The following is a 142251-nucleotide window of genomic DNA, read 5'->3' as shown; positions in this document are numbered from 1 at the left end:
TTGACTATATTGCTGTGTATGCTAACTATGCTCCTTTGAAATGTGCTACTGGAGATTATAGGAGGACTAAAGTTAATTTAGAACAACAACACTTCAAACAGGTTGCATTCTTGTCACTTATCTCAACAAAAGTATGTAGAGAAGCAGCTACATTGTAATATTTATGCAACACACACATGTGGTTTACACTGAGGAAAGGCTGCCTGAAAGTTCTACAGTTACCCCTTCTGTTTTGACAACTTGCATGCTGAAGGTCAATAAGTAGCCTAATTAAATGTCCAAGAGTAACTTTGTGGCTCCATGACAGCCTGCAAATTAGAGTCTATGGAAAAAGCATCATGATGCGGATAGACAGCAAACATGAGTCGCTAGTGGCTCAAAGAGACTACTGTGAAAAAACAATGCCAATAGAGTACATATCAAGCAACCAAGCCAGCCCTATTTTTTCCATTGAACTTTCTACATTTTGTAACAATAAAACTTATTTAAAAAGCCACCATACACAATTGCAATGACTTTACTATGAGAACCCAAACAACTCCATACTTCGGGGAGTTATAAATCCTGATCCAAATTTTGGACCTTAATCCCATCTCTAATTTTTAGTGGAATCCTGATGTGAAGAACAATCAGAATATATTCAAACCACAAAATAAGCTCCTCACGTGGGGTGAGGGAATCCCCCCAAACAGCAGCTGAAATATTAGCCTCATCCATTTGTGAGGGAGATTCCCTCATTCTGAGATTAGTTTTGGATTTATAAGCAGCAACAGTCTGAAGGAGAAAGACTTAAATAAGTGAAATTTGAAGTCTCATTGAAAACCTTTGCAAAAATCCTTTTAAGAAAGGGGATGGATTTTTAATGTTTTAAAGTCCAATGTAAACCCTGAAAACCTAAACATTTTCCTATAATACCTTCGCACTTTCAGTGAAGCAAAACTTGGCAGATCTGTGGTTTACTGGCTGGGTTTGGTGCAACACATAAAGGAAACTCCTTTCAAACTACCCCAGCTTGGGATCCCCGCCATTCAGGTGGAAAAGGTAACCCTGCCAAGTCGGATTCCCTGCAGGAGGCAGCACCCTCTCCCAGCGATCAGATCAGGCAGGATTCACATTCAGGGGTGCATGTCAATAAAGTGAAACCTCCTCTTTCTGCACGGGTGCGCAGGGCATGAAGATTTCCCCACGCCCACCCCATGCAAAACACACACACACACACACACCGCCAGCATAGCAAACCTCCTCCGGTTCTCATGCTCCCAGACAAGGCCATAACACCGTATCTCCACTATACTGCTCCCAGCCCATCCCCCTCCCCTCAGGTCTCCCATAGCACCGTATCTCCACTCTACTGCTCCCAGCCCATCCCCCTCCCCCCAGGTCTCCCATAACACCGTATCTCCACTATACTGCTCCCAGCCCATCCCCTCCAGGTAACTTCCCTCCCAAAACAAACCAAGGCCCTGCCCTCCTCCCCCACCTCCTGGGTGCCCCACCAGTGCCCTGCCTCCACCCCCAGATCTACCCCCCACCCCCCTAGATCGCTCCTCCCCCACCAGCGCCCCCTCCCCGGGGCCTTCCACGCATCCCCTCCCCGGCATCCCCTCCCGTGCCCCGCCTCCTCGCCCACGGAGCCAGGCCTCCCGCCGCTCCGGGCGCGCTCCCGCGGGGCCGGGGCCTCCTCCCGCCTCGGCTCCCGCCCAGAAGCCTGGCGGGGCGAGGCCGGGCCCGCACTCACCGCGGGGTCCGGGCGGCTCCCTCGGCCTCTCTCACCCGCGTCCCCCCGACCCGGACTCCGGCCTCGCTGGTGATCTTGGCGGCGGCGGCGGATCCCACAGGAAACCAGCTCCCTCAGCCAATCGCCGGCCAACCTGACGTCAATGCGCCTCGCTCTCACTGCGAGCCGTCACCCCCGGCAACCTTAAAGGGGACGCGCAGCTCCGTCAGCGCCTCCCGCTGAAAGGGACCACGGCGCCCCGCTCTGCCCTCCCCGCTCGCCTCCCGTTGAAAAGGCTCCGCCACCAGCCCCGCCCCTCGGGGGTCGGCCTGGCCCAGCCTCCTCCTCTCCTTTAAGGAGCGGCGCGCCCCGCCCCGCCCCTCCAGCCTCCCCCGGGGCGCGGCCGCCGCTCCCTGGGAAGGGGACGCGGTGGGCGGCGCGGGCTGGAGCCGGGCGGGGCACGAGGGCCCGGCACGTGCTGGGCACGGGGCCCCGGGTCCGGGCCAGGTACGAGTCCAAGGGCCGTGCATGGGCCTGGCCAGGCCGGGCACGGGGCCCCGGATCCGGGCTGGGCACGAGCCCCAAGGGCCGTGCACGGGCCTGGCCAGGCCGGGCACGGGGCCCCGGATCCGGGGGGCCGGGTACGAGCCCCAGGGGCCGTGCTCAGGGCGTGGGACGTGAAGACCGGGCTGGGCTTGGGTTGAGGATTGGGGCTGGACACCAGCCCCTGAGATGCTGGGCTGGGGTGAGGGACAGGCTGGGCACAGGGCCCATGTCCCAGGCATGGCCTTGGCTAAGCACTGGCCCCGAGGGTCCAGGCCCTGAGATCCAAACACGGGCTGGGCTGGAGACGAGAGCCAGGCTGGGCTGGGACTAGATATGGGCTCTGGGAACCAGGCGTGGGCTGAGCTCAATATGGGTTTTGAGGGCCTAGTAGGGGCTGAGTCCTAGTCGGGACATAAGAGGCAGGCTGAGTTGTGCCGGGGTTAGGTATAGGCCCTGGGAACTGGCTCTGAGGGGCATTAGTTGGCTGAGCCTGCACCAGCTGTGAGTCTTGTGGCCAAGTATAGGCAGGCTGGACTGGATATGGGCTGAGACAAGTCCAGGCCCTAAGGGCTTGGTTCAGGCTTGACGTACGTACCTGTGTGTCTCTGGATTCAAATTAGGTCAATCATTTTAGTTCCCAGTGTCCCACATCACTTTGGTGGTGTTTCCCCCAGCTGCCTTTCTCATGATTATTGCTGTAATGTCCAGCTTTTCATCTGTCAAATTAAATTAAAGTGTCAATCAGAGTTCTTTAGAAAGGAAGTATTGTTATCCTCACTTTACTGCTGGGTAAACTGAGGCAAGCAGCTGTGAAGTGACTTACCCCAGGTCACACAGTGGGCCATGGAGTCTAGGTCTGCTGTGTCTCACTTCAGTGCCCCATCTGAATCATTAACATCAGAAATTTAGACTCCTGTAGCTGAGGCTCTAGGCAGAGTCACTCACACCAAAGGAATCACTCCTACGCCACTGTGCATTTGCTGCATGTATAATTTTGTCTCTGTTTTTGACTTTGTCATAGATTGCATCCCACATTTGGGCCTTGGTAGGCAGGGGGCTGGGTGCCAGGCTCAGGACCAGGTATAGATCAGATACCAGGTCTGTAAGCCATGTTAAGGACATCAGCACTGGGCTCTTACAGTCTTCCTCCCCGGTGTTCTTATCCTACATTGGGTTCCGATGGAAATTAATTGAGCACCTTCATCCTTTGTCCGGAAGGAGAGGAGAAAACACCCCACCATAGGTTAATCTCCGATATAGCAGGCATAGGGTGGATTATGCTGCAACTGCATTTGCAGAGATGTAGGGAAGTCTGCACAGCACTATATGGAGATATACCTATCTCACAGAGCTGGAAGGGACCCCAAAAAGTCATGGAGTCCAGCCCCCTGCTTTCACTAGCAGGACTGATTTTGTCTTAGATCCCTAAGTGGCCCCCTCAAGGATTGAGCTCACAACCCTGGATTTAGCAGACCAATGCTCAAACCACTGAGCTATCTAAATTGTACCAGAATTGATTCCAAAAAGGACAATATGCACTCACAAGACTTTTCAAAATAAGAAGTCTCCCAATCAACCAGCTGGCCCACCACCCATCGCCACAGGCCAGATCCACTGGAGAAGCCCAGAAAAATACTTAGGCTTTGCAACGTGGTCTGATAGTCAACAAATTCAGGCATTATTGTATCAAGGGGGAGTGAATTCTCAGAATTAAGCATCCCTTTGTGGAAGCCTAAATACCAAGGTGGTGGGCACCCTAGAAATAACATCAACTATACAGCTAGAAATGACATTGTTGCTAGCATCTTCTTGTTTAAAGCGGCAGGGTGTAATTAGTGATTCAGTATCTGTTATGAATGTCTCAGCTGCTTTTTAAAACATTCATAAAAACAATTTCAGATCTCTTTATCATCTGAGATTCGCTGTTTGGATTTGTTAGTTGTGTATGGTTAAAGCTTCCAAGGAATTGCTCAAGTTCTCAAAATTCAGGTAGGCTGATGCATGCCACATGTAATGTAAAAAGACCAAGAAAATAAGAAATGAACGTTGGTCCTCAGTCTGCTGATTTCTATGTCAATAGGAACATTACCTTTGTTGCAATTGCTTGAGAATGTTTAGGCTGAAATTTCATCTCTCGTTTAATTCCATTGAAGCCATTTATGTTGTACCCTACAAATCTAAATGCACCAAGAATTGGAGCATAACGTGCATGTGACCCTTGTCATCCCAAGCTGCTAATGCTTTCACTGTCACTTTTCAAGCCCTCAACAACATGCCTCAGTGTTGTTTCTTTTAGGTTTCTCTTACTTTCTTACTATTTCTCACATTTAAAAAAATAATAGGTTAGATCTGCTTACAGGTATAAGAGACAGGCCCAAAGCAGCTCCCTGGTTCAAATCCTTTGACCTTTGGAGATCTCAGCTTCGTTACACAAGCGTCTCTCTGTAACAGATTAATTGGAAAAATGCCCCACCAAACTTTGGAGAATTTCAGAGCTAGATCCCAATCTAGAGCTGAACGTCACAGTTCGAGCCCATCTCTATATGTTTGTGAAGTGCTATTGATATTGAGCGTTATTAGTAAACGTCAAATCCACTTAATGCTTTAATTATAGTTTTTTTCCCTAGTTAAACTGAAAAATCGTACACGTATCCCTGCAAACAGCTGTATTTTGTTCTATTTTTCTGGCTTTCAGCTGTTGACACATTGCGTCACTGTCTGTTTGGACATGTCCTTGTACAGTTTTGGGATAGAGCCCATATCCTGCCATGCCTAGAACAAAGATCAAACCAGTAAGTAAAATTTGTCTCACAGCACTCTCTTATCAAGGGGAAATGACAGTATTCTACAGGATTGATGCAAACCACTCCATCATACTGCAGTCAGATCAAAGGTGCTGAAGTGTTGTACTTAATACATGGAGCAGAATACTCTGGGATTTGTAAAGACATCCTTGCAATGCTCATCTGAGCTCCCTTCTGTTAAGTGCTTTTGATGCAGCTCCACCTTGAATACAACTCCTTAGAGCCTTTTCTGTGTGAATTAAATTTCCATATTCCTCCCAAATACCTGCCAATAAATATTCATGTGCTGACTCTTCTTAAGGCTGTTTCTCAAATCACGTGAAAGAAAAAACTCCGTTAGAGTCTATCCATACTGCAGTCAAAACCATCCAAGTGACATTTGTGTTTCAACACCATTGTTGTAGCAGAGTTTTAAAGCTTCATCTTTAAGAGTCAGGGGACCTAGTTACAACATGATTTTAGTTTGTAGCATAGATGCAATGTTAAGTGTCCTTCACAACCATGCTAAATCCTCAGACATATCCATGGGCACATGGTACGTCTTGAAAACCTTGAACCGGATCCCCTGCTTTGCTCCTATTTGCCATGTCAACAGGTCTTGAGAACCCTGTTATAAACACATGCTATATACTATCTCCCACATGAGAGACTACACTACACATATTTACCAAGTTGGTAGCTAGGTTGTTGTATGCCTGAGCCTGCACTTGACTTGAGTGCGTTCACAACATGTGTCATACACAGTTCCTAGCAGTGTGGTTGTGAACCTTTCTGTAACTGTATAATCACATCATAATGTCAGTGCTGCTCCCTAGGTAACGGCTGCGGCAGTATGGGAAAGCTACCCAGGTTTCCCCCCAGAATGTACAGATGCAAGCATGGTTGTGCTGCGTGGTAGCTACAGAGAGGCCAACTCAGCTGACATGAGGTTGTGGGGGGAAATGGTGCTGCATGGATGTTGAATGATTTTAGCTGCAGTCTTGTCAGAGCAGCGTGGTTACATTAACATGGTTCTATCTCCGGTGAAGCTAGGCCCTCTAGCATGGTTTTGCTAGCTCAGTTCTCAGCTCCTCTCCTCTCTGGAGGGGACTGTCTATAGCTCAGTTATAGGATGGCTTGCGGACAGAGAAAGGGGGAATCTTGCTAGAACCCTTCTAGCCACAGTCATGCTTTAGCACTGGTGTTGCTATCATGGTTACAGCCATAAGATGAACTGGGCTGTGGAACGTTCACTTTTCCAGATTGGTAAGTGCCAGAACAGGGTCTCAGCCTGAAGGAGATCGGATGAATTCCCATGGACTGTGAATCACGGCAAGCAAAGACTTGTGGATGTGACTTAAAAGGATCTCATGGGGCTAATTGTTCTAGTTGTTGTCTAGGAATGTTGCCCGAGGGCTGGACTTTCTGGAGGGATTAGTTCAATGGCCTGTGTTATACAGAAGATCAGATTAGATCAGGGGTCTCAAACTCAAATGATCACGAGGGCCACATGAGGACAAGTACATTGGCCCGATGGCTGCATTACTGACACCTCCCCCCGCTGCCCTCAGCCCTGCCCCCTCTCCACCCCTTCCATGAAGCCCCGCCCCTGCCCACCTCCTCCCACCACTTCCCTGCCCCCATTCCAACCCCTTCCCTGAAATCCCCACTCCAACTCCACCCCATCCCTGCCCCCAGGGGGTGCAGGAGGGGTGTGAGAGGGGCTCAGGGCAGGGAGTTGGGGTGTGGGGTGCAGGAGGAATGAGGGGTGTGGCAGGGGGTCAGGACAGGGGGTTGAGGTGCAGGAGAGGTGTGACAGGGGGTCAGGGCAGGGGATTGGGGTGCAGGAAGGGTGCGGCGGGGGGCTCAGGGCAGTGGGTTGGAGTGCAGGAGGGGTGCAGGGTGCAGCAGGGGGCTCAGAGCAGTGGGTTGGGGTGCAGGAGGGGTGTGGCAAGGGTGCAGGGTGCAGCAAGGGGCTCAGGGCAGGGGGTTCAACTGCAGGAGGGGTTCAGGGGGTGGGCTCTGGCCCGGCGCGCACTGGGGGCAGGGCAGACTCGCTGCCTGCCCTGCCCCCGCACCGCTCCGGGAAGCAGCTGGAACATGGGGGAGCAGGGGCATAGGGGTGTATGTGTTGCTGTTGCTTCAGGCACACACCCCCCTGCATCTCCCATTGTCCAGGAACGGCCTCTCCTCCCCCAGGTTCTCTCCGCTTCCTGGAGCGGTGCCTGCCCTGCCCCCAGTGCGCATCGGGCCAGAGCCGCTCTAGGTAAATGCTGTGGAAGGGCGGGGAGGCCGCGAGGAGCTCACGGGCCGCAGAAAATAACCTTGTTGGCCGCATGTTTGAGACCCCTGGATTAGATGATCACAGTGGTCCCTTCTGGCCTTGGAATCTATTCATCTATTACTTCTGCTGACTCAGAGGACACTGCTCCAGCCAGCCATCATGAGCCAAACTCATCCCTGGTGAAACTCCACTAAGATCAGCAGAGTTACTCCAAGTCTCAAGTTGCCTCCGTACGTTAGTTGCATTTTTGTCATGCTCTAATAACAGTGAAGTGAGGGAACCAAAAGCAAAAGCTTTACAGCAATGAATCCAATTGCAGATCAGTATAACTGGTCCTTTCTCTCTCTCTCTCTCTGGTTCCCTCCCATCTTCCTCACACCCACACCACTGAAACTGACCTCCCTGGCAGCCTCCTATGGAGAGAACTGAAGGGGCTGGGATGATGTGCCACATCCTCCGGAGCTGAAATACTAGCTGTAAAGGAAGGAGGTTCAGCCTGCCCCAGACAGGTGCAGCTCAGTCACCTCAGTGTGGTGCTGCTGGTCTCTTTTAGATTTAAAATGACCAGCTACCAGAAGAAAGTCTGCTGGGAAAGAGCCCGACAAGGGGGTAAACCCAGACTGGGAGCGGAGGCTTGGCCACACAAAGGTGAAAAGGTAGCAGCAGTAGTTAATGGTAGCGAAATTCCCAATCCACGGAGGAGCTGAGATATGGCGGGAAGATACCACAGCCAGAGCTGGGTTCTTTATGTACTTTGAAGTCTTTCTGCCCATCAGGTTTTGCACTTTGCTCTGCTATTATGTTTATACAGTAAACCGTCAGATTCCCCTTTAGACAGCAGCTGCTGCCTGTCCAAAATGCAGCTGCTAATATCACCCTCCTTTCCTGTCTTTCTGACCACATCACCCTCTTCAACCACACCACCACTGGTATCCTGTCTTTGCATACATCAGACTCAAGCTCCTTATCCTCACCTTCAGTGTCCTACAGGATATCTGCTTGGCGTTCACCTCTACTCCTTTCCTTCTCTTCTTCCTCTTCCCTCACTCCCTCCCAGCCTCCTCTTCTTTCCCACCTTTTGATCTCTTTTTCCTGCTGTCAGCTTTTCCTTTCTTCTGTGCTGCCTCCTATGCTTGGAACAGTCTTACCCATTTGTTGTTCCTCAAATGCCCCCCTAGTGTGCTGCACTTCTCAGTCAGATACATTTCTCCCTCCTTTCCTACTCTCCTCCGCAATGACCTCTCCACACCCTCTACTCCCATCAAGTGCTTTAGGGAAACCTTGTTAATCGCTGCGTACATTTAGGACACAATTTTGCCATGGGGAAGCATTTAATGAGTTATTATTTTACGGCACCCAATGGTGTGCTGGGTGCCTGGCAGCACAGAAAAGAGAAGTTCCCTGCCCAAAAGAGCTTACATTCTAATTTAGACATGACAGGGAAAGTGACCAAAAGGTGATGATGGGAGAGGAAGGCCTGGGGCTACAACAGTGTGATTACACAGTTACTCAGTGAAGACATGAGAGTCATGGGGGTGGGGGGGAGAGGGTATACTATTAAACCATGATGATGCACTTCTCATGGCAGCTGCAGTAGAAGCTGGCCTTCCCCTTGACATATGGAATCACAATAAGTCTTAAACAGGAAGTGTTTATTATAGAAAACAACTAGAACAGATACAGATTTCCACAAAACTTGTGTTCCAGCTCTGTCTCCTTTTTTACCAGAGGGCAACTATAAAGCCTACAGAGGATGAATACTATCATGGAAGAGTATATTGGTTCTTTGATCCCTGTGCTATTAAACATTTGTCTCAATGACCTGAAAGAAAACCTAAAATCATCGCTGATAAAATTTGCAGATGACACAAAAATTGGAGGAGTGGTAAATAATGAAGAGGACAAGTTACTGACACAAAGCGGTCTGGATCGCTTGGTAAACTGGGCACAAGCAAACAAAATGCGGTTTAATACCACTAAATGTAATTGTATACACCTATGGAGAAAGAACATAGGCCATACTTACAGGATGAAGGACCCTATCCCGAGAAGCAGTGACTCAGAGAAAGACTTGGGGTTGTGATGGATAATCAGCTGAACATGAGCTTCCAGAGCAATGCTGTGGCCAAAAAGCCTAAATGCAATCCCTGAAGGCATAAACAAGGGATCTTGAGTAGGAACAAAGAGATTATTTTACCTCTGTATTTTGCACTGGTGCTGGGATACTGCATCCAGTTCTGATGTACATAATTCAAGAATGTTGAAAATTTGGAGAGGGTTCAGAGAAGGGCCATGAGAATGTTTAGACAACATGCCTTACAGCAGGGGTCGGCAACCTTTGGCACCCAGCCCATCAGGGTAAAACTGCTGGCAGGCAGGCACGGAGCCCCGCAGCTCGCCATTCCCGGCCAATGGAAGCTGCGGGAAGTGGCGCGGGCCAAGGGACGTGCTAGCCACTGCTTCCCACAGCTCCCATTGGCCGGGAACGCTGAACCACGGCCAGTGGGAGCTGCGGGACCCCGGGCCTGCGGACTCTCCAGATAAACAAACAGGCCCGGCCCGCCAGTGGCTTTACCCTGACGAGCCGGGTGCCAAAGATTGCCGACCCCTGCCTTATAGTGATAGACAAGGAGCTCAATCTTTTTTTAGGGTGACCAGATGTCCCGATTTTATAGGGACAGTCCCCATTTTGGGGTCTTTTTCTTATATAGGCTCCTATTACACCCACACCCTGTGTCCTGGTTTTTCACACTTGCTGTCTGGTCACCCTAATCTTTTTAGTTTAAAGAGAAGGTTAAGGGTGACTTGGTCACCATTTATAAGTACCTATATCAGGAACAAATATTTGGTAATGGGCTTGTTAATCTAGTAGAGAAAGATATAATATTATTCAATGGTTGGAAGTTGAAACCAGACACAATCAAACTGGAAATAAGGTGTACATTTGTATCAATGAGAGGAATTAACCATTGAAACAATTTACCCAGGGTCACGGTGGACTCTCCATTATTAGCAATTTTTAAATCAAGATTGAATGTCTTTCTAAATGTTATGATCCAGACATTGTTTTGGGGAAGTTTGATGGCCTGAATGGATACAGGAGATCAGACTAGATAATCCCAATGGTCCTTCTGGCCTTGGAATCTATGAATCATCACAGCAATCAGGAAGAATTTAAACTAGAGGGTCTGGACTTTGAAGACCAGCTCTAGGAAGGAGTTCCATGCAAAGATTGTTGTGGGAAAAGAAGACACATGGGGAATTCCAAATGGCATTGGTGGTACAACATGGTAAGAGACAAGGGCAGAGAAATAGGCAGGACAGAGTTAAGCAGGGCCTTGGAAAAGGAGAACAAAAAGTTTAACATTGATGTGGTGGAGAACGAAGGCAGAGTCAGTGCATGGATTTGGAGGGAGAATGAGGGGAATGTGGTCAGATTGGCAGGCCAGGAAAAAGTATTTCTTTAAGAAGCTGTAATTTGCATACTGTGGAGGTGATGTGGATGTTGGTGACACCAGAGATAAAGAGGTTTCATTAATAAAGATGGGAGGTAAGGGCACGGAAGAGAGATTTTGCTCTACAGCTGATTTGCTGTGCAAACTTTGACATGTTTAACTCTAGTGCCTCAGTTTACCTATCTACACAATGATTATAATAATGCCTATCACGACCGATGTGTAGTGGTGCTCAGTTAATGTTTGCAAAGAGCACTGGTTGAAGGACACTGTAGAAGGGCAAAGTATTATAATAATCTCACATCTCTTTCATCGATTGCTTCATATTATATTGAGGTCTTGTGACAAAGAGCCACGTATTGGGTAGTCAGGATACAGAGTGAGAACCGACGTCAGTAGATATGTGATGTTACTGGTATTGATGGGGCTCCCGACTCTAACCGCCTTGCGATCTGCGCTGTGAGCTGACATGCATATTCATGGACCCTGAAGGATGACATAGGGAAGCCAACTGCTGCCTATCAACCGCACTGCCACTTGTGTGAAATGGTCCCACTGGAAAATAAGTTTGCTTTGGGCAGTGGATCTAAAATCATTTCCGTGTGTTACTTTGAGAAAGAAAATGACTGGTAAGCCCAAAACACAGAGAGCAGAGACAACTCTTTGAAAGACACAATCTTTAACCTATTAAGTTAAAAGCCCCCTCAAGTAAGTCATCCGTGCCTGCGGGCTTTGTCATCGTGAACCGCAGAACTATCAGATCTCACAAGCTCTGCGGGTGTGGGGTAGTACAGTTCTGAGACAGGACTTCCAAGAAACACACATCAAGGAGCAGAGGTTGCACTTTTCCCCTCTGACTCAATACAAAGCCAGTGATCTGATATAGCACGAGGGAGCATAGTGCTGCTGGAGGTGCCATCCTCTCCTTAAGGTATGAAACTGAGCACCTTTATTTTTATGTCAGCAAAGAGTCCATGACACTTTATGAAAAAGCCAGGGTGCCCTGGCTAAATCCCGCTTGAGTAGTTGCATTCTGCCTGCCTAACGCTCCTCCTGTAGTTTCAGCAGGATACAATAGTCTTCCCTTCCTCTACATTAAGATGCTGTACGTGGTTGCTGAGCACTGTTAAACGGCTGCCATGTTGCACCACAGCTACAGCTGCAATTCTGTGGTGGGTGAAAAAATTCCTGGGTATTACTTGTAAATCAGCTAGTTATAAGAACACTCCTGGAAATATTTCCTGGTATTGTCATGCATACGTCTATTCAGACACAGAGTCTCATGAATTTCTGTGGCTCTGGGTGAGAGTATGCAGTAATAAGTGCTCACGTGTTTGAGCCCTTTCTGAAATACTCCAGGATGGCACGTAGATGGAAGACAGTATTGCAAAGCACCAGAAAAAGACCCTGTAAGGACCATTCCTCCAGGGGCAGGGAGATGGACTAGGTAACCCCACAGGTCTTGCCTTCTTTCTAATTCACATGGGGGCGATATTGCTTCGTGCTTCTACAATCCCAAAACAACTCAAACAGTTCATCTGCTGCTTCAGCATCTGCAAATGTGATTCTCCCACCTTGTCAGTTTGTACTGAAGCAAACTAATTCTAATGGGACAAGAGAGAGTGTAGCAGCCATTAACTTATTTTCCTGAAACAAATGTCATCTAGTTACCAGGGTTTGTTTATCAGTGGACTGTAAATAATTTCACTAAAAGGATCCCAACTTCCCTAACAGTTGGAACGTAAGCACTCTGGGAAATGTCATTCACAGAACAGCTTCACTGCAGAGTTATATGCCCCAAACTTCCCACGTATTTATTCTTCCGGTGTGCTTGATGCGTAACAACAGGTGGCTGAGTAAACACATAAAGAAGTCAATCTGATCCACTATACTTAGTCTAGATTGGCACCCAAATAACATTTTACTGGCTGCAGGATCGAGTGATTTCTAGTGCAGGTCTGTACTTTCCCCGACCTTATACACAAACACTGTAGACATTTTTACAACTCTCGAAGATGTCTCTTTCAAAAAACAAAAACAAAACCTCAGCCTTTGAACTGTCAGCTGGCTCCTTGTTTGTGTGCTGAGCCTGAATACAAACCATATACAGCAGGTGGGAAGTATACCCTTTTAATCCTCAGTGTAGTGGTACTTCTGAAACAGAAGGATGGGCCAAGGGGTAGTGGTAATAGGATTTTAACCAAATAATACATGTCCAGAAGCTACTCAGTGTATTTACTTGTGCCTCTAAACAGGTTGTTTTCCCACATTGAAGTTTTGAGACAGGAACCAGTCACGTGTGCTTTTTAAGGATTTATTCAAATAAGCAAACAAATATAAAGCTAAGCATGTATATGGGCTTGTCTACACTTAAAACCTGCCACAGCTACAGCACTTCAGTGAAGATGCTACCTATGCCCCTGGAAGGGATTCTCCTGGCAGAGTAGGTAACCCACCTCCCCAAGAGATGGTAGCTAGGTCAATGGGATAATTCTCTCACTGACCTCGTGGCATCCACACCAGGGGTTAGGTCAGTTTAACTGCATCGCTCAGGACTGTGGATTTTTCACAGCCCTTAGTGACATAGTTATACAGGCTTAATTTCTTAGAGACATAGGCCTGTTCTATACTAACTAATTTATCTCTAATTTCCCTAAACTAAGCCAATAAAACACAATGCAATGGTCAAATCAAGGTTACAACTTGAATCTCAGTAACTAGATCAATGGTTCAATTTATTTGGCTCGCAAATTACAACAAGAAGTTATTAAATCAATTTATAAGGTTAGCACAAGAATTACTTCAGTACTTCACAGAGAAGTTCAGGAGGAATACCTTTCTTTTAATCTAATCAATTGGGTTCAGGCCATGTCTACACTACAGCCACTACAGCATGGCAACTAAGGGCAGGTCTACGCTACAAACTTGAATCGGTGTGGCTGCACCGATGCAACTGTGCCACTGTAACGTTTCTGGTGAAGACGCTCTAAGCCAAGGGGAGGGAGCTCTCCCGTTGGCTTAATAACTCCACCTTCGCAAGAAGCATTACAGTGGCACAGCTGTATTGAGACGCTGTCCCGCCAACATAGCGCTGTCTACACGGGGGGTTATGGTCGGTATAACTATGTCACTCCAGGGGTGTGGATTTTCATACCCCTGAGCAACGCAATGATAGCAAAGTATGGGTATGTCTACACTTATCTGACGCTGCTGCGATCGATCCACCGGGGGTCGATTTAGCGGGTCTAGTGAAGACCCACTAAATCAACCATAGATAGCTCTCCCATCGACTCCGGTACTCCACCAGAACGAGAAGAGTAAGGGAAGTTGACGGGAGAGTGTCTCCCATCAACATAGCATGGTGTAGACACCGCAGTAAGTCGACCTAAGCTACGTCAACTCCAGCTACGTTACTCACGTAGCTGGAGTTGCGTAACTTAGGTCGACTTAACCCCATAGCATAGATCTGCCCTCAGTGTTTAATGTAGAGCTGGTCTAAGGTACTGCAGCTGTATTGTATTGTAGACGCTTCCTACATCAATGGAAGGGGTTTTTACCATCTGTGTAATTAATCCACTCCTCCGCGAGGCAGTGTCTAGCTCAATGGAATAATTCTTCTATTGATGTTGCCACCTCTACACCAGAGGTTAGGTCAAGCTAATGACAACGCTCTGGGCAAGACATTTTTCACAGCCCTGAGTGATTTACTTAGGTCAATCTAATTATTAAGTGTAGACCAGGCCTAAGAGTCTACTAAAAACAGAAGCTGACTCTTGCCTTTGTTCTAAGGAAGTATAACTCTTAAAATGGTTTCTTTATAACTTCCCACTTTGGTGTTCCACATTCAGTTTCCCTGACCATACAACCAATGTTAAACTCTATTTCCTATGGTAGGATCCCTTTTAGAGGAGACCTTAAAAGAAAAAATAGCCCACCAGATGATGTGTCTGTTCAGCACGGACACAAGAGAGCCCACGGTGCTTTTCATAAAAGGGAGCACGTGCTGCTGCTGTTAGCCATAAACTTTCCTCTCCTCTCTTGCTTGGCATGCTGGCTGCTCACCACCCTCCCATACAGAGGTGGACATGGTTTGGTGGGGAGCTATTATTGGGCTAAATCCTAACATTCTTATGTGGGCGACATTCCCATTGAAGTCCCTCAGCGGAAGTGTTGCTTGAGTGAGGACTATGCCATCACCAAGTGAGAACATCACCAAGTAAGAACATTATTACCACTGTCACCTCAGAAGAGTTACGTCCCTCACCTCAGCAGGTGCTAAAGCCAAGGGCCAATGACATACGGCCGCAATTGTCTTCTTCCCTCCATGATCATGATTGCAGCCCCTGTCTGTTTTCATACACAAACCCAGACAACCTGCAGCTCACTGGGAAAGTTGACTCCCAGAAGCAAAGCAGCAAGGGGGATTTGACAGCGATGCAATATTTCTGCAACTCAAATAAGAAAGCCATCAAAGAAAACAAGGATTCTGGGTTAGACACCGTTCACCAGAACATCATCAGGTGGGAAGTACTCACCATGGCTGGGTGTGACCTTGTGGTTCTTACTCAAAGACAGGAGAGTTTTGCCTGAATAAGGACTGCAAGATTTAGCACATTAATCTAATTCACAAAAACACAGGGCCAGACTGGTGAGCAGTTATTCATCCAAGTAACCACATTAGCTTCAGAAAAGTTACTTGCACAAGTAATCTCTTTTTAAATGGGAGTAAAGGCTTCACAATCTGGCTTAAGTCAATATCTGAGGTAAAAAATAGGTAAAAGAAATAGCTACATTGGAAGTGATACCCCTTTTTTAATCAATGGGCTCAGTGAAGTACCATCAACCCTAACCGGAGAGACCTTGAGTCAAATTCAGACCACTTGCATGCATCTGCAACTCTAGTCATTCGGTGGAGTTACTCATATTATCAGTACGTTCTATGGTTTGTATTTATGTAAATCTACTATATATATGAATTGCCAGTAGATGGCACTCCAATACATAGCATCATTTCTGGGTTTTGTAAAATAAGCTCCATAAAGCTTGGTGTATGCACTGCAAATGGCTTCCTTTGTGCAGCTCTGTGCACCCATTCTTAACTCCTGCTTACACTGGGTCTGAGTCTGCCCACTCTCCTAAACTAGGGAGACAAGTCAGTTCTCACAGTAACTCCAGCACTAAGCTCTTCTGTGCAAGCTGTGCAGCCTTTCTTCCATCCTCTCCATTGGATACACAGTACACTGGATCAAAACAACCGAGTCATGGACTGATCACCTCATTGTAAGGTCACAAACCTGAACTATCCATTTTCCAATACAGCCAAGCTTCCTGATTTGTCAGATGACAGATTTCAGGTCATATTTACAAAGTGTAGCAAATCTGTGTTTCCTACCTGATTGCAGAGTTCATATAGTTCTGATTTGGGATTGGGAATTACTTGGTGTCTTTTTTTTTTTTAATTACTCCAGAAAGTGAACCACCTCTCCACCAAAGAGGTGCAGCACAGACAATGGAAGGGTACATACAGCAGCTACTGTTCTTCTGTCCTACGCTGGACAAGGCACTTGCAGGGTTGAGAGGCAATTTCAGACTCTGTGCTGGCCCAGCATACAGTGTCTCTTGTGAGGCAGCTATTGCTTTGGAGGAAGAAATAGCAGTCAGATTTTTCAGAGACTGCTTGGAGTCTAATATTAACGGGTTGAAAACATTGTTTTTTCATTGCAAAATTAAGTCAGCAGCATGTCTATTTTGGAGGAGATTCCAGCTTGACCAAGTTTAGCAGCACTGGTGTAGATGGAGCATTGGTGATCTGGGCCGTACAGGTAAAGAAACAATGAACAAGACCATTTTAGTTCTAGATTTGGTATTTTTTCAAAGCCATGGAACAATTTATATAAGCATGGGCCATAAACAGGAATAGCAGTTACAAGGTTAACAATACATTGATTTTAAATGGCAGAGTTTGTATCATTTGAGTGTTTTCCTCGCACATGCTATCTGAGCAGTAGAATCAGAGAGATGGAAGAGACTTTTGATGTTCTGTTTAGTCTAGCTCCTGGAAACAAATGCAAAATGCTCCTACAATATATTCTCTTCTGCTTTGTCCAATCTAGTTTTAAGTTTCCCTACTGCCAGTGCTTAATTACTGCCAGGGCTGAGCCCTGGCACCTCTAGTCTTGGCAGTTCATAGCCCCCATAGATCTGGGCTTGCTGCATCAATTATGAATGTAAAAAAATTGCTTGAGCCCTGGTACCTAATCACTTGAACGCCAGAACCGCTTCCATTACAAATTAAGCGCTGCCTACTGCTGGGGTTTCCACCACTCCTCAAGGAAACCATGCCACAGTCTAAGATACTATGGTTAGAAACTTTTCTCTGGCATTTGCAACCATTCACACTCTATAACACTGATAGAGAGATATGCACAGCTGTTTGCTCCCCCAGGTATTAATCACTTACTCTGGGTTCATTGATAAACAAAAGTGATTTTATTAAGTATAAAAAGTAGGATTTAAATGGTTTCAAGTAATAACAGACAGAACAAAGTAAGTCACCAACCAAAATAAAACAAAACACGCAAATCTAAGCCTAATACATTAAGAAACTGATTACAGGTAATAATATCTCACCCTCAGAGATGTTCCAATACACTTCTTTCACAGACTAGACTCCATCCTAGTCTAGGCCCAATCCTTTTCCCAGTATATAAGAACATAAGAACATGAGAACGGCCGTACAGTGTCAGACCAAAGGTCCATCTAGCCCAGTATCCTATCTACCAACAGTGGCCAATGTCAGGTGCCCCAGAGGGAGTAGACCTAACAGGCAATGATCAAGTGATCTCTCTCCTGCCATCCATCTCCATCCTCTGAGAAACAGAGGCTAGGGACACCATTCCTTACCCATCCTGGCTAATAGCCATTAATGGACTTAACCTCCATGAATTTATCCAGTTCTCTTTTAAACGCTGTTATAGTCCTAGCCTTCACAACCTCCTCAGGTAAGGAGTTCCACAAGTTGACTGTGCGCTGCGCAAAGAAGAACTTCCTTGTATTTGTTTTAAACCTCCTGCCTATTAATTTCATTTGGTGACCCCTAGTTCTTGTATTATGGGAATAAGTAAATAACTTTTCCTTATCCACTTTCTCCACATCATGATTTTATATACCTCTATCATATCCCCCCTTAGTCTCCTCTTTTCTAAGCTGAAGAGTTCTAGCCTCTTTAATCTTTCCTCATATGGGACCCATTCCAAACCCCTAATCATTTTAGTTGCCCTTTTCTTAAGCTTTTCTAGTGCCAGTGTATCTTTTTTGAGATGAGGATACTACATCTGTACGCAGTATTCGAGATGTGGGCGTACCATGGATTTATATAAGGGCAATAATATATTCTCCATCTTATTCTCTATCCCCTTTTTAATGATTCCTACCATCCTGTTTGCTTTTTTGACCGCCTCTGCACACTGCGTGGACATTTTCAGAGAACTATCCACGATGACTCCAAGATCTTTTTCCTGACTTGTTGTAGCTAAATTAGCCCCCATCATATTGTATGTATAGTTGGGGTTATTTTTTCCAATGTGCATTTCTTTACATTTATCCACATTAAATTTCATTTGCCATTTTGTTGCCCAATCACTTAGCCCTTGTTAGTTTCAGCAGATGTCTTAGGTGGTAAATTACTGGGACCCCTTTGTCCTATTCCACCCCCTTTTATAGCTTTGGCACAAGGCGGGAATCTTTTGTCTCTCTGGGTCCCCATTCCTCCTTCTAAATGAAATAGTACAAGATTTAAGATGGATTCCAGTATCATGTGACATGGTCACATGTCACTGTAAGACCCCAACCTCCATTCTTCCAGGGATGCCCCACCCCCAACTCAAGAAGGTTTGCAAGAAAACAGAGCCATTTACAACCAAGTGTGTTAGTCAATGGGAGCTATCAAGATTCTAAACCACCCATTAATGGCCCACACTTTGCATAATTACAAGAGGACCTCAGAGTTATACTTCATATTTCTAGCTTCAGATACAAGAAGGATACATGCATACAAATAGGAGGAATATATTCAGTGGGTTATAACCTTTGTTATGATACCTTACAAGAGACCTTTTGCATAAAGCATATTCCAGTTACATCATATTCACACTCATAAGCATATTTCCATAAAACATATGGAGTGCAACATCACTTGCCAAACCAGTTTCTCCAGAAGCGGCTTGGACCCTGTGGAAAGGAGGATCTAAGGCCTGGTCTACACTGTGGGGGGGGGGAGGTGTCGATGTAAGATATGCAACTTCAGCTATGGGAATACCGTAGCTGAAGTCGACGTATCTTATTCCAACTTACCTCCCGTCCTCACAGCGCGGGATCGATGTCTGTGGCTCCCCCGTCGACTCCACTACCACCGCTCGCTCCGGCGGAGTTCCGGAGTCGACGGGGAGCACGTTCGGGGATCGATATATTGTGTCTAGTGATATATCGATCCCTGATAAATCAATCGCTACCCGCCGATACGGCAGGTAGTCTGGATGTACCCTCTGAATCTCAAAGGGTAAAGAGACACATCCTCCTTCAAGGACAGAGGCGAGTTTTAGAGAATAAGATCCCAGAGCTTGCTGAGTGGAGCCCTGGGGGAAGTTAGATCTACTGAGGTGCCCATCAGGAGGACAGGGAGACTCTAGATAAGAATGCATGTAGACCTTTCGTTTTAAAATCTTTTTTTCCTATGCTATGTTTTAAGAAAGCTGGTTTGGGTCACTAATCCACTGATCACAAGCTCCCAAAGGGCAGAATGACAGAAACCATACCCAGTTAGACCTGCTGGGTGAGCAGGGTTGACACACAGGGTACTGTAGCCCAGCACCCAGTCTAAGAACGGAAGAATCGCATGATTACACCCAAAGAAAGGTAAAGGCTCAACACTGGTGATGGGTGCACTCAGAGGCCAGAAAGGGGGCCGAAGTGATGTTAGCCCTGCATCTGTGACACAGCCCCTAATCTCCAAAGACAATCTATCAAAAACCTGAAGTCTGACTCAGCTATGTTTGATGTTTGTTCAGAGCTGGTGGTATTTTCCAACACTCCCTTCATTAAGGCGAGCATAGTATGTCTTCACCACAGAGGTTAAATACTAGCTGTAGGCAGCTAGCTGCAAAGAAGATTGGTCAATACTCTTGCAACAGTGTTGGATGGCAAAATATAAGTATGGTTACAACTTGTATTACACAAGTCTCAGTTGCTCTTGTGGATGGATTTTAAAAACCTGTCTATGGGTAATTTTATTATTACTACCCTAAACAGCAAGCTTTCAATTACAGGCGCTAATCAGACCAAATTCCTTAAAATAGGCATGACGTTCATCTGTCCAAGCTCGACTTTTCTTTGGACATTAATATTTCATCAACAAGCACTGCTTGAACTTGAATAGCAGGTAATATAAGACCAGCTTTTACATTTTGTTTTTAAAAGATTTAATATTAATAGAAGTGTTTTCCTGCAATTCTCTTAATTTCAACTGTTCCTCCTGCTATGTTTGCAAATTAGTTCTACACTACAAAGTTTAAAAAAACTGCACCTGAAGAAGTGATTTTTTACCCATGAAAGTTTACGCCCAAATAAATCTGTTAGTCTTTTAAGGTGCCACCGGACTCCTCATTGTTTTTGTGGATATGGACTAACACGGCGACCCCTCTGATACTTGACTACAAAGTTAGTTCAGCCTAAAACATTGCTCAGGGCTGTGAAAAATTTCACTCTGTGTGTGATGTAATTAAGTCAATCTAAGCCCAGGGGTGAAAGTAGGCCGGTAGGGGCCGGTATGACATACCGATAAGAAGCCAGTACCAGCCTGTACGCAGCTGTGGCAGCGCTTTAACGTCGCTGCCCCTTTTACCTCCCCGTTGGTCATGCCAGTAGAGACCCTACCAGCAGGGCCGCCGATGGGGTGCAAAAGGAGCAGCTACCCCAGGGCCAGCGATTTAAAAGGGCCCGGGGCTTCCAGCCGCTGCTACCATGGCAGCAGCCCCAGGCCCTTTTAAATCACTGACGGAGCCCGCGCGGCATGAGCCAGGCAGCGCGGATGGACTCGCTAGGGTAGGCTGACCTCCAGCCCCGCTCCTTTCACCCGAGGCCTCACCTCTTCCTCCAGAGGCCCCGCCCCTTCTGGGGGCCCGAAGCCGGGCCCCTGTACCGGTAAGTGTTTCATATTATTTTCACCCCTGCCTAAGCCCCAGTGTACCAGTAGGTCAAGGAAAGAATTCTTCCATCCTTCCGTCGTCTCTGTGGTAAGTGTCTACATTGCAAGGCTGCAGCTGTGCCACTGTATTGTTTCAAGTGTAGACATTCCCTTAATCACTACATTGCATTGTGCATTAGAACCATTTGCCATCAACTTCACTGGGCTCAGAAATAGTGTTAATTTGGAGCTATTTGTTTTAACAGAAACACTTTCCCTAATATACGCACGTTGTCAGAGACTGATAATTCTGACATGTTTGTGGGTCGTTAATTCTAAAATACTGGAACAAAAGAGATTTCTATAATAAGGGCCTAGATCCTGTGAAAAGGGATTCATCCAGGTAGATACTTATGTCCACAGGGAGTCCAACTGACTTTGGTGGGACTCTGTGGATCCTTTTACAGGATCAGAGCCATGTCGTATAGTCGTATGATCACGTACCTACAACAAATTCTCTCATGTTATCCTTACACATACAGCATTCCCATTGACTTTAGCACTCACATGAGGATTACTCATCTAATTAAGGGTTTGCAGGATCTGCCCTCAAGTTTCAATACACTTGTTTACTTAACCGTTAGTTTAGTTATATTAACTTTTAGAACATTTGTGATTTAGGAGCATGTTTTCCTTTTTCTTGGTGTTTTCTAATTAATAGGCCTGGACCAACATGTGACATGAATAGGTTCATTCCTCCATGATTTCAGTAGGACTGGCTGCTCGACTAAAGTTATTCACATTGTATGAGTGCTGGTGGGCTTGGGCCACAAGGTGCACAAAACACTTGGCAGTTCTACAGCACCTTTCATCCAAGGACTTTAAAGTATTAGGGATTACCGATATGATGGGAAAGGATGAGCTTGTTTTAAGGCAGTGCACTGGGACTCAGGAGCCCTGGGTTTGATTCTCAGATCTGCCATAGATAGCCTGTGTTTCCTCCATCAAGTCGCTTGATCTCTCTGTGCCTTAGCTAAATGTAGCTCAAAGTATTACTCCCTTTCTCGTACCCTTTATTTGTCTGGTCTAGTCAGGCCTCATTCCGGCAAAGATTTTTACAAATTTGCCTAGAGTTACACACTTCAGCTACTCCCATTGACTTTAGAGGGACCTACACTTCAGTCTTGGCAAGATCAGGAGCTGTCTTACTCTGTGTTTGTACCGTGCCTAGCACAGGGGAGGGGCCTGATTTTGGTTGGGACACTGGTTGGTGCGTGGGAGGGGGAAGGACAGAATTATTCCAATAGCTGAATGGTGTTAGCTATAATCCAAGGCACTCATCTTAGCTAGCCAGGAGGGGCTAGGGCCCAGCCCAGCTGTTCCCTCCCTTCCAGCTGTTCCCTGCCCCCAACCCCTCCCCCCCACCACATCTGTCATGAGTCCCGTCTGATGCAACCACAACACAACCACGTGGCCATAGGCAGGCGCTCCTCCCCTCTCGCCAATCACAGCCAGCCCTGTTGGCCGAAGGGGCGGGGCGTTCCCCCTTTGCCCCGCCCTCCCCCTCCAGACACGCACGCGATAGGCCGAAGCGAGCGCAGCGGCGGGCGGGGTGGCTGGTCCGAACGCCCGTTGGCCAATAGGAGGCCTCGCGCGGGTGCGGCGCCGCCCGCCCGCCCGCCCGCCGGGGGCTCCAGCTGTTGTTGTGGCGGCGGCTGGCCGGGCCCGCGGGGAGCCAGCGAGGCCGGAGCGCGAGCCAGGCCCGGGGTCCGCGCGCCGCCCATGGAGGCCGCAGCTGGAGCCGGCCCGGCCGAGGCCGCGGGGCCCGAGGCGCTGAGCTGCTTCGCCTACAACCAGGACTGCACGTAGGCGCGGCGGGGGCGGGGGCGTGCAGGGGGCTGGGTGGAGATGGGGGAGGGAGGAAGAAAAGGGAAGGGGAGAATGAAGGCCCGACGGGTGTGGGGACTCGTAGAGATGGGGAGGAAGAAGAAGAAGAAGAAGGGGGAAGAGGAGGGGGGAGGGAGGTGTGCAGGGGGCTGGGTGGAGATGGGATGGGGGAAGGGGAGAATGAAGGCCCGAGGTGTGCAGGGGACTCGGTGGAGATGGGGAGGGAGAGAGGAAGGAGAAGAGGGGATGGGGAGAATGAAGGCGGGAGGCATGCAGGGGATTCGGTGGGGAGGGGATAGGGGAAGGGGAAGGGAAGAATCTGAAGGCCCGAGGTGTGCAGGGAACTCGTTGCAGATGGGGAGGGTGGGCGGAAGAAGAGGAGGGGAAGGGAAGAATGAAGGCGGGAGGCATGCAGGGGATTCGGTGGGGAGGGGATGGGGGAAGGGGAGGGAGGGGATGGGGAGAATGAAGGCGGGAGGCATGCAGGGGATTCGGTGGGGAGGGGATGGGGGAAGGGGAGGGAGGGAGGGGATGGGAAGAATGAAGGCGGAGGCATGCAGGGGATTCAGTGGGGAGGATGGGGAAGGGGAGGGAGGGAGGGGATGGGAAGAATGAAGGCGGGAGGCATGCAGGGATTCAGTGGGGAGGATGGAGGAAGGGAGGGGATGGGAAGAATGAAGGCAGGAGGCATGCAGGGGATTCGGTGGGGAGGATGGGGAGACTGAAGGCGGGAGGCATGCAGGGGATTCGGTGGGGAGGATGGGGAAGGGAGGGAGGGGATGGGAAGAATGAAGGCGGGAGGCATGCAGGGGATTCGGTGGGGAGGATGGGGAAGGGGGAGGATGGGGAGCATGAAGGCGGGAGGCCTGCAGGGGATTCGGTGGGGAGGGGATGGGGAAGGGAAGGGGATGGGGAGAATGAAGGCAGGAGGCATGCAGGGGATTCGGTGGGGAGGGGATGGGGAGAATGAAGGTGGGAGGCATGCAGGGGATTCGGTGGGGAGGGGATGGAGTAGGGCAGGAGTCAGGTGGGGATAAAGGAGAGAATGGGGCAGGGGACGAGAGCCAGCCAGGCTGGGGCGCTGGCCCTGACTTGTCCCCAGAGGAGGGGAGGGAGATCCCGTTGCTTGGCCCTTGGCAGGGCAGCTGCGCTGGAACAGGAATAAAGAGGCAGCTGTGTCTCCCTGGCTGGCTCGTGTACCTGCAGCTTCCAGGCCAATTCAGGCTAGTCCTGGCAGCCCTGAGTCTGACTAACCAGGCTGGGCTTTAGCTAATTGTTGCTGCCTCTCAGGCTTTCCAGCTTGTGCCGGTTTGCTGGGTCCCAGCAACTCAGTTTCTGTCCCACACTGGAGCAGCTCTTCTGTTGGGAAAGAGTTGGCCCCAGCATGGCAGAGCCTGAGCACTGAGCTTATAGAAAGGGTTGCTTGTGCCAGAGCTGTCAGGGTGCTGTTGTTGAAGTTTTCTCTACCAATAATATTCATCTGTCCCATGTTTGAGCCTCGGCCCCTGGGGATAGCTGTCTGTTGGTGTGCAAGTTCACTCCAGCTCAGCTCTCCCCTCTCCTTCAGTACAACAGCCTTCCTTCTTGTAGTGTAGAGCCAAACCACTTCTTGTGTTGGGCCCAACCTTGCAAGGTGCTGGCCACCCTGAAGTGCTTGCACATTGGAGACCAGGCATTTCCTGGGATTGGGCCCCTTATGCCACCCAATTATTTACATTCCAGCTGAGGGGATAGAAAGTTTAACACCTTGCACAGTATACTTGTTACACACCCAGGGCCATGTGTCTGTGGCAGTGCACAAAGCATCGTTGTGTGGGTGAGTGCCTACGTGTCACAACGTACGATTGCGCCCTTCTCAGTCTGATATAGTTAGGGCACTGGAGTTTAATCCCATCTCACATCACGCTTCCTGCTTTACCAGTTTGTGCTTTCCTCACTTAGTGTCATTATTGTGCATTCAGGGCTTGGCTGGTCATGAGCTACATTGATATTAACTGTGCAGAGCTGTAATGGCAACATCTGGATGCCTATAGAGATTGTGAGCCTTAGTTTATGCCCCTGCTTTTTTCTTAAAGCCATTCAGTGCACGTTTATTGGCAAAATGGGCATTTAAACAATTGTTCAGCTATGAACAATTTCTTGGCAAGATGACTTGTGTGGTAGCATACTAAGTGAAGCTTCCATTGGGTGATCTCACTGCTTTCCAAGGCAGGGTGAATACTGTCTCCAGTTTACAGATAGGGAAACCGAGGCATAGCAAGTGTCTGCCAACTTCACCTGGTGAGTTAAATATCAGAGCTGAAATAAAGCCTAGGTCTGACAGTCTGCTTTTGTAGCCACTAGACTTGAGCTTAGTCTCCAATACATTTTAGAAGAGGAAAAAGTAAGAACAGTATTCCTAATATTGAATAATCCATCTCAACCATGAGTTTTCCTAAGTAGCTCAAAACTATTGCAAATACAGCATAACAAGTTTTGCAGGAGTGGGGAGGTAGGTGGTTGAATCCACCAGTGGATGTATTCTTATGCCTATGTATTTATGGAAAACGGAATGTGTTCTATAGTTGCTAGAACACTAGGTTGCAGGAGAACTGAATGATCTATTCTGCAGTTAACGGGATATCTGCCATCAAGAGTAGGCCTTGGTTCTTGGTAAAGTCTGGTACCAATCACCAGTAGCTGTCCCTGCATGGGGCACCCCCAGAGAGGGAGCTTTCTTGGCAATTATTCTAATAAAGTAGCTAGCTCCATTAAATAGTGTCAAATACAGTTTTGCTTAACCTGTGGTTTGACTGTCTACTGGAGAGCAACTTTTACTGGGTCCTCGGGTGCTCACTTAAGAGAAGTTTCACTTTAAGAGACGGGCTGCATTCTACCAGTTCACTTGCCCTTTACTACAAGACCAAAGTCAGTTTCTAAGATATCCTTATATATGTACTCAAGGAAGGTACAGATACCAATATTTCTACAGAGATTTTGAAAGAAATAAAGTTCTATTGTTACGTTTGTGCTGCTATCTTACCGTACATTCCTAGCTACTAAGTATTTGAACAAAGAGTGCTTGGATGGAGTTGGTGATGTGCTTCTGATGTGGCTACACTGAAGAGCGCCACTGTACAAATACGTCACTGTTCTCCCTTGGTCTCTGATGTTCTAAACTGGTTGCTGATTTAAACTTAGATGTTCATAGAATCATAGATTATTAGGGTTGGAAGGGACCTCAGGAGATCATCTAGTCCAACCCCCTGCTCAAAGCAGGACCAATCCCCGTGTTGACAGTGACCTTAGCCAAGATCTGGCTAGAGCAAGTCTGCATAGAAAGAATAAGCCAGCACTTTGTGCACATATTCTTCTACATACACTGGTGCTTCATTATCTTTCTGGGTGTCCTGGAGGCAGCAATCAAACCAGCGAGTCCTACCCAGCCTCCCAAAACTCCAGTATTTCTAGACAGACATTTAAAGACAGTCTCTCATTTTAGATGCATTGGAGTCAGAGAAAGGTCTTGCTTCTGCTGGCTAGAAGTCTTTATTGGTAGCCTAACAAGTGTATTATTCCCTTTCCCTTCCCCTAGCAGGCTTTGGAGATTTTTGTATGTATGGAAGTTCCCACACAGCTTTAGTAATGATGCTCAAGTTAATATAGTTGATAGTCATTAATTTATCAAGGAAGTTAGTAGGGACTTCAGTTTAAAAGCCAGATGGCAGGATATGGCCCCAGTGTACTTCAGTTTTTTCCTGCTGTGAAACAGGACTATTGAACCCTCTCAAGGTATTCTGCAGTTTAATTAACATTTGTAAAGCTATCAGCCTCACATGCAAATTGCTATTAAGGCACCTGTTGTATGCACCCAACAGTCAGATAAAAACCCTACTACTGGGGTGGACAGTTATATCTGCTTTGGGTTATATATGACCAGGGGAGTGGCTCCCTGTAAATGATGCATTGTATTAGGATCAACTAATTGTTCTATGACACTCAGTGGTTTCAAGGTTAGAGCAATACACTATAAACACATTTTGTCTCTTGCAGCTCCCTGGCAATCGGAACCAAAACTGGATACAGGCTTTTCTCCCTAAGTTCTGTGGAACAGTTGGACCAAGTCCATGCAAACAGTAAGTCTGTTTTGTCTTGATGCAGCAGAATATTGGATGATGATAGGCTTTAGTTTTTATTACTGCACTTGTGATCTGTCTCAAAGGAGCAATTCCATTTGGTTAGCTTTCCTACTATAGCGCAGATGGCATCTGCCTCTACTGTATCCTCATTGGAGTACAGCTGTGCTAGTTACACCTATGTTTAAAGGGACATTGTCAGGTTAAAAAAAAAAAAGTCAATTGGAAACACATTCTTACCCATATTACTAATACCATTGTAGATTATTAGACCTGAGCATTTAAGAGCCGATTCACTTTTCACCATTAGGTTGTGAGTTCACGCTTTCCAGTGTTCAGACTGAATGAAGTGCAGACACTAGTCAGTCTTGCTTTCTGGTAGTTTCATATCTCAGTTCCTATAGGTTAGCTCAATACAACTGTTGTTTGAGTTGCAGACACAAGACGACTTAAATGCAAATACTTCCTTTAGGATCAGTAAGTTTTAGACACAAAACTTCAGCCATCTACCTGAATTTGATATTAAGAATAAGGGTATGCTACCAGGATTTCTCTTTTAGGGACCCATCTTATTTATGTGGAGATATACCGATCTCATAGAGCTGGAAGGGACCTTGAAAGGTCATCGAGTCCAGTCCCCTGCCTTCACAGCAGGACCAAGTACCATCCTTGACAGATTTTTGCCCCAGATCCCTAAGTGGCCCCCTCAAGGATTAAACTCACAACCCTGGGTTTAGCAGGCCAATGCTCAAACCACTGAGCTATTCCTATCTGTAAGGGGCTCAACTCTGTTGAGCAGCTTTTTTGTTGCCAAACTGTATATAATGCAGTTTTGTTTGCTGAGATCAGACTGCATTATAGGTTAGATTTAATAATGCTCTAACCTAGATGCTCTGCTAAAGCCCTTTAACCTTGTTAGAACACAATTTAGCCCTATGCATACTGATCTGCCAAATAGATCAGCCAACTTGGTTTAAGACCTTGAAGTCCTGCATAGGCCACCCAAGGCCCTGTGTCAAATTACACTATTTTGTCAATTAGATTGGGGGCCAGCTCCTAGAAACATGGTAGTCCCAACAGGTAGAGCGACATTTCAGTCTCACAGCATAGCTGGAACTGCACAGTGTTCCTGAAACAGGCTATAATCTTGGATTTCTGCAGCATTCAGGGGCACAGTTTGGTTCCACTAACACTGGCAGCTGGAAGAGTGTTCTAATAGCATCACAGACTACACTGTTGTAACAGGGTCCCCCAAATGGAATAAGTGACAATGTACAAGAGACCTTAGAGAACAGGCTGGCTTGCATACTTTAGGGGAACAATCCTGATCCACCCTAGTTAGAGAGCCCATACTATAACCTTGCTTTCTCCAGAGTTACCTGTTGTTTTTACACTCCACTTAAAATACTGTAATCCAGCTCAAGCACAAGAATAGCGTTTAAACAAGATTGGAGCTAGCATAGGCCTGCCCTCAGTGTGGGTCAGTGCAGGGATCATGTAGAATATTCGCTGCCTGCAGCTAGAGTGAAAAAGGAAGAACTTCTCCCAGGTTATCTGTGTGTAATGGGGAGGAGGGGTTGTGGTAGTAAGAGAAAGAGCCCTATATATCAGGGGTTCTCAAACTGGGGGTCAGGACCCCTCAGGGGGTCACGAGGTTATTACATTGGGGGGGTCACGAGCTGTTGGCCTCCACCCCAAACCCTGCTTTGCCGCCAGCATTTATAATAATGATAAATATATAAAAAAAGTGTTTTTAATTTATAAGGGGGGGGGGTCGCACTCAGAGGCTTGCTATGGGAAAGGGGTCACCAGTACAAAAGTTTGAGAACCACTGCTCTGTATTTACAGGAAGTCAGCCAAAGTACCATGATGGCTCATGGCCACTGGGGGGTTGGGGAGGAAGAGAATATCCTATGTCTTATCTTCCTTTAGGCCATCCCTTTTCCTCGGGGAGCCCAGAACAGTGCAGCATGTACTTACAGGAAATAAGACTCTGCCCTGCTTGTCCCCTGCCTCAGGGAGTCCTGATCTGTCTGCTTACAGATTCATCTCTTCCCCTGTAAGGAGCTTCTCTAGCTCCCTCCCAGGACATGTATTTCCCTGGATTAAGGTAAACACCTGGGAGGCAGGCCTCATTCCCCTCTATATCCTGTTCCCTCCTGATTAACTACAGCTGGAGGGCCCAAGAGAGGCTAGTGATTGGTGGCAGGTATTGCAGGCACTAAGTTCCTGTCTCCAAAGGAAAGACCAATCAACCCTTTCCTGTCTGGGCCCAGTGCACCCCCCAGCAGAAGGCCTAGCTGCAGCCATGCCAAGGAAGGGTAATCGTTAATAAAAGCAGAACTGCCATGACTAAGCACTAAACCCTTCAGCTCCTGAGCTAGGCACAATGCATGGCGGATTTAACTCTTAAAGAGCCAGACCCAAGATGAAAGTAGCCTTCTCACTGTCTTTTGGCTGAGCAGATGAAATCCCGGATATTTACATCGTGGAGCGCCTCTTCTCCAGCAGCCTGGTGGTCGTGGTGAGTCACACCAAGCCTCGGCAAATGAACGTCTATCACTTCAAAAAAGGGACGGAGATCTGCAACTATAGCTATTCCAGCAACATCCTGTCCATCCGGCTGAATCGGCAGGTAAGGGCATCGATTACTCGTGCATTAATATACGATAATAGTCAACCAAGTCTAAACGCAATAGGCTCGACTCTGCCACCCGTCGCTCTCGTTCTCGCTCCATTGACTTCTGGGAGGTTCTTCCTTTTCCTTTAGCCTTACACTCTCCTCTGTGCAAAAAGGAGAGGTCAGAGAGGCATTTTCACACCCACTGGTACCCACAGGTGATCTACGTCTTGAACTACTTTCGCCCTTAGACTCTGTCACTCAGTTACATCCACCTAACAACACATAACTTGCATCCCCTCTGAATACGAGTCAGGCATGTCCCTTAGTGAAATGTATGTTTTAAATACATTCCTTCCCACATTTCCTTACAGTAACTCCATGTGGGATGGGGATGCTAGGTCCCAGCAAAATGTTGCTGGTGAGCTTTGAATTGGAAGATGATAAATTAGCAGTAAACAGTTAAACAAAGCTGTTCTGATTCAACAAAATCGCATGCTCCAAAGGCATGTAAACTTTTTTTCTACCACATCTTCTCCCTGAATGCCGTGCTCTGGCTTCTGACCTGCTGTGGCATCTTTGTCACAGATAATATAGTCAAAGTTAATAACACAACCCTGAGTGTAATTTGAACTATGGCGCTTCACCTAAAGGCTAATGTCTCAAATAGCATCCATCAGCAGCTCATAGCCTCGCTGTGGTTTTAAAGATATAGCTCGTACCTGAGTCATGCTGAGGAAAGCTTTGAATGTCCTGCTGCACTTATCCTGTATCCTAGCAGCTCTCTGTTGTTATTTTTTAGGATGTAAAGTCGTCTTTTTTCCATAATCTCTTCCAAAATACATTATAGGTTATAAAGAGTGGTGTATATTACAATACAACAATAAACAGACTGTATAATTGTATATAATCAACCGTTTCTAGGTTAGCAATAGTGAAATCTGCAGTAAGCATCTCCAACAGGCAAGCCCTGTCTTGAGTTTCCATTAAAGTTTTGTTTGATCACGGGCTCCCTATAGCTTGTGCTATACTGTAATTAACTTTGTGCTAAATTAATTTCTTCACTGAAATGTATGGTGGCAGGTAAGAGTAGCTGGTAAACTCATCACTTCCTTTGGAGTTCTGATTCATGTATTGCAAATGTCAGTGTGGTTCTAGGAGCTCAGTGTTCATTTTGGTGGCGCTCACTCCCCTGTGCAGTCTCATGGGCCAGACGTCTGCCATGGAAAGGAAGGATGGTACAGTGGTTAGGGCACTAGCTTGGGACTTGGCAGACCCAGGTTCATCGCTGTGTGACCTTGGGCAAGTCACTTGGTCTCCCTGTGCCTTAGTCCCCTAGCTGTAAATTGAGCGTAATGGCACTGTCCTGTCTCCCGGGGGGTTATGAGGATAAATACATTAAAGACTGAGGTGCTCAGACACCATAGATAGACGGTGTAAATGTCTGAGGGAAGATTCTAGTGATAAGGTCACTGTCCTGAGAAGCTAATGCTCTAGCCCGGGTGGATGCAATACAAAATGGTTATGACCCAGCACTGGAGAACAGACCGTACCAGGTCAGCACAGGAGAAATGAGCAAAAGGGAGTTTTGAAGGCACGGGAGGGTACTTGTCACATGGGATGAGCGCTCTTCCATAGCTAGGGAATGATAATGCACACCCTCTCATGCTTGCCATGGGGCATAACTGTTTATTTCACATCAGCTGTCATTAAAATGTGTATACAGTGTAGCCATGCTGGTTCCAGATATTAGGGAGACAAGGTGGTCTTTTCTATTGGACCAACTTCTGTTGGTGAGAGAGACAAACTTTTGAGCTTACACAGAGCTCTTCAAAGAGCTTGTCTTTGAAAGCTTGGCTCTCTCACCAAGAGAAGCTGGTCCAATAAAAGACATTACCTCCCCCACCTTGTCTCCTAAAAATGTGTGAAGCAGATTCATCTAGAGTGTTTGCAGGATGCTATGTGACAGAATCGCTGGCTTACCCAAATATCTGAGAGCTTGTGCACAAAAATGTCTCTAAATACGGGAGACAAGGTGGCCCAGCTCCCTCAATCTGAATGCATTTTGTTTCCGTGCATTACAGCATGAAATCAGTACAACCTGGGCCAAATTTATCTGTGGTGTAGCTCTGACTTCAGGGGACTAATCTAGCCCCTCTTGCGAGTTAATCTGCTGGAGATCAGGTTATGCGTTCTCTGTGTTACTCTGAACACCCTTGTCTTGGACCTGAGTATGGAAACCACACTGCACTGGAGAAAGTCCATCGTAGTGTAAAACCCATCCAAGTGAGAGAATCACAGTCAGCCGTGGACGTTTTAAATAAGAACAGATCTCTTTGGGCAAACAGTTTTGTCTTTTGATTTGATCTCTTAGTGGAAAATCTTTGTTATTCAAACTGAAGAATTCATTTGAATTAGACTCTCAATTGCTGTTGATTCATGGAAACACTTTATTTCCAGCCCTGTTATTACTTGCACATGGTGAAAAACAAGATTTTTTTTTTAATGCTGGAGCAGGGTTTTGTGCTTTTGACCAGTGAGAAGCAGTGTTTGTATTTTAATGAAAATTCCCTGTGTTTTCCTTGGATCTCTTCTTGGCTGCAGTCCTGCTGTCGAATCCTTTTGATGTACTTAACAGAAGGACACTCGTTCCTTCTCAGGGTGCAGGTCAAGATAACTACTCTGTTTGTTGGTATCTAAATGAAAGTGTAGAGGAAAGTGCCACGGAGCAGCAAGCAACAGAAGTGATGCATTGTACGTAATGTACGTTGTATTGATGATAATTCCGTCTCCCTCAGCCCAGGAATTACTACACACAGTTCTAGGGCACCGTCCCCCAGCACCTGAGCAAGAAGTGCAAACGCCTCCTCTAGCTCCTCATCCATTTCAGCTGCTCAAACCTGCCCTCCTTGGGCCCAACTCTCCATTACCTGCCCCTTGTGCAGTGCTTTACACCAGCGCAAAGTGAGGGGCAAACACGCCCGGTCTCATCTCGTTGCATTTGATGCTGGTGTTGTCTGCTCAAGGGGCAGGGCAATGGAGAATTAGGCCTTTTGTCTGAAACTCTCCATGGACTTGTTCAGGCCTCCCTCCCTGCTCCCGCCACTCACCTGGTATCTGCCTTCCTAGGATCTTGTTCCTCTTGGCGCAGGAAATTTCTTGTCCACAGCTCCTGTCACCTGGAACAGCTTTCTTGTATTTCTGCCCCTCGGACACTCCCATCTCACATCTGACCCCTGCACCCCCATACACCTCTCTTCTCTCTACCTGTATATCAACAGCATTGTATTGTAGAACTCTGTGAAGCCTTGAGACGCCTTTGCATACCATACACTTAACACACTTCATTTTCAAGTCTCCGTTATAAAGTTGAGGGTTGTTCTTTTGGAAAGTGCCATTGAAATTATGCTAAATGTAAACCTCCCTGGAAATCCTAAATGGTTTTGGGAAACAAAGCATTGGCTGTGGTGGTTAACAAAAATAGAAGCGTCTCTTATAAGAAGGCTTTGATTTCAAGTAGCATTGGTTGAGCCTGTAGTTACACACCGAGGCCAAAGTTTTCAAACATAGGTGTCTAAAGTGAGTCACTAAGATCCAGATGTAGACCTTAAATACGTGGCCTGATGGCCAAAGGGATGGAAGCACCTGTAATTGCAGACACCCAAGTCTGAAGGTTCTGGCCTCGCCTTTTAGTGCCAGATTTTCAGAGGGGCTAAGCAGCTGCCATTTCTCTTGATGCTGGGGGGAGCTGCAGGTGCTCAGTGCTTCTGAAAATATGCCCTCAGCTGCCCAGAGCTCCCTCTCTGTTACTCATCCATGCAGAATACATTGGTGGCAAATGTCTGATTACAGTGCCACTGTTTTGAGGCACGGGGCTGAGTGATTAGGGCCCTAATGTTAACATCATGACAGCATTAGACATGGCTTTGGGGAATTCATGTGTTCCTGGCAATCAGTGTTGGGAGTGGTTTCAGGCTAGGTGAGTGAGTGGAAGAACAGCAAGCACATCAGATGGAGATGGTGCAGATCACATTAGCCATCATACCCTATCCTACTGCCAAGATAAAGTGTTCCACCTGAGCAAATCAGCCACTCTGTAATGTGTGTCTCCTAGTCGGAACTTGAATGCAGTTGGCTATGCCATAGACAGCCATGGAGCGGGGAGCAGAAGATAGATTCCTGCTCCCTGATTCCAAGTTAAAAGGCACCCATGAGTGACAGGCGCTTCTTTTGGAAGTGGTGGGAGCCTCATCACTTGGATGTTTTCAACTAGATTGGACAAAGTTAGAGCGAGTGTATTGTAGGGAGCAATGCCACGCTGTAGAGGAAATAGACTAGAAGGGATCTAACAGCCTCTACCCACTCCAATTTTTATGATTGTAAAGTGTCCTGCTGCTAAAGAAGCCACAAAGAGAGAAATGTTAAAAGGAAAAGCCTGGTTCGGGTGGGGAAGGAATGAAACTCTGTGGTATTATGAGACCATCTTCATGCCCACAGTTAAGGCTGCACCGAGATAATCCCTAGCGTTCACAGAGCACTGTACATTTGCAAGTGCTCTTTAAAATCAACTCTCTCATAAAGTCAAGGCAAAAAAGATTGGGGGTCTAATCCTGGTTCCAAATGCAGGCAGTTCTTTGGAGTCATGTGGTGCAAAACTGAAGGCTTCTCAATTGCAAGGGATTTGAGAGGAAGATCTGTGCCTCTTTGATCCATTTTGGAGTTCAGAGATGCCTGGTAACTCTCCCTGATTGCAAGGGCCTGAATGAAAGTGTGAACTCCGCTGTGAAAGACAAATGTAACTGGCACCTGCTGACATGTTTTATGTGTGTAGGGGGAGGGTTAACAAGTTGTGGTTGTGTACCTGTCAACTGTGTTGTTGCAGAGGCTGATTGTTTGCCTGGAGGAGTCAATTTATATTCATAACATTAAGGACATGAAGCTTTTGAAGACAATCCTGGATACCCCTCCGAATACAACAGGTAAGCAAAGGAGATCGGATCAAAGGAAACTAATGACGAGCTGGGTGTTCTGCAGAGAGCGCCGCAGATTTGAAACTTCGCTGTAAGAATTTAAATCAAGCCAGTGTCGGCATTCTTACTAACACGTTTAGTTTAGTGTTGAGAATTCAGAAATGCACTGAAGAGAGTAAATATCACCAGTGACCTGTACGTGTGAGAGGAGCCTTGGCCCAGCAATGCAGAGCTGGGGGAGCGGGAACCAGGGGTGGAGAGGGGGCACAGCTGAATGGGTGAACCGCACCAAATTACAAGGAAATAACTTCATTGAAGGACTCTGGCAACACCGCTAGGACTCAGTCTAACTGCATTTATCTCAGTGCAACACCCTTGTTGTAGATTGTATAATACATGGCTGCCTTTAAATTCCCAAACATGGGTTGGCTACAATCGACACTCTGACATGAGTTATGGTAAAAGGAAGGAGATTTTGTTCTCTGAGTATTAGGTTTTTAGCTGAGGACCTTGGAGGTACAGCATCCAGGATGCATGTATAACTGACACGTCTGACTGCTCTAACCCCTAAATCTACACCGGCCTACACCAAAATCTCTTCCAGAGCTGGCCTCCAGCAGGCAACGTTCTTTCTCAAGCAACCACTTAAAAATATCCCTAAAATTCCTAGTATAATTGAATTCAGCCATACAGTCCGGTGGCCCTGACACTCTCCTCTCCCACATCTTAACCTTCCTGGAATTTGCCTTTATTTTTAGATAAAGTAACAGTCTTAAGGCAGGACCATACTTATACTTCACCCCATGAGATCCTTCCTGAATGGGAAGATTAGAATTTCTCCCTTCAGGACTCCCTGCTCTTTCTTCTAGCTGTCTTACTTCAGAGATGCTCCCAGCCTTTTGTGTTCCTGTGCAAATGAGACCCAGCTGCTTTTGCTGACAGAGTGAGTCAGCAGAATAGCTCTGCATCTCCACACAGGGTCCTGTAGCTTGACACTTGATTATAGACTTCTAGTTAGATCATGGCCCAGATTGTCTCCAGGCCAGTGTAGACCCTAACAGAGGCAGCCCAGGAGGTGTTTACTATGGTGGAAAGTCCTTGCAACTACTCCTCTGCCAGGGACCTGCATGGGGCCAGCCCCAAAAGTGTACAGTGCTGGGTGGGGAGTGGCCAGTATGTCCAGGTACTGCACTAATTCAGTTCATCTCTCTGAGCAGCCTCTGCCAGAAGAGCTCCTGTGGAGCCTGGCCACAACTTAACGCTGTTCCTTGCCCGTGGCAACCTCAAGGGAGGGTAGGCAGCAGCAGAACCCACCTGGCTTCCCTCAGCTGAATCCCCTCCTGTCCTCCTTAGGGGAAATCCAGCTCTACATCCACTAGCCAACTATTTATTTTGGTGGTGGGAGGATAGTCTGCAGTGGCTGCTTACGGTGGGTTCCTCTGTACACTGTTCTGATGTCACAGCCATGGATTGTGGCATCTCTCATTGTAGAGTCACTGATGCAGCTCATCTCCGTGGAACGAATGCCAGGCTCCTTGGCTTTCCAGGGACACAGCGCCTGGCCCTCCAGAGTGACCTACTTCAGTCCCTTCACAGATGGTCTCTTGCTGAGGATTAAACATACTAAAGATTCACATATAATTTAATGATATTAAAAAAAAAAAAAAATCCCCCAAGGGACACAAACGCCCAGGCATGCCGCTGTTCGCTAGTAGCTGGAAAGGGTCATCGTTGCATTTCAAAAGCAACAGCATGTGATGATAACATGGATTATCTGAGATGCCAGAGCAGTCAGTCAGTATATTGATGAAGGCATCAAGAGGGGGTTTGCCGTATACAGCAAACCATACACAGCCAGGGCAGGGCCGCCCGGGGGGGCAAGAGGGGCAATTTGCCACAGGCCCCGGGCCCCGCAGGGGCCCCCGCGAGAGTTTTTTGGGGCCCCTGGAGCGGGGTCCTTTACTCGCTCCAGAGGCCCCCGCCACCGAAGACCCCAGGTCCCCTGAATCCTCTGGGTGGCCCTGAGCCAGTGTCCTTGAGTCGGAGGGGAAATGCTCTCAATAACTCTCTCCACAAACTCACTGTAACCAAGTGTTGGCGAAACAACGTTTCCTGCCATAGTTCCACAGAGAGGAAGGTTGCGTCTAATTAGTGTTGCCTTCTCAGTAACGTTTTGGCAGCTTCCTCAGCACAGGAAAATGCCCCGCGAGGGTGAGTCTGACTATGGTTTTCGTGTGCCTGAGGGAGCCACCCTTGGTCATTGGAGTGCTAACAGCACTTAGCGCACTGAGTGATGATCATCTCCCAAGAGCTTTGCAGGTTGCTAACAAGTCCTGTCTGGCCACCACTGCGAGGGAGGAGAGGGAATACAGCCCTGTTCTGCAGATGGCGGAAACTGGGGCAGGAAGGTTAATGAGTGAATCTGTGCGAGGGGCAGAAAACTGACTCCTGAGTTCACGGTGCTCAGATCCATTCGAAGGTTGCGAGATTGTGTCCGTGTGGAGTTGTAATTAGGCCAGTTGCATTTTTACCAATGATGTCAGTTGCTCAGCTGTGGGATGGCTGCAGTACGTTGACCCTGGCAGGACATTCTGCTCTCACAGGGAAGCTTCTTCCAACAGGCTGTTCTCTTGCAGAACTTTCCCTGGGCCAGGAAGAGCCATATTGCCTGGAGACTTGAACTCAGCCCATCTCTGGTTTTTGTTTCCCTCCTCTCTCTCAGGGACTGTAGCATCAGGCCCGGCCTCTGCTTCAGTTTCCCCTTTGTGGATCCAGTAAGTGCATGGAGGCTCTCCTGTATCAAATAACACCCCTTCCTGGGTTCTGGTTTATGAAACTAACAGCACAGTTCAATTTCAACCTAAGTCAAACTAGTCTTCTCCTGACTCCTGCAGCCCGTTTGTGCTCGGGGCCACCCTCAGCCTGCTCAGTTATGCTAAGGACTGGACGGATCCCTGGAGTCTGACAGTCCTTGAGGTAGCAAGGAGCTCGCCATGTCTGCCCATCCTGAGCAGCACCCAGATTCTGGGCCCATATGTGCTTAGTTTGGGAGCCCTTCGCTGTATAGTGTGAATACTTTGAACTGAGATGATCCTGCACCGTAGGAAGGAGAAATCGGACAAGTTGCACATCTGCCTCAGTGGCTGGGCTGCTCTTTGTGCCTTTAAAGAGGTCAGCTCTGTATATTTGTATTCTTACCTTTCCCTGGCCTGGTTTCCTGTTTGAGTCTTCCAGACAGGCCCGTAGCAGGGCACGATTGACTCAGAACTCGGCTTCTTAAGCTTGAAAATTCTCTAGATCCTGTGTCATCTCCAGCCTGACAGGAAACTGATTCACTGAACATTCTCCGTGGTTGCCTTTAAACGGTAATGACCGATAGCCAAGGCCTTCCTTTGGAGGGAACTCGTTCCTTGTCTCTTTGGCCTTTTAGCTCCATTTATTATGAAAAAGTCTCTGGTATATCCTTGATCTTATCTCCTCCCTCTTGACCCTCAAAATCTCACAGTTCAGGCTTTATCAGCTGCCTTGTATTATTTTAAATGCTTTTCCCACTGCTGCCAAGTTTATATGGCTGCAGCTCACCTCAGGCCAAGGTAGAGCAGTGACTAGCACTGTATAAATACCCTAGATTGATAAAGGGATATCTCGGGTTATTGGATGCTGCTGTAGCTGCAGGGCTTTTGTTCAGTTATAAACAATGATCTGAAACACTAGCTGCAGCTAATCCTGCACCGCTGTTGGGCATTTGCCAAGGCAGTGTCCTGGCATGACCGGCCCCATGAAGTGTGTGTGTGGGGGGGGGAGGTGCATTTCCTGTTTGAAGAGCTGAGCACACAAGCTGGCTGGATCTCAAATAGCCTCTAAGTCCGCAGTCTCCCCCACATGTGGCACTTTCCTAGCAGTGCTCCATGAGGTTTTACAAACCCACTAAATCAGAAATCCATGTTCTTGCAGGGCCAGTGGTCCCCTACATTCTAACAGCAGCTGCGGTGTGTGGTTGAGGGTGACAGCATTGGTTTTGGAAAGAACCGAGGTTCATTTCAGTACATGGGCAGAGCAGGCAGGGATGGGCCATAGGCCGAGCAGGCAGTATCCTAGAATGAACCCTGTTACCATCTGATAAGCATCTGGGCTCCTGTCCTGCAGCCAGACACGCCCCCAAGAGGTGGCCCGTGAGATGGGCTGGCACGCCGTGTGGTGTACTCTGCACAAGGTCCTGCAAGCGCTGCAGCCAGCCCCGAGAACAGGCTCAGAGGCACCCAAAAGGGAAATGAAGACCTGTTACTTCAGCTACCCCTGAAACTCACGTGAGGGTAGGAAAGATGGTCTAGTGGATGGGGCACTAGATTGGGACTCAAGATCTGGATTCAGTTTCCAGCTCAGCGACAGGCTTCCCATGTGAGCTGGGGCAACTCACTTAATTACCCTGTGCCCCATCTGTAAAAAGGGGGGTGCTGCTTCTGTATTGCACAGGGGTGGCGTGAGACTAAAATCCATGAGTGGTGGTGAGGGGCATGGAGACACAGTGACGGGGTCAGATAAGGACGTAGCTAGAGAGAGCCCTTTGAAATGTTGCAAGTGATTTATTCTCTCCATTCCCAAGGGTGGTAATTCAGATGAAGGGGGAGAAACTGGACCCAATATTGACCTCTAAGAAAGAATCCTCTTTAAAAGCATCTTGGAGGGTGATCAGCCCTACCACCACATGCCAGTAGGTGTCACCAGAGTTGAGGAATTTCCTAGTGATTTCCAGCCCACTCTTAGGGAAAGCCCATATGTTTCGTGTGGCTGGACACTCCTCCCCTGAAGCAATGGAGCTTGAAAATCCAGCATTTCTGTTGCTGACTGTAACCATTCAGTTTTTATTGTGTGTGCTCACCCTATACCTGACCGTTTTTCTTTGCCTTCATGCCTTGCTAGGTTTATGTGCACTCTCTATCAACCATTCCAACTCCTACTTGGCGTACCCTGGCAGCTCGACTATTGGGGAGATTGTGCTTTACGATGGAAATAATTTGGTAGGTGTGAAGTGACTAGGGGGTTTCAGAGCATGGACATGTGGATACTTCCATGGACAGAAAATAATCTGTGTTGGTATACAAAGACCGCTACAGAAATGCCCAGCTGAGCTCTTTTAATAAAAGAGAGTGAGAGAGAGAGAGAAAAGAGAGTCCACATAACCATACTGCACAGAAATCGACCACTAAGATTTGGGGTCTCCTCCATGCCTGCTCATCTGGACACGGCATGTGGTTAAACTAATTATCTGACACATGCCCAGAGCAAAAGTACTGAATTTAAGATCAGTGTATTCATGGTCTAGTTCCTTGGTAAAGAGAGAAACCTTCATGAACCTCCTGAATGTAGCGACCTGGGAGAAATGGGTCATCATGAAAGGAGCTAGAGGACAGATAGAGAAGAGCCAGTGAGCAACTTAAGCTGCTCCAGTGCGTGGCGTATAGTGAGAATTATTAGCAAGTCCCCGGTCCTCCCTTGCCAGGGTTTCCTTGGGGTAAAATCCCAGGAATAGGTATTGTCTTGGAATATTAAAAGTTCTGCAGAGACTGAACTGTCCCTAGAGTTCAGGGATGCTTTTGCCTAGGTAGGTGCCAGGCATCAAAGGAGAAGGGTAGGAGGGCAATCACTACATTGTGGCCTGATTTTGAGATGTGCTAGGCACCCCTAACTGCCAGAGGAGTTGTAAGTTCTGGGCACTACTTGGAATGAGGCCCAAACTTGCTTTTGTAACATGGTGGCTGTGGTAGGAGGAGAACTGAGGGTGAGATGGAAGGAAGTGTGAGATACCTCCTGGATTTAGCACTAAGCTCAAAAGGCACATCTACGAAGCAAGTGTAATTGGGTATAGAATGTGTCGTCAGATAGCAGGTGGGGCATCGCACTTTGGTTTACATTCCTGTTACCTTTTTACCAACAGAGAACAGTCTGCACAATTCCTGCCCACGATGGGCCCCTCGCTGCAATAACCTTCAACTCCACGGGATCGAAGTTAGCCAGCGCTTCAGAAAAAGTGAGTGAAAAGCCCGCTGTGAACAGACTCCTTAATGCTTATGGGTCTGCGGAAGATCCACAGAGCAATCCAGTATTTGGATTAGATTGTTTGTTCTTTGGGAAGTGGTGTCTTTCTGTGTTTCATGACCAGGGCTGCCCAGAGGGGGGGCAAATGGGGCAATAGGCCCCCACGAGAGTTTTTCAGGGGCCCTGGAGCGGGGTCCTTCACTCGCTCCGGGGGCCTGGAAAACTCTCGCGGGGCCCGGGCCCCCAGAGCTGCTTCTGCTCCGGGTCTTGGGTGGTGAGGACCCCCCGCCGCCGAATTACTGCCGAAGCGGGACCCGCCGCCAAAGTGCCGGGTCTTCGGTAATTCAGTAGTGGGGGGCCCCCGTTGCGGGTCTTCGGGGCACTTTGGCGGTGGGTCCCGGAGCAGAAGGACCCCCCGCCACCGAATTACTGCCGAAGCGGGGGTCCCCCGCCGCCGAAGACCCAGGCCCCCTGAATCCTCTGGGTGGCCCTGTTCATGACAGTGAAGCTCTAGTATTGATTGAGGGGAGGAAGGGAGCTGGGGGAGAACAAACGAAAGAAAAGCAGTTGTGAGGAAGAGATCTGATTTTGCTTTGCACTGATCCTTGGGTGGGAAGGTGGAAATGGCGTTTGCATGTTCTGAACTCCCCAGAGACAGCATTGAGGAAGGGGCATGTTTCTTTTCGCCCTGCTTGCTGCATGACCTTTATTCTGCATTTTTACAGGGCACTGTCATTCGTGTATTTTCTGTACCCGATGGGCAAAAACTCTACGAATTCAGAAGAGGAATGAAGAGGTCAGTTCACTCCTTAAAATTATTGACAAGCATGCGAAGGGATCAAGTAACAGCACGTTAAATACATTCTCACTGCAGACATTCTTGACCATGTAGGACCTTGGGTGCTTCGGCATATGTTACTGTCCTTCTATAGGAACGTGATAGTGCTGCGTACCTCCCCGATTTTGCCTCTGGCAAGCTGAGTGACACAGTTCAATTGCTTGCAGAACTGGGTGATTCCAGAGAAGTGGAGGCAAATTGGACAAGTTGACTCTCTTCTTTGTATAATCTCCACTTGAAAGGAAAGGTAATTGGATTTCCACTCTAAGTAATGAAGTTACAATAGTTATACCATTCTACAGAGATCTGATTCTCACTTTGCCTGGGCTAAGTGGGTGCTAAAAAGCTACCCTCTGATTCCGTTGGGTTTTATGCCCACATTGTCCAGAGGTAAATGACAGTGCCCTGGTCAAGGCTACAGGTAGGTCAAGATAAGGCAGCTTACATCGACCTAACTCTGTAAGCGTCCACACTAAAATGTAGCTCCCGCTGGTGTAACTCGCTCTCCGCGAGAGGTGTAGTGCTTAGGTCGATGTAGTTAGGTTGACGCAGTGTCGGTGTAGACACTGAGCTGCTTACACTGACTTTCAGAAGCTGTCCCACAATGCTGCACGCACACTGCCAGTTAAATCAGTGCGAGTGTTCATGGCGAGGACGTGCACCACCGACACAAGGAGCAAAGCAATTTAATTACCACGGTGGCTGTACGTCAGCGTAACTTGGGTCAGCTTAATTTTGTAGCGTAAACTTGCCCCGCAAGGCAACAGGAAATCAGCTCTGTAGAACTAGCACGTTAGCTTCCTCCGCTCTGCATCAGAATTATCCAATGCCTGGCTCAGAAGTTTGAATAATGTCTTTGGGTTCTTCTCCACTATTAAGGCCTTGCTGACACTAGAAAGTCATACTGCTTAACTATACCAGCATAGCTCATTCTTGTACAGGAAGGAGAATAAGGTCTGCAGCCATAAGACCTTTTTATCCTGGGATAACTGCATCCACACAAGGGATTGTACCAGGAGAACTCTATTTGTACCCTGTAATCAGGTGCAGACTCACCCAGCGGCGCCTCCTGCTGGTCGTCCCCAATACCTATGTGGGCCTAGGACCAGGCCCTGCAGCCTGGGGAGTTACTGGCCTGGGGCTTCCCAGCCCCCAAGGCCTTTCCCCAGCCCTGCCTCACTCTAGGTCCCTGGGTGAGTTCCCCAGCAGCCAGGCCTGTCTCTCTCTCCAGTCAGAGTGGGACTGCTCAGCTTCCGGCTGCCCTGGCCTTCTTATAAGGCCTAGTTGTGGGGCGTGGCCCCAGCCGCAGCCACTTCCGCCAATCAGCCGGGGCTTTTCCAACCCCTTCCGGGCTGAGCGGGTGTTCACCCCGCTACACACCCTGACCAATATAGTTCTGCTGGTACAAAATCTGCACAGACCAGGCCCCAGAAATCGCTGGTGAAAGCAAGGGGCATCCCCTTTCCTCTGAGCAGTAAATAGAGCAGCTCTGAGCGCTCTTTGCCTCCCCCATGACAGCACCACCTCATGCCACAAAATTGTCCCACCTCTTGCCTTCCGTTACCCAGTGTTACGTGGCTGGGAGATGAGCCTACGTAGCCCCGTCGCTCTTGGCAGTTTCCAGAGAGGCGCCGTGCCGCTCCTCCATAACCCTAGTATGGGGCGCCGGAACGGGGGCGGGCAGGTGGGCATGGACTCATCACTTTTTACCGGCTGTAAGGGTGAGCGACAGGGGAGAGAGGGTGGAGAGGAGCGAGTGGGGAAGGGGGGTTTTGGGGGGAAAGGGCAGGGCCTCGGGAAGGGGTGGCCCAGAGGGCAGGGCCGCGGTTCAGGTGCCAGTGGCCCCCTCACTTTTAGGGAGCTTCTGCTGCTCCTGCCCTAGTGATGGGGCCAAGGCCACATCTCTACTCTAGGGTTGTGTTTAGCCCGGCCAACCAAAATCCTGGTTCGTGCTAAAACGTTGCTAACGGGGCTTCCCTGGCAGCGTAGCCGGGGCCTAGTTGGGCAAAATGTCTCACCAGGTCGCCAGTCTCTGGGTCCTCTTCTGTCAGTGGAGAGGATTTACAGATGGCCGGGTGTGGCTGCTGCGGTGTGTCCCTCTTGGTTGCCCGCCATTCGGTGACAGGCCCTTTGTTTTCTCTGCCCTAGGTACGTGAACATCAGCTCTCTCGTGTTCAGTATGGACTCGCAGTTCCTGTGTGCTTCGAGTAACACCGAGACCGTGCACATCTTTAAACTGGAACATACCACAGACAGGTGAGGCTCTGAGCTAAGCCACTCGCCCCAGAGGGTACGTTTCCCTCTGCGGGGGAATGAGCACACGTTACTGTTAGCATGAACTAGGCCTTCCGTGACACTGGCAGCAAACTGCCCTTTTGGCTTAATAGCCTGAGGGACTTGCTGCTTGGAAGAGCTCTCTGCTCTCCCCTGCTGTTGGGTGGGAAGTGATGTCAGCACCCCAGGCTCACCTCTAGTCTCCCCCCTCCCTGCCAGTGTCTGGCCGTATCCAGCAAGATTCCCCCTTCTCGGCAGGATGCTGCTGACGTCAGAGTTGCTATAGCAAATCCAAGCAGTGTTGCTAAGGAGCTGCTCTGTGCGTGTGGCTGGACGCAGGGAGAAGGGTCCCACCGCAGGCAGCAAAGCAATTAGCCGGCCACCAAGTCCATGGAGTTTGCTTGCTAGAAGCATTTTCACCACCTGTGGGCACTTCTTGTTACAACTTGCTGCCCCAGCTGGTACCCTAGACGAATCCACTGTAGGAACACGTTGGCTGCAAGCATCGGCCCCAGCAAGGGAAAAACACTGCTAATCCGTTGCTGAGGATCTGCTCTGAGGTGGCCTTCAGCGCAGAGGTTGCAAATGAGGCCTTTCCCCTGCGGTCTGCAGAGAGGGCTTGGTGTATCAGTTCCCATCGAAGCTGCCTGTACAGACCAGCACGGTGTGAGGACAGCTTCCCTGCCATACAGCAGGCTGGCTGCATGTTGCCATAAGGGTGGGAGTTCTCTGTGTCTCACGTGGCAGGCTCCATAGGACCTTCTTCGGAGACACATTCCCCATGCAGATCTGATGGGACCAGTGCAGTTTTAAATCAAGCTGTGGAGGGGCAATGTGGCCTACTGGATAGAGCACTGGTTTGGGACTCAGGCGACTTAGGGTTCTGTTCCTAGCACTGTCACTGGCCTGCTGGGTGACCTTGGGCAAGTCACGTCGTCGCTCTGTCTGGGCTGGTCCATTTGAATTACACTTTAGCAAGCCTGCATTAAAGTAGGTTCCGTTTTACTGGCCATATCTAACACTCCAATCCTGCAAGTCATTCTCTGGCGGGAGTGAGGGGTGGACGGTTTGCACAAGTTACCAGCAGGACATTTTTCTCTTGGTGCAAGCAAGTCATGGCTATTGGGAAAGGGAGGTTATGCAAAGACTGTTCAGGGAACTCTTGTGATTCAACTTGCACAGGCTGGCAAAAGGAAGATGCCTGTATGGTTGTTTTAATTTGTATGTAAATTTTAACTAGCCCTGGTCTCTGTTGTTTTGTTGGTGCTAGTTGTGGTAGCTACAGCACATAGCCTCAGTGACGGGTGTTTTATTATCCCCAGCCGGCCAGAAGAGCCTCCCACCTGGAGTGGTTACATGGGAAAGATGTTTATGGCTGCTACCAACTACCTCCCTGCTCAGGTGTCGGACATGATGAACCAGGACCGAGCCTTTGCCACTGTGCGCTTGAACTTCTCTGGACAAAGGAACATCTGCACGCTCTCCACGTAGGTTGGAACATCTGCATTCTCTTCACCCCATCAGCTGGCAAAGGGTGCTAGACACAGAACACAACTGGGTGGTTTCCTGATGTGACACAGGCAGAGAAGGGTGGTGTATTAGCTTGTTGAAGGTGCATTTACTGCACATAGGTTACCTACAACAGTCCGCTCAAGGGATGTGGCAGGCAAAGGTGGAGGTGCAGATTAGGTCCTCTGCACAGCCCTTCCTTAACTTTGGGTGATCACTGAGGTCTTGTCTACACACCAATCTGCATTGCTTAGTTAAACCAGTGCAAACTGTGTGTGGACCCTTTAAGGCTATGTCTACACTACAGGTAACCCGGGTTGGATGGGGTCGGGCACGCCCCATGCCTGGCCTCCCTTGCAGGGCTTTAGCCCCTTGTCTCCCTGCTCCAGTGCAGAGTGTCACAGCCCATCATGGGGGATCTAGGGCAGTGGGAATGTGCGAGGTGTGTATGTGAGGATAGCAGTCAAACCCTGGCCATGGCTGTAATTTTATGTGCTACCACTTGAAGGGCAGGCAAGCGTCCTGGTGGAGACGCCCAGCTCTGCATTCCTCCCACAGTGCCCTGCTAGCACAGAGATCCATGACTTCGTTTCTTATTAGGATTCAGAAGCTGCCACGACTGTTAGTTACAACATCAGACGGACACCTTTACATCTACAACCTAGACCCTCAAGATGGAGGAGAGTGCGTCTTAATTAAGAAACACAGGTAAGCACATCACAGGTGCTCTGAGCCACTGGGCCTGGCTGATGCAAAACTTCATCCTAAGGAAACCGAGACACTAGGATTTAAAAAGTGACTAGTGATTTTTGGGTGCTCAACCTGAGGCTCTTTGGAGGAGTCTGATTTCCAAAGGGCAGATGTTAGGCACTTCCTGCCCCTTCAGGTGTCTCCAGCTGAGCACCCCGACATCGAGGCATCACAATCACTAGCTGCTTTGCGAAAATCTCAGCCTGGAGCCGCTCTGCTTTTGGACAGGGGACATTTTCAGCCCACCTCTTTGGAGAGGTTTGTTCCTCTCTGAAATTCTAGGGCCCTGATCTTGTACCACCGAAGCCAAAGTACTTCCACTGCAATCAGATCCTCTGGCTGGAGAACATGGTCCGTGCACTGGAGAGGCAGGAGTTCTGCCCCTCTGGTGCTCTAGAACTGATCCGGGAGGAGTGATAGTGCAAGGCAGTACAGGGAGCTCCCATAAACACAAATAGCCGTCTGGCAGAGTGCAGTCTTCTCCTGGGAGATTGTTTTAATTTGTGTGTCCATTTCAAATGAATAACCCCAGAGGGTTACATAGCTATGGATAATATTAAGCCTTTGGGGTGGAGTGGAAGAGATGTGTCTGTCTATCTGCCTAAGCATTGTCTGTTAAACCCACAAAACGAACACACATAAAAGCTGAGTGCTCAGCATGCTCCAGCATGCCTGGCTAATTCAGACATCAGTGACAATGGTCTTGCCATGTACCTCCTGCATGGCGCAGGCCCCAGATGGGCCATTTCAGGTTCATGTTTGGTTTCCTGGTTTCTGTGAGCTCCTAATGTTTTTGTAGCAGGGTTGGTATCTCACAGAAACTTTGGATGAGCCTGTTACTTAGAAGCTCATTATCCATCACTGTGACCTGTACAGGGGCGTTGTTAGAACTGCTGCAGAAGAGGGGAATGGACAAGATCAAAGCTAACTCTTATTCCTTCTCTCGCTTCAACACAATCAGCCTGCTCGGCTCGGAAAAGACAGACGAGAACAAAGAAAATGACCTCCGGCCTCCATTACCTCAGTCTTACGCAGCAACCGTAGCCCGACAAAGTACGATGCCTTCATCTTCATCCATGCCAGGTGAGCTGGGCTTGCCCCAGGGGCTGGCATCTCTGAAAGAGTGACCAGGTGAAAGCTGCTTGTAGCAAAGTCAGAATTTTTCACAGCAGAGCATCACTGAGCAGAGGCTTCCCTGGCACTGGACTTTCCATGTTGCAGCCCATTGAAATGACTTGGGATGTTTTGTTCTGCTTCACCATCACCCTGTTCCTGCTATCCGATCCACCCAGGCTAATCCTTATGCTCACACAGTGTCCTTGGGGTCTCAGGGCCCTCCTGCACTGATCCAACTACAGAATGGACTTTCATTGCAATCAAGTTCATTGTAAGTTCCATGGTGTTGTCCTTCCCCACACCCTATGTTTTATTATGGTCACCGGTTCTGAAAGGCCAGTGCTCATGTATGCATGGGGCAGAGGGTTGCTCTAGTGAGCTGAGCACAGGAGAGGGCATCGGGAATATCTACATTTGAATTTCCTCTCCAGTAATGACTCCCTCTGTAGCCTTGAGCTAGTCACTTAGGCCTGGTCTATGCTGGGGGTGGGATGTCGATCTAAGTTAAGCAACTTCAGCTATGTGAATAATGTAGCTGAAGTTGACATACTTAGGCCTGGTCTACACTACGCGTTTAAACCGGTTTTAGGAGCATTAAACCGATTTAACGCCACACCCGTCCACACTAAGAGGCCCTTTATATCGGTATAAAGGGCTCTTTAAACCGGTTTCTGTACTCCTCCCTAACGAGAGGAGTAGCGCTAATATCGGTATTAACATATCGGATTAGGGTTAGTGTGGCCGCAGATCGACGGTATTGGCCTCCGGGCGGTATCCCACAGTGCACCACTGACCGCTCTGGACAGCAATCTGAACTCGGATGCAGTGGCCAGGTAGACAGGAAAAGCCCCGCGAACTTTTGAATATTTCCTGTTTGCCCAGCGTGGAGCTCTGATCAGCACGGGTGGTGATGCAGTTAAAAATCAAAATAAAGAAAGAGCTTCCGCATGGACCATGCGGACATGATCGCTGTAAGGGCAGGCAAATCTGTTCTATCAGTGCTCCGTTACAGAAGACGAAATTCAAAATCATTTTTAAAAAATCTCCAGACAGACGCCATAGCAGGGACTCAGCGCACTGCTGCGTGACAAGCATAACGGAAAGCCAAGGAATCAAATGGATGCTCATGGTCTGGAGGACTCAAGCTATCCCACAGTTCCTGCAGTCTCTCTGAAAAGCATTTGCATTCTTGGTTGAGCTCCAAATGCTTCTAGGGTCAAACACAGTGTCCGCGGTGGGTCAGGGCATAGCTCGGCAATTTACGCACCCCCCCACCCACCCCCAGAAGTGAAAGGGAAAACAATCCTCTCTTGACTCTTTTACATGTCACCCTATCTTTACTGAATGCTGCAGATAGACGCGATGCTGCAGCACTCAACACCAACATCCTTGCTCCCGCCCCGCCATGGGTGGCTGATGGTGCAAAACGACTGGTATCCGTCCTCGTCATCAGCCTATTGGCACATGGGGCAGTGCAAAAGGGCTGGTAACCATGCTGACAAGCATCTGTCAGGTCGATCAAGGGCGCCTGGCCCTAATTTTTCCTGGTAGATGGTGCAGTATGGCTGGTAACCATCGTCATCATAGCAACAGGGGGCTGAGCTCCGTCAGCCCCCACCCTTCATGTGTAAAAAAAAGATTAAATTGCCCCTGGACTAGCAGAGGGATGCTGGGCTCCTCTCCTCCACACTCCTTACTGTCCTGTCTGGACTATCATAGCAGCTGGAGGCTGCCTTCCACTCATTTCTCACTAACAAGTCAGTGTGTCTTATTCCTACATTCTTTATTACTTCATCACACAAATGGGGGGACAATGCTACGGTAGCCCAGGAAGGCTGGGGGAAGAATGGAATCAACAGGTGGGGTTGTTGCAGGAGCACCCCCTGTGAATAGCATACAGCTCATAATTTCTGCAGGATCTGACACAGAACAGCTGTGCTCTCTGATACAGTGGTTCTCTAGTACACTTGCCCATATTCTAGGCAGGACTGATTCTATTTTTAGATACCAAAAAGGAGGGATTGACTCAGGGAGTCATTCCCAATTTTGGCTTTTGCGCCCCTGGCTGATCTTAGCCAGGGGCACTTATGACAGCAGCAAATGGTGCAAAAGGACTGGTAACCATGATCATTTTATTACCAATTTATGGTATGGTAGATGGTGCAGTATGGCTTGTAACCATCTCTGCTGTCATGCAAAAGCAAAAGCATGCTTCTTTGTAGCGCTGCTGAATCGCCTCTGTGAGCGGCATCTAGTACACATACGGTGACAGTCACAAAAGGCAAAACAGGCTCCATGATTGCCATGCTATGGCATCTGCCAGGGCAATCCAGGGAAAAAAGGCGCGAAATGCTTGTCTGCCGTTGCTTTCCCAGCGGAAGGAGTGACTGACGACATTTACCCAGAACTACTCGCGACAATGATTTTTGCCCCATCAGGCACTGGGATCTCAACCCGGAAATTCCAAGGGGCGGGGTAGGCTGCGGGAACTATGGGATAGCTATGGAATAGCTACCCACAGTGCAACGCTCCAGAAATCGACACTAGCCTTGGACCGTGGACGCACACCACCGATTTAATGTGTTTAGTGTGGCTGCGTGCACTCGATTTTATACAATCTGTTTTGCTAAACCGGTTTATGTAAATTCGGAATAATCCCATAGTGTAGACGTACCCTCAGATCTACTCACCAGAGTGTCTTCACTGTGGTAAATTGTCAGCTAATGCTCCCCTGTTGATTCTGCCTGCGCCTCTCCCTCTGGTTGATGGGAGAGTGCCCGGCAGTCTATTTATCGCGTCTAGACTAGACGCAATAGATGGACCCCCGCTGGATCAATCGCTGCCTGTTGATCCAGTGGGTAATGTAGACAAGCCCTTAACCTCCTTGCGTCAGATGACACCATCTGGCCCGGGTATGTTGTGAGGTTTAATATGATAAATCTGTGGAGCTCCACAGTGTATTTCAAAGAGCTCTGAATATTAAAAGCACTGTGTAAATATTCAGTATTATTACTCACCCTCCTCATTTGTAGCATTGAGCCCTATGGCAGCACCTCGGTCTGTAAATCCATGTGTCTTTCCCCACCCTTCTCTGGAATAACCACCACACCCTTTAGTAGATTCTCCCTGTTCAGAGCTTTGAACACTTTCCAGACCTGAGCTTGTGTTTCATCCTTGCTTGTAGCCAGTTTCCAGTACCTTGGATCTGTGCTGTATGTCCAAGAACCCTAAACAGTATAAATAAGTGACATGTCGAGGAGATCATTCTTGGCTCTAAAGAGTCTGGTCTTTCGATTTTCAGGAGTGAGACAAACTGATTACAGTCAGTTTACTGCAAAACACCACGTTGTTTTCCTACTTCACAGGGGCGTCCTAAGGATGAATTGGCTAATACTTACAATGCTTTGACAGTAGGGAGCACTAGCTAATGCTAAGCATGATTAATAATCAAAATTATGCTGCAATTCCGCTAGGAAGAGCAGTAACTATATCCTCACTTGCATTACAATTTGTTACTGATAACAGTTGTCAGATCTGTGTCCAACCATTGAGACGGTGGTTGTCCAGAAAAAGCCAGATCTCCGTGGCACTGCGTTGGGATCGCTACAGATTCTGTTGAAACCACTTTGCCTCTTTGTACAGAAACTAGCTCTAAAATGGTGCAGGAGTCCAGGGGGTGACTGCCCTCTTATACTTCCTAGTCATCAAGATTTGCATACGCACTAGCCAATAGAACAAGATTTTTATTACAGGCACCTGGGCTTGCTCTAATGGACTCAGTCACCTTTAACACATCTCCTCCCCAGTTTAAAATAAATGATTCCATCATGACAGCAGCCTTGCAGAACATTATATCTAAGGTGATCCTAATTAATCCTAATTAAAAACACAAAGCAGTATTTCAGGTTTCTAATTCTTGGGAATAAATCAGCAAGACCAAAGTCTCTGACAAGCTTTTAACAAAACATGGAGCGTGATTCCTCAGCAGTTTGTTAGCATCAAGCAGTCTGCTTCCTTATGCAGAATGCATGCCAGAGAGAGTGAGTTTGCAGGGGTGGGTGTGCATCTCTCCAGGCACTTGGGCACAACTTCTGTTAATATTCAGTGGAAGTTGCACATATCCACTGAGAGCAGAAATACATCCTCTACAAAGGTCCTTTTACAGGAGCTTTTCTTTTATTAAAGGTTTCAGAGTAGCAGCCGTGTTAATCTGTATCCACAAAAAGAACAGGCGTACTTGTGGCACCTTAGAGACTAACAGATTGATTTGAGCATAAGGTTTCGTGGGCTACAGCCCACTTCTTCGGATGCATAGAATGGAACATATAGTGAGGAGGTATATATACACACATATTAAATACATTCTTGGCATTATCTCATTGCTGCAAGGCGCAAATGTACTTTAAGCTAGATCATTTGGTTGTCATAATAATTATAGAAACGAAAAGACAGTGAAACAGTATAAAGCATGATTACAATTTAAACTCTTTCACTCTCTTTGGGAACACAAGCTGGTGTGATCATTTCTCTGGACATTAGTCTGTATAGCATGAGACCTAGTTTACTATTGGAAACTGATTTATTTATTAAGCCTCTTTCTTTCGTGCATCCTACAGAAACAAATGCCACATCTTTGAGTTCTTCCAGGTCTTCTGTATGAATGACTCCTATGCTACAGCTGCGTGGCTGTTAAAGTTACTGCAGCAAATTACCCAAGCCCCTCTTGATTTGCCTGTGGTGGGAAGCAGAAAACTTATTTTGCAGACGCTAATTCCTTAATCTGTTCCCCAGACTACTGCTGGCAAAGACAACACCCCCCGATCCTCCAGCTACTTTGCCAAACTGCTGCAGAAACCAGCTCTTGAGCTCAAATGCAGTGAGAAGATGGTGTCTTTTCCTGCTCAGCTCTGAGCTTCTTGGATTCATTTGTCCTTAGTCTTTTGCCTTTCTTTGTTTGTACAGGTTACTCAGAAGATGGGGGCGCCCTGCGAGGAGAGGTTATCCCAGAGCACGAATTTGCAACTGGACCAGTGCGTCTTGATGACGAGAATGAATTCCCTCCTGTGAGCATTAGGAGTCCTTAAAACGGCAGTACAGCCCTCATGCTAAGAAGAAAGTATTAACTTCTTACAGAAGAGATGTTGTTCCCTTTCTCTAATGTGCCCCGATCCATTATCAAGCCTATAACAGCTATGTTACAGGGACACCGCCAGGTAGTTTACGCCCACAGCTGTGGCAGCTAGGGATGGGGGTACAGCCTACAAAACCTAACATTAAGTAGAGAGAGGGCCAAGCAAATTCCCAGAATTTAAGCACCTATAAATGTGAGTAAAGTTTCAATCTGGATCTGACCTTTAAATCTTGGGCCTGTCTCTCATATTAATAGAAGTAGCTTTAACTGCGATGACGGCAGCATTTTTAACAAAAATATTATTATCCCCAGCAGTATTTTCAGTGCAAACATGTCCCAGCGTTGGGCTGGTGCAGCTGCAACTTGAAGTGACCAGAACAAAAGTAAAATTGAGCCATCTTTTAATTCCCAAGCTGAGTGAAATGCAAAAAATCCCAGGGGATGCGGAATCAGAGGGGCAAAGGGGGCTAACGCCACCACAATGGAAATATTGGGCGGGGGGCTGATCTGTGCTTCCACCCTGGCATGCCGTTCTCTATACCATGCACAAATGCACGAGGGGTGGTAGGGAGAGAGGCAGCTGAGCAGGATCCAGGCAGGAACACACCACGCGCACACACCATTGAGACTAAGTAGCTCCCCATGCAGAGCACCCATCCCACTCCACAATCTATCCCTGACACTTGACTTCCCCACACTGGCCCTGACTTTCCCCATGTAGAGCACCTCTGATCTGCTGCCCCATGCCCCCAATTCACAGTGAGTTTCCGCCGCCTCTGGAGAAAGCCCAGACCTCCAGCCCAAATGGGGACAAGCGTACTAGAACTTAAAATCCATTTCCAATCTTTTAACAATTATCCGCATTAGTCACCAGAGGTAAGGACACTTTTGCTTTTTAAAACTGACTTTGAACCTGGCAGTGTCTCTCCGGCTATGTGATCTAGTGTCCAAACACTTACTATGTTGTTTGCTTAACATTTGAGAGGGCAGATGTTGGTTACCTGCGATAATAATTTATAGTAGTTAGCAGTAGTTAGCAGCCTCTCCATAATGGTAACACACTAATACACCAGGACACTTTGACTTGACTAAATTGTTGCAGCAATTTACTGTGGACAGAAGCTTGAGTCCTTTACTCAGTCCTCACCCATCTTCAGTGGAAGTTTTGCCTGAGTAAGGACCAAGTAAAAACTATATTATGGTCTCAGGACGTGACCCACAATTGGTGGATGAGATTTTCAAAGTTGACTAGGGTTTAGTGTCAAGTATCAGGGGGTAGCCATGTTAGTCTGTAGCCACTAAAACAACAAGGAGCCCGGTGGCACTTTGAAGACTTAACAGATTTATTTGGGCATAAGCTTTCGGGGGTAAAAAACCCCTCACTTCTTGAGATGCATGGAATGAAAATTACAGATGCAGGCATTATATACTAACCCATGAAGAGAAGGGAGTTACCTCACAAGTGGAGAACCAATGTTGACAGGGCCAATTCGATCAGGATGGATGTAGTCCACTCCCGATAATAGATGAGGAGGTGTCAATTCCAGGAGAGGTGAAGCTGTTTTGTAATGAGCCAGCCACTCCCAGTCCCTATTCAAGCCCAAATTAATGGTGTTAAATTTGCAAATGAATTTTAGTTCTGCTGTTTCGCTTTGAAGCCTGTTTCTGTTTTTTTGTTCAAGTATAGCTACGTTTAAATCTGTTATAGAATGTCCAGGGAGATTGAAGAGTTCACCTACTGGCTTTTGTATGTTACCGTTCCTGATGTCTGATTTGTGTTCATTTATTCTTTTATGTAGGGACTGTCCGGCTTGGCCAGTGGCATTGCTGGCACATGATGGCATATATCACATTACTAGACGTGCAGGTGATGGTGTGGCTGATGTGGTTGGGTCCTCTGATGGTGTCGCTAGAGTAGATATGGGAACAGAGTAGGCAATGAGGTTTGCTACAGGGATTGGTTCCTGGGTTAGCGTTTCTGTGGTGTGGTGTGTAGTTGCTGGTGAGTATTTGCTTCAGGTTGGGGGGCTGTCTGAAAGACCGTGTAGAAGTGGGTTTTTTACCCACGAAAGCTTATGCCCAAATAAATCTGTTAGTCTTTAAGGTGCCACCGGACTCCTTAGGGTTTAGTGATATTCTAAAGCACATTGAGATGTCCTGCTGTAGAGGGCTATATAGCTGCAGAACTCCTGAAACTCACTGCTTTAGTTCAGAACTGTGCATGACATGGCCATGGATTACACAGTTCCCTTCCGTTGTCGGCAACATAATTGATTTGAAACTTGGCATGACTCTTTTCTCTCTTCCCCATTGGCTTCCTATTCAGGGTATTTAGTTTGAAGTGTTTACCCTTTAACCATTCCATATTGACCCCTGGGTGCTGAAGCCAATGTTCTAGAAGGAGTGGAGCCCACAAAAAATTCCTGTGCTTGTTTCCAAGGAACCTGCACTTGAGTGTGTGTTCTAGGGACAAGCAAGTGCCAACAAGCAGGAGCTGAGCTGAACTGACATGCTCACGTGAGTTTGCATGCTGTGACTGGATTGTATGAAAGCAGCCGAAAACCCCTGCTGTCCACCAACAGGCCCTTTATTAAATGGACTTTGATCTGTCAAAACCTTGTGCTGTAATTAACTTGACAGAACAACTTACGTGTGTGACTTACTTCCCAAAACAGGCCTCTCTGCTGTGAGCTAGCAGGAGGAGCTTCCAGACTTGGAACTTTGTTTTTCCTCCTTGCTGCTGAAGGTTCCAGTTGCTAGTGCAGCATTTGCTTACACTGTGCTGCTTATAAGTAAGGCTGGTCGGAACACTTTGATGTTTGGAGATGTATTGATTTTGATGAGGTTTTCAACAGAAAGGTTTCTGGGGTCAAGGGTGGACACTCTGGTCAGTTTTGACTAGAGATCAGAATCAAAGCCTGCCCTTTCCAATCCAAAAACAGATATTTCAACCCATTTCCGTTTCGTGAAAATGTTTGAAAGGGTTTGGAACAAAAACAAATTCTGAAACCTTGAAAGCTGTTGCAAAATGGAATTGTCCCCGCCCAGCCAGCTCGACTCGTTACGCTTTGTTTTTGGACAGTTTTGTGGAAGGAGCAACATACAGTATCCTATAGCTCCTCTGGTTTTTAAATACCCTTCCTTCTACTGAATTCAATCACTGCTTAATGTGACTAAATCATTAGTACTAAAGGTGCCATAGCTTGGATCTGATCCAGAGCCTGTTGCTGGCAATAGAAAGGTGCCACTTAATTTAACAAGGAAAGGGTCAGGCCAGATCTCAGTGAGAGGAGGAGATAAAAAGCCTGAGGACCTGTGTTGATTTTAAAATCTGACCACAACTAGAAGTTGTTTGGATGACACCCATGTTGCTAGGAGCTATTGAAACTGGTAGTGACTTGGAGAACAAGGTTAATCACCTATTTCACTTTCAGTGTTAGGAGTGGACTTGATTCTGTGAAGTCCACTTAGGGACTTAGTGTCTGTGCTATTGATCTTATGAGGAAATTGCTACTTAATGGCTGGCAGCATAGTACCCTAAGATTGATGTCTCGAGAAGAAAGCACTGAAGTCAATACTTGATCCCTGCAGAATGCTGACTTGCTGGGAGGACCAGAAATCCTGGGAAGGGAGGAATGAACCCACATTATTTATTCTATGGACAGGTCCAGTTTTAAATGTTCATGTGGTTCTGGCCACACACAGCTGCACAAATTCCAGCTGTGACTTCTGCTTCCCTATGCTAGTGATCTGACAGATGGCAGTCAGTATTCCAAAAGAGCTTTCCAGGAGCCTAAGTAATGCACTTTACGCCTGAGTTTAATGCTGATGTGATTTTGGCCACATAGCCAAAGTAGCCTTTCAGAATTCATTGCAGCTTCTTCAGGACACCATGATAACAAGGTGTTTTTCTGAATGTTCTAAAGAGATAGCGTGGTCATGAGGTTTTATGGACGAGTCCTATAGGATTGAGCAAGCATTTATTAGCGAGAAGGATGAAACCTATAGAGCAGCTTCAATAGAAATGAAATATACATGCCGAAGAAATCTCTGCAAAGGCCCGTAGAATGTACAGAAACTCCTCGCTTAACGTTGTAGTTATGTTCCTGAAAAATGCGACTTTAAGCGAATCCAATTTCCCCATAAGAATGAATGTAAATAGGGGGGTTAGGTTCCAGGGAAATGTTTTTCACCAGACAAAAAATGATATATTTTATTTTTATATATATAAAAATAATGCAGTATATGTTTATTAAATTGTTTGTTTAAAACATATACTCTGTGTGTGTGTGTGTGTATATATATATATAATATATATACACACACACACACACACACACACACACACTATATGTTTTAAACAATTTAATACTGTTCACAGCTATGATGATTGTGAAGCTTGGTTGAAGTGGTGCATTTAGAGGGCGGAAGAGGGAGGGATATTTCCCAGGGAAGCCTTGCTGCTAAATGATGAACTAGCACTCGGCTGAGCCCTCAAGGGTTAACACATTGATGAGAGGCTACATAAACAACAAGGCAGCACGAACGCAAGGGAGGGGAGACAGCATAGCAGAGAGAGAGACACACACACTGCCCCTTTAAATAAGCTGACCCACTCTTAAGCCCATTGTCTTTTTAAGTGGATCAGGAAGTTGAGACAGCAGCTGCTGCCCCAGGCTCTCTCTGTCTCTCTCAGTCAGTGTCCCCTCCCTGCTCTATATGGAGAAGGGGTAAGCGGGGTGTAGGAGCAGGTCCCCCCGTTCCCAGCAAGCAGGAGTCTCTGGGAGCAGCTTCAAGGCAGAGGGCAGGAGCAGCACATGGCAGTGGGGCAGGGACAGCTGAACTGCCCGGCAATTAATAGCCTGCTGGGTGGCTGCAGCACAAGGAACTTAGGGGAGCAGGGAGCTGATAAGGGGGCTGCCAATGCACCCTGGTTCCAAGCCCCCACCAGCTCGCTGCAACGGGCTGCTCTTCCTGCAAGCAGTGGATAAAGCAGGCAGCTGCCAAACAAAGTTAGAAGGGAGCATTGCACAACTTTAAATGAGCATGTTCCTTAATTGATCAGCAACGAAACAACTTAACCGGGATGACTTTAAGTGAGGAGTTGCTGTATTAGGAAAGAGGATCTGTGCAGAATGTAAAGGCCGCCTACAGAGCTCTAATGCAGGGTTGTCATGCACGGTTACATGTCTTTTGGATTCTTCTACACGTGCCGAGAACCAAAGAATCTCATATCAGGAATGTTAAGATGGAGCCTGATAGCAAGAGGGAATTTCTTTAGAGGCATTTTCTGAACTCCAGCTAGAGATTGCAAAGCGACAAGTTATTTGATGGAACCAAGGGCTTGGGACTGAAATGCAAAAGGAGCCTTTAAAATGGCTTCCATGCTCAGGACCTTTTGTTCTGTTACCTCCAGATTTAATGACACTTGAGTGACCAGTACAAAAGGGCGGGCAGCTGAAACACACTGCTGCCACTGTGAGCGTATAGCTCCTGTGTGCATGCCCAGCAACTAGCATTGTCAATAGCAGTGAGAAAACCGATCCTTACAATGGGCCATATCCATCTACCACCTGTTTGCTGCAATTTGGGTTACTGAGCGGCTCGTAGAGGCTTTGATGAATGTTTGCCCATTGCAATACACACCCCAGTATTCCTGCTTGGCCAATAACGAGGAGGCTGTCTGGAAAGCCTGTTGCAGTCATTATTTCACTGTCTCTTTACTTTACTAGCTTCAGGTTTCATAGAGTTAGTTCAGCATAAATAGTGTGGAGTGCTAGAAAAGAGCTTCCTGTAATGGACGCAGTGTAGTTAGCATGAGTTGTGGATGAAGGTCTAATCATGATAATCAGAGAGTTAACAAACCTTGCTTAGCACAAAGTAGCTTAGTCCCTAGGGCAGAATAAAGGTGACATTGCAGCCGTGTAAACCAGGAACGGCTTAGCAACAGGCGCAGGTGAGAGCTATGCACTAGATAAGTTGCAATGAGCTAGGACCCTGTTGCCAAGGAACAGAACTTACCTATAATTAAAACAGGGAGCGTTGTATTGGTCAGCCTTGCTATGCCGAAGTCGGTGGAGATACCGCTGAGGATTGTTGCCGAAAGCATTATTTACTACAGGTTCCAAGCTGTCTAAACAACTGATATTTTGGTACCCCTGAAGTGAAAATATTGCAGCCACGCTTGTGTTGCATGTTACCAGTGCTTGCCTAGGTCACGGTGTTTGTTTTCCACGTTGGCCTTCTGTCCTTTTGATCATACTAACTCCGCTACGTAGACATTTGGCATTACTATGAATTTTTGGCTGCATTTCCTTATAGTTGCTACCTGCGGTAACAAAGAGCAAAAGTGCCTCTGTGGAACTGTCTGTTAATAATGCTGCTCCTTGGTGGGAAGCTTCTATGGAAGTATGGCTGGCCTTTTGCTCCTTCTAGCGTTCAGTGTCTCTGCAACTCAGCCCAAGATGGAGGAGCTGGGGGGTGATCTAGCCAGCAGGCATCTGTGCACTGACACCCAGAACACATTAGCTGCTGGGTGGAGTCTCTGTAGAGCAGAGGAACCCTTCTGAGGGTAGTGGGTGGGGGAGCACACACACCCCTCCCCAGGCTTTTCCATAAGAAGGTGCAGTTCTTGCCCAGAGATCTTTGGTCCCCTTGTTGTGGCTTGTGTGTGTGGTGCTGGTATGAAGTAGCTATTTAAACGTCCTTGCCATTGTATATTTCTGCCTGTGTCCTGAGGAGGCTGCTGTATTCTGTTACCGGAGTTAAGAGCTGACACGTAGTGATCCAGTATGTCTGCATGCTTTGTCTGCTTTTAATCTCTGTGTTCTGGATGCGATGGCAGCTGGATAAGGGACACATTATCACCAACCTATACATGTAGGGCAAACACACAACTCCCATTGACCAGAAAGTAAAACACTGCATGGCGTCTTCTGCCCTGCACATGTGCAAAGCCTTCTGCGATGCACCCTGCTTAACGGCCTGTCGCTGGGAAAAGTAAGGCAGTTCTGTTTTGATTTTGGTAGATAATCTTGTGCCGTGGAGGTCACCCGGGCAAAGTGAAGAGGTCATGATGAGACGCCAACCTCAGGATTCGGGACAGGCACTGGGAGGTGGTTTGGAAAAACCCAGCAGTGTGGAAGAATGGATTTGTGGGTGCCTACAACAGGGCGAATAACCAGAGGTGCTGCATTGCTTTTACAAGAGTATATTCAAGTGGTTACCTCACCCCTCTGGCCCTGTGTTTGACATGGTATACGGGAGTGGTATAACTCTACTGCATGCACAGTGCTATATTTAACAAAGGAGACATTAACACCCCATTGTAAATGCTAACCTGACCAGATTTGTATGTAACCTGAATTTTATATACATGGGTTTCCCTTTTCTAATTTATGCTGTTTTATGTGTATAAATTCTATTAAACTATGTCTTTGTACAGTATATACATAATGTTTTATCCATGCAGAGTATTTTTGCAGTGATATTAGGGGGAAATCTCCCAATTTATTATGTTTGAGCTCTACCAGAAGACTAGTAATAAAGTCGTCATATGTCAGTGGCTGCTCGGTGTGAGAGTTCTTGCTGTTCTCTGGGGGGCCCTACGGATGTCAGTCTTGATTCAGGTTTATTAGTAGAACTGCTCCTAGTTTTGGTTTCTACTGTTTGTGAATCATCGCCCGTTGCCCTCAGCTGCACGTTGACTGGTTTGTTTCAAACAATACTATTTTGGGAGTGAAGGGCATCGTCGTTAGAGATGGGAATTGAGACTCAAGACGGCTGCCGCCGTTGCAGAACCTGGACTAACTTACAACCCTGCCCAACCCTTTCTGGCTTCAGGAGCATTGTCCAGGACGTGTGACCTGTGGTCTCTGTTTGCTGCTGTGACACTGACCTGCTGCAACCTTGGGGGATTCACGTAACTTTTGCCTGGGATTCCCCATTTGTAACATGGAGATAATGGCCTAGATGTGCAACAGCCTGGGAAAGGAAGGGGCATTGGGGCTTTCCAGCACCATTCAGGGAACTGCCAGGCACCAGGTTGGTCTCTGGGCTGCGCTGCCTTGTGCCAGTACATAACAGCTCCCAAGGAGCAACTTTAGTGGTCAAGATTGCAGGAGGGCATCATGCTCTGGCTCCGCCCCTTTCACACACCCTCTCAAAGCCATCCCCAACCGCCCTCCTGCTGTGCTAGAGGAATCCTCTCAAGCTGGGCTAACATTTGCCCATCTTGGCAAAGTGCTGTGAGAGCCTCAGCGGCGCAAGTTGCCCTGGAAGTACAGGGCATTACAAAGGCTCCCGCTTAGAATAAATATGGATAAGAAATCCTGGGGGGCGAGGCTGGGGCTTGCCCTTACTACTTGTCGTCAGCTGTTTAAGTCTCTAGGAGGAGGTCAGTTCTCCCTGCAATTCCCCTGTCCCTAGGATACAGAGCTGGGCCACTGTCTTCATCTCAGTTTCATGTAAAGCCCAGACTGGAGCCAGGAGTGACCACCTTGTGCTGCCAGAGGGCTTAAAGATTACCCCTCACCTCCCCAGGAATAGTGGGGGGGTGTCTGGCCCTCTGAGCCAACAGATCTCAGGGCCTTGACATAGGCCAAGGCCACTTGTACAAAGGTTTAATCCACTGCTTCCTGGGCCCCCTTCCTCCCCATCTATGCTCCCCTGGGCTCATCCTCTCTCCTCACATCCCATCCCCCCAAGTCCCTTTCAAGGCCAGTTTCAGATCACAGAGAGGCAAGTGACAGGCAGGTTCATCTTTTGCAGCAATTCTCCAAGGTACAGGCAGGGGGCAATACCATAGACAAGGGCTTTGACCCAAGACTTGCCTCTGTCAACTAGTGATCCCATGATGCGCATTCCCCCTTCCTCCCTGCCCCCCAACCACAATCTAGATCAGTGGTTCTCAAGCTGCGGCCTGCTTGCAGCCCATTCAGCACAGAGCTGTGGTTGATGTGACACCCATACAGGCCATTCCGGTAGTGTTGGATGTGGCCCACAGTGGTAAATCGTGTGAGAACTACAGATCTAGATCTACCAGCTCTTTATGCAGGAGCAGAGAAGGTGATCTTCTCAGAACACTCCACTCACAGTGTCTCAACGTGGCTATGCTGTTCTAAACACTGTGCAAAGAGAGCCATGTCTGCTGTCCGTGCCGACGGTAGCTACACACTGATATGCTAGTCCTTCCAGCTGGTCTAGACAGCATCAGCTTTATTTGCATACAGCACAGCTAGAATGGCACAGACTGTCCTGATAGCTGATTCAGTGTGAAACGATTGTCTACGGCTCCCTGTTACTGCTAGAGCAGCAAGCCTGACATCGGCAAACTATGTGCTGTGGATTGCAGCAGGGCATCGCCGCTGGATCATGGGAGTAATCAGCTGTTGAGATGTTGTCTGTTGCAATATCCTGAAGAAAGTCTGTCAAAGCCCTGGTTATCATAGGTAGCACAGCCCGATACTCGCCAGCCTTCACGTCCAGAGGCACCTGCTCCTGAATGTCTTGATCCAGATTAAAAATGAGTGGTGGCTGGTGATGCTCTTCCAGCCCAATGCTTCCGTCACAGGCTTTCGCCCCACCTGGAATGGAAACCCAGAGGAAAAACTCTGAAGTCCCCTGGCAGCTATCCCTGCTGCAGTGTCATTAGTTTCTAGCAGACGTAGCAGCCTGAACACATGCAGCAAGTACTTCTGTTACCAAGGGGTGCCAAGGTCCTAGGCTAACCGATACAACTATGGCAAATGAGTTACTCACAAGCAAAGGAGATCAGTGAGTTTCTAGTGTAGGTCTAACCTCTTATACCTACAGTTGCTACCACATTGCTGGACATGGCTTAACAACCTAGCAGCAGACGGAAAAGCTTTTGAGTTCTACATGGATTATTCCAGTGATAGGCTAAGGAAAGTCCTGCCTAGCAACATTTACTGTGCAGTGGTGCTGTATCGGAAACATCTGTAAAAGTGACTGCCTGCTCTTTAGGAATCGCACCAGAGGAAGGACAGGGAGCTACGTTATATGAAGTGACAGTCCTAGGGCTTGCTGTGATCTCTGGCAAACGGTACTAGCATGACAGCCTTCAGTAATGATAGCTCAGAAACCCTGTACGGCACTGGAGACTGCAGCTGTGGTTGAAACCCTCCAGCAAGGTTGTGCGTTGGTTTGCACGGGCTGACCCAGTTATGAAATTATAGTGCTTGCAAGCTCTACAGGCAAGGGGAGGCTAGGAAGGCAGCTTGTGGGCTGCTCTAAAAGGGAATTGAGACGCAAAGGGCAACACAGAGACACAAGAATAGCCACAAGAAGGCTAAATGAACCGAAGGTTAAAAATAAAGGAAACAAGATGAAGAGGAACATGAGCAGGTCCAGTGCTGCTGGTAAGCAGAGACCCTGCCAGGGAAGGCACCTGCTCTGTAGGGGCTACATACTACATTGGAGATGCCTCAGAAAAAGCCACATGCTATGAACAGAAGCAGTGGAATTGTGTGCAGTTCTGAAGTTGGGGGGAGGGTCCCATTTTAATCATCCACCCTCTGCGGTTAATGGAACCTAAGCATGTCCAGAGGGCTGCAGAGGAGCATGTCATTCCTCTTGCTGTAACTTTTGTTGAAGTGCTCTGGGTGTCTGCCTCCCAGCTTTGTTCCCAGAGGTCACCACTATCAGTCGTTGTGACCATCAGAGGTGCTGTGGCTAAAGCCCTCGTTCCAGGTCCTGACTCAAAAAAGCACTGCAGCATATCCCTACCTTTAAGCCCCACTGAAGCCATGTGCCTAGGTGCCTTGCTGAATCTGGGGCTGAGAGAGGAAGCTGCTGTCAGCACCTTCTCTGGGAGGCATCCTCAGCTTTGGAATTCACACTCCCCTTGGTCTGAAGCTGCCCTGAAGGTCACCAACTCGGGGCCACGAAGCCTGCAGGGGAGGGACCCGGGGCTGGGGCAAGGATTTGATTCATTTTCTGGTTTGTGGGAGGCTCCTAGATTTGTGCTTGTTTGTACCAATCTGCCTGGATTTTTAAATCTCTCCCCCAGAGCACCAGGGGCTTTTCCTAAATTCAAACAGACTATACCTGTAGTGTAAAATGCCTTATATTGAGCCAGCCGTAGCGCTTTTATCTCTCCGGCCTTTCCAGCTGCTCCACTATTGGGGTGAAACAACATCTAAAGGAAGAGAAGAAGGCAACAAGTTAGGGGACACCAGCTAAGATTTTATCTGTTCCTGCCCTGAGCTCTGACACAGCCGCAGAGGAGACCAGGCTGTGCTCGCAGAGGCAGCCATTCTGCTTTCCCACCAGATTACAAGTCTGGAGGACCAAGCATGCTTTGGAAGAAAATTCTGCTATGGAAAAGTAAGAGCCATTGATGTTTCTTTGCTTCGATCCCCTGGTGACAGAGTAGGGCTTGCATACGTCATGCCGTGAGAGATCTGCTTGCCAAGGTAAGACACTGGGTCTGGTTCCTTAGACGTTTTTATTCGCCCTTTCTCACCTTTTCTCTTATATCCTGTTCCCTGAGGCAGGGCCCTTGGAGTCCATTTCCTTCCCTGATGAACAGCCGACGGGCACTAATTGTGCACTAGAAATCTGATCAACCATTGTGCCTGTTTATAACAATCACTCTTGTTTTCACATCTCGCCATTAACAGGGTGTCAATGCTGGAATGAAGCTGACTAGCCAGAATGTAGCAGCTCCTTGCAAGGGTTGCTAACACCCTTCTGTTGCTTTAGGCGATGGCACAACACTAAAGACCTACTCTGAGATTGTCTGTGTTCCAACAACACCAGTGTAGCTGGACGCGATCGAAGCTGCAACTCAGTGGGGCAACCTGCCCCCACTGCATTATTCCTGCTTGGCTTAAAACATGATCAGCTTTAACAACGACCTCATTCTGTCCCTGCCTCAATACAGCCCTACAGAATCTGCCCTGGTTTCACACCACTGAAGTTAACTACTCTGAGTTTTCTACTCCGATACCAGCCCCGTTACATGAACCGGTCTATCCAGTACTAAGGCCTTTCAGAGAGGAGCGGCAGAACATTTGGGGCTAGCGAACGGAATGTGTTTAGCAAACACAAGCTCATGTTCTACTGTAACTTTCCCTGTGAACTCTCTCCAGTATGACGCTATGAGAACAAGGAGCATCCTGGTCCTTCCTGCTATTATTACAGCTCAGCCAGTGGCAGGGACATCTAAGAGACCTTTACAGCTCTGTGGGGCCAGCAACCAAGCCACAAGTTCATAATGACTTCATGTCTCTTGTGAAGCAGAGACTGTACTGAGCTCATGCCCTGGAACAGCACAGTTCATTGCCACTGAGTCACTCATTCCACTGTAAGGAAGTCTCCCTTCACAAACAGAGAGACACATTAAGGGGAGTTAAGGTGACAAGGGGTGGGGTGGATTATGTCTAGTTCAATCTTTGACACCCTGAATCCGTACTGGATGATCCCCTGGAGGCAAAATAAAATGACAGGGCCAAGTAAGCTTGGTGGGCCAGTCTGTCAGATGATCTCCGGTTGGAACCCCACGGTCCCAGAGGGGGATGAATCACAAGAGGTTTCCTCCCTGGGAAGGAGTTGAAGTGATTCATAAAGTTTCCGTTGGGCTAAAAATTAGAAACATCTGCTGGAGATGGAGGCAGCTGTCGCGCCAAGTTTAGCAACAACGTTCACAGCTGATCAGCGAGACGATTACTTAGCAGGTGTTCCCACTGTCACCGGACCGTACAGCACGGCAGTGGAGGGGAACCAGCCACGCTCAGGCTAATGTGGGCAGGCAGCACAGCCCCCATATTCAAACTAAACATTAACCTTGAACATTTTTCCATTTTCAGAGATTGGCTACTATATCTATCCCCCGAGGAAAAGCAGGATCGTAACATTTTCATATGAAGGTTCCAGGTGGAGAATATAACAGAGACTGGGTCTGACTGGGCAGTGTCTACTCAGTGTGTTTAACTCCCTTTGACTTGACATCTGGTCTTCTCTTTGCAAAAGCCCCTGTTGTCCCACCTTGATGCACTTTTACGGAGCGAGAAGCCATCCCAGAGGTTCACAGAGCTATAACACACCACCGAGGCATCTGCCCTCGTGTCCCAAAAAAGGGAAAGGAACCCACATAGTGGCACTTTGAGAAGACATTGTCAATGGGGATCTTCTTCAAACAACGTGCTTACAGCTGGTGTGTCGGTCTCAGGGCAGGTAGCAGTGAGGTAGACTAGCTGCCTCTTTTTTACTATCTATAGCTGAGAAGTTTGCACATACTGGAGCTCAAAGCAGGCAGGCCTGATTTCATGTCCTGTAGGACTCCCATGCAGATGGTATACTCTGCCCATATCTGGTACCTTTCAGGCAAATATCTCCAAGTGTCTGACAAACAATTACGGATGACATTTTACAAATGAGAAACTGAGGCACAGTGAGGCTAAGCAACCTCCCAAGGTCACACCGTGACTCAGCTGCAGAACAGACCTACCCCCACAAATCCCTGAGCCGCCAGACCCCGCTGGCTGGAAAAGGTTCAGGTAGGTGGGAAGGGGAAAACAAGAGCCGTGCAGTGAAGCTAGCCTCCAGCACAGGCTCCTGTATCCTAGCAGCTCAGTTGTTGTCATCATAGAACCGACACAAAAGCAACACTCTCCTCAGAGATGCAGGGGGAAGTGTAAATGCTCATAGGATCTAGCATCCTTCCAGCCCACTGCTCTCTGAGCAGCCTCAGGAGCTGGGGTTACCATGACCTCTAGGTATTTCTGTGGCCCTCGTCGCCATGGTATCCTGCCTGGCTGGGTACCATTACTGGAGCCTTTATATTAAACTGCCTACGAGTGCTCCAAATCCTCACAGTCAGTCTTTCTGGTGGAGGCAATCCCTGGTTCTGCTAAGCCGCCCTTGGAATGCTGTTACCAGGAGAGCTTCAGCGCTGAGGCTCTGGAATGCTGATTAATGCTGGTCTTTTGCAGGCCCCAGCCTGTCTGAAGAAAAGAGCAAGAGGGGGAGACAGAAAAATATGTTGTTGAAGTGCTGCTATTTCAGTAGAATACAATGGAAACAAATAACAGCCCCTCAGGAGGAGCCAATCAGCACTCCGGGCCTTCGCCTCAGGACAGCGAAATGCTGTTTCTCATCTACTTTGCCCTTTCTTTTTTCCCAACCAAAGGGAACATTCTTTACCCAGGCCACCCCTTCAGGGACAGGATCTGGATTCCATAAGGCAGTAAGCCTACAGTGCACTCTCCTAATAGTGCTGGGTAGAGTACAGCCCTCAGCACAGCTATAAACGGCAGCGTAGGCAGCTTAGGAGGGGGCCGGAACCTTAGGGTATGTACCCGGGTACGTATCTGACATGGTTCTCTACACACCCAAGCAGCGCTCCCCCAGCTACACCGCTATTTTTAGCAGTGCAGTGTCCCGCTGCCAGAGCCTTTCCCCACCTCAGGGAAAGGCTCCAGCAACAGGGAAAGGTTGTGGCAGGGTAGAGGCAGCGGGGAAGAGCTCTAGCAGCTCCCCACTGCCGGAGCCTTTTGCCGCTGCCATAGCCTTTCACAGACACAGGTAGCCCGCTTTTCACTCTGACGTGTAGCTCCATACCCTACCTGCCACTGCCCGTGGTGTAGATGTACCTTCAGGGTGCCACTTCTAGGCCTGGCGCCTGGGCTACACCTAAAATGTAGGTCAACTCAGCTACTGTGTTTAGGAGTGTGAAAAACCCACACCCCAAAGCACCGTAGTTATGCTCTCCTTCCCCTCAGTGTAGATGCAGCTACATTCTTCTGTCAAGCTAGCTACCATCACTCAGGGAAAAACCACTTCCGTCATAAGCGGTAAGCTAAGCTATGGGTTTATGCCAGTCCCTGTAGTATAGACATGGCCCTATTGACAGCAGATGGCTGGGTCAGGCCCATATCATCCTTGGAGTATCTTAGGGCTGGTCCACACTTAGAAGCGGGGTCGAACTAGGGTACGCAAATTCAGCTACGTGAATAGCGTAGCTGAATTCGAAGTACCCTAGTTCGAACTACTCACCCGTCCAGACGCCGCGGAATCGAAGTCCGCGGCTCCAAGGTCGACTCCGCCACCGCCTTTTGCAGTGGTGGAGTACCGGAGTCGACCGCGGCGCTTCCGGAGTTCGAACTATCGCGTCCAGATTAGACGCGATAGTTCGAACTCCGAGAAGTCGAACTCACCGGGTCGACCCGGCTCGTAAGTGTAGACTAGCCCTTAGTGTCTCTAAAAATTCAACCCCCCTCTTCCCATCAGACATGATCAATGCTTGAGCTTCCACCTGCTCCCCTTCACTATAGAAATTATGTGTCCAGCCACACAAGAGGGAGGGGAAGAAAACTTCACCCAAGAAAATCAGAGGGTTAAAAAAAATCTCCAGATACAATTAAATGCTTTTTACTGTATAACTAATCTGTCAAACTCACTGCTACAAGATGCGGAAAGAGCTTTGGACGATCAGATATTTGAACAGAATTAGATATTAGACCAACTTCATCATGCAGTTTCATTAGATATTATACAAATGTAGAAAGGATATAAACCCTCATGCTTCAGGCTATAAGCCAACCCATAACTGCTTGAGGCCAGGAAGGAACTCCCCCCATGACAATATTATTGCATATCTGTTTCTTACGAAGGTTCTACTCCTTCTTCTGAAGCACCTGGTTGAACACTGTCAGAAACGGGATACTGGACTGGTTGAACCATTGATCTGATCAGATATGGTGTTTGTCTAACATTTGGCTGGCCTTTATTCAAAGAACCCTACGCATATGAAAAATATGGAGGATCCACACCAACCTGCAGTCAAAAGAGAAACTGGTAATGGCTTCAAGAGTTATTCTCTGTTTCCTGGACTCCCCAAGATAACATGACTGAATTCAAATGTACAATATTCTCCCACCCACACTAATAATTCCAACTGGCATTTGTGTTTAAGTCCTGTTCACTTCCCAAATGGAGCACTTCTTTCTGAAATCACTTTGATGGCTGTTGAATTTATGGACCCTGATTCCTATTCCCATTTTATGAACTGTCATCTTTTTTGATGCCCTGGGATTTTACATCCATGTGTTCTCTATCCGGGAAAAAGCTAGATAAATGAATACAGCCGCTACTAATGAAGGAATAATGTGGTTTACACAAAAAATGCCAAGTTTTGGTGGGAAATTTTATAAACCGTTGGTTTGCTTTGTTTTCATAAACGTTTCCTGTACATTTCCCACCAACCCCCCCCCCCCCCAGTTTTTCAACAACTTTTCACTTTTCAAAACTGTTTATGGGACTGTTTTTTGGTTTAAAAAAAAACAGGTTTGGCATTCTGAAAAATTTAATCAAAAATATTTTTTTCCTGTAAAAATTTCCATGTACACCGAGACCACTGTACACTGCTTTGTTAGCACGAACGAGCCTTGAAGTGGGAGTTAATAATACATTCACACCCACCATTAAGGCCCCTTTAAAGTAGCTGGACAGCGTAAACTGGCCTTAGGGCTTGTCTTCATGGTGGAATAATGCGCTGTACAGGGGTGTAATTTCTAAAGCACACTAACCTAGAGCATTAATTGTTCCATGTTGATCCTACTGGTGTGAACTAAAGGTCTCCTAGTGTGCTTAATGTAGTGCTGTTCCAAAGAGCATTATGTTAAAATGCACCAGCAGGGTCTACATGGACTAATTAATGTGCAACATGTTAGTGTGTTTTAGACATCACACCTCTGTCAGCACATTACCCCCGTGTGCAGACAATTCCTTAGCATAAATGAGAATCAAGCCCAGTGGGTCTCCTTACATGCTTAAAATTAGGTCTCGTCTACACACAAAAGTCGTACTGATTTAACTATAGCAGTGGCATGAACATGGTGCACTGACTAGCATGTATTCCGTCACATCAGTATAAAGGGGCCATATACCAGTATGGCTTATTCCTATGCAGGAAGAGGAATAAGCTGTACCAGTATATGGCCTTGTCTACACTTGAAACATTTGCCGGTATTGTTATACTCAGGTTAACCATCTCTAAAGGTAAGGTAACTCCCTTCTCTTCATGTACCAATATATATCTATGCCTGTAGCTGTAATTTTCTCTCCATGCATCTGTAGAAGTGGGTTTTTTACCCATGAAAGCTTATGCCCAAATAAATCCGTTAGTCTTTAAGGTGCCACTGGACTCCTCATCTCTAAAACATCTATTACAATTCTTACTGCACAGATAAATTGCTTATCTCAACTGAAGCCCTCTGGTGAATGGCTCTAGTCTAGAGAATTGCAAAGCTTTACTACTAGGTATGTTACATAGCTAGTGATTCTTGACTTTATTATTTAAAAAAAAGCTGATCATTTTAAGTTTGAACTAAACTACTTAGTATGTTTCTATTACTGAGCGGGCATCAGGAACATTCCTTTGACATTAATCTACTGAAAAAAGCCTATTTGCCTGATGCTTTTATCTGTGATACATTTCATATGATTTGTTTTTATTGTGAACAAACTTTATTCAAAACAGGACCCTGGCTGCAGTTCCAGAGCCCGCATAAGTGGTCCTACTAGTGAATATAGGTGCTGTTGGAGTGGAAAGCAAAGGCTATCTAAGTGAGATCATGCGAGGAGATGTACAGACACTGCAGTCAGCAAACTGCCTCACAAATAAAAACAACCACCTCAATCAGCTGCCAGAACTGTGCATAAATCAGATGCTAGGGGGAAAAAAAGAAAAAAGGAACTGGTTCAGAGAGGATTTGTGTCAAGGAAAAGCCTGTAACATCAAAGGCAGTTTTGCTATCACTAGCTCACAAGTACAAGATAAAAGGGAGTAGATTCTCATTGCAAAGTACTTGGCTACGTGCACTCAGCAGGGAGGTACAGCAGAAATGCAATCAGCTCCCCAGCATGAGTGTGTTGAGAGGCACAAGGCCAAGTGATTGCTGACCCATGGATGTGCCCTTATTAGAATATAATACACAAGCTCTGAGGTGCTGGATTGCTGTGACAGACTCGCCTGTTTCTCCCTCCGCAAGGCGTAGCACACACCAGACCAAATGTGTCAAGGTGGCGGGAACAACTCAAGTCCCAGCTGGCTAAAGAACGGGGAGCCAGGCAACTTCAAACACATCTGGTTTGGACTGTGGTTCAGGAGTGAGCCAGGGTCTCGCTCGCAGGCAGAGAACACACTGGATAGGGCACCAGCCTTCCCTGAGCTGAGCCCAAAACTGGCTGAAAGGTTGCCCTTGTCCTAGAAATAGCAAGCTACTGTTTGCCCACATTTAACCAAACCCAGGGAGGGTCTGGCCCTGACAGGGTTAATTCACTCCCTATGATCCTCCAGGGAGAACTACAAAGCCTGCTCACCGTTAAGGGAGTGCTCAAGAGACACAAGCTGATCATTTGAAAGGCCACATAGCCAAGGCCTTCCATCTCCGTGGGGATATTTAGAACAGGGCAGGGCAAAGCACGGCGAAATGTAGCATAGGGACCAGCCCTGGCAGGCAGGGAAAGGAGCTGTAAACACAAGGTTCCCATCCCATCCCAATTTCCTGTCCTGAATGGCTAGGAGTCTGCAGGCTTTCTCAGGAACACAAGTGGTTTGACTTGAGGCAGGAGTGTGTTATTAATCAGTGAGTAACCACAGACAGGGCACATCAGAGCTTTAGTGGCGGTAAACTGGAGACAACAGGCAAACTCAATTAGTACCCAATGCAACCTTTCAATATTTGTTCCTATTATGACAATCTAGGGTTTAAGGTCAAAATGTAACTTATTCCTTCGGGTATCAACATTCCCTGGCAGTTCTCTGTCGCACTGCCTAGTAGCCTGCAGGCCCAGTGCTGCTGCTCTGTGTTACCCCCAAGCCAGCACCGCACTCTCTATTACCCTGCAGTCCCTAGCACCGCACTCTCTGTTGTCCTGCAGCACTGCTACCCTGAGCCAGCACTACATTTTCTATTGCCCTGCAGTCTCTGGTTCCCCTGGCCCACTATGGACTGCCCGTCTACCATTTCCTCTCTGGGACCCGCCCGCAGCCTCTTACGCCCCCTTCAATTTCCTCTCCCCACACTTTTGGAAATTCCCATGATGGAACACGGCAGCGCTGCTAGCAGATCTCCAAGCCCATGCCCATCTATCATGGCTATTGTATTTCTCTGGAATTGCCTGGAGGCTTTCAGCCACTGCAGGGCGAAGAACCACTCAGGATGATTAATTCCCTGGCTAGTGCTTAAGTACTGGACATGCTCTACTAATTGTAGCGTTTCACAGTGGCCCATCACTACAAACTCATTATAATAAGGTCCATCACAACTCACACAGCCAAATGGGCTTTTGCCATATCTCCCCCACCTCCGTTGTTTATCTTAGGATTCAACAAAGGCTTCCATAAAAAATATTAAATACCAAACACGCAATGGACTCAGAGGGCAAATCCAAAATCCCTACCGGGAGCCAGATTGAGAAGCTCCCAGCAGGGCAGACTTTCAAAACAAAGAGCAAGATTTTAGATGTGGGATGCTCATTAAAGGCCATTGGAGTCCTGCAGCCAAAATCTTGTGGAAGGCTCAGAAATGGCTGTCCTGCTAACTGCATTTCTCATGCATTAGGGAGCTGTGAGAAGGTCCTATTGTCATGTGGATTGAAAGCTGCAGGATATGGGACTGGCTGCCCTACTTACAGATTGATAATGGGCATCTTGTTCAAGCCAGGGCTCAGAACAAACAGGAGCTTAATCATGACCCTGTTTGTCAAATCAAGACAGACACGCTACTGGTTTCAAGTGCCGGGGATTTTTGTTTCTCTCTAATTCTAGTGCTACAGCGACCCCAATACCACATGGGATGGCGTTCCTGTCACTGCATCTCAGCTATGAAATGCACAGGGAGAAAGATCTGTCAGGTCAACTACCAAGCATGAAAGGAATGGGGCAAGGGCCAAGCTCTGGTTCTCGGCTACTCACAGACAGGTCCCGATGACTCCAGTGACACATGGAGCCAGGTGAGTGCTGTCCAGCAGGGCAGGGGCACTTTAGCCCGTAATGCCATATTGATGGGCCACACGCTCCCACTAACCAAGCTGCTCAGGGTACAAATCAAGTTTTAACTACTCTTCTTAAAAAATCTTTTGTATCTTGCCCTGCCCTGCCCCGCCCCACCTCACCCCTGCCATGAAATCCAGCCTCTGACATTCTGGCCAAGCTGGGAAATGCCAGCGGAGCCCACAGAAATGTGCAGTTCCAAATCTGGTAAGGTTAATTTGTAACTGCCATCTTGCTGCTAAAGGAGTGTGCTGCAGTCGGTAGTCAGGCTTGGGAGCCAGGAAACCTGGGTTCTATTTCTGGCTTGTCCACTGATGCGCTGTGTGACTTCAAGCAAGTCCACTCTCGCCTCCCATGCTGGTCTATCTTGTCTACTTACATGATAAGCCCTTGGGGGCAGCGACTGTATCTCACTGTGTGTCTGTATAGTGCCTGGAATCTCAGCTGAGACCGCTCGGTGCTACCATTGTGTACTACAAATAAAATCAAGCCATCGCATATTCTTCTCCAACCCTTCCACCAGCTCCCGGCAATCTCAGCAGTGCCCGGAAGAGACCACCCTGTCTTGAGTGAAGAGGCAGCTCAGATTCCAGGCTAGCTTAGCTTCAGATCTCTCTTGAATGATGCCAAGTAATGTTGGGCAGTTGATAATATGGAGTCCTGTCATGGGATGTCAGACCTGAGACCCATCAGAGTCAATTTATGTAAGACCTCAAAATGAGCTGGGAAGGGAGTCTGGGAGATAGCATCATGAATCTACTGTTCATTCCCTAACTAGCCCTCTGCACCCCACTGCCCCCAGCCAGTCAAACCACACCCCTAAGGAAGCTGTGTCCATGGTAGAATTTCCCACCATTCTACCAGTGTGTGCCTACATGACACCGTGGTTAAAGTGGCGCCCGTCTGTCTACAGCAGCATTCCCACTGTGACTGCACCGACGGTAACGCTCGCATGCACAAGGAACAATTAACCCTCACTGAGGTGGTGGTTGTAACTCCCCCTGCAGCTGAACGTTAAAGAGAGTCCACTACGTACCTTGTGCCCGTGGCGCGACTGCCCAAAGAGAATCTCAGACGCATCTGAACCATCGAAGCGCCTGTCGGGAGGCAGGCTTGCTTTTGCCAGGGACACCAAGGTGGGGAAAATGTCTGTGGTGCTGGAGCAGAGAGGAAGCTTTCATTAAAACATGAAATTAAAATCATTAAAATCCCATCCACACCCCTGAGCTTGGAGCAAAAGAAGTTGAGCCTGTCCCCAGCGAGCCCTTCCCAGGCCTAACAGTAATGTCGGGGCCCTCTGGGCCTGGATGCTGGGGGAGCGCTGGAGTTCAATCCTGCCGCTTATCAAAGCTAATGGCACTTGTGAGTAAGGGCACCCATCCAAGAAGCCTGCCAGAATCCCTAGCCTCGGCGTATTTAATGAAAGAGCCCTGGTAACGTGAGGCACAGCTTGCTGTGGGCATGCTCTGTACGGGAGACGCAATTGCCTTATATCCCATATTGATTAGCATATTTTTAGGATAGTGAGTACATGTGCATGAGAAGAGCCAGCACGTCTTACACAAATCAGTCTGCCAAAGGACACAGCAGCTGGAAAGAGCTCAGAGGCCCCCAGCGACAGGACAAGCTGAACAATTTCACTACTAAAATATGGGAGAATGGGTCAAAATGGGCTTTGCCCAGCACAACGGGGCTGGAGCTGCTAGGGAACATGGTTTCTCCAGAGGCATTTATTGGGCTTCCTCACCTCTGTACAAGCTAAGCACCGCACTATCCTCAATCAATTTGTCCGCACCTCACTCACGTGATGGAGACCCATGGTCACACAGAGTGTCTGTGGCAGAGATGCTCCCTAGGGCAGGGAGGGTCTTTTTGTCCTGTGTTTGTACAGCACCTAGATGCTACCACAGTACACACGATAATCAGGTGGGATTTGAACCCCAATTCTCCCAAGTGCTAGGCCGCACCCTAACTCCTAGTTCATCCTCTCTGCTGGCACGGCTGAGCATCTCCTGCCAGAAAGGAACACAGAAGCACACAGAGGAATCCTTTGGGCCTCCAGGTTCTCGGATACCTGGGAGTCCACATCAAAGAGGAAGCTGGCCAGAGATACTGCAGTTGCGGCAGGGCCACATAACCCTTTATGAAGTCCCCCCGGAAGGTGCCAAGTTACCCTCTGAAGGGAAAGTGCTAACTCAGTCACTTTTCACTCCAGTCACAGCAGATCCTGTAACCTAGGAACATGTGGCCTCACTTATGCATCACACACCGGAGCCATAGAAACCAGACTGGAAAATGAGAGCAGTGCTGTTTTGTACACTTATACTGAAAAGCCGTCAGCATTTCCACCATCATCCTCTCTTTTCGGGGGTTTACAGCTCAGCCACAAAATACTGCTCTGGGCTAATTCTTGGTTACTCCATGTACTAAGCTCCTGCTAAGGGTGTGGCACACAGAGAGGAACAGGCATCCTGCCATCTAGGAGCTGCAACGTATAGACTCGTAAGGCCAGGAACGGGAAGGGCGAGAGTGTCTGTCTGCTGTTTGTGGACTGCAGCCAACTTTTAACGTGCTGATTGTACATGAACACGGTCTGATGGACTGAGCATGGGATTGGGACCAGGAACTCCTGAGCTCTTGGCTCTGCTACTGACTTCTTGTGCAGCCTTGGGGAAGTCATTTACACTTTCCAGGCCAAATTCACCACTGTCATAAGCAGGCACAACTCCAGTGAGATCAGGGGCAAATCCAGCTCTCTGCATCTCTGTTCCTCCTCATCTAACCCTCACTTTCTGTAGCTCTGTTTCCCTTCTAATCCTCCCAGTTGGTGGCACAAATATGAATGCACTCCCACAAGGGCCACGTATGATTCCTACGTCCTCTGGAGTGGACAGCCACCATGGCTGCCAGGGAGCATGAGCGTCAGGCAATCTAGGATGGTCAAAACAAGCTACGCACCGACTTTGGGGACAGATGTGTCCTCCCAGGGCAGCCCCCAGCCCCTTATAAAGGAAACAGGATGTCAGTATAGATCAGTGACATTCCCCAGAAATCCCTGGACCACGTGCACAAGGAGAGGAGAAACATTTCATGTTAAAAAGCACTTCAAGATCCGCAGATGAAAACAAGCAGGTAAGAACTCAGCAGTGTTCACGACCTGCTTCGGTAAGAAACACTGGGGCTTGGGGTTTTAAAGAGGGCTAAAAGAGTTAGGCCCTTAACTCCCACTGACTTTCCATGGTAGCTGGGAGTTTGGGACCCTATGAAAACTGTAGCCTGTGTTCCTTTGACTCCGAAACCTCTCGCAAGTAGCTTTGAGCAGGCCCCTTACGCTAGGCTCCCACAAGAGTTACAACAAGGCTGCGAGTGTCGGGGCACAGGGCTTCCATCGCTGGCGTGAACTAGCAGTGTGGATCAGCAATGAAAGCGCCTCTTTCATCAGCACATTCTCCTCCTCAGGGGTTTATTCTTGAAGCGTTAAAGGAGGTTGGATATAAGAACAGATAACTCCCAGCCTGGAACAGCAACCTGGGAAAGCCTCTTATCCCTTGCATGCCTAAGGCATCTGAACAGGGTGGTAACTCCCTGCTTGCTGGAAATCCAGAAAGGTCTCTGTCCCAGGGCCGGCACTTACAGACGTATGACGGAATTTGCCAGCGTGGGAAGAGTTCCTTCAGCCTCCTGGACCTCCAGGCAGCTGGGCTGAGCCAGGCGGGTAACACCTCTGTTTTAGGAAGTAAACATGAGCGGGGGGCAGGTTCCGCTGATCAGGACCCACTGGCAGGAGCTCCAAGTTCTGCTGCTGACTCCGTGCAATCTCAGGTAACTAGCTTAACCTGCATCTTAGCTTATCAGGCCTGCGGAAGGCAAAACAACCCTACAACGTCCCTGTCTCACAGAGGCACTGGGAGGTGGATTACTACTATTGTGCTTTGGGCTGGAGCAGAAGTGCCATGCCAAGCAGCAGTAGGACTACCAGGTATTCGGGGCCCAGGCCTGAACTCCTGACTCAACCAACCCTCCCACGGAAGTCAAGGAGCACGACTGGCCATAACGGGAGTTTTGCCTGAGTGAGCACTTCTGGCCTGGGCCCATTGGCACTATCCCAGTTGCGTGAGTTGGAGCAGAGGAACTTGATGCTCCTATTTCTCCGGCTGCCAAGAGACCGAGCGGCCACGCAACGCCGAGGAGAGCAGAAAGGCAGGCTCAGTCTAACGCCCTCTTCTAGAGGCTGGCTGATGGGTGAGGCAAGTGGGGAGGCTGTTAAATAAGTCAGGCTCCAAACAGAGAACACTCAGGCCCCATCGCCGAGGGAATCCCACCCAGGCCAACAAGGTTCCATCAACCTAGCGACAGTTGCTAGGGGAGGTGGGGTTCCTACACCAACGGAAAACCCCCTTCCGCTACGCTGCCACAACGCCCGTAGTGTAGACATGGCCTATGGCTCCCATTGAGCCGACCCCGAGGCTGCCACCTGCCTGCAGCTCCCCTACGGGCCAGGCAAGCGGCACCTCTCAGGATCTGGCTCTTAGCATTACCTCTTAGAACAATTTCAAACCATTATGCCAAAAATAGGTTGGGAACAGCAGCCAGGCTGGTGGAAATGATCAGAGACTCAGTGCTGGAAAGGGATTGTGTAAGGGGAGAAAAGAGGGATATGTGACAGGGGCACATCAGACCCACTGGCCATGCTAGAAACACCTACATTTCACCCAGTCACAGCTCCTAACCATGGTCCCAATTCTGCAAAGGGACCTTCATGGCCTCACAGGCAGATGCCTTTGCAGGATGATTTAATACTTACACAGGAGTGCTCACAGGGCCCCATCATGCTAGGTCCTGGGCAACCTCATAAAACTCTGCTCCAAAGAGTTTACAGTCTAAACTCTGGGCTGGTGCAATGTGTCTTGAAACCACACACAGGTGTGGGGTTATTCCATAACACAGCTCAGGCTCACCCAGTTTGGTGGGCCTTGAATGGGAGCCAAGCTTTGAGTTCGTTATCGCCCTTATTCCTGCGCTCTGTGTTGCATGTGACACTGTGACTCCAACTCTTGCTGTCAATCTCTTTCCCCATCCCCCTGTGAGCAGTCTCCCCTGTGACTGGCTTTTGATCATGAAGATTTCAGAGTTCTCCGGGGGTATCACGTTCCAGCATCCCCTGCAGATCACAGATGTCAGGAGGTTTCATGCTGTAATAGAACCTTTGATGACAATTCATCTTTCCTGTCAATGTTCCAGGTCTACAGCTCTTTCTTAGCTGGTATCTCTGGATTCAGAGTTTGCTGACGGCTGAGCTGGGAAGACACGAGCTGGACGTGCATATCAAGGGAAGAAGAGACTTCTAAGCCTGTTGACAAAACTCCAGCCATGAACCGGTCCCCGGCCAGGCCAACCAGCATAAATACACTGCAACAACTCTGCCTGGGGTCAGCTCGAGACTGAAAGGGTTAACAATTTGCACTTAAGCTCTTGTGTCAAGTTACCTTGGGTATTTTGAAGGTGCCTGCAACCAATATAAGGGATGGCACCTCCTTCCCTGGGATGGCAACATCCAAACCTCAAAACTCACTTCCTTGGCTAAGAATCAGTGCTGCTGTTCCTGACAATTTAGTACATCTCTCTAGGTGAATGTGCATTTGCGACCTTCCAAGAGCTGGGTGAAGGCGAATGTGGTGCAAGAGGATGAATCTAAGAAGTAAAGCTGGGAAAACATGGCAGCACTAAAAGAGGAAGATGCTTTTGCCTACATAGCAAACACTCATAAGGAGACCTGTGGGTAAATAAAGCCATTCAAACTTTCAACACTGGAAGTTCTGACACGACAGGTATTGCTTCCAGCTCATTGTATGGCAAGAACCAGGATGGAATATTTTTTCAAAAATCAATGAAGCAGAGCAGCAAGTAGCTCACAAGGATCCTAGATGACATCACAAGAGTAAAAGTCTCTCTCTTTAAATCCACCTCAAACCATATTTTGCTGATGAGACAACGTAGATGGCTATGCAGCAATAAACAGCTATTAAGCAAGATGCACACCTATCTCTGCAGAAAATACTGCAGAATAGCTTTGCTCAATCTGCAGAATTTTGCCAAGAGAGTGTGTAGTAAATGATGGTGCAATTTGCTTCTTATTCATCCCAGTGACCTACTTCAAGGCCCTACTTTTGACTAGTGAGGAGAATGGTGAAGGCACGGCAGGCTCTACTAGTTAAATATCATTAAGCAAAACAGTTAGACACGGCACATTTCAGTGGAAACAAGCTAGAAGCTGCACGTTTGCACTGGCACACAGGAGGACAGTGTGTGTAAAAGAACACAGAGTGCATCAGCATGTTTCTGTTCAGTTCTGACTTGCTTTCCATGGCTCTGTGCCCTGCTGTCCACTGACCTGGGCTTCCTGCAAGCTTCGCTCAGCACTGCTCTCCCCAGGATAGCCACACAGAGTACAGAAGCAGTGCAGGCCATTCCGAAGCCGGCCCAAGGAATTTGAAGGCGCTTCTACCGTGTAATCCATAAAGGGTCCAACCCTGCTGGGCTTATGCAAGCAAAATGCCCATATCAACGTAAATGGGAGCTTTCTGCACGCAGAGGTTGCAGGATCAGATCTTTAAGAGATTACACTCCATGTGCACCTCCAAACATCACCCCACAATGGCCTTCTGCATCACCATCGTTTGAGGGTGAGGGGCAACCTTCATCCACAGAGAGATTTTTCAGTCACACAAAAATGCTGCTTGGCTTCTTCCCCAATGGGAGCAAAGCCTTTACCCTGACTGCTTTAATTGGGGCTGGACATTTCACCCCATGCACCTTCCTCCTGCACTCAGATCCATCGCTCACAACTCCACAGGAACGCTCCATCTCCTCCCTGCTGGGATCTGCTCCGAACAGCATGCAGAGTCTTTCCCAGCACCATGTAGCGCTGGTTGCATTAGCAGCCCTGACGGAGAGACTGGAGCGCAGCCAAGCTAATATAAAGGCGTGTCTCTTTCACAATGCAGCCAGCCGCTTGCATTTCCTGGGCTTGGCGTGTTGCATCCTCCCTTCCTTCAGGGTGATCATTTCAGGTGGCGCCTACGCTCTCCAATGCCAGTTGGGATCACAGGAACAAGAGATCGGAAAGACCCATCTGGACAGCCCTTGGGACTATGCCCTTTCCAGGGCAGGGGACAGCAATACATGGCATGCTGCACAGACGTTAGCTAATGAATCTCGGCCACACCTCTGTGCAACGAAGAAGGTTTAACAGGAGGATGAAATGGTGGTGAAGAAGGACTGAGGCCAACATTTCCAAAAGCATCCACTAATTTCTGAATGCCCAGCTCGGATGAGCTGCTTTATTCATCAGCCTGAGACACTGAGTGCCTTGTTTTCAGATGTTCAAAGCACTCACATCTCCAGCAGGAGTAACTAAATCTCAGTATAAGGCCCAGGGGAGGAGAGTTAATTCCTGCACCAATCTGGGGTGGGCACAGGGATTGATGGGGAGCGTAGCTAGTGAGAACCCTATCCTGGGCCTGACAAGTGTCAGCTCAGCCTGCAGCACAGGTCAGAATAGCCACAAAGGCTGCTAATTTCCACTCTGATTGCAACATGCCACACCATGCCCCCTACCCTGGGGCTCCTGCAGTCAGGGGAGAGTAAAAGTCCTGGACACAACAGCTTTACATCTACTAGGGGATTTACAGTTGCCTGGACTGGGACTCAGGAGACACCAATTCAATTCCTGGCTTTGTCACAGACTTCCCGTGTGACCTTAGGCAAGTCACTTAGTCTCTCAGGGCCTCAGTTTCCCCTCTGTATAATGGGGAGAACAGCCCAGCCCTTCCTCGCAGGGGTGAGTGAGGATCATATCCATGTGCTTGGATGCCCCAGTGATGAGGGGCCCATAAGTACCTAGAGAGGCACCTAAAAGCAGAGGCCACAGCTGGAAAAGACTGCCTTTGGGTGTGGGCCCAGGCCCCAGGGTGAGCTGGGGCAAAAGTTCAGAGCAGCAGGCTGCACTACCTCTCTAACCTGAGAGAGGACACATTGGCAATGCAGCCGATAAGAGTGCTCGATCTCTGCCAGATTTCCTGGAGGTGGATTCCTATTGGTTTAATGACAGCAAAGAGAAATACGCTGCAGCACTGGGAAAACAAAGATGACCTTTCTGTGAAAATATCTGGATCAGATTCTGTAAGAAAGGCTGCTTCCAAAACAAGCTATCGAGGGATCACAGGACAGGCTAGGGGAACGGGATGGAATCCATTGCTGACATGTCATGGGGAAAAAGAAATCTGGACAGTAAACAACCTGCACAGTTTTGCGTGTGAGTGTCAGGTCACCGGTACAGAGCCCTTCCTGATTGGTAATGACAAAGCTTATCACCCACTCTTATCCGCCTGGTGGTCTCAGTCCCTAGCTGACTAGGGTGTCCCGCATTCTACGAGACACGAATCAGCGGCCTTGTCGGCAGTCCAGCCAGAGGCGCCTGCAAATAAGAGAGCCTGAGAAATCAAACTCTCCCATTACCCCTAGGGAAAATCTCTCCTGGAGGGAGAAGGCTGGCACTGCTGTAGTCTCTGCTACACCTTCCGTCCCTAAGGCTCCCAATGGTGTGCCTTTAACGAGCATGAACGTCAGGTATAAAACCCCACAGCCTCCCTGTACCCAATCTGTTAGACTGGCTACAAAATCCCAAGGCTCCACTTTGTTCAACATCATCGTATATATTCCCACTTTTCCTACAACTGTCCTGCCCTTTACCCCCAGTGTGTGATTGACATTCACTAATGCCCATTTATTGAGACGTTGATTTACGTCACCACCATGTGCGTCACCACCGGATGTGGCCGGTGAGTGGAGTTCCTTAAAGACAAGCCGTCAGCCCTTCACTTGCAACGGTCTGTGTCACACACTTGAAGTTATTTAAACCTCTTCAGAGTTTGTTGTCTTTAAATTTCCTTGTCCAACACTGACTCCCATCAATGCACAGGGGATAACTGGATGCAGGCCAGGCTAGAGGCACCAGACTTGTACAGTCCTGCAGATCTGCGGATTTAGGTCCACAGATATCTGCGGCCCAGGTTTGCAGATTGCGGATCAGATGCGGATACAACTCTTGCATCCGCGCAGGGCTCTGTGGATCTGGGCTCATGTCAGTCTAGTGACCGAGAACCAATAGCTCTGGGTGCCACGTTACCCCAGGCTCCAGACCAGAGCAGTTGCACTGTAGTGCTGTTTGCTGCCCCCAGCGTGGTCAGTGGGTTTCACAGGATAGTACCTAAAGCTGGATTGCCCACCCCTGGGGCTGTGCGAGACTGGAGAATTTCATCTTTAACAACAACAAAAATCTGGAACTGGGTATTTCTGAGAGCCTGCAAGTGCCCTTCAGCCCCCTCCTTCTCTAATCCAGCCACAACTGTGTGCCCTGAAACTCTGGCAGCTTCCTAGAGTTATCGCTGTCAAACCTGCTGGACTGGGTCTGGTAGATGTAAAAGCAGCAGATAATCCACAGTCTCTCCCTTCACCACTCAAAGCTGCAATGCATTCGCTAACCGTGATGTGGGCTTTACACTCTTTCCTAGAGCATCCAGTCCTGGCTACCCCTCGGCCCACCCCACGCCAGGACAGGGGACCAGGCCAGGCAAACAGTTGCTCTGATCAGTTGGATCACAACTTTTGTGTATAATCACAATTCCTTTCTTCCCTGTAAGGGGGATTAATCCTTGGAATGTTTTACCTCAGGCTGTCCTGGCAGCGTTCACCAGGCCGGCCCTCAATAAGAGAAGGACAAAGACTTGGATTCCACCAATGCCACACGATACACACTTCGCTCCAGTTTTACCCACAGCCCCGCTTGAGGTCAGGCAGGAACATCCTCCCCTGCAGGCACGCTGGCAGCGATCCTGGGTTTTCCTCCACCTCCCTCTGAGCCATGGAGCAAAGGCTCCTCTGTCAGGACCAAGCCGACAGATCGTGGTTTGCTTCCCCGTGTTTAAAGCAGAAATGCCAGCAGTTTAGTCCATGCCCTGAGAGCACATTACCTGCTGGGGGGAAAGACTATGGAAGATCCAGGCCTCCAGATGCAGGCTCCCAGTCCTGTGCTTAGACCATTAGACCTCACCTAGGGAAAACAAAAAAGTGTTGTCCTCCCACCTCAACAGTGCAGTGCTCGTCACGTTTGCAGGGATCCTGCCAGGCCAATAAGCCAGCGCTGGAACACGATGTCCCCCTTCCCAGGTCGTCTGCTTGGCTGCACTCCCACCTGGAAGACAGACAGGTGTACTCACAGTGGCCCTTCTGCACGGGAGCTTTTCATTAACCCAAACCTCTCCTGATACAAAGTAAAGGAATTATCCAGAGTCACGGATACCAAACAAATTACAAAGGAGGAGGATTGCATCGGAAATGTGAAGCTGTGTCAAGAAAAAAAAAATCCTGCAGCACAGTGAATTCAAAGAGTAGCTTTCTCCCAGCCCCCCAGTTTCTTTAGGATGAAATTCACCCTGGGCTAGCAGCAGACCCATGCATGGCTTAATCCTGTACATTTTGAGTCCTTCCAATGTTTGGGGGTTTTAAACGTACAGCGTTCTTTTTTTTAGAGAAGGAGAGAAGAGAAAAGTTAGCTGGATTTCCCACTTTTGCCCTTTTTAACAAAGATTTGGGGTTGGAAAATGGATTCGATGACCCGGAGGTCCCTCCCAGACTAATTACTTCTCATCTGTTTTGATGAGCAACAGAAAAATCGCAGAGCTAGTTTCACAAGACATGTAGCTGGGGTAACATTATTTCCATAAGCCTTTGATGTTGTGTGAGAACCTAACACACAGAGAAATGTTTAGCTTGCGGTTACTGCTGATTTGGTTTTGTTTCTATGTGCAGGCCTCATGGGCTGGCTAGAGGGGCGGTGTGTACATGCGTGTGTTTGTACAGTATCAACTGGAAACAACTCCAGTACATGAAAGCTGCACCCTCCAGATTGCTGAAGTATTCATACAAACACATACCTGCCAGGCCTGCACCTTTAAACTAAATCCCTTCTGACCACATCACAAACAATTTCCCTTACTCTTAATTACCCACTAGTTCATTTCCCAGCAAACCTGGGTCTACCTCTAGCAAGGGAGGAAATATAGTCCAGTGGTTAGAGCTCTAGCCTAAATAAGTCACCAGGACCAGATGGTATCACCCAAGAGTTCTGAAGGAACTCAAATATGAAATTGCAGAGCTAACTGTGCTTTGTACACTAATCTATGTCTTAAATCAGCCTCCGTACCAGATTTTTAATTTGACCCTCCATAGTCCAAATAAAAAGAGGCCCTTGTATTTTTTAAATAAGGTTTCGCTCGTACCAAGTTACAGCTGGGTTAACCGAGGCACAATAAGGTCAAGTGATTTGTATACAAACCCATAATGAGTCATAGCAGGCAGCAAGAGAGAGTCAAAGGAATATTCACTAGCTGTGCTACCTATACCACGTACTGTGGTGTGTTTAGTTACACAGGAAGCCAGAGCAGCCTTCTGACAGGCTCAGGGTGACATTTTCAGTAGTAAACACTACGCTGAAACAAAACAAAATAAAACAAAAAAATCCACGTGGATTTTTCTCAGTAATAAAGGTTGCACAAATGTGTGATGCCATCAAATTACAAAGGTCAAGGCTTTCTACAAAAACTTGACATGAAATAGAACAGAACATTCCCTTGCAAGTAATAACAAATCCATCCCAACAATAGGTCAAAAACTAGGACGTTTCCAGTGGGGAGACGGCACTGCTCCCCCTTTCAGTGCGACTCCCAGGCGAGGTACAAAACAGAGGGAACCGCGCCAGGGGGACACCATCCCCATATGCCTGGGAGGAGTGATGGTGGGTCCACTGCTTCCTTCCATAGCAAATTCAACACATCTCCAGCACCTCCTCCAATCCAGGGCGATGCAGCTGACACATGTCAGGGTTCCATTAGAGTACCAGCCCAACCAGGTTCGGGTGTAACGGCTAAGGGCCCAACCAGCCAGAGATGGGGAGACAGTTTCCCCAACGGTTTGGGGGCTGCTGCAGAGGAGAGGCAAAGTTTTTATTCTGCTGGACAGAGCTCACGGAGAGGGTGGGGAAAAGCCAAGACTGCAGTATTGCTATTCTCCCTCAGGAAGGGCCTAAGCTAAAGCCATCAAAGTCCCTGGAAAGACTCCTGGGATTTGGATCAGGGCCTAAGGAAAAGCCAGGTTGCTAGAAAAGTGCTTTCGTTAATTACCAATGCTCTTTTGTAAACTTGCCAGCTAGTTTCAGGCCTCACCCAACCCATATAAAAAGCCTTGTCACCACAGGAATGACACTCACAACACTGACAGCCTCCCTTGTTCCCCTAAACCTCTACCCAAAAAAAATCCCAAACACACCCTCTCCCAATCAGAGATTTGAGCCCAAAAAGGGAGAAGTAGCAGAGACACCATGAAGTCCAGCAGGGACTGATTTTATGTGGTAGGTGCTCAGGTACTGCAGTAATGGGCGGCAGTCTAGGACAGGCAGACAGATCACATACTCTGGGGATGTCAGCATAGGCAAACCACATCCATAAGAAGACAAAAGAGACCTGAGGCAATAGCTTGAGATGCTATAGAACAAAGATATTAGCGTCACACAAGCACTTTGAAATATCTATAAATATTCCTTTTTTGCATGAAGTTTAAGAAGAAACCTAGAGGGATTTTAAAAATCACTGCTCCTGACAGGTGTTGCTATATCCTTATGGAATCAGTCCCCTTTCTGTGAGGTCTGATCTGTAGGGTTGTCTGTGAGCAATGGGTTTCTAGCCCTGGTTTGTTCTTGTAGGGTTGCGAGTGGGTGCTAGGCTGTCTGTTGTTATCATAGGCTTGGTTGCTCATAGGTGTGTTGGGTTGTTGCTAAAGATTTATTTTTTTATTAGGTGAGAAGAGAATACAATCCCGATTTGCTGATTTTTGGGAGATGGAGAAGGGGAGAGAAAAAAAGTGATAAAAAAATAACCAAGCAAGAATGGCAAAAAGATGCAAGGAAGAGGGAGTACCCCTCGTTTGGCCGGCCAGCCCCACAGCCACCTTTTCTCGGAATCCCACATCAGTTTCCTCCAGGCCTCTACTATATTTGGAAGATGTCAGGAAACAGATGAGAAAAGAGATGCTGCCTCACTCCGCTGTCCCCTCCCCTTCCGTCCTGGAGCAAATGGGGAAATGTAACCCGACACACAGTCACAGCGCGTAACACAAGCAGAAGCGGGAAAAGCCTGAGTCATGCTGGAGACTTTTGGCTGCTTCTGTGTAAATAATCAAAGCCACCACACAGATGGCTCCACTGGAGACAGCAAACACTAAAACCCCACCTCCATGCAGTTAGATTTTAGGGCTTACGATGACACACACTTACAGGCCTGATTTCCAGAAACACAGGGCACCCTGAACCCCTACGGAAGTCAGTGGGAGCTCAGCACTTCCAGGACAATCAAATCCAAGCTCTAAAGTAATTCTCAGCACAGCCGAGCACAGGTCTCAGCCCGGGTCACCTCAAGAGCTGGGTGGACTTGAAGACCTTTTATATGCATCTCTCAGCATCCTTCCCTGTCAGGGCCAGATTATAGTTTTATATCTATCTAGAAGCTAAAGTATATCACACCATAGGCCCAGACCTAGGGGCTGTCATTTAAAAAATTATGTTTGTAGCTATTGTGCAATAAGAGAAAAGCTTGAAATATGAGCCATGTGTGAACAATACCTGCCTGAGTCTGCAGACAGCCTAAGACAATAGCTCCAAGAGGCGCAAACTTCTCCAGTCATCTGAAGGCTGCTGCTTCCATAAGAAGGGGTAAGGCCATGCATGGGGGAGGGGCCAGGAGGCTCCATGGGCATGTGTCCAGGGCCCCAGATTGCCTTAATTCAGCCAGGTGCCCCATGACATTTTGGGGAAACACCTGCCATTTAGTACTAGCTGGTCCACTCTAAAGGAAAGAAAATTGCTCTTCAGAAATTGGAGCTCTGCAGGTAAATCAATCCGTGGCAGAGCTGGTCCAGCAGTAGCCAGACAGCTGGGAGTGAACTCTGCCAGAGGCAGGGAAGTGTCCTCTCTCTCCCTTCTGCTTGGTGGCCAGATTTGAACAAGGGCCTTCCAGGAGCAGGTCCCTCCCAGCAGGTCACATGTGATGGCTACCAAGATGGTAACAGCATTGCGAGCAGCCTTGTCGGTTACCTCGTTGCCTTTGCCATGCCCCGGAGAATGGGCCCACGCTCCCTGCAAGCTCGCACTTCTGAGCCCAAGGGCCGTTGTCTCCTGGAGGAGAGAAAAAAAACCCTCTGTGAGTAACAGCCTGAGACAGACAAGTTGGACTGAAACACAGCGAACGAGTCAGACCATGAAGGCCATGGGAGAGAAGCCAGCCTCCGTCCCTAGGGCACAATCTCAGATCAGCTCCATCAAAAGGAAGCGTTACGCTGATTTTCACCTGGGAAACTGAGTGAGGATGGCCCAATCTCACACAGCTTCCATGGAGCAGATTGTCTGGTGGCCTCTCGGAATCGAGGGTGCTCCAGACAGAGCCCCCTGATGTTTGGGGGGAAGTGGGGAGCTGCTGCGGATGATATTTTCTCCCCACGGGGGAGCTCATAGGCCCTTTAAAGAGGCAACCAATCCCCTGCTCCCCTCCTCTGCAGTGCCTGACGGCTTTTTACCTCGGCAGGCGCCTGAGTGAGGACTGACTGAACGGCTGACAATGGAGGTTAGTTTCAAATAACAGGGCCATGTTTTCTCAAGGGGGCTGAGCTTCCACTCAGGAGACTGAGGGTGGGGGAGGGTGGATAAGAGCAATTTGGCGTTAATGAGCCGCAGAGCTGTTCCTGTCATCTGAATGGCAGTGAAGCAAGACATCCTCGTTAGGGAGGCGTCTCAGCAAGAGCGGATTTGGTTTTTTTAATTAACAGGGATTTGCGGTTTAATTTGTAGACACGGATGTCCAGGTTCATCCCCCCGCCTGAAGCGGGGCAGCCTGGGGAGGGTGGCGGGTGGGGAGATGGTTGGAAAACAAGTTGCCTGACAGAAGGGATCATCGCCGAGTCTGATGGAGCAGCACGGCCCTGTGAGGCCCAAACCTTTCCTATAAAGCAGGTGGGGGAGTCCAGCCTCCCTAGCAACCCCCCAAAGCGGGGGAGTCTGACCTATCTAGGCAAATTTACAGCCTCTCATCTGCACGGTGTCTGAGTGCCAGTGGACCAGCACCTCAGGCAGGGTCTGACCAACAGGAGAATCCAGAGGAAACTCTCTGGGGATCCCGGCCCCCATTCCCCACACACCCCCAATTTCAAGGGGGAGAGGAGTCCCTCAAGTTTCATGATGGGCCTGAGAGGCAGTTCCTTAGAGTAACCGTGTCGCTCTCAGTGGTGTCTCCTGGGTCTCACCAGAGGCCAGGCACCAATCAGCATTTTCCACAATCCAGTTTTGAGAATTGCTCTGGGCACGCAACGGACCAGACCGTCTCAGTCCATCTTGTGCCTGCAGCTCCCCTTGCCCATTGCTCCCCGTCTCCCTGAAAGCCCACTTGGCCAGGAGGGGTTTACTCCCCGCCCCCGGTATTCTGGATTACACAGGACTGTCCCGTGCTGGTTCGCCTTGCTCGACAGAAGGGCCAGGGAAGGGAACTCAACAAAGATGGCAGGGGGACGTGAGACAGGCAGGATAATAGGAATGGAAGAAACAAGACCCGCAGAGATCCTGCTCTTGGTTACACCGGTGAAACTCCGCTGACACCAGTGCCGCAGCTCCCAGTTCACACCAGAATAGCCGAGAGCAGAGCTTGACCTGTGGCTTTAGTACTGCTTAACGCAGATGAATACAAAGGAGCAGAGTTCATGGAAGATGAGATCCACCCCCTTGTGCAGAGCCTGTGAACAAGTCCTCCTCTCCCCCAAATTAAGCCCCACTTCAGCCCCTAACACAATGCTAGGGCTGTCCCTAAGACAGCGTCCCATTTGCAGGAGGCTCCCCTTCACCCCTCGCCTTGCCTGCGGATCCCAGCAGTATGTAAATGTCAGTTATCGAGATGATCTGCTGTTACTGCAGCTGGTTTTATTGCTTCACCTGTGAACCAAAGGAATGTGTTTTCCTTCCCGCAGCCGTCAACTTTGTCCTTTATCCGTCCCACCAGGGCATCCATCTCCCTCAGGCTGGCTCGGTATGGCTCAGGGAAGGAGGAGCTGGAGGGAGGCTGAGCGAGGACCAGGGGCACGTGCATATGGGCCAGCGCCAGGTAGAGGAAGAACGGGCGTCCGCTTTCACTAGACAGGAAACGCAGGGAGTGTGTTTAGCACGCTGGGTATGAGAAAGGTGTGGGGGAGGGTGGAGAGCTTGGGCAGCCAGGGCAGGGCACGGGGAAAGGTTTTCCACAATCTCTAACGCGGAAGGAACTTTTACTGAAGGCCACCAGTGGGTAGGGCACTGCGCTGGGACCCAGGAGATCTGGGGTCGATTCTGGCTGTGTCATAGATACACCGGGGAACCTTGGGCAAGTCACTTCACTGCTTGGTGCCTCCCTTCCCCCTCCCACCGTCCACCTGACTTATCTATTAACAGTGTGAGCTCCCTGAGGGAGGGACTCGCTCACTCTGGGTTTGTACAGCACCTAGCACAATGGGGCCTTGAACTCAGCTGGAGCCTTGTGGCTTCACCTCATGGGCCTCCACTTTCGTAGCTGAGGAAGGTTAGATAGAACCTGCTGTGGCAAATCAAAGACGACACTCTTAGCCTTTTCTACCACGCACCCAGCCCCTCCTCCTGGGACTCTGCACCTTGCTCCCAGGACTCTCAGCACCTGCAGCGTGGGAGGAGAGAGCTCGGGACTGGGAATCCAGCCTGCACCAGGGCATGGCGGTGCTGGACCCCTGCGAGGGAGGAGAAGTGCTTGGAGCTAGGGGCTAGCAGGAGGAGTCACATGAGGCAAGCAAACAGGATCTGTCCCTCCCCTGCAGGAACAAGCAAACGAGATAGGAGACTTGATACAGAGGGGTCTCTCTGCCTCAGGCTTAGTACACACGGCAGCCTCTCTTTCTGACCCGGAGGCCAGGTTCTCCCCCACGTCTCCAGCCCTGCAGTCCAAAGGCCGTTCTAGGCAAATCACTAAGCCCAAAGTCACCCAGTCAGCTGTCAGGTACTTCACCCCCCAGGCCTGTAAATCTCCCCGCTCTCCTAGGGCCAATAATCAGAGCAAGCGCAAGCTACGGTTGGTGCAGTCATAAACATGGCAGGCAGTGAGGCCCAGGAAGGGGACCTGTTTATAAGGGCCGGCGAGCCCCCAGCCTGTGCGGGAATGTGGAGCGCCAAACTTCGACAGAGACTGAGGGAGCCTAGCGCAGACAGCAGCGTCGGATTCCCAAACAGGGCTGGGGCAGAGGGTCGGCCGCACCCACCTTTCCGCACTGGCCGTTCCTGCCTCTGGGAAGGGGCAGCAGGGGCTGCACGCCTGGATTCACGGTGCACACCTCAGGCGCCAGCTTCTGGCCCTGCCCGGATCAGCCCCGCCTGCCCTCCCACCTTCACATGAGCAGACTGGGAGGGGGAGGGACGGAGAGGGGTCATTGGCTTTTCTGCAGATAAAATCTACATGAGAGGCGAAGCTCAAGGAAGAGACCAGCAAACCTGCCTCCCAGGTGGGTTCAAGCAGCCTCGGCACCTGCCCTGGAGTCGAGCAGCTGCACGAAGTCCCAAGCCCAGCCTCATTCTTTCCTGTCACTGGGCAAGAGTCAGTTTTTCCCTGGCGCTGTTCACGGAGCCCAGAATTTTATTTGCTTTTCCCCCAGTTGCTAAGCGCCCGCTGCATCCACCACCGCTCCTGGCCCAGCCTGAGGAACCCGGGAGCGCGGGGGCTGTTTCCTCGCCCCGATTTCACTTCCTAAGCTCATTTCTTGGCAGTCAGAGGCACTCGCTGCTTGGCTGCCTTCCAGGCCTAGTTCTCCTCCCTGGCTGCCTGCAGTCCCGCAGCGATCCACAGAACAGGTTCAGCAGCTGCAATGCAAGCTGGCTCCACCGTCCCCCTGTCAACATGCCACAAACCTGACCCAAAGGGGCCACAGCCAGGGCCTTGCCAGCACAGACAATCTGAGGGAAGTCTCTGGCTGCAGCTCCCGGAGCACGATCAGCATTAGCTACAGCGGGAGTGCTAGCCTAGGCCACCACATCCTCTTACTCTGCTCTGAGCAATCCTAGGCGGCAAGGGGGCTGGCTCTGCACACTAGCGCCCCCACTTGGTGGAGCTGTGCCGTGTTAGGGTGATGGTGGGAGTTTTCCCTCCAATGGTCAGCCCTGCGTAGGAGAGGGCCGTTCCGTCACCAGGGCCCTGCGAACCTCAGCCTCAGCAAGAATTCCCACGGCTCTGCCCCCCAACCCCACCAGACCCCATGCCTGCGGAGTTAAGGATGAGGGGGATTGATGAGTTTTGGAGGGAGGCTCAACTCTCCTCCCCTTCAAGAGATTCTGAGGCCACCTAAGAAGGAGGATGATAACGAGGTTAGGCCACGAGCGTAAGACTTGGGAGCCTCAGGTTCAACTTCCTACTTTACCCCAGACTCCCTGTGTGACCATAAGCAAGTTATTGGCCGCTCTGTGCCTCAGTTTCCCATCTGTACGACCGGGACTGCCAAGTGCTTTGCGAACTACTGTGTTTCCCTTTGTTTTCATTCCCCTGCAGAAACCCAAGGTAAGGTCTGGACCCCGCTGCATCAGGAAGTAATTTTAAAGGATTAAAACACAGACGGAAACAACGACGTCAGCTGCACAGTGGTGTCTCAGAACTGCAAACCACACGCATTCAACTTCTCACAAGACATCTTTAGAGGAGAATCCTGTTATTGAACAAACCGGAGGGCTGCTGATCGTCCCCTCCAAAGTTTGTTTTTAAATCACCAGTGGACACATCCTGTTTTCTTGTTTACGGGCTATATTTATTTCCTCAAAAGAGGCCCACTCTTCCTCAGGGCCCTGTGAAGGGAAGGGTGGGATGACAAGTGATCGGGAGGAACTGGGTCATCCCAGTGACGCGTGCGTGTGTGCGCGCACGCGTCAAACAAAGGCCTGGAAGTCACCGAAGGACACTGCAGTCCGCCTCACTTATTCCCAGCCTTGCAAGTCTGTGCAGCCTCTGCTGCCAAACCAGGGTCTTATCCTTGCAGCCTGATCAAATTTTAAAAGAATTAAGATGGTATCATGATTCCAGCAGAGCACATTTCGAATCTGCGGCCTATGTTTCCTTCCTTTGCCTAGAGGATGTCTCCCACATCAAGTGAAAACATCAGTCAATCCTAAAGCTCCCTGAATAGCCTTTTTATTCCACAGCCTAGCTGGAGCCAGCCGAAGTGTCACACCCTATTGCACTTTGTTGTTGGGCTGTAACATTCCCGTACAAAATTTAGCTTTAATTAAAATAGGCATGTATGTTTCTAGCCATTACTGCTGTGGAGGGGACAATCACTCTCTATGTGGTGTGATGCGACACTGTTTTCCTGACACTGCAGAGCCTGAAACAATAGCTCAGGGGAAAGATGGGAAACTGTCCCTTTTATTTCAACAGGGTATCAACCTCTGAAACTTTAAGTAAGGACAATTTCAGCAACAGCGTTGTTACCGGCTTCAGTGCCAATCGTTTTCACAGACCCAGCCCAGCTACTCTGAGCAGGGTCTAAACTGAATTAGAGGAGAATACCACCATTTTCACACACCCACACATGGACGCTCTACTCAACAGGAGCTCGTTTTCTGAGTGCTTTTCTAGAGTCTGTCTCAAGCCAATCTCTGCAAACCCAGGGACAACACTGCAGCAAAATTTCACCCAAAACTATTCACCCGTTCAGCACAAAAGTATGTTCACGGTTCCCTTGACTTCATATCTAGGGAATACTGGTGGAAGTAAATCAAGATCTTAGGAGCAGATCTTTTTGTTCTGTGTTTGTACCGTGCCTTGCACAATGGGACCTAGGTCTGGAGCTTCTAGGTGTTACCACAACACACATAATAAAGTTAATAATTTGGCCCGCTGATTTCAATGGAAGTTTTGCATGAGGGAGCATGTTTGGATCTGGCCCAAACAGCAGGAGTACAATGTTTCTAATAGGAGGTGGGGAAGGAATCCAGAAATAACCGGATTCATCCCCAGTCCACTCAACTGTGAATCCTGGTTGCCTTTTGCATCCACACTCCACGATGATTCTGCAAAAAATATATATAAAACTTAAATGGTTTAATCCATAACTCATGGGTGGGGCTTTTAGAATAAAATCCTTTGACTCTGTACCTCACGTTCCCTCAGATCTGTGTCCCTGCTCAGCCTTGACACATCTTGCTACACAAAGTGTAGCTGACGCACCTCGTGTTCTGTCATTGCCTAGCAATGTGAGAGAGGCAGGCAAAGAAGAACTATAGCAAACTAAACTATTGAAAAGTTAAGCAGCAGCAGCCAAACTGGACTCTGTTTAATCGAGTTCTCAGCAGATAGTCTAACATTTCCCCCAAATAGCTAGAAATTGCTTTAAAAGCTTTTCCGTTAACCCTGCGTGTGTACGACCATGCACGGCGCAGCTGCTTCTAAAACAGTCACGTGGGATCAGGGCAGCAATTCAGGGACAAGCCTTCCAAAGGGCACGGCCCCACTGAGGCAGGCAAGTGCCCTGATGCATGTGAACCAGCTGGGGGTTAAGTACGTGCACAAGCAAGCCCCAGTTTGGGGTATCTGTGCTCCTAACATGGGTGCAGATAGAAGGCAAGACCAGGACTGTAGCAGGTTCTAGTTACTCTCACGCCATGACTGCAATGAGGGCTGGGTACCAAGGTGATTGCTAATCTGTTTTTTATCTGAGAGGTCACTCAGGGCAGAAACGGCCCTGGAATATACATGTTTAAGGTGTGTCAATACCAACACTCCCTGTTTAGATAACACAGTCTGAGGCTGGTCAGAGTTCAGGCTCAGACTTTGCCACTGAGGAGTGAGGCAGGCCTAGCGCTGAACTGACAGGCATGTCAATAGGACGCCAGCCGTGTCAGCTTGTTCAAGGATCCCCTTTTTCATCCCCAGAGCAACTGGCAGCTTGTGGGGAAGGATCAACTGCAACCAGCAGTTCCATGGCTTCTGGAACACAGATTTGCTTTCTCCTACTGCCCTGGCAGGATCCAGAGGAACCCTGGCCTCCAGCTCTGACTCGGGGGTGTTTAATCCTGCCCCAGCAGCTGATCCGGTATGAAGAGAATCGGATTCAGGGCCAGCCCGTGCTACCAGCACCAGAATGCTCCGGGTCTCACTACACAGAAAGAGGCTAGTTGCACATGGCATAAATCCCCTTTCCAACCTCTGGCACCAGTATCCCTGTAGAAGGCAACACCCTGCTCTGACTGAAGTCAATGGCCTGACTCCCTTTGGTTCAGTGGGAGAAGGATGAGATCTGCCACACACAGCTGAACTCTGCACTCGAGTGCTCTTTTCAATTAGGCTCTGCAGCCGTGTCTGTTTGATGACTACTTAGCATCTGCCCAGCCTCACACCATGCAGAAAGCTGGTCTGTAAAAGTGACAGTGGAAAACTGATGGACAATAGGAACTGGGAGCTACTCTGATCTTTGCCTTGGGACTTGCTATAGTCAGTCCTGGGTCAGTGCTGGTTTTAAGGCTTAGTTTCTCACAAGTCACCATGGCAAGAAAGAAACGCTCTATACACCTTAGGAAATGGAGGAAGCCTGGCTTTCTGCTACCCTAACCCTAGCAAGCCAGGATAAAGTGGACCTTAAAGTCACAGCATCCAAATTACCATCCATCTGGATGGGTTGTTTTTTTCTGCTTGAATTCCAAATATGAGTTCAGCTGCCACTGTCGCCAGCACCACCAGTGTAAGAAGCCAATGTTTTATCCCACTTAAAATGGTATAAAGCTTTAGGGTCAGACCCTCCACTGTCCTACAGCTTGGGCACATACAGACCCAGCAAAGTGGAAATGACTCTGCTCTAGGTACCTCTCTGGCTTCTGTCACTGTCATACCTGAGCCCCTCCCATTACAGAAGAGATGCTGACTTTCCCTCTCTTTTTCCCAGCAGGCACCACGAAGCAGGGCTTCCCCAGTTTGTGCTTGGGGACTGAGCTGATGGGTTGGAGAAAGCCTGGGAAGAGAGGCTGGTTTACACTCAGCTCAGAACACAGCCGTGCTCCTGGTCACTCCTGTTTCATCTGTGAGTAGCATGTAGGCTACGAACTAGGAGTTGCAACATAATTTTAGCAGCTGGAGTAAGGAAGGAGAAAACCCAAGATGGTAATTAGAAGGATGTGGTTTTCTAGATCTACGACTCTGTGAGCTGCCAGGGCAAGGAATGATTTCAAAGACCCGTGCGAATGCTTTCAAGGAGAGTGCACCCTCTAGCATTGCTCCTAGATCATTTATCAGAAAGAAGCAAAGGCGTGTGAGCCCCAAATTCACATTTCAATCATGTGTGTTTTGCAAACTACTAGGCCACTCAGGACACCTCTGCAGCCATTGATCTTGGCTGGCTAAACAAAAGTCTATGACTCTAAATATCTATCTATCTGTCCCATCAGACACTGGTATCCTTTTCATCTACATCATCAATCTTCCCACATCCCAGGACGCTGTCCCAGCTGAAGGGAGAAGAAACAAGTTCCCTTCTCAAGGGCTGTCAGCTTGACAGCAAACAAGTGATTTCAAAAGCACAGTCCATGGGCAGAGCTTAAGTGCCCCAAAGAAAATAGCATTTAACCCCAGACAAGCTGGGCTTGCTCGTGCGCTCCAACAGCTCTGATATTCTGGAGTCTGCCCCTCATGTCCTTGCCCCGTTTTAGGCCTGGTGATGCTGGGAATTGCTCAGTTTGGCTTTCCAAGCTCAGGCCAGGAAGCAGGATGTCATTTCTGAGTCCTGTTTTGGTTCTTCTTATGTGAGTGTCAAAGGATCAAAAATCCCCCTCTTGTGCTCAGAAAACTCTGGACCTGATTCTCAGTTACTCGCGGGGAGGAGTGGGCTTGCCGCAAGAGATAGCTTTAAGCCACCTTTACATACTCCATATCTGGGAGCCACGCAGAGCCCTGTCTGGCCTCTGGTATAAGCTAGAGCAGTCCCAGGGCTGCTCCAACTCATGTTCTGTTTCCCATGGCCCCTGTGAAACAGAGATAAGCCATAGCGTAATGTACTCCAGCCACAGAGCAGCATACTCTAGCTACATCCCTGACATTCAACGAACATTATTAGGGGACTGAAGCACATGACTTATGAGGAGAGACTGAGGGAACTGGGATTATTTAGTCTGCAGAAGAGAAAAGTGAGGGGGGATTTGATAGCTGCTTTCAATGACCTGAAAGGGGATTCCCAAGGGATGGACCTAGACTGTTTTCAGTGGTAGCAGAGGACAGAACAAGGAGCAATGGTCTCAAGTTGCAGTGGGGGAGGTTTAGGTTAGATATTAGGAAACACTTTTTCACTAGGAGGGTGGTGAAGCACTGAAATGGGAGGCAGTGGAATCTCCATCCTTAGAGGTTTTGAAGGCCCGGCTTGACAAAGCCCTGGCTGGGATGATTTAGTTGGGGTTGGTCCTGCTTTGAGCAGGGGGTTGGACTAGAACCTCCTGAGGTCCCTTCCAACCCTGATCTTTTGATTCTCCCTGCACCAGGGGCTGGGAAACAGAGCTGGCTTAGAGCCCTTTCACTAATTACACACCAGCCAGGGAGGCTCCCAGTTTAAGGGAGATTCTCAGGGGGCTGCTTACATCTTTAAAGCACCTTTACAGTATCCAAGCAGGGCCAAAGAGTAACAGAGAATTAGGCCTTAACTGTATGTTCTGAGATCAGTGAACGGTACGGGCCTTCTCAGCCCATCAGTGAGGGGCCTTGAGCCAACCTCACTTACACTGGCAGCAGCATGGGACCCTGCAATTCAGCTGTCACCAGCCCTGCACAGATGCCTGAGTGGGGAGAGAGACGGGAGTTCAAACACTACGTGAATCTAGCCCTACTGTGGTTCTAGGCTCTATCAATACTGTGAGGAGGAGCTGGGTCCTGCCCTTGGTCCACACAGCCCACCCGCTATACGCTGCCCCCTTTCAAAAGATGCTCCATCAGCCACACTCACACACGCCCCCCCACCCGCCCCCGAGTCCTACCAGATACAAACAACAGCCTGCATCGCAGATATGGTGCGTCTATTTAGTGCTGGGAGCCATCACTCCCCCCAAGAGGAATTCTCCTGCAACCCAGAGCTCTGCAGAAGCCCCCCAGCTTGGGCTGGATTAAACTCTGAGAATCACACCAGGTTTTTGCATCTCAAAAGAAAAACTTCCCTTTTCACAGAGCCTGCTCTGCAAACAACATAGCTCCCCCCACCCCAGCACAAACACACAACAATAGACTGCTCCCCTCGCTCACCCAGCCTGATAAACCGTTCCCCTGGTCTCTCTCCCCCACCCATCTCCTTCCAGAGTGCCCCTTTAATTATTGGCAATAGGAGCCACCTGTTGACCATCAGTGGCTCCCAATGCAGGAGATGCCTGCTCTTCTCCCACAGGGAAAGCAGGGCAGCTGTGTCTGGTTAACTCCTGCTGGTAGTTTCCTTCTCCCTGCAATGTGCCTGCAGCCGTCTCCCCTGTTACATCTCTCATCCTTTGCTGGGGCTCAGAATGGGGTTCCGTTAACTAGGACAAACATGCAGCTCTCTTCCTCTGGAGAGCACCTTAACCCAGGGCCACCTTCACCTGTGAACTCCTCGCCAGGGCCTCAAAGTAGCTGTAAACCCATCTCTTCTGGCTGGTTAAATGAGGCTTCTCTGCATCACTGGAGTAGCCCAAAGCAGCCAGAGCGTATAGGTGACCCTGGCTCAGGGTCTCCACTGGGCTGTGGGACTTCCCTGGGAGGTGGTGAGGGCAGAGGGGTGGGGTGAAAAAAGGGAGACCTAGGCTGACTGTTGCTAAGCCACGTTCTAGTGGGGAGATCTAAGAGACTGTGGACTGGGCTCCTAAGGGGAGCAATGGAGGCACCCTTGCAGGAGTCTTTCAGGGCCTGATCCTGTGAGGTGCCCTCAGCTCTTTGGGGAGACCCGAGGGGAATGGGGACATTGGTAACTGCCGACACAGGCTCTCACAGCCGGCCTGGACAAAGCCCTGGGCTAGCTCCTGCCAGATGGACTCTACAAAGGCCTGTTCCACCTCTAATTTCTATGGCTCCCTGAACCCCCACCGGACTCACTGGGAGCTTTGCTTATGTGGGAACTGAGGAGAACCTCACTCTGATTGACACCAATGGGAATTTTGGGAGGGGAACAGAATCGGGCCTTAAAAGCTGCAGTATTTGGTCCAGTAACAACCCTCCCTTTCCTGTGCTTCCCCGGTTAATGCTGATTTCACAGCATGTGGGGCTAAGCCCCCTCTTGCTCTCGGAATGCAGCCTGGCCCTCAACATGTCTGTTACATAAACACAGATTCAAAGACTGGATCGTTCCAAAAAATCTCACCTGTAAGCACACGTGACCCCTGCACAGGAGATGCCCTGGAGACAGCAGCACTTTTACTACGAGCTTTGCAGAGCATTCTTTTGTGGCTAGCAGCCTTTTCCCCCTGGAAGAGTGCTTTGAAAAGCGACTCCACCGAAACCTTCGACTCCACAGATCCACTCCCTGTCCATATTCAGAGGGGGGGTCCGCTCACTCTGATGACACACTAAGGTTCAGTTTCACATAGGTGCGTTGGTGGCTAATTCCCACATTTCAATAAAAGTTAGGATCCTAAATATCTCTGGGGATCTGGGCCTAAGACTCCGGTCCTGCAAAACTCTCACTGCGATGCTCCTGTTAACTCTGGGGCAGTGAGATGGTACCATCAACTATGCTGGCATCAGCAACAGAAATGCAAACTCAGTTCCCACGGCTATGCCAAATTCAGCTCTCAGAAACGCCAGAGGGTGGAATAGGGCAGGGGGAGGGGAATGTGGGAGTCAAGGGATGGGGGAGGGGGATGAGATGGAGAAGAAGGGGGATGAGATGGAAGCAGGAGCCCGGCATGTGGCATTCTCTCAGCAGCAGCTGGGGCTCCCCCCTTAAGCAGGCCCCTCAAACCCGCACCCTGACAAGCCCTAACGCCCTACACCTGGGCCCGCCCGCCGAGCCCCACCCCCACCCCACTGATCCCCAACCAGCTGCACCTGGACCCTCACCCCATCTAGCCACACTCGCCCAGCACCTGGACCCCCCATTGAGCCCCCCACAGCCAGACCCCCCCCCACTCCATCTCCCCAGACCCCCCTCTGCTGAGTCCCAACCACCTTCACCTGGATCCCCTGCAAAGTCCCACTGCCCCTGCACCCAGAACCCCCCAACAAGCCCCTGTGCATCCACTGAGCTGCCTGCATCCAGATTGCCCCACACAGAAACCTCTCGCCCCACACCAGGATCCCCCCCACACTAAGCCCCTCCACATTGGATCCTGCTGGGCTGAGCCTGCCCACCCACACCTGGTGAGCCTGGTGCAGAGGGGCAGGGCCCCAGGGTCTATCTGGGGCAGGCCCAGCCCTTGCACTGTCTCAGGGTCAGGTGCAGCCTCACTGCCGAGTCCCTGTCCCGGGGGAAGTGGGGGCTTCAGGGTGATCTCCCACCTCAATGCAGCCAGTGGCCTGTGCTCCCCACTGCCATGCTGGACCCACAGTTATTTAATGACAAATAAAATTTGCAGAATTTTGTAGAATTTTAAAATATTGTGTCCATAATTTTTTTTTTTTGGGGCGTAGAATTCCCTCAGGAGTAACAACAACTCTATTGAAAGAATATTACAGTCGCAAAGTCAAAGACTCTAAAGCAGGGGTCGGCAACCTCTGCATGCAGCTCGCCAGGGTAAGCACCCTGGCGGGCCGGGCCAGTTTGTTTACCTGCCGCGTCGGCAGGTTCAGCCGATCGCGGCTCCCACTGGCCGCGGTTCGCCGTCCCAGGCCAATGGGGGTGGCAGGAAGCTGAGGCCAGCACATCCCTCAGCCCGCGCTGCTTCCCGCTGCCCCAAGGGAGCCGCGGTTCACCGAACCTGCCGACGCAACAGGCAAACAAACTGGCCCGGCCCGCCAGGGTGCTTACCCTAGCGAGCCGCGTGCCAGAGGCAGCCGACCCCTGCTCTAAAGTTAGGAAATGCCAGAATTTGGATTGCCTGGGCAACCTTAATTCAAGCCCCTTGTGCATACGCATAATGATACAGGCTTTATTTACATGGTCACATACTATTTTTTCCACCGGACTCCTGCTTCAGTCAGTGCACAGGATGGACAGTGCTCCCGGAGCGAGCAGTTATTCAATATTTTATTTTATCCTCATTGCTCATTTACTGAACTCCGTTCAAACCCTGCTCTGAAGACAGCATTAATAATGGGCTTGTAGCGGGCTAGCTGCCCCGCTCCTGGAAAACAAGGGTTAAAAGCAGCCCTGGAGAAGGCTGCAGCTGTGAAAGGCCAAGCTGATTGGAGTAGCAGCCACAGCTGTGGCCAGCTCAGTTAGGGCCCAGCTGGCCCTGATAAGAGGGCTGAGGGCCAGAAGCTGGAAGAGTCTCACTCTAGCCCTGGAGTGGGAAGGGCTGATGGTCTGGGAGTAAAAGTACCTGGGAGTAGGGCAGGGCTGGGGAAAGGCAAGAGGGGCTGGGGAGCTCCAGCCTGGCAAATCCCCAGGCTGCAGGCCTTGCTAAGGGCCAAAACAGGTACTGAGGTTACAGAGGCAGCAGCCCAGAGATAGGGAGAGGCAGCTAGTCCAACCTCCTTGGTAATGATGAGTGGCCATGACAAACTGCAGTCTGCCCCAGTGAGCGGAGCGGGGGGGGCTAGATGATGATTGGCAGTAGCCACTGAGGCAAGGTGGGTTTAGAGAGCTGGGGGTTCCCCTGGGAGGGAAGACCCAGAGTGTGGGGGTGCTGCTGGGGCAGGAGGCCACCAATATTTGGACATTGCCCCAAGCTCTGCAGAGAGAGAGCTGCAAAGTGGTGCCTCGGGGGAGGAGGGGGCAGCCTTACCTTGCGCGCTGGATGAACTGAGTTGCTTTTTCTGCGAACTCTGCAGCCAACCCAGTGAGGTTCACAGGCTGTTGGATGATGGTGATGTTTTCAAAGAGAGGAAGAGCCACCTTGGTGTAACAGTCTCTCCCATGGCTGCTGGAGAGAACCCAAGAGTCCCTGTTAGTAACAAGGGAGGCTTTCTGAAGGAAGGAAGCAGGCCTGCTTGTGCCCTGACATCACTGGGGTCTGTTTGCAATGTGGCCCAGTCTCAGTTATTCCCCTTGCACCAGAAATCAAGCCTCTTCGCTCTCGGGTTTGGCCGCACACTTGAGACAGACAGAGCCCTACAGGGGATCTGAACTCAGCCCCTCGCTATCCCCTCCCACTGCGGGAGAGCGAACACATTTTTGTTACCACTGGGAGGCTCCAGCCTAGCTCAGGGCCCCTTGCTGGATGGACGCTCAGTAAGGACAGTCCCTCGAGAGCTTATAGTCTCAACAGATGGGAACGGAGGCATAGACAAACTGAGAGACGTACCCAAGATCGGGGAGGGGGTGTCTGTGGCAGAGCTAGGAACTGAGCCCAGATCTCCTGTGTCACAGACAAGTGTCTTAACCGCTTCCCTCCCATAGACCCCGTTTGGTCTCTGACTTCAGCAGGAGCCGGCCAGGGCCAGGGCCCCTTGGGCTGGTGCATGAAGGAGCAGTGACAGGTTCCTCAGGGTTTCCTTGGCCTGAGGGAGCAGTGCTGTGATGCCAGGGAGGAGAGTGAAGGGGATCCAGAGGACCAGCCTGGCCCCCCAGACCTGCTGTGTTTTATACGCACTGCAGGGTGAGAGGGGATAGTCCCGCTGGGGCAGAGGAGACCTCAGTGAACATTCCAAACCCTTCATCTTTACAACCCCTGCCAACTTCTCTGTTCCTGGGATCCAAGGGGAAAACATTTTCCATTCAGCTCTGACATTTAGCAAGCGGGAGATGCCTTTTATCATCCCCACTCCCGTCAAAGCCCAGACTCCGCTCCACCCCACCGGAGAAGCTGTACCTTGTGGCTGCAGAGCGGCGGGGGCATGCCGGACAGGGAGGGAGGTTGTAGCCTGGGGTGTCAGTGCAACCCATGTCGTGACTGTACGGGATCCCGAAGTAATAGTCGAAACCTGGGATCCAAACGAGCGTGTGAGCCTGCTGTGGCCGTTTGCCTTTTATACACTGTTTACACAGTTGCTGCTGCTGAGTTTACAAACTCAAGGATGGGAACGGGGTCAGTTCTAGGCAAAACAGCTGCTTCGACCCCTGTCCTGGAAGCAGAACCATGCAGGTGAATGCTCATGCCCATGGGGCTCCATGGGGGTCTGACTAAAGGTTCGGGAATCTAGTTCATGTTACAACAGGATGAGGATCCATTGAGATGTCATCGTTTGTACTTTCCTGTGGTTTATTCCCAACATGGTCCTCTCTTCACAGGGCTCTAATATTGAGTTAATGGAAGGCAGGACCGAGTAAATAGCACAATAAGAGGGACTCTATTCTAAGAACAAATTGACAGCAGTGCTGGACTTTCCTGTAAGTGAAGACAGACTTTTTGGGTCAACTCCACCTCAGAGATAACTCCACCAACCCCTGTGGGAGCAGCCCTGGCTGTGAACTTAAACACAGGGAGATCCAGAGCACAAATATCCCCCCTACTCCACCTCGGCTACCAAAAGGAATTCACACCTCATAGACTGTGCCCCCACTCTGCAAGCCCATGGGAGCTGGGCAACAGGCATCCCCCCACCCCCCAAGAATTAGAGCTACTCCTTCCACAGGGAATTCAAGTCACTGGCCATCCCACAAACCCCTCCTGCTGCTGTGGGAGTGGGCAGGGGTTGCAGAGTCTCCTGTGCAGCAGAACTTCTCTGGCAGGAGACAGAGCAGCACGTGGCCGGTGGCCTTCTGCAGACTAATGACCTACAGGGGAACTGACAGAGGAGCCTGCTCCTGGCTCGCTCCTCCCACTCTGAGGGCAATTACCAGGAAGGAGGAGGAGGAGAATGGGTTTAAAAAGAGAAAGGGATGGTGGGGAAACAAAACACTTGCTGGGTTTTACAACAAAATCTTACCACGAAAGTTGGGATGATAGAGGCCGCTGTGCCCGAGGTGCCATTTACCTGCATGGAAGCAATAGGAAGTCTTTTCAGAAGGAAAACTTTGTAGGTACTAGTAATTACACATAGTGTCCAGGGCCTGACATTTTAATCCAGCAACAAGTCGCTGTCTTTGCAGGTCCTGTTTAAAGCATGCCATTTTGCCAAGGGATCCATTCCACAAGGGTGTTAGACCTCAGAGGAATTTCATAAAACAATTGTTACGTTTTCTCAAGTCTCGCTCATCCTTAAACCCTTACCACGGTTCTGACAGACATTCAGTTTTCAAAGACAAGACATTCTAAGAGGTTCGGAATGATCCATTCTTGGCTTCCTCCTCTGAACTGCCACATATGTGTTTTCAAAGATCAAGCACTATATTCTCAAGCCCTGCCACAATTTGGCCCAGCGTGATGACCAACCAACAGTTTAATTATGAAGCTTTAGCTATTCAGAACGATATCCTGCCATAATTTTGCATGCAAAACAACCTTTGAAGTCAGAGAATGATTTTGCATGTAAGTCAATGTAACGAAATGGCAAGATCTGCATTTAACTAACTGAATTTCCTGGTTTTTGTGACTTTCTTTCATTGCATTTTAATGGCTCTGAATGAAAGTGTGTGTTTTACTCATTATCCACAGATGACTGATCTGATACACTAGAATGACTCCCTTGGAAGTTGGTACAGCGCTCCATATGCTTGCCGTAAGGAGTTCAAAACTCACGAACTATTGACACAACACATAACATAGCTTTTCATACTAGCACAAGGTATTATATCAAGGAATATTGGGTTCTGTGGGCACAGAACCATTCTACGTGTTAATATTTTGATTAAAAGTTACTATATGTAGGAAAACACACTCTTCTAAAGTTAACCAATTCACACATTTAAATTTTGGAGGGAGCCAAAAGTTTAGTTCACATCATGATGTAACCACCCACATTTAAAAAGGCAATTTTAAAAAAACATCATAGAACTGCAAAAAGAGAGGGAGAAAAAGTGAAAAGTCAGAAAAAAAACATCCTTTAAGTTCTCATTTAATGAAGGTGCTGGTTTCAATGTAGGGAAAAGAATCCCAAGCGGAGGCTGGGCGCCTGTATATATTTTCACAATATTGAAGAAATAAAGAGATAGATGATATAGGCAGAAAGTACACTGGAGAATATATATTGGCCGAATGGTCCAGAGGCAGCTTGAACCACATAGTTCAACCTGCCCCTGGACCATTCTGCCAACGTGCCTCAATGCTAAACCAGAAGGGACCAATCCTAGAGGTGAATGAAGAGTCAGTCTGCATGGCATATTTCAAGGTTTGTCTTAGCTGCTGTGACTGTCGGCAAGGGAGCTAGTCATTTCGTGCCAAATGAGATGATATTTCTCACGACGTAGACGTGATGCTCAAGTTCCCTCCACTGAACAGCCTCCACTGAAGAGCCTCCACCGTTATTTAATGCTTCTATTACAGTAGCACTCCAAAGCCCCAAGCAAGGTCAGGTGTGCAAGGTGCTGCACAGACCACAGAGACAGACACAGTCCCCACCCCCAAGGGTGTACAACCTAAGTGGTGGTAATCACTTGTAGCCATTCCCTGCGTGGGTCGGATCTGAGCCAATGAATTAGCTCCATGGTCCATCCTGTGTCTCTTGAGCAGGGGTGTTGGAACAATCTTTATAGAGTGGGGTACTGAGAGCCATTGAACCAAACTGTATATAATGGAAACCACTTCAAGCCAGGGACTGCCACCTCCAGCACCTATGCCCCGAGCCCTGTCTACCACTGTCTATATGATAAACGGCAAAACAGAACAGTAGTGAGCTTTCCGCAATGCATTCATTACCTATTACCGCAGTGATGTATCCTGCTTCCTTCAGAACTTCAGCTAACGTAGTCTCATTGAGGGGGAGGCCACCCACTGATGTGACAGCAAAGTTGTGGGTCACTCCATTGCGAATGCCGAGCCTTCCTGTGAGCAGGGAGGCACGGGATGGGGAGCAAGTGGATGCAGCAGAGTGAAAATCCACAAATCTAGAAGAGAAAGAGGCAGAATGTACCTTAGGATTTGTGATTGGAACGTCTGACAAAAAGCTGCAAAAACGACCCCCGCTAGCTGGCAAAAATTGACATGCTCCCACACGCTGGGCTTTGTTCGAGGAGCCCAGGGCTGCAAACAAACATGCATGGGATTGCCATTCACCTGCCACAAGTGCAAATGACCATATTGTACATGTTAGCGGCCAGTGAGATGCCGAGCGGCCTGAAGATAGCGGAGTTCTTCAAACTCCCAGGAAGCTATATGGGTTTCAAATTGCCACGCATTCCCTTAGCATTTGAGCATCTTCTGCCCAAAGGAAATTGGGAACAGCGAAGCCTTGAGTGGATGTCATGGTGTCTCTTGCTCTTCTCCCTCTTCGGGCACAGTAAACTCTGCTGGGAGTAGAGTGTGTTTGGGGGAGGGAGCAGGAACAGGGAGCGGTTGATGCTGGGAACATCATTGTGATTATATGGTGGAGACACTTCATCAAGTGGGAAGGTTCTACAGAGTTCCCTAAAGCCGGCCCGACTCCAGATTCATCCACAACCAGAGCCCTTCAAATGAGACGGATTTGTCACTGGCTTTCACGCGCTTCATGATCTGCATTGTCCCAAAGGAGGGCAACTGTCTTGGCAGTTCATCGATGGAGCTGTGCTCACTAATGCAGTGGGGCGCTGCTCCATTTACTGCTTTGAAGAGGAGGACCAATGCCTGGACCGGGTAGCAGAAGTGGACTTGATGAGCTCACCACGACTTATACACTAGAGGAGGTGGGCAGCTGCATTGTGTACCAGCTGGAGCCTCTCTCTTGGTTCTCCATCCAAAGACAGGGAAGTGCTGTGACCCAGCCTGGCGGTGATGTGGGCACAGCTCTCGCCCAAGGGGAAGGGAGGGGGTTCCTAGCGAGGCACAAGCAATCAGATGCACAAGCGCAGATGCATTTTTCACGGTGGCCCTGGGCATTTCAGTCCTTAAATACCAGACTCACCACTTCCCTACTTTATATCTTCCCAGTCAGACCATTCTCCTTACACTCACGACAGCAGTGTGAGAGGCTTGTCTTGTCTGGAATACACAGCTGGGTCATTTCCTTAAATTCTATTGTTGATTCCCCATCGTTAGAACTAACTTCCCCCTGCACCAAGGACTTGATACAGTTTTCTGAGGCCTTTCTCACGCAGCCAGCACTTCTCCTCAGCCTGCCCTGACCTGAGGCTGTTGTCCCATTTCTGTGTAACCTCACACTGGCTCCATCGGTCAGGTTTCTCCATCTAATTCTAGGAAATCATTCTCTGAGCAGCCCCAGCTCCGCACAGTTCCATGCACCACCTGCTAAATAGCCAGCGGGACTGAAATCCTAGGTAGGAACCTCAAAAGGAGAAAGCACTAGAAAATATATCCCAGGGAACAATCTAGCAGCGCTGGGGAGAAGGGAGGTGAACTACAGTGCCTGATCTAGGAGGTTTTTTCTATCTCATATAGGAGCTAGACTGGAATTGCCAGACTGGAGCAGATCCATTGTCCACAGAGCTCAGAATCCTGTCCCGACCAGGCGCAGAACCAGATGTTCCAGAGGAGGGCACAAGGACCCTACAATAGGAAGATGTGAAATGCCCCCATGAAGGTCTCACCCTAATCCCTAAATAGTGAGAGTGGGTGATTTAAACCTTGAAATACGCGGTTTTATAATGGTAGTGAAGCGGTGTGGCCACCCTTCGAGCCAGAGGAGGAGGAACCACTCTCTCTGCCCAGGTGGGCGGAGTCAGGCCAGGCTTGACCCTCCCACCGAAAGTTGAGAGGCGGGGCTGGAAGTACAAAAGGCGGTGCCTATAGCGCCGTTGGAGCCGAGCCAGAGAAGGAGACAAACGTGCCTTGCTGGCTGCAGCCCGCTGACCCTGCGGCCAAGCCAGGCGGCACCCTGGCCCCGGAGAGGACTGAAGCCGGGGAGGAGCTGGTGCACTGCCGGCAGCTGAGTACCCCAATGAAGCAGAGGATCCTGAGACCACAGAGCCCGATCTGGAACTCTGGTAGGAAGTAGCCCAGGGAAACCAGACTTCAGTTTGGTGGTGGTGTGGCTTAACAGCCAGTCAGCGTGTTGTGGGAGGATCCCCGCTGACCCAGTGGTGGGACACCCCACCACTGTTAGGGCCCTGGGCTGGGATGCAGTGTAGTCGGGCAGGCTTCTGCCCCACTACCCTTGGGGTGGCAGACTCCCCACCACAGAGTGCTTGCTAGCTCTCCCCTGCCTAAGGGTTAGAGCTCATAGACTGCTTTATTGTGCTGCCTGAGTACAGGCCTGAGCCTACAGACTACTCATTAGCCCAGCCCTGCCTAAGGGCCTAATCCCTATTGACTATTTGGGGTCCTGCCCTGTTACGAAGGCTGGAAGGGCCATGATCCCAATGACTAGTGAGGTGGTGTGGTCTCCCCCTGACCCACAGGGAGAGGGACGACCGCAACACCATTACAATAACCTTTCTAAAACAGGAGTTAATGAACTGGCAAGAAAATAAATCATGCATTCTTGTAACCTAATCCTAGCCACATATTAAATAGTTAATGTTTAGGAACAGCTTTGAAAATGTAAAGCTCTATGTAGATGCTCAGGGTTATTGCTACAATGCACTGTATATCCTGATAAAAAGGAATATTAACATTATTTTCCAGCTGAGATTTCTCTCTGGCTTCTACGCAAAAAGACATGGTATGATTTCCTCCGCGATTACCATAACTTGTATTTATCAATGTCCATAAAGACAAGACTTGTTCATTTGAACCAGGACCTGCCTCTAAATATTTGCTGAGATGAAGAAACGTCTTTACTGCTAGGCAATTAGTTCATGCAAATATTTGACTATCAGCTGTTCCTAGGCTGTCAGAACCCAGGTTCTCTGCCACAGTTAACATGAAGAACAAATATGTTGCAAACAACCAAAGTTCGAAGCAGTGATGCTATGTTCACTGATCTCCTGTGCATCTGGGCAAGTTTTCCAAGGCAGTCCTTATGCTTATTCAGGAATTCTTTCTTGGGTCACCACCTGCACCTTTTTGGCTTGCTGCTGCCTGCAGACCAATGCCATAAATAAGAAGGACACTGTGCACTTGTATCACCCCTTCTTTTGGAGATCTCAGTGGTTTAACAGACACTAAAGCTGGAACTGTCAATGAGGCTATGGAAGCTAGGTTCCCATCTCCAAACCCACCCAGGCCCCTTTGAAAATGCCAGCCTTAAAGCTCAGCCTCGCAAGCCCTGTGTGAGGTAAGGGAGCATTATTATCCCTATGTTGCTGAGAGGGAAACTGAGGCACGGGCTGGGCAAAGATACTGCCCAAGGTCACCCAGAGCTGGGAATAGAGCCCAGAGCTCCTGATTCAGCTTCCTGGACTTTAACCACCTTCCCTTCCCCTCCCCTCCCCTCCAACCAACTCATGGGAAATCTGCCTAATTCTGAGGCAGGTGCACTATCTTTTGGACCTTCATCCTACAGGCCATGCAGCAGGCAGGGCCCCCAGTGTCCTGCCCAGCCACACCCCATTGGTGGCGCTAGATCCCTGCTCTTGCTATTTTGAGGGCATATGTGATGTAAGTAATGCACATGCCTCCGTGGGGGTGAGGGGAGGGAGTGTCTCAGCATGGGGATGAATTTGAGCACAGGTAGTCCACAGCATGGTTCTCACATGGATCTCAGACAGGATACACTGGCACTTACTGTTGTTGTTAAGAACTAGTGAGAACCTCTGTCCATTTTACTGTTGCCCACCTGCTATTTGGTATCACACAACAGGTAAACGGAAGACTCAGAAATAGCCAGACGCCTCTTTGAGGCTTACCTCATTCCTTCTGCAGCCATCTGATCCAAGTGAGGAGTGTCCTTGGTTTCTGCCCAGTTGGCCCCAAGATCCCCCCATCCAACATCATCTGCCAAAATGACTATGAAATTCGGCTTGTTCTGAACTGTTCTCTTCTCACCCCCACAAAGATCTGAGAGGTGATAGAAAAGCCCAGCTAAACAGCCAGCCAGCAGCAGAAGCATTTTCAGGAACAGAATCTCCATGGTGTCAGGCGAACGCCTCCTGGAGACCTTTAGTGTGAGTGAGTAGGTGGTGGTGGCCTATTCCTGCCGCATGCTCATTTGAGAACTTCCATTGTCGTGCTTTCCTCAGAAGTGAGTCAGCTGTTTATTGCCACCCAAAGCAGCCCTGGGATTCTGCAGAGAAGCAAATTTCACATCTTCGGATGGTGCTGAAGAGACGAGTTACAAAACTGTGGTATTGACTTTTAATCATTTGGAGATCGACTGAACCATAATCTTCCTCTCTCTTTTCCATTTGCAAACAGCTGACATGCTAAGTGAGATCTTGTAGGAAGTCACAATAATCATATTGTCATTTAATAATTGTGGGGTTTTGCTAAATATGCAATTAAAATAATGTCATATTTATATACGGTTTACTTGTTTTTTCCCAAGCTTCTTTATCCTGATTACAAACTGTCCATACGGCATCCAATTTTATAAATTACTTAGTCCCAGGAAGCCTGCAATTTAGATTACTGGTGTTTACAGCGGAATTCTCTGTTTGGCCTTGTAAAGTGATGATGCTCATTCTTCAAAAGACTAGACAAAAGTTGAAGTTAAATGATGTCGAACTGTTCTTTGAATTCCATAAGGGGGACACCTTTACATCACAGCAAATGTTCCTGTGCAAGAAAAACAAGAGACAATTAGCACTGGAAAGAGTTAAGCTTGTAGACCCTAATCCTAGTGAGCGTAAGAATTGTTTTTCTATTGCAGAGACATTTCCTTTGCTTTTCAAACACAGCAGTTGCATTTTTGCTGTCAAATTTAAGGTTGCTGTAACTCAACTGATAACTACTCCAATGCCTGGAAACAAACGCAGTGCCCATTTTCCCTAATCACCACATATCAAACCTACAGACTCTGATTGTATAAACAATCAAGCCTGACTTCTTATACAGTTAAGAGTTGAAGATCCTGGAGAAGTAATTTTGCCTAGATTTGCAATGGGATCTCAGAGTTGATCTTTGAGCATGAGGTCATGAGTTCAAAAAAGAATTAGATAAGTTCCTGCAGGATAGGTCCATCAATGGCTATTAGCCAAGATGGTCAACCCCATTCTCTGGGTATTTCTAAACATCTGACTGCTAGTAGCTGGGATTGGAAGACAGGGGATAGATCACTTGTTAATTGCCCTGTTCTGTTCATCCCCTCTGAAGATCTGGTACTGGCCACTGCTGGAAGACCGGATTCTGGGATAGATGGGCCATTGGTATGACCCAGTATGGTGATTCTTATGTTCTTATGTCATGGGGTGTTACTAATCTGCATTGCAGACAGAAAACAGGCAGATAGGATTTATGTGCAGACTTTCCATAATTTTTAATAATTTACAAGGTCTAAGGTCAATTAGTAAAACTCAGTTTTAAAAATTAAACCTTATTTACACTGACTAGGCCCACTCCTCACACTGAGCCAGAACATGACATGCTCCCTCATCTGGAATAGCAGCTTATCCCATGCGCAGTCCTGTTGATGTCAGTGGGATCACTCCAGGAGTTCTCTACATGAGTGAGGGTGTCCGAATCTAGCGCACAGAGAGCAGTGCTGGGCTCACAAACACAGGGCAGTGCAGGAGAGGCTGGAGAGAAGCTGATGTAGTGGCTGTGTGCTGATAGATCGTCACAGAAATCAGGGTGGTAGCTGGGGGCAGATTTGGTCCAACGTGGCTATAGGAAGGCATGTAAGGCAGAACTAAGGGACCAAATGCCTGTAGCGCTGTCTAGAGAAACTGCCTAGAGTTCTAGTTGGGGAACATGTTGAAAGTTACAGTTTAACTAAACTAATAAGCCAAGATTTACAAAAAATGAGCTGATGCCTAAGAAATCAGCGTGAATTTCATGAGACAGTAACAAGAAATGAGGTGGCAGGAAACTCGTATAATTTACAAGCCTTCAGGCTATTTATACAAAACCATCAGCACAAGGACTAATCTGCAAGGACAACAAGAATGATATCAGAGGATGAGACATTCGATTGGGCAAAGACCTGGCTTTAATATCAAATACAGAGAGCACTTAGTATGAGCGGCTTGAAGTGGACGGAGCAAGCTAGCTGAGTCCAGCTAGGGCCAGTATTATGACAGATGTTTCCAGTTGTGTATCAATGCCCTTGAGAAAAGAATGTGCAGCTGATGATACAAAACTTGAGTCAGTCAACACAACTGAGGAGGGCAACAAAGTTAAGAATGATCTAGATAAACTCAAAGGAAGAGTAAATAAATGAATAATAAAAACCAAAAGGACCATGAGATGCAGGGTAAAAAGAGAGAAAACACAACAAACACCATGTGTAGGTCAAGATTTCAGCACCTGGCAGTGGGAAATAAGTCATAATTACCCAGTCAAATTCATTACTAAGTTTAAAAAGTCTTAGGGCTTCAGTTCAGATCAGCATCTTTCTTTAGTCTTCTAACTTATAATAAAAAAATCATCATAATAAATATAACCTTGTGAAGTTATTTAACACCTTTCATCTGAGGCTCTCAAAGCTCCTTACAGACATTCGTTAATGAAGTGTGTGAGGTACAGAACAGCCCTCCAGACGCACAGACAGTCTAAGTGATTTGTCCAGGATCACACATGAGCCACTGCCTGAGCCAAAAATAGACCTCAGGAGTCCTGACTTCCATTCGTGTGCATTAACCACAAAACCACAGTCATTCCCTGGTGTATTACAATACCAAAAAGAACCTCTCTCAGACAGAGAGCTAGATTAGATTGGTACTAAATTTCCTTCACTTCTGGACAGAATTCCCATTGTAGTGAAACAGACTTATGGAGGCAGAATTCCTTCAGAAAGAAGGTTTTGAACATATGAGCCCAAATTGTTTCCTGCACGGCTCCGTTGATGAAAGTTTTTCCGTTGATGAAAGTTTCTCCGTTGATGAAAGTTCCCTGACAGATTTTACTGGTTTTCCTATTATCAGCCTCTGGGCTGGGTTGGTTGTTTTAGTTAGTTGCTTTTTTCTCCTAATGAAAAGGGAAGCATCTGAAATAAGCAGGGACAGGATACTCTTTTTTTCTCAGGTGAAAGCTGCTTTAGGCTGCCATACACTGCAGAGCTTTTTAAACATTGCCTTGTGTACATAAAGAAACATCCCATAAAGTTTGCCAACTTTCATTGAAAAAAAATATTCCCGGAATAAAATAAACCAATTCTTAGAATCTTTTCATAAAATGACTCCGGTTCCAATCCAGCCCACGGGATTGAGCCAGCAAACACTATCAGGTGGCGCATTTGCTACTGTGAACAGTTCCCCATGGCGTAACCTCCAAGTGCAAATTTGCCAACACCAAGTGTTCCAGAATCTCGAGATGGGCTTTGAAATCACAAGATTTTAAAAATGAATAAATGGGGAGAGGGGGTTCTTGTTTTTTGCTTTCTGGATTTTGAGCTTTTAGGGATCACTTTTGCAAGCTTTTCCCACAAGCATGAGGGCTAGGCTTGCATTGTGACTTGCAACAAATAGTTGGACTATTCTTTTAGCCATTTTCTGTTTTTCGTCCTGTGCTGCTCTGGGTTGAGCGTGATGGTCAGGCCGACGCATGAGTCTGTGCTCGGTTTATTCTGCTTTTATGTGGCCTGTTTGGCAGGAGAATTTTGCTGCGGTGCATTTAGGGAGCCAGCCCTTGTGCCCTGTACCCCTCCACTTTGGCCGGGCTGCCCTAGAGTAATAGAGGTACGGTTGGCCTCCCTACTACCCGCTGTACTTCGCTGTCGAATCCCGTTCACCCCCACCCCAGCGCTCCGTGATCAGATACCGAACGAGATCAGAAGGCATACAGAGGTGACCGAAGTAGTGCAGGCAATGTACGACGCAAAGCAGAGATGAGCAGGTCATGTAATCCGCAGGCAAGACAGTAAGTGGACACCCCGCATCAGTGACTGGATCCCCAGAGACCACAAGCGACCGCTGGGCAGACTGAAAATGCGCTGGGCCGGTCCCATGATAAAACTCTTTGGCCAAAAATGGAAAGAACATGCTCGCAACGAAACAGAACGGTGTGGTGTCGACTTGCATTCGTGGAGGAATGGACAAGGACAAGCTGGACAAAGGTGACAAAGGTGACGAGGGCTAGAGACTTATGCTTTTATTTAAAAAAAAAAAAAAAAGAAAGAAAGCAAGCTGACATTCTCATGTAATCCCGTGACCCCAGAAACATGTCTACACTAGAAAGGCTTTGCTGGTATAGCTACGCTGGTACTGTATTGCACTAGCAAACCCTCCTAGTGGAGACAGCTCATACCAGCAGAAAAAAATCTTTTGCCAATATAGCTTATGCCATTCCCCAAACAAAACAAGCTATCCCAGCCAAAGGAGGGGTTTTTTTGTCAGTATTACTGTATCTACACTAGAGTTTTTTGCCATTTTATAAACATCGTAGAGAATCACATCCTAATCGACATTATTATACTGGAAAAAGTATCTAGGGTAAACCTGGCACAAGTGTTTGGAAGATTGGGGTTAAAAGCAGCAGCAGCTGAAGGTTATTAGCCTGTGCAGGCTGGTTGTGGGTCTGTATGAAATAAGCTGGTGTCCCTCTTCCAATTCCCAATAATGGACAAGTGTCCATTACACAAAAAAACAACTGACCTTCCTAGGCAAGATTCTGATCGCATTTGCACTGGCATAAATGTGGAGTATTCCACTAACTTAAGTACAGTGACTCTAGATTTACACTGAAGCAGCTGACAGCAGAATCCTGTCCCTTGTTGACTCCCCTTTCACCCATGGTCCCTTCCCTTCCAGCTTCAGAGCAGGGTGGCACATTAGGAGGTCACTGCTGGGGGAAGCTGACACCAAGGCTGCAGTGGATAGACCTGTTCTACGGACAGAAGGCTCCGGTCTCCAATGCAGGTTCTAACACCCTTCAAAATTGCTACATTCCTTTTTTTAAAAATATCTTGAGGATTTTGTAACCACTTTTTTAAAGTCCATGGGAAAGTTGGTCACACTCGCAAATCGCCTCTTCTACCGTAACCAATTCTTAAACTCTATTTGAGTCCTTATTGCAAACAGTGCCTGTACTCATCAGAGAGGAAGCTCACACTGATACTATTGTCAAAGGACTGAACCAAGAAATGTAGTTTGTTCCAGGCTGTTCAGAAAGCCCTACTAAAAACACCAGAAAAGAAATCATACTGACAATCTGATTTGCCACACAAAGCATGGTTTGCAGAAACTCTCCGTGCACGCTACATCCTAGCCACATGCACACCAGTCTTCCCATTCTAACAGCACAGTAAAGTCAGCAAGCAAAGTAACGCTGAACATCATGAGAAAGAGCCTGATCTGCATTTCAGAGTAACAGCCTGTGAAAATGTGTCCTTTTGTGCAATAAGGGTGCAAACCATGCGACGGCTCTCCTAGCTGAAACTGCCCAAGCAAGGTATCTTTTCAAATTGTATCTATGAAAACCAAACCCTGCTGGTAGGATACTTCCTGCTAATAAAAGAGCTTATGGCTTTGCCTGATAAATCTCACCTAGTGTGAGTGACCTACCCCAATAATACAATGCCACACCCCGGCCTGACCAAACTAACTGCACCTCCATCCGAGAGTGAGCCTGAACTTTTGCCAGATGTTTCGATTTATTGTAGGGAGGTAAGCGGATATAACACGGCTAACACAAGCAATCCGAACCATTTTCAAAGGACACTGTCTTCTCTCTAACTGAAAAGGAAAAAGTCATTTGAGGCCTATGTCTGTGCATTAGTGTCTGATCAAATTGCTTGATCCTCTGGGCTCTCAGGGTATGTCTACGCTGCAGCTGGGAACCTGCCCATAGCTGGGGTAGGCAGAAAGGCACTAGCTATGATGGAGCTAGCGAGCTCAAAATAGTCATGTGGCTGTTGTGGCACAGGTGGCAGTGGGAGCTAGCCACCCGAGTTCAGAGCCGCCTGGCCCTCTGGGTATGTTTTCAGGCAGCCAGCCCGTGACACAAAGTCCACACTGCTACTTTTAGTGCACTAGCTTGAGCGGAGCTAGCACGTTGTCTATCCACCCCTAGCTGCAGAGCACATAAACCCTCAAAGGTCATTAACGGAGATGTGGAACAAAGTACAAAGAAACCTAGACATGCCCACGTGGCAGATAAGCTATGCCAGGTTTTCCCTGCCCAGTCACCCTGACCAACAACGAGTCATGCAAACTCCATGTTCAGCAAAGTACTAGAGCATGTGCTTTTCCCATTGACTTCAATGGGATTTACGCATGGGCTTCAGTGCTTTGCTTAGTAGGTGGGGTACTCAAGCACATGCTTATGTGCTTTGTTGAATCAGAGCCCCCGGCTGAGAAAACAATTGTTCAGAGGCAAGAGAAGGGAGGGGTGTCTCGCCGGTTCAAAATGCTGCAACCCAGCAACAAATTCCCCTGCCACAGTGACTCCTTAGAACCACTGCAGAGCTTCCTGAGGACCGAAACTCCACTCTCTTCAAAACGAGACCAGGCCAGTTACTGAGTTCTGGGGGCTGCGGTTGGCTGTCCTAGCTTGACCTCCGCATTGTTTGAACGTAATTCCTTCTTTAACTGCCGTAGGATTTGGATGTTTGCACACGATCCTGCCTGAGGCTGCATATCTGAAGACAGCATGTTTAAGCGCACGGGGCGCCGCTGTACGGTTGCCACCATAACAAGCTGAGTGTATGGAAGCCTAAAGCCACTGCAGAGCTTGCCCATCCCTGCACAGTTCAGTGGCAAGGCATCAGAAGGCTTTAAAAAGGCGTAAATTATAAATATGTCTTTATGCAGCATCCTTCAGTTTCTACTAGGAGAGAGAAATGCCGCCCATAAAGCAGAGCTTTGCCCAGGCCTCCACTGCAGTAAATGGTTCTTGAACACCGGACAGCTATATTTTAACAGTGAGGTCAACTCGAGTATCCCCCTCTCAGAAGAGAAGCTGTGCTGTGATGTGACTAATTAATGGCCACCGTAAAGTAAATCCAAGCAGGTTGGGCCTAGCCAGAGGGGAGAGCAGTAAATGTCTGTATGGTCTTTATTTTTTTATCTGTACAGAAAACTGTATCCATCAAATTGTCACCAGTCTGCTCTGGAGAGAATGAGTCTTGGGGCCACTGTGAGCTAATCTGTACACAATTCCAGACTGGCCTGGAGAACGGAGCTGTCAGCCAGAACCCAACAACCCGACAACGTCACCCCTTTGAACTGTGCCCCTGATCAGCCAGCTATGGGAGAATCTGCCCGTTTAAAGCACAGAGAGAGGCTTTTCTGAGCCTGCTCGCTGAGTCCCCGTGATGTCCGTCCCAAAGGCCTCAGGGACTGACCATCTCCACTACTAAATCTCAGACCCCAGGGCGCGTGTGGAGCTAATGTGGGTCAGCAGCCCCAAAGCAAGTTTAAATCAGAGAGTGGAGTGTACACCTTAGCCCCAGTCCCCTGGTGTCCAAACCATTGTGTGGGTCCCCTGGGGCTGAGCAGGCCCTATGACTGGCCTGAAGCACATGGGCAAGCCATGGAGCGAGGTGCGGTAGGAGTGCTCCCCGCCACCGGGGGAACCAGAGGATCCCCAGGAGGGAATGCAGAGTGGAGCGGAGGAGCTGGGTTGGGTGGGATGAACCAGGGGAGGAAGGGCTAAGAACCCAACACCTCATGCTTGTAAATGAACTGCCCTTTTGCCAGACGCCAGCCAGTGCTGAACGCTGTTGCCCACCTTCCCACAACACCCCCATCTCCAAACAACTCAACGGCCTCCCCAGCCACGTCAGCATCAATTCATTTTATTTTCCCACCTGCTTTCAAAATTACCCAAGAAGCTTCTCCAGCCTGCTCAAAAGACCACCCGCCTCTCTCTCCTCCCCTCCCTGTTTCTCCTTCATCACATTGTGCACTGTCTCTCACCACAGCTGGTGCACGAGCCTGCCCCCCTGCAGCTGCTGCAATCTGGAACGAGCCTTCCTTCTCTCCACCATCCTCAGACCTCACCCGAAACTGCACATCTCCCTTGCCAATGCCTCCTTGATTTCCCTTATTGCCCTCCGTGAAGTGTGAGAGAAGGAGGGTGAGGCAATAATCTTTTACTGGACCACCTTCAGTTGGTGAGAGGGACCGACACAGCTACAACTACACAGTATACAACAGCCTGCGACGTGTGGGCAGTTTGCATGAATAACATTGCAAAATAAAGTGGGAGGGAAAGTATCAAGGAGAGCAAAGGAAATGAGCAGAAATGGGGGGAGGAGGAAGAAGGCAGACGTGTGGAAAAGGACAGGTGGATGAGCAAGGAAGAGTTCAATCAACCGAGAGGCCAGACAAGGACAGGGCTGCATTCAAGCTTTGCCCAAAGGAAAGGTGGTAGCCCTATATTCTTTCTTTTTGTTCTTTATTCTAAGAACACTAGCATGTTATTTTCTCACCTGGAGCCACACTTCTCTTCCACTGCCTCAAAACTACTTGCACCGTAACCCACAGGGTGAATGGGTGGGAGGATAGGGCCATGAACTCTTCAGAAAGGTCCTTTTCACGCAAAGGTATTTAGACATATGCTGATGGCTTCAGAGGCTATGCTCTTTGAAGTCAATGAGAGTTGCCAACTGAAAGTTCATGGGAGTTCCCTGAGTTGCCAATTGAAGTTAAAGAAAGCTCAGATTGTTTCTCAATAACATATATCTCTGTGTATGTGTGTGATCATTTACTACCTCTGATCTGAGTGACAGGGACTCCGGAGGGCTCTACCCACTGAGAAATTATACTTGCCATATGAGATGCAATGAGCACTGCTGAATGACTTAAGAACTGAACAAAGATCTTGATTTATTTCCTAATTTTTGAAAGTTTATAAACCAGATTCCTTAAAGTTCTTCTGAGTCCCATTTGAACTAGGCAGAGTTATTTGTGTGTTGTAGTTTTATATTTATATTACCATGGCAATGTGGCAAGTTTCCACAGTCCATAAGTACAGCAGAGCAAACAAGATATGGTTTTATACCCCAGTCTGGTCTTAATGAAGTACTCCTACCCCACATCCTGTGTAGCTGCAAGCCCCATTCCAGAGCCTGGCAGCTGCGACATAACGCCATTCTAGATCACCTGGCCAGAGCCATCCCCCTACTGTAAACTCCGCCATCCCCGGAACCAACAGCCAATTGCAGCCGGACATCGTCATCACCAATGAGGACCGGAAGATCATCATCATGGTAGATGTCACAGTGCCCTTTGAGAACAGGACCCTGGCCTTCCACAATGCCCAAACTCGAAAGATGGAGAAATACACCCCTCTGGCCAAAACCTTGAGAGCTAAGGATTACCAGATTCAGACACATGGACTGACCGTCGGAGCCTTGGGCGCATGGGACCCCAGTAACGAGCGAGAGCTGAGAGAATGCAGAATCGGTCAACGCTACGCTCGGCTGATGCGGCAACTCATGGTGTCAGACATCATCAGGTGGTCAAGGGACATCTACATAGAACACATCACCAGACATCGGCAATACCAGAAGGGATGAGCTGGAGTGCTGATGAGAAGCACAATCAGGAAAGTCACTAAAATACTTTAAGAACATAAGAACGGCTGTACTGGGTCAGACCAAAGGTCCATCTAACCCAGTATCCTGTCTACCAACAGTAACAATGCCAGGTGCCCCAGAGGGAGTGAATCTAACAGGTAATGATCAAGTGATCTCTCTCCTGCCATCTATCTCCACCCTCTGACGAACAGAGGCTAGGGACACCATTCCTTACCCATCCTGGCTAATAGCCATTAATGGACTTAACCTCCATGAATGTATCTAGGGGTACATCCATACTACCCGCCCGGATCGGCGGGTAGCAATCGACTTCTCGGAGTTCGATATATCGCGTCTCATCTAGACGCGATATATCGAATTCCGAACGTGCTCCCGTCGACTCCGGAACTCCACCACTGCGAACGGCGGTGGCGGAGTCGACGGGGGAGCCGCGGACAACGATCCCGCGCCGTGAGAAGTTGCGTACCTTAGTTCGACCCCCGCCCCTAGTGTAGACCAGGCCTAGTTCTCGTTTAAACACTGTTATAGTCCTAGCCTTCACAACCTCCTCAGGCAAGGAGTTCCACAAGTTGACTGTGCACTGTGTGAAGAAGAACTTCCTTTTATTTGTTTTAAACCTGCTGCCCATTAATTTCATTTGGTGGCCCCTAATTCTTGTATTATGGGAATAAGTAAATAACTTTTCCTTTCTCCACATCATGATTTTATAGACCTCTATCATATCCCCCCTTAGTCTCCTCTTTTCCAAGCTGAAAAGTCCTAGCCTCTTTAATCTCTCCTCATATGGGACCCGTTCTAAACCCCTAATCATTTTAGTTGCCCTTCTCTGAACCTTTTCTAATGCCAGTATATCTTTTTTGAGATGAGGACACCACATCTGTATGCAGTATTCAAGATGTGGGCGTACCATCGATTTATATAAGAGCAATAATATATTCTCCATCTTATTCTCTATCCTCTTTTTAATAATTCCTAACATCCTGTTTGCTTTTTTGACCGCCTCTGCACACTGCATGGACGTCTTCAGAGAACTATCCACGATGACTCCAAGATCTTTTTCCTGACTCGTTGTAGCTAAATTAGCCCCCATCATATTGTATGTATAGTTGGGGTTATTTTTTCCAATGTGCATTACTCTACGTTTATCCACATTAAATTTCATTTGCCATTTTGTTGCCCAATCACTTAGTTTTGTGAGGTCTTTTTGAAGTTCTTCACAGTCTGCTTTGGTCTTAACTATCTTGAGCAGTTTACAGAGCAGTTTAGTATCATCTGCAAACTGTGCCACCTCACTTTTTACCTTTTTTCAGATCATTTATGAATAAGTTGAATAGGATTGGTCCTAGGACTGAGCCTTGGGGAACACCACTAGTTACCCCTCTCCATTCTGAGAATTTACCATTTAATCCTACCCTTTGTTCCCTGTCTTTTAACCAGTTCTCAGTCCATGAAAGGACCTTCCCTTTTATCCCATGACAACTTTCCTCATGGACTGTATTTCCTAAAGGGACAACCTACCTAATTCTCAATTACTGAGGGACAATCGCCACTCATTCATACATTTTGCTTTCCACAATCAAATCTCTGTACACTTTTCATGAATGATGTACCCGAGTATTCAGATTCTAATACCTAAACTGTATTGTTAAATCTATTCACCTAAATGTGGGTTATTGCTGATTATGTATTCTATGTATCATATGACTTTTAAAAACAAACTTTATATTTGTGGATAATCTAAGTACTAGAACGAGATGAACAGACACTCTTTTCTCAACCTATGTTTTATATAATTTTTTTAACATTAGCTTTAATAAAAAATTTAAATCTGTTACGAGTGGGCAAAAGTCATTGAATTTAAACACAAACAGCAATGATTAATGGTGCAAGGCTCAAGAATTCAGAACAAGAGCCCCGCTTTAAGTTCACAGACAATGCGTGTGTGTAGAGGGATGTTGAAATTTAAAAAACGAGAAGAACCAGAATCTGATTTTATCGAGTACACAGTATGTTCACTTAGAGAACAAAGCACCGAATACCAACATGGGTACACAAGGTATATAATGTGCCTCTTTTAATTTAATTTTTCAAGCCCAAAAGGTCCTTTTTCCAGAGGCTAAATAACAGTCTGAAACACAGAGTTCTTTGGAGACAGACTCCAAAGAATGGACCTTTTTGAGTCAGGAAAGCTCATCACATCATCAACCAAGTTAACTTAGAAAGCAAAAGCTGAGTGCTGGCACAAGATGCCAGACCAGGCAGCTGCTAAGATTCAAGCATTCTGTTTAGCCCCAGAACAAGCAGAACCAGCATCGGTAGAATCAGTGCATGCCTCCTCGTATGGCTCAACAACATACCTGCCAATGATCCTGGTTTGGAGGAAAGTTTCTCCTTTTAGTCCCAAGGTTACCCTCATTCCACAAAAATTTGGTTTCCCCTCACTTTATTCTGAAAAATTATGGATTAAGAACCATGGAGCTGAGGCTACCGAGTTATTTACTCTACAGCAGCTTTTGCCAAACTGTGTGTTGCGACTCCTAGAAAGGGTCACAAAAGGGTGCCAGGGCCTGGCGAGATGTTAAAAAAAGAGGAAAGAAAAGAAAATGTAAGAAAGCCAGAATATGTGCCAGTTGAAGAGGCCCCTGTCTTGCAGGGCCGGCTGGGCTCAACTCCCTGCTCCAGGTGTTACGGCTTTGCTCATGGTGCACGGACTCACAACGCCACTCACTCAAATTTGGCTCCACCATTCCTCCATTAGAGGGGCCAGGCCAACCCTGCGTGGTGCTGTGACACAAACCCACGCACCAGGGACCCGGCTGCAATGCCCAGAATGGGAACCCAAGCCTAGCCAGCCCTGCGGGACAGGAGCTACCACTGCCAGGTGAGCACGAGGTGGGCTCGCTCTGCAAACCCCCTGCTCTGCAGAACCTGTTTTTCCAGCCTTTAATTTTCAAACCCCATCAGCACCTCTCAGACCCCTCGAGGTCACGTTATCTGACGTGAGCCCAAAGGAGGTCACAGCATGAAAAAGTTTGGGAGCTACAGCTCCACAGAAGGAGCCATGAGACATTTTACGTTTCTTACATGGCTAATTTTGTTGCATCGCTCATTTGGGTCTTTGTCACACGTTGTATCCCACGTTTGGGCCGTAGCAGGGTGAAGGTTATACCCAGCAATGTGCCTCAGCCTCAATGGTCCAGTCAACCTTTTGACTCTGCTTTGAGGGGATCATCTAAGTTCATGACCAGGGCACTTGTTGGATGGTTCTTTGGGCAACTGGACTGAGACCAACAAACATGTTTCCGTAGTGTCCACATCCTGTTTAAAGTTCAAAGCAGCTAAGCTCTTTGGGACAGTTTGTTCTGTGATTGTACAGCACCTCGCACAACAGGGTCTTGCTCCACGACCAGGGTTCCAAAGAGCTACAATAATACAAACAAACAAACAATAATACTATCTGTAAGGTAGGCTGTCCTGCCTATTTTATGACCAGATCGCTTTTCTTTGACATGAAAACCAAGGGAAAGCTTTAAAACAAATAACAAACAGTTATCTGTTTTTTCTAATGATTAAAAGTGAAATCCGCACTCAGGCTTTTAGTTTGCTTGTTAAGGCTGCAAAAAGAGACCTACCATTATTGTCAAGTATCAGAGGGGTAGCCGTGTTAGTCTGGATCTGTAAAAGCAGCAAAGAGTCTTGTGGCACCTTATAGACTAACAGATGTTTGGGAGCATGAGCTTTCGTGGGTGAATGCATGCATCCGACGAAGTGAGTATTCATCATTCTCCTGAGCCTGCCATGCCCTCGCTCTTCCCCACTCCCCACTGGAGCCTCCTGCGCACCGCATAACAGCTGATCGCGGCGGGCGAGAGGCATGGGGAGGGAGCGGGAGGCACTGATTGGCGGGGCTGCAGGCAGGCAGGAGGCGCTGGGAGGAGGTGGGGAGCTGGTGGGGGGCTGCTGACATATTAGTGTGGCTCTTTGGCAATGTACATTGGTAAATTCTGACTCCTTCTCAGGCTCAGGTCGGCAGCCCAAAATAGTGGTTAAAAATAATTAATTAATGACTGCATAGTCCCTGGAAGATGCAGCACTTGCAGGTGCTAAGCGTTATTATTAAAAGAGCAGCTTACCAGATTCCCTCCTCCAGCCACAAATACTCCTGTTCTTCTTGCAGATACAGACTAACACTTGCTGCTCTGAAACCTCCAGTTCTGCTGCCTTATGCAGGCTGGGGCTGCTGTTTTGCACTGTCACACGCACTAGCCATAGGATCCCGTCTTGCATGTCTTTCTAAACTGCAGATGCCAACTGTATTTGGGAATGAAAGAAAAGGTTGGATGCAGCTGTTTCAAAGCACGCATCAGAGTGTGTGTAGGGGGGGACCCACTGCTTCCTTTGCTTTACACACTTATCCCTTCTGGCTCCTTTCCACACAGAGAGGAAGGGCCCGTCTCTAAACAAACAGGATGCAACACTGACCCTCCAAAACGGTGCAGGGCTTGACAGTGAAGGGGAGGGGGTGGCCGGCTGAACGGGAGGTTGCAGGGTGAACTGAGCGCACCACAAACAGCTCCCATTCGTCAATCCGTTTTGGCTACAGGCTAAATAAAATGCGACTCTTCCTGCAGACCGAGTCCCTTACACGCAGCACGGGTGACAAGTTAACCCTTTCTTTCCCGTTCTTCCACAGTTAAAAGCGCGTCAGCATTAGCAAAATCACCCACTCCGCCTGTCCACGCAGTAAGATTTAACCCCCCCCCCCCCCGCGCAAGAGTCTCCTTAACCTTTTGCCCAGAGAGCGAGTGATTTTAGTTTCGGCCAGGACAGGCGAATAAAATACAATTCTCTTTTTTCCCAGCCCGGACTTGGGAGTCAGGAAGCGAAGCGGGGAAAATTGCATCACAATTCGGCACGGCCGGGTTTGTTGCAGAACCACGAGAAGCAGCAGCTGCGTGGTTAATCACCAGCCTGCCTGCCCACACAATTAACAAACCAGCCACCCGCCTCCAATGGAGCCGGCTCCGGCAGATTCAGGGGTGCAGGCTGCAAGCTGCTGACTCCGGGGGAGACCCAGCCGCTTGGCTCTTTCCTCGGGGGGATGCTTCTGCCATGCAGCGCCGGGAGCCACCGCCATGGCCCATTGCAGCGAGCAGCGCGCCGCTTCCGGCGGAGATTAAGTCTCTCACACACACACACACACCCAAACTGGCAGAAACCTGTTCTGCCCGGACCAGCTCCAGTCAGTGGCAGCTGCAGGAGCTTGAACCTGGGACGCGCTCGCGCCACCGAGGCGGAGGATGCTGCTGCTGCTGCTGCCGGGCTCGCGCCCGCCGGGGACCCGAGCGCGAGGAGGCGCTTGCAGGGTTTCCTCTCCCCGGGGAGAGGAGATACCGAGCACGGCGGAGGGGAGCAGCAGCTGCAGCCCCCTCCTCCCCTGATGCGACCCCTTTGCAGCAGAGACCCCCTCCCCGGCGCTTGCCCTTTGCAAGGGTGAAATAAGCCGCTGGGGGGAGGCTGCGGCACAGCCCCCCCCCCAAAGCCACAGCCCCCCCCGGAACGCAACCCAACTTCTTTCCCCGCTGCACTCCTGCGGGCGGGCCGCTTTCTCGGCAGCGTGCGCCTTTGCCCGGCTGTGCAGCGGTGCATGGGGATGAAATAACATAGCATGTTACAGCGCAGACGGGTCCTATGCTGGCGTCAACTAACGGTAGATCTAGGACCGTGGCTTGGTGCCAGCCGGGCATCCTTTCGCATTGCTTTCTGGGGTCTCTGCTGTAAACAGGGAACGTTTGCCCCCGTATCCCCGGGGCAGCCTCTGGAATCCGGCTTGAAGGATGCTGAAGGTGGAGTCCAGCAGGTGCCTGCACCCCAGCCGCAGAACTGGGAAATGCACGGCTGCCTCCTGTCTCCCCACCCCCTAAGCGAGCAAGCCAGCGGGTCCCATTCCCAATAATCATGGCCTCCTGGGTGCTATTGGAAGCAGCAGGAAACGCAGCAGGTCACTTGGCCTTGCTAAGCCGGGCCCCGCGTTCGCTGCTCCGGCGGGAGAGCATCCCCTGGCTTGCGCCCAGGACGGGGGGCAGAGGGGCCATCGCTAGGTCTGGGCTAGTAATTAAAGGGGGGGGGATGCAAAGGATGCAGGGTGTCTGGGAGTGGGGGCAGCGCCAGGGGCTTGTGGGGAGCGGTCCCCCGGGGGTATTGGGGGAGGAAGAGGGGCACCCTGGGGCGTGCACCGCAGAGGCAGGACACCCGTTGGTTGGGGGGGGGGTCAGAGTCAGAGGAGTGGGGTATTTGGGGAGGGTCGGGTCAGACCCAGGGCGATGATGACCCCCCCCCCCCGAGCTCGCACACTGGCTCTGGGCTGCAGCCTCCCCTCCCTGCCCCGCCTCCCCAGCGCGCACCCCCGCGCCCCCCTCCCTGCAGCGCACGCCGGGCTGGAGCCGCCGCGGCGAGCCGGGCCCGGCGCGCACATGGCGCTGCTGAGCTGCCGCGCGCGCCGGGTCCGCCGGCAGAGACCGGCTCGAGCCGGTCTATATAAAGCTGGGAAGTGAGCGCGGGGGGACAGCAGCCGCCGCCCGGGCAGGAGCAGGGGACGGGCCGCCGGGGAGCAGCCGGGCACAGACCCTGGTGCTGCTCAGAGTGGGGCTCCCCCCCTTCTCCAGCCACAGCCCCCGCTGCGCAGGGGTCCCTGCCCGGCTGCCCTCCCCAGCCCCCTTCTCCCGCACCATGCTGCCGATCCGCGGCTGAGCTCGCCTGCACCCCGCTCTGGCGTGGGGGGTCCCGCCGCCGCCTCCTCCCCCAGCAGCAGCAAACCTGGTAAGTGAGATTTATGCTTCAAAGTTTGTTGCCTTGTGGCCGTTCTTTATTTCTGTAACTGGGAGCATCCGTGCCCAGGGCACAGCCGGCTCCCCTCGCCAGCGCTGCCGCACTCCCAGTGGGAACTGGGCTTAAACCCTCAGAAAGTGATGCCGAAAATCTGCCCCCGCACTCATTTCCCCTACATCACTTAGGAACCAGGAGGGCTTTTTTTTCTTTTTCTTTTTTTTTTTTTGCACCCAGATAATTTTTGCCGTGGTCCTTCGTGATCTATAGATTTTTTTTTAAAGGAACTTGGTTGTATATTTCAAAACTGCTTTTCTAGTAGTGTCCCTCGCTCAGTTCTTCCATTATTTATGACCTCTGTAGTGCCCCAGATTTGCACAGCGGTCTGTATTCCTAGTGCCCCCACTGCTGCGGGATCAAGATTCTTTCCAACAAACTTTGGAGAGAGAGTTGGACGCTAATGATCTGCTTTCTGGTGAGGGCAAGTTCCACATCAGCAAAGTAGGGCCATAAAGCTAAGCACATGCTCAACCCCATTCTTAGTCAGCAAAGCATTGAAGTGTGTGTAAATCTCACGGAGGTCAGGACATCAGCAAGGGCTTAAATGTTGAATGGACGGGAACACATCATCCAATGCTTTGTTGAATCAGGTCTGCTTTGGAGAGGGTCCTCGGAGAGCAGACGAAGCAGCATGGAGAACCAGAGCAGGTAGGGCTCTGCATGCTTTTGGGAGGACACAGTATTGGTAAAATCTGCCAGGTGGATCTGAGAGCTCTACTGAAGGGGGAAGAGAGGAGTGCCAGCACTCTGTCCACCCTGTGGCTAGACAGCAGAAGTTTTCCCTAAGTTATTAAGGTTCATTTTCAGCTCCTGTTCCCAATCCCCATTTTATAGAAGGTTTAGGATGCTGCTGTTATTTGATATAGTGCCATCTGAGAACAAGAAGCTTCAACCAGTTTTCTCTGGCTGGATTTAAATAATGAGAACAACAGTATGATAGGAAAAGTATATACAGTAACTTTGTACAATACCTTTACAAAAACCAATAATATATCAATGTTAATTCAACACAGCATCAATGTGAAAGGCACTTTCCACAAGAGACTTGCTGTAGCATCTCTGAAATACACAATCCCTACAAGAGTTTCCCTAATTGTGACCTATGCTGGGCACTGACTGTCTTCTGTTCAGAAATCAAACAGCATTTAGGGCCACTGCTAGAAATACATCATTTTTAATTGCCATTTCTAGCCAGCTGTAAGGAATTTGGTCTTTGTGTGTACAGTCAGTGTGTGTACTTGTTGAGTTACAACATGAATGGATTTGACTCTCTGTGCTTAACCAAAGGAGGCAGGTCATTTTCTTTAAGTTGCCAAGTCTTTCAGCACAAACATGCCCTACTGCAGTCTCTTCAGCCAAGTAGGAAAAGTTACAATTTGTGTAGACAAAATTTAGCCCAGGTTTACTCTTCAGTTTCCAGGAGTAAGTGTTATCCCCATGGGACTCGTTTCAAGGGGCAAAACTGTAAATTCTTAAGCATCATCAAAAAAGTAGATCTTGTAAATTGGTTAGTGACCTGTATCAAATGCCCTGCAGCAGCTTTTTCTACCCTTTCCGTAAGGAATCTTGAAGTACATTTTAATATACCTAAGTGCACGTCCTGACTGAGTATTGACATGATAGAATGGAACAGCTTTTAATGAATGAGCCCACAGCCTAGCAAAGGGTATGCCGTACATACCGATTTGTTACACTTAAAGGGTGTGTCAGTATCTCTATTTGAAATTCATCCTTGAATTCTACATTTAGGCTGAAATTAGCATACAAGACCTAACAGAGACCTTGGGCTTTTCCCAAATGAATCTTTCTGGATGTTTTGAAGCAACTCAGGTAGAAAATGGGGGAAGGAAAACATTATTGTGTAAAGATTTGGGGGCTGGGAATAGCAGAGCAGAGAAAGCGACCAGCTGGGAATAGTTCAAGATCCAAGGTTAGTACTAGTGTTTTGGGTCCCATTGTTCTGAGCGCTATACAGGAAGAGGTACATAGTAAGAGAGAATTTATAATTTAATGCATTGTCTATACGTAAGCCCTAATTGACATAGCTTCATCACTCCTAATCCTGGAGGTAGATGCAGCTAGGTCAGGGGCGGGCAAACTTTTTTGCCCTGAGGGCAACATCTGGGTATGGAAATTGTATGGTGGGCCATGAATGCTCACAAAATTGGGGGCTGAGGTGCGGGAGGGGGTGTGGGGTGCAAGCTCTGGGCTGGGGGTGCAGGAGAGTGCTCTGGGCTGGGACCAAGCGACTTGAGGGCAGGAGGGGGATTAGGGATGGGGCAGTGGGTTGGGGCGCAGGAAGGGGGTCAGGGGTGCAGGTTCCGAGCGGTGCTTACTTCAAGCAGCTCCCAGAAGCAGTGGCATGTCCCCCATCCAGCTCCTACACAGAGGCGTGGCCAGGCAAGCTGCCCCATCCACAGGTTCCGCCCCTGCAGCTCCCATTGGCCACAGTTCCTGGCCAATGGGAGCTGCGGGGACAGCTATTGGAGTGGGGGCAGCGTGTGGAGCCCCCTGGCTGCCCCTACACACAGGAGCCAGAGAGGGGACATGCCACTGCTTCCAGGAGCTGCGCAGAGAGGGACAAGCCCCGGATACCACTCCCTGGCTGGAGCGCCGGAGCAGGGCAAGCCCCGGACACCGCTCCCCGGCGGGAGCTCGAGGGACAGACTAAAACATCTGGAAGGCCGGAGGAGGCTCCCGGGCGGTAGTTTGGTTCAAGATCCAAGGTTAGTACTAGTGTTTTGGGTCCCATTGTTCTGAGCCCTGTACAGGAAGAGGTACATAGTAAGAGAGAATTTACAATTTAACAGAAGAGTGCTTCCATCAACCTAGGTAGAGATCCTACCATGATGGAAAACCCGCTTCCGTCACTGTAGCATACATCTACACTATGAGGTTACAGAGGTATAGCTACGGTGCTGTAGCCTCCATAGCACAGACAAGCCCTAACTAGAAAAGACAGAGAAAGGGATAGAGAGAGAAGGTGACTTGCCCAAGGTCACACAGCAGGTGGGTGACAGGGCCATCCCCTAGTAGACCATGACATCTCTCATACCTCTCTGCCCATCCTACTCAGAAGCACAGGGCTTAGCCCTCCTCAGCTACTGGGATGATTGTTCTGACATAGGGCCTTGGTTTTTAGTGAGAGCTCCAGAAAGAGAAATGACCCTTTGCACTTGTGTATGCTGAAGACTTACAAAATAAAATGGAGTCTTGACCTACTCTGGTTATCTGGCAACAGGGACTCCATGACTCATGTTGGTGCTGTCACACCCACTACAAGGCCAGTTTTCAGAAAACACTATTGGAGACTAAGATTAACCCTGGGTTGTGTGGGTTTTGGGGTCCTTTCTGTTGATTTGTTTTTTGACATAGTATTTCAGTACTTTTAAAAGCTAACGGGCCACATTTATCCCTGGTGTAACTCCACTGATGTCAACAGAGTTACACCAGGATGATTTGGGCCTAGCTTAATATCCTGTATGGTATTAAAACACTCCAGAAAACCAAGCAGTGTTGTTAACAATAGGACTTACTTTACATGTGTATGCCAGGCCTAACCTGCAGATCGGATTAGTGGTGAGCGTGAAGTCACCAGATGCATGATTGGGTGTTTGCTGGTTAGTGCTCAGTGAATCTCTGGCATGTCATCATGATTGAGCCTTGTGGTAAGGAGACACATGTGGTTTTCCTTTATAATGTGTTCAGTGCTCTCCTTTACTATTGCTGTTAGTGTTCAGCCCATCATGCTGAAGCAATTTGGTCTTTCTGTGTGGCAGGTCACCTTTAAGCATTGGCCTGCTTAAACCCAGGGTTGTGAGTTCAATCCTTGAGGGGGCCATTTGGGGATTGGTCCTGCTTTGAGCAGGGGGTTGAACTAGTTGATCTCCTGAGGTCCCTTCCAACCCTAATAATCTATGATTCTATGAACTTCCTCAGCATCAGATAAACTGATCCTAACAAATCCTTCTTACCAGGGAAAAAGCTTCAGAAGTAGACCAATGTTTCGTTGCCCCAAGAACCACTAGAGGCTGAACCACCTCCAAATACATCTTGGCCACTTGAGGGAGAGGTGAAGGGAACATATATTGAGTTTTTGTTTTGTTTTTTTTCCTGGCTGTCTTTGTCTTTGATACAAGCCACTCCACTCTCTTTCCTTGAATCTTAGCAGCCACTATGAGTGCTCAGGAAAGCATTTAATGTCTTTAAAAGCCACAGGGGAAAAAAAGCCTCTAGCTGATTTAGGTAACTAACCAGCTCTGCAAAAACCATGTGGAGCTGTGTTGAAGCTTTGGGCTGAGACAGCAGAGAGGTCCTCGAGGAAGTGCAGGAGGGAAGTCTCATCCTCCCACTACTGCTTTACTTTTTGTTCAATGTCAGCAAGTTAGAAAAACGTGATTGTTGGGGCATTGTTCTGAAGTCTGTGTCATTTCATGAGCCCTTTGGGGCTCTTATGTGGATTTTTTTAATGAATTGTATCCCATCTGCATTTAACTCAGATGATTGCTTTTAATCACTGGTTTTGCTGATTGGGACAGCTTGTCCTGCTGATGAGTGATGAGTTTCTGGTTCTTGATTCAAAGGGCCCACTGACAAACCACTCCTATCTCATCATAGAAAAGAGAAACGTCTACCTGAGTCCTGTGTTTAATCTCACAGCAGCAGAACGAGAAAGCGACTCTCCTCCCCAATATTTTTCTGTGATGTTACAATTATCAGACTTTGTAAAAAATGAATTTTAAAAGATGTCTTATTTTTTCCCTCTATTCCAGATTAAGAATGACTGTCAAGGCTATAAAAATGTTGTGCACCACCCCAAATATTTATACTAAAGTGCCTGATGGAGGATGGGGATGGACTGTTGCTTTTGCTTTCTTTGTTGTGGAAGCACTTACATACGGTATTATAAAATCATTTGGAGTCTTCTTTAATGATTTGATGGAAAGCTTTGATGAAACCAACAGCAGGATATCGTGGATAATTTCAATATGTGTGTTTGTACTAACTTTTACAGGTAAGTGCACAGTACATCTTCAGTTTGAACTGAAAATTATTAAGGGTCTGTGTTCATGTCACTGGTGCGCCCATATAAATATTGGGATTTACACACACACACACATCACACGTAGTGTATATACTCCCCCCTCCTCTGAGCTATCTGTGGTTGACAACCTGCATATCCCACTATCACAAACCATAAAGAGCAAGGAAATGAACAGGTAAATCATTCAACATCCCATTCCCCACTCTACTCATCAGGTCCCTTTCTTCGTCTCTGCTACTTCCACAACTCACGTCTGCATTCTTAGTCTGAACCACCACAGATAGGGCCTGGGACGAACTGGGCTCTGTACATGTCTCTGCTTGTGTGAGCTTGGACAAGTCATTTAACTTCTCGGCATCTCCGTTTCCGTAAATGGGGGGGATGGATAATGATGAGCACCAAACTTGTACTTTTGTAAAGACACTTGCTATATATAGCTGGTATATTGCTATGAAAGGTGACATTGTGGCCCCATTGAAGTGGGAGTTTTGACTTCAGTGGGGCCAAGATTTCAGCTACAGTATTTATTTCAGGCTCTCCCTGGGTATAAAATGCTCGGGGAAGGGTGGATAGAGTGGCAAGTGTGTGGGAGTAGACCGGCATGGAGCAAAGAAGAGCGTCAGCGTGACCAGAGGGATAAAAGGAGGAGAAAATGGGGAGAAGAGATCAGAGATGACAGGAGTTTTACAAATTACTGTCATGCTTTATGCACCTTTGTCCCCCAATGCAGCTCCCTTGTCTACAGTCCTGAGTAACCGTTTTGGTCATGGTCTTGTGGTGATGGTCGGAGGGATACTGATCAGTACTGGAATGGTCGCAGCCTCCTTTGCACGCACAGTTGTCGAGATGTATATCACGATTGGCCTAATTTCTGGTGAGTTAGGATTCCCTTATTCTAAACTGGCTTAATTTTTTTTTTTTAAATGACTCTTCATCTTACTCCTTATGCTCCTCCCAATCCTGCTTCCTTGCTGTTCCTTTTATCACCTTTTGCCGGCTCTGTTTCATGTTGGTTGTTTTTCAGGCAGCCACCTACACTTGGAACTATCTCCCATTTCTCATTCAACAAACCTTTTCATATTTCTCCTTAAAACCCATTTCTTTCACAAAGACTCCCTGTGTCAACCACTTCAAAACTGATTTCTTTTCAAACTCTCCCACAGAACTTTTGCCCTGTTTTTTTTTGGTGGGGGGATGGGGGGGGAGATGTCAAGGGGGCGTATTGCATTTTAAGATCTCATAGGCATCAATGTCTATATTTTCCAAAGCCCATGTGTACACTTGATATATAAAGTAATTCAGTTTGTGTGTATAAAAGCCACTACTTAGCTTTGCAAAGAGGATATTTAGCTTGCAATATATAGCTTGTGTGTGTACACACATGTACGCACACGAAATCTTCTGGAAGATGTCTGAGTATTGTTATCACACCAAAGTCACTTGCCTTGCGGGGAGGAGTCCCATTGCAGACTCTTGTGAAATTATTTCCCTTTCCAGAGAGGAAGGATGAGCTTGTGGTTAAGTCACTGAACTGAGACTCTGAAGAGCTGGGTTTGTTTTCCTGCCTCTGTCTCACACGTCCTGTGTGACCTAGGCCAGGTCACCTGGGACTTGATCCTGAAAATTGTCAAATGATCCTGTAGATGTGCTGACCACTGTCAATTCCCTATGACAGTGTATGTATTGCCACCCTTACTGCTGTGCTGTTGCCTGCAGAGCTGAACCCTTGGTCAGCAGCTGCTGCTCTCCGGCTGCCCAGCTCTGAAGGCAGCGTAGAAGTAAGGGTGGCAATACTGTCCCCACCCACCCCCGCAGGAGCCTCAGTTGTGGGTCAGGACCCTCAGTTTGAGAAATGCTGGTCTCCCCCATGAAATCTGTACAGTATAGGGTAAAAGCACACACAAGACCAGATTTCACGGTCCATGACACATTTTTCACAGCCATGAAGTTGGGAGGGCGTGGGGGATACCTATGACTTCAGTGGAAACTGAAGGTGCACAGCACCTTGCCAGAACTGAGCCCTTGAATCTCTCTGTAGCTCAGTTCTCCATCTGTAAATTGGGGATAATGATACTTGCCAACATGGCCAGGGTGTTTTAAAGATAAAGCTATTGTCCATCAGGAATAGGACAGGAATAGAGGCAGGAAAAAAGCTCTGACAACAGGGTGATGAGCACCACAAACACAAACTAGTAACTAAATAAATGATTCTTGGAAATTCCCCCAACTGGGAATTCCCAGTTATTTGGAAGTAGGATCTAGTGGGTTTGGGCTATGCTAGGTCATTCTGTTTTTCCCTAAGTGAATTACTTAGTTGGCAGACTTGATCCCATAATTTTACCACCAGGGAAGCTGGCATTAGCATCCAGCTTCCTTCCTCATTGTCATGACAATTTCTGGCATTTATTCACAGGCTTGGGCTACTGTCTGTCTTTCCTCCCGACTGTCACCATTTTGTCACAGTATTTTGACAAACGGCGTTCACTGGTCACTGCAGTGGCATCCACAGGAGAATGTTTTGCTGTCTTCTCTTTTGCGCCAGGTATATAGACCAAAATATTGTAAACACAAGTGTACGTAAGCAATACGTTGTGTGATCCTCCTACCGACCAAATGAGAGCCCGATTCTTACATAAGCTGACGCCTTAATCACAACTATATTGATTTCATTGACACTTGTAGTTACTGGGCCAGTGCTGTCCTTACTAGGGTAAAAGTCCTTTTTAAGACATTGCCTGAGTAAGGACTTCAAAATTAGTCCCAGTGGAATTTTTGGACAGACAGCTTAAATGCCTGTCTCCTGCATAGTGTTAAGTTTAGATTCTAGTTATTCTGGTCACAAGACAATAACACGTCTTATTAACTTTCACTGAAATTGGAGTTTGTGGGGGTGTGCCAGGAACCCAGAGCTACAAGGAGACACAAGGTCTCTGGACAACTATCCCTAGCCTTCTTCTGCATTCCTCTGCCTAAGAATGCAGAAGAAAACCCATCTCCTGCATGGTGTTAACGTCATAGAGGAACGATCTGTCCCGCTGTTATTATTGGCAAGAAAAAAGATCAATATCGGGGGAGTGGCTTGGCTTTTTAGTCTCAGTCTCTGCTGGCCGAACAGGGTAAGCTACACTGACACCCCATCTGGTAGGTTCCCTGTATAGGCCTGGCAACCTAAAAATAAGGCAGGATAGTTACCATGGCTACTTTATAGCATGAGTTGTAACGTGGAGTCACCCTCAATCTCTATCTTCACTAATCTTTCAGAATATGTGTCATGTGAAACCCAACCCCAAGGTCTTGGGAGATTGAATTGTATGAAGCCTTCCTAGAATTCCATAAGATGAAGTCTTTTCCTAGTACTGTACTTTCTGGAAATCCACTCCCCATCATCTTTTCTTCTACTAGCACTTTTCAGAATAGCTAAAAGAGGAGAAGCAACCTGCCATTTCTCTACTGATCAGATAATACAGTCTGCTGGTGTGGTCTGCCTTCAATTAATGCAAAATACTTTTTTTCAGTTAAAGAAACCCTTGTAATGAAAGGCTTGTATGTAAGCACCAGCACAGTTTGAATAGAGAAAAAACTTCCCCCTTACTAACTGGCTTCAGGATGGGGGTCAGATAGGAAAGGAAACTTTAAAACTAACACTCATTAAAAATACTACCTAGTTGCTCCCTGCTGATCAAAGTGCCTGCCAGCCCATGCCAGTTAAGAAATGTCTGAAAAGACTGTTCACCTGAGAAGAGAAGGGAAAGCCTGTAGTTACTACAGGTCAGACTCTAAATACTAGCCAATGTAGACTGAGCCTAAAACTGGGAATCTGGAATTCTGATAGGGAACCAGTGGGTGATCTCGAGTAAGTTGTACTTCCAAAAGTGGCCATTAGTTTTTAGGTGCCTAATTTGAGACACCTAGGACCCTATTGACTTTAGATGGAGCAGAGTTTGACCCAATAAGGTTGATTTATATTTTTTTAATGTGTATGATTTTTTTTTAAATGTTGGAAGCTTCCTGTTATTTTTTTTTATAATTTCTTCCCTGCTCCCCATTTCCCCAGCTATCACCTCATTGAAGGAGCAGATTGGTTGGAGATACAGTCTCCTGATTGTTGGGGTGCTACAGTTAGGCATTGTCATCTGTGGATTACTGCTGCGGCCTATTATTATCCAAGCACAGGAAGAAGTGAAAGTGTTACCAACAGAAGAGCAAACAGAGACTAAGTATATGCTTGAAAATGAGCAAACACGCACCTCAATAGATTCAATTGACTCAGGAGTAGAAGTATCTACCTCACCCAGCAGTGTGCCTGGAAACACCAAAGCAGAGCTGAAAAGTGAAGAACCAAAGGAAACCATACAGATGCTTGTTGAAGCTAGCAGCTCCCCTAAAGAACCAAAAATCCAACTCCTGGACTTCTCTGTGATGAAAGACCACGGCTTTATTTGTTATGCACTTTTTGGTCTATTTGCTACTCTGGGATTCTTTGCTCCATCACTCTACATCATTCCTCTTGGCATCAGTCTTGGTATCGATAAGGATCGTTCTGCATACATATTGTCTGCAATGGCCATTGCTGAAGTCTTTGGAAGAATTAGTGCCGGTTGGGTCCTCAACAAGAAGCCTATCCGCAAGATTTACATTGAACTCATATGTGTCATTCTGCTCTCCATAGCTCTGTTTGCCTTCCCTCTTGCCTATGAATTTTGGGGACTGATGATATGTAGCATATTTTTTGGGTTCATGCTTGGAACTGTAGCGGGCACACACATTCCAATGTTAGCCGAAGATGACGTGGCTGGTATAGACAGGATGTCTTCTGCAGCAGGAGTATATGTCTTCATTCAGAGTTTAGCTGGGTTGGCTGGACCACCCCTTGCAGGTAACTTTAAACTATGTACCTTTTTGAATAGCTGACATCAACTACTATTATTATTGATGCCTCTTCCTAATAACCATGTTGCAATGGGTTAGGCCTCCGGTTAGTGCTGCTCCTGTGCCTGGGTGGGAAGGTGAGAATACCTTATACCTCTTTAGAACAACCTTTCTGACTGAATTAGGAAAAACAGTGGTAGGCTCCAAGCAATGTCCCATCCAGCCCTCTTGAGCTGGAAAGGAAGTTGCTGCAATGCAGGCCTGCAGTGTCTTGGAGATGAGGCATCCTCTATAGAAGAGCCTCAAGGAAGGAAAATCCTGCACTGCTACCCTGTTCCAGTTAGAATCCTAAAACTGGCATTTTTCTAGGTTTTAATGAAATATACCCATGAAAATGACTCATTTATACAGTGCCTTCTAGCCAGACCCCCTGCAAAATGTCAGGCTTGTATTGGCAGATGTCAGTTACATATATATTAAGTTGACCCTTGATATTTTAAGGTTTAAAAAGGTACCCGTAATGGTTGGTTAGCTGATTACCAGTACCTGTATCTTCAAGTTGAAATATCATACAAATACAGTGGCAACTATATCGAAAAGTTGGGAGGGGTGGTGTTTTTGAGGTAATGGGATGGGCAGGAAAATGATAGATGAGTGTGAGATGTGATTTTTATTTTTAATGGATTTAAAATGCTTCCTCCATAGGGGTGCTAGTGGACGTGACACAGAACTACAGATCAGCATTCTACTCCTGTGCTGCTGGTATGGTACTGGGTGCCGTGTTTCTGTCCTTAGTAAGACCATGCAAGACAGTACTGTGTCAAGGTCAGAAGCAGGGCTTAGAAGAAAATGCATCAGAAGCTTTACAAGACATACCCGATGACTTTATTGAAATGGATCTTGGAAAAACAGATGATTCAGTAAGAAGCTGTGATAGCATAGCATGAAAAAGCTGGTCCTTATAAATCCAATACGCTCTTTGTTAAATCTGGGAAAAACAAGTCAGCTCTGCTCCATGTTCTAAAACTATACTTCAAAGGGAATGCAACATTTTAATGTGAAAAAGTTGCCATCAACTATTTTGGAAAGATTGCTTTTATTTTTTTTAAACCAGCAATGGTAGGTTCCATATGAGAGATGGCCACGCATTGCTAGCTACATAAGAATACTCCTGTCCCGCATGAAGAGATGTGGTTCACATTTCTGCTTTCCTAATACATGACACATAAAAGTTCTATGCTCTTAAGTGGAAAACAAAGTTGTATGAAAGAAAATCAGAAGTGGCCCCTACAACTAAATCTATTAGGTCACAGTCTTTTGTGATTGCCTGGCAGGCTTTCCAAACTGTAAATCTTACTCAATCAACAGAATAAATAATGCAGAAGAAATTATTTAATAAATAAATATAATTTGAACTCGAGCTTTCTATCAGAAGGACATGGACTCTTGTTTCAGATCATTGTAACAAGACCTGGGGGCAGTAGGGTAGGCTAATTAGTTAAAGTAGAATTACTGGTAAATTGTTTTTTAGTTAACTTGAATTTTGTAAATGCTGGGAAGTTGGAGGTTACCACTTATTTTTATGGCCAGTTATTACTGCAGATATTTCACTCTAAAGTTATTTCTCTACAAACTAGCATCCTAAGAATCGTTTCCTGTTGCTAGCAAGATGTATTGTCTTTAATTTAAACCAGTATTTATTATTTAAGTTATTCTAGGATTGTTAAAGGCTATCAGATAAATAATTTGAATTGGAGAGAAAAAAATATCTGATTTAGCAGAAAACCTTTTTACCTCTTTGCATCAACCCTTTCAATGCCTATCTTGTAAACTCAGTTTTGTTTTGAAAATCACAGGTTGTTGTGAATGCTGCCTGATTTTACTATGGTGGTCTTAAACAACTATGCTCTTAAAATAATTCTGTGGTAAACTGAATGTGAGATACTATCCATCTTTTAATAGACTGTAGGTCATAGGCTCAGCTGCTGTAAACTGATATAGCTCCACTGAATAACACTAGCTGGGAATCTGGTCCTGTATGATTAGCACCTAAACATACCTACAACTTTCACTTACCACAGCTGCACATAAAGGAATCTTTGTAGCACTACTGAATTAACATGAATAAAGTCAGTGCAGCTAATATGAAATAGTAAAGGCACTTGACCATTACCAGTAACAGTTTACGTTATTAGAATACAATCTGTGTGTTCTTAAGCTTCTGTAGGCATCAAATAACTGGTCTTCTACAATGGAAAGAAAATCACTGTGGGCACTACTTTGTTCCCATTGAAGTCAGTGAGTTTTTTGCCACTCACTTCAGTGACAGCAGAATTGGGTCCTTATTGTGTTTTGTGTTTTATTACCCACAAAGAAGGGAATTCTGAAAGACAACAAACCGGCTGTTCACTCACTCTTATTTTGATAGATTCCTTTATGCATTATTATGCCACTCGGCAACTCAGGGGGACAAGTAAAAAGTTTGTTTGGTTCTAAGTACGCATACAGCTTGACATGTTTCTCTGTATTTAAGTGGAAGTGGCACTGTATATTAACTGCTATGCTAACATGTCTATGTATTTTATCAGCCATAGAAATGTGGGACTATCTGTATAAAACTCCTCTCTTTAGGAAGGTGTTTTTCTTTAAACTGTCTTAGATGTCCAAAAAAACACATTCCTGCAACAAAGTGGCTATAGCAATCCATTGTTACTGCCTGAGAACTAGCGAGACTATGCTGCAGTTGTGTCTTTTTTTTATATATATATATATATATGCCTTCAGCACTTTATCATGTACAGCAGAACCTCGCTAAATTGCATGAATGACTGGAAGATCCATTGTACATGACTAGATTTTGTGAGTTAGCGGGTAAGTGAACAAACACGATACTGCTTCACAAAACTGTATTTATTTTTGTAAATGTTTATTTTTAATTTATGCTAATGCTTCTGGCATGCTGGTAAATGTACTGTAGAATATAATTGTAAAATTAATGAAGTCTTAGTAATACAAGACCTCACTACAGCACTTTGCTATTATAAACTTGTTTAGAAGTGGGAGAGGCTGCCAGGTTGTGTATGTGAGAAAACTACCTGTTCTGCAGATTAACGAGGTTCTACTGTCACTTTTTTACAAGGATTTCCAATACAGATTCAATAATAATGTGTATAAATGGCTGCACAATAAGTTTATGTCCATAGCATGAGTAGGCACATGTATGTTCGCATGCATATGCGCACAAAAGACCCAGAAAAGCAGGCTTTAACGTGTTCAAAACAGGATTTGCTGGTTTGTTCTGTAATGTATTTCGTGAAGTCTGGAAGTGATATAAAATACTGAGTTTTACAATAAAGTTTTTTGAAAAACAAAACACTTTTTTGCCCCTTTCATTTCCAGATCTCCAGTGCTGTGCTTCTAGTTGTCCTGTAGTAACCTTGCAAAAAGTAACATACAGCCTTGTGAATAAAAGGCTTGATTATTATGATTCCCTCTTTAGAAAGGCTTTCAAGAGTGCATTGCTATCACATGCAGCTTGCTGAGATTGAAGTACCATGTTTACCCAGTGGATTGAGCAACTGTGCATTCTTTTACATTGGTTGCGTGTGAGAGGGTGGATTAACACACCTTAAATAAGAACCAGTGCTCTTGTAAAATGTATACCACTGTACTCTGGGCTATAATCATGCATCATTCTGACAGGTAACTGTGCTTTGATAACACATACACATTTGAGGAACATCACTGTCATATCTAAGCAGTCATGCAATTATTATACTGTCTCAGTGAATAGAGAAGAATGTTATATTACAAAGCAGCTGTGCCTCAAAAGTGTAAATTGCACAGAGCCATAACATTTCCTGAGGCATTAACTTTCTCTTCTGCAAAACCCTGGTTCTTATATTAATTTAATCCAATCCAATTCTCCCCATTCCCTCTCACAATTCCCTATTAATAGCTCATAGCACGAAAATGGGCAGTAAGCACTATTACTAGTTATTCATTAGAGGAGAAATCAGTGGCACTTTCTTAGTGTGACTTGTTTTATTTATACTATATATATCAATCCTGGAACAAAGAGTGATGGCAAACATCTCTCAAAAATCCCAGTTTCAACACCAATGGCCAGTTTTCAGGAAGCAACTCTGCCACAAGAATTAACTGTTTAGATTAAGGGGGACAGTAAACATGCTATTTGCAACAGATTCCCCAAAAAGAATATGCATCATGAAACTATAACAGAGATTGCACATTTGCTCACATGCTAAGAAAAAGAACTTGTTAAACGGTAACTGCCATCTGGTGACTTCCACTATAGAATCATAGAATATCAGGGTTGGAAGGGACTTCAGGAGGTCATCTAGTCCAATCTCCTGCTCAAAGCAGGACCAATCCCCAACTAAATACCATCCCTGAAAGATTTTTGTCCCAGATCCCTAAATGGCCCTCTCAAGGATTGAACTCACAACCCTGGGTTTAGAAAGCCAATGCTCAAACCACTGAGCTATCCCTCTTTTTTTTTCCTGAGTTAACTTCCTCCCCCACACCCAATTTAAAGTAATTCCATTTGATCACATGGGCCAGATTCTCTATTGTCCTGTATGTGGTCATTTAAACCAGAGCAAAGTGAGGTAAAAACACAACCACTCTTATTTGGTAACATTTTACATCCACTTTGCACTGGTCCAAATTACGAAAGGTGCAAGACAGAGACTCAGACACTATATCTCATTTATACAATCTGTTTCTTTCAATCATGACTATAAAATAACCTCTCTTGTAGTTGTCTGGTTCATGGGGTCCAATGTCATCCATATATCTACAGATAAAGGAAGTTACATAAAATAACTTGCAGAAGGAAAAAAAAAAGTGTTTGTATCCTGTATGATATATAAATAAGACCTGAAAAATGAGGTTTTACATTTTTCCCCCCATCAAAATATTAGTAATGTCATGTCCGAACCCCAAGAAAATAAAAAATTAACAATTCCCCATTAGATGTCACTTTCTTGGTATCTGATGTCATAATCAACCTGTCATCCAACTGACCAGAGTAGACAAGACTGGAACTAAGAGACCAGAGAGGAGGAGTTGTTTCAGGCCTCATTTGCACATTATAAAGAAGGACAGTCTAACAGGGTGTTCAACCTTAGTGAATAATGTGCTCCCAGAGAGATGAATGAACATACTGATAAGATGCAAAGTAGAATAAGGTAAATCCTGCAAACCATCACAAGATCTGACCCTGACATCCTCACTCAGGAGAAGTCAATCCCACTAGAGTCAATTAAGATTTTGCCTGGATAAAGATTGCAGCATTTGGTCCAAACCACAGAAATCCTTCCCCAATAGTTTCTGTTGCTGGATTTTTCCCTATATATCCTTTAAGACACCATGCGCTGCACGGGCAACTAGCCAGACATATAAGGGTCACAACTAAGGCCTGGTCTACACTGGGGGGGGGGGTCAAACTAAGGTATGCAAGTTCAGCTAGGCGAATAGCGTAGCTGAACTCGAACTACCTTAGTTCGAACTACTTACCCGTCCTGACGGCGCGGGATCGAAGTCCGGCTCCCCATTGACTCCGCCACCGCCGTCGTGGAGTTCGAGTCGGGGCGTGTTCACAGTTCGATATATCGCGTCTAGATGAGACGCGATATATCGAACTCCGAGAAGTCGATCGCTACCCGCCGACCCGGGCGGGTAGTATGGACTTACCCTAAGGGTTTGTCTACAACAGGAAATGGACTGGAGTAGCTATTCCAGTGTGGATATCTATTCCAGATTGCGCTTTGAATTCACACACCCTATCTCATTCCAGAGTAAGTCCCCTGTGTGGACAAGGCCTAAAGCCAAATCCTGCCCCTCTCTATCTTGAGCCATGCTCAGGGGTGTGACAGTGCTGGCCTCACATAAGGGGCCTTCTCTGTCATCTTAGCAGTGCAGGGCAGGCTGGCTCATGAAGTGCCAGGGTGAATGTATAGTGGGGCACACCATGCTGCTCTGAGAAGAAGCAATATGCAGCTCTTGCTGCACACTGCAGCACAGGTACAAGGAGCTGGGCACCTGGCAACACTCACTAAACCAGCAGATTATGCCTCTGTCGGATAGCAGTGTCCTGGATGGTGCAGTAGCAGGGCCCACATCCTGAGCGGATTTCCTGCCCTGCTGCTCAACAGGTGTGTGGGAATGGGAGAGAAGCCACTCTCTGCACCCCCTCCCGACACTAGCGCAGACATGTCTTACAAGGCAGGATTTGGATTCCACCTCAGTTATACATATATCATCACAAATAAATATCCATCAACCATGAGATATGCTTAAGAATCTCTCCCTATCTTCCCCTTACCTTCACCCCTACACACACACATTGTGAGTTTATCAACTATAACCACACCTTCTGCTCTGCCCTCCTCTGCACCTTCAGAGATCTGGCAGTTGCAAACACATTACTGTACAAAGATACACAGGCGGCATATAGCTCCTAGGCCACATTATGCTCCCCCTCCCCATACAAAACAAGGTTCACAGTTCATGCCAATAAGTTCTCTAATGCAAACAGGTTTAAAGAGGCTGGCACACCACCACCAGGAAAAGACAGTGTATAATCAAACACCCCACACACCCAAAATAAAGATTGGTGCACTCACTGGTGTACAGAGAGCAGCCTGCTGCTGCTTGCCTGCCATGTTTAATCTTCCCCGCTGCACAGCCTGTGACACGTGTGTGAGCGGGTGAGAGAGAGGCCCTGCCCCTCCCACCACAGTCTGACTGCTATACCCGTGGGAGGAGCAGAAGTCTCAGAAGCCTATGATTGCTTTCCAGCCCACTCCAGAGTAATTCATCTGCACGTGCAGCTGTTTGCCAGCAGCACTCAGGTGGCTAAGGGCAGACAGGACAAAAGGGAGCGATATTTTTTCCTGCTTCCAATGACCCACACAGACAGAACCAGGAACTGCTCTTCTGCTACTGGGTGTAGTAAGATGAGGCCCTGAAACATAAACCCTTATCAGAGGCCCAGTATGAGGCCCTGCTCACAGAAGCTGGCAAGGAAAGGGCTGATGCTGCAAAAAGAGATGTACCTAAAAGGTACTGGACACCAGATATCAGAACATTCGCATACTTGTACACTCCACACAGATAACAAGGAACAGGCAGACACATACCAATGACAGGGCCAAAAGGGTACTATGATGAATAGAGTTGTTTTGTTTGAACCAACATGTACAAGGTGAGAGGCGGCACCTTACTACGTAGAGGGGTTGCACCTCAATACGTCAGGAGTGATGTGTAACTTGTTTGTACCTCTGTATAAGAATGCATCCCTGAATGGATGTCTTTGTCTGGCCTAGGGGGCAATGGAAAGTCCCGCCACTGATTGAGCTGGTCCATTGTTAGGGAGCACATAAGTACTAGCTAGCAGCACTTTAGCAGCACCTTGGACTTCTGTGCCAGGGAGCTGGAGACTGTGTTCCTCTTCAACAATAAACCTGGCCCGGGTGCCTTTGT

At 48.2% G+C, this 142251-nt stretch overlaps 4 protein-coding genes across 20 annotated transcripts in view; 2 read left to right on the top strand and 2 right to left on the bottom strand.

Moving 5' to 3' along the window:
- PRKAR1A (protein kinase cAMP-dependent type I regulatory subunit alpha) overlaps positions 1 to 1917 on the bottom strand; it is a 20964-nt gene extending 19047 nt beyond the window's left edge. The window contains exon 1 of one of the 2 annotated variants that reach the window (XM_039500463.1): positions 1774 to 1917. The gene's annotated coding sequence lies outside the window, so the exon portion shown is untranslated. Of the gene's footprint in view, positions 1 to 1738 lie in introns of both variants that reach the window. The other variant, XM_039500462.1, reaches the window with a different exon arrangement.
- Positions 1918 to 22650: 20733 nt separating this feature from the next.
- Positions 22651 to 59775, top strand: WIPI1 (WD repeat domain, phosphoinositide interacting 1). Of its 3 annotated transcripts, none has more exons than XM_039500460.1 (13): positions 22651 to 22830; positions 26885 to 26967; positions 29433 to 29602; positions 34470 to 34566; positions 39478 to 39575; positions 40493 to 40585; positions 41319 to 41389; positions 43580 to 43687; positions 45028 to 45192; positions 45815 to 45922; positions 46926 to 47047; positions 52043 to 52192; positions 59240 to 59775. In XM_039500460.1, exons 1-12 carry the CDS (start codon positions 22748 to 22750, stop codon positions 52162 to 52164), a joined length of 1320 nt encoding a protein of 439 aa, XP_039356394.1. In that variant the 5' UTR covers positions 22651 to 22747; the 3' UTR covers positions 52165 to 52192; positions 59240 to 59775. The 3 variants fall into 3 exon arrangements, with proteins under 3 accessions (XP_039356394.1, XP_039356393.1, XP_039356395.1); XM_039500459.1 differs by having other exon boundaries at positions 22652 to 22830; positions 52043 to 52143; XM_039500461.1 differs by lacking the exon at positions 22651 to 22830 and having other exon boundaries at positions 29476 to 29602; positions 52043 to 52143.
- Positions 59776 to 61400: 1625 nt separating this feature from the next.
- ARSG (arylsulfatase G) lies at positions 61401 to 141456 on the bottom strand. Of its 10 annotated transcripts, none has more exons than XR_005588294.1 (15): positions 122788 to 123129; positions 122078 to 122255; positions 108214 to 109081; positions 104189 to 104376; positions 102321 to 102368; positions 101264 to 101375; positions 100238 to 100375; positions 89023 to 89115; positions 88316 to 88512; positions 86435 to 86515; positions 82375 to 82483; positions 73268 to 73388; positions 66049 to 66178; positions 63279 to 63369; positions 61751 to 61795 (listed from the first exon to the last, which is right to left on the bottom strand). XR_005588294.1 is itself a non-coding variant. In XM_039500447.1 (14 exons), the coding sequence occupies exons 3-14, from the start codon at positions 108435 to 108437 to the stop codon at positions 61497 to 61499; spliced, it is 1701 nt and encodes a 566-aa protein (XP_039356381.1). In that variant the 5' UTR covers positions 108438 to 109081; positions 122078 to 122255; positions 141393 to 141408; the 3' UTR covers positions 61401 to 61496. The 10 variants fall into 10 exon arrangements, 6 of the variants coding, with proteins under 6 accessions (XP_039356381.1, XP_039356379.1, XP_039356383.1 ...); XR_005588295.1 differs by having other exon boundaries at positions 66049 to 66174; XM_039500447.1 differs by lacking the exons at positions 66049 to 66178; positions 122788 to 123129 and adding an exon at positions 141393 to 141408 and having other exon boundaries at positions 61401 to 61795.
- On the top strand, positions 124627 to 137150 carry SLC16A6 (solute carrier family 16 member 6). Of its 5 annotated transcripts, XM_039500452.1 has the most exons (7): positions 124665 to 124763; positions 125420 to 125477; positions 129602 to 129843; positions 130604 to 130747; positions 132287 to 132415; positions 133928 to 134749; positions 135448 to 137150. In XM_039500452.1, the coding sequence occupies exons 2-7, from the start codon at positions 125461 to 125463 to the stop codon at positions 135687 to 135689; spliced, it is 1596 nt and encodes a 531-aa protein (XP_039356386.1). In that variant the 5' UTR covers positions 124665 to 124763; positions 125420 to 125460; the 3' UTR covers positions 135690 to 137150. The 5 variants fall into 5 exon arrangements, with proteins under 5 accessions (XP_039356387.1, XP_039356389.1, XP_039356386.1 ...); XM_039500453.1 differs by lacking the exon at positions 125420 to 125477 and having other exon boundaries at positions 124627 to 124763; XM_039500455.1 differs by lacking the exon at positions 132287 to 132415 and having other exon boundaries at positions 124663 to 124763.
- Positions 141457 to 142251: the final 795 nt, after the last annotated feature.

Source organism: Mauremys reevesii, linkage group 15, assembly GCF_016161935.1.
Source record: "Mauremys reevesii isolate NIE-2019 linkage group 15, ASM1616193v1, whole genome shotgun sequence".
In the NCBI taxonomy this organism is placed as follows: domain Eukaryota; kingdom Metazoa; phylum Chordata; order Testudines; family Geoemydidae; genus Mauremys; species Mauremys reevesii.
The sequence above is the reverse complement of the archived record's forward strand: the minus strand, read 5'-3'. Positions and strand labels throughout refer to the sequence as shown.

What these genes read in the sequence shown, in the direction of transcription:
- WIPI1 (XM_039500459.1), top strand. Translation starts at nt 22,748, where the DNA reads ATGGAGGCCGCAGCTGGAGCCGGCCCGGCCGAGGCCGCGGGGCCCGAG. An exon ending in GTCTTAATTAAGAAACACAG is followed by an intron (nt 45,923 to 46,925) that starts GTAAGCACATCA and finishes CAACACAATCAG; the next exon opens with CCTGCTCGGCTCGGAAAAGA. An exon ending in TTCATCTTCATCCATGCCAG is followed by an intron (nt 47,048 to 52,042) that starts GTGAGCTGGGCT and finishes TTGTTTGTACAG; the next exon opens with GTTACTCAGAAGATGGGGGC.
- SLC16A6 (XM_039500452.1), top strand. An exon ending in GTTTGTACTAACTTTTACAG is followed by an intron (nt 129,844 to 130,603) that starts GTAAGTGCACAG and finishes CCCCCAATGCAG; the next exon opens with CTCCCTTGTCTACAGTCCTG. An exon ending in GGCTGGACCACCCCTTGCAG is followed by an intron (nt 134,750 to 135,447) that starts GTAACTTTAAAC and finishes CTTCCTCCATAG; the next exon opens with GGGTGCTAGTGGACGTGACA.
- ARSG (XM_039500448.1), bottom strand. Translation starts at nt 108,437, where the DNA reads ATGGAGATTCTGTTCCTGAAAATGCTTCTGCTGCTGGCTGGCTGTTTA. An exon ending in CTATCATCCCAACTTTCGTG is followed by an intron (nt 101,376 to 102,320) that starts GTAAGATTTTGT and finishes TTTGGATCCCAG; the next exon opens with GTTTCGACTATTACTTCGGG. An exon ending in ACGAGCACTGCACTGTTGAG is followed by an intron (nt 73,389 to 82,374) that starts GTGGGAGGACAA and finishes TCTCTGCTCCAG; the next exon opens with CACCACAGACATTTTCCCCA.